Genomic DNA, 118,961 nt, shown 5'->3' with positions numbered 1-118,961 from the left:
CAGATTGGATCAATGGATTAAGTCTAAATTATTTACCAACACTTAATCATAACAATACCTCATTAACACAGCAATAACAGCACTTGATCAGTTGAATCACTCAAATTGTCATTCACATCAGAATGACTCAAATGGGATTTTCTATAACCATCACTCTAATTTAATTATAAATCTAAAGTAGCAACATCAGTAACGTGCACACGCATGGACAAAAAGAGCCTGCACACAGGAACAGACCTGTGAGAAATTCCCCTCCAGATCAGCAAAATACTCACATTGGTTGATGCATCTTCTCCAGGGTGGAAGGTAGAGCCCCGTGGGGTGGAGGTGTCAGCCCAGGCTCCATCATCATCATCATCATTGGTCTCTGGGTGTCACAGGATGGGCTCCAAGAGGAATTCTGCTCTGGGGGAGATCCTGCAGCCCAGGAGAGCTCAGAGAGGTCACTCAGGACCACGGGCTGCAGGGCTGTGAGATGGCTGATTTCAGGCATCAGTGGATTCCCATCCTAAGCACATTCCCAATTGGGAATTTTCCTCAAAGTGTCCAATAGCTAAAATATGATCCCACTCAGGCTGTTTTTCCGCAGAAAAATAAAGTCTTGAGGCTGTTTGTGAGAGAAAAGAGGAGCTCCTGAGAGATCAGGAATTCTGGGAGCAGAGTGGGTTTCTCAGAAGCTCGAGGGGAGCCACCTGCCCAGAAAACATTAATTAAAGTGGACACCTAATTAGCCAGGCTGTCCCTGATCCCATCTTGCCCCCCAAACCCAAACCATCCTAAATCCCACCCTGTCCCTGCCATGGCAAGTGGCTCACCACAAGCAGGGCTGAACCAGATGCCTGGATGACCAGGGATGGCTGCAGACAAGACTTCCAAACAGTCCAGTTCATAGAGAAATGAGAAAACAATTTGAACATTTAAAACCAATCCCCTCCCAGGACGAAGCAAAGCCCCAGGATCCCGTTGGCTTCTCCCTGCCCATCCCACAGACACACAGGAGCTGACTCGGGGAAAGCGCTCGCCAGAACAATGTCTGTTTTTTACAGCAAAAAAACATTGATTTTATTTTAATTACTGCTAGCGCTGACACCCAAGAGCTCAGGGAGGAGCTGCCAGGCTGTGCCCCGGGCTGTGGCTCCTTGTCCCTGTCCCATGGCAGGCACAGAGCCCCCCACAGCTGCCCGCGTGCCCCGGCTGGAGCCAGCGCCTGCCCGGGGCTGGGAGCAGCACTGTGGCCTCTTGCCCAAGCTCTGGGCCAGGGCTCTCACTGCTCCCCAGGCCCTGCCATTGCTGGGAAGGCTCTTGAGCAAGATGCCACCGAGGAGCTGCAGGGTGTTCCCTGCCAAGGGGAGAAATCCGGCGGCTTCCTCGAGCGTGGAACGCTGCAGTGACCTGGTGGGACCTCTGCTCGCCTCGTGCTGAGGAGCCTGGGGGGGACACAGAGGCAATGGGGCTGCCCTGGCCTCCTGCACCTCCCAGACTCCCCTAGAGCTCCCACATCCCTTCATTGCAGGGCTCTGCATCCCTCTGTCCCACACTCCTGCATCCCCCAGGGTTCATCATCCCTCTGTCCCACACTCCTGCATCCCCCAGGGTTCATCATCCCTCTGTCCCACACTCCTGCACCCCCCAGGGTTCAGCATCCTCCTGCCCAACACTCCTGCATCCCCCAGCCTCTCCCACTCCCACATTCCTTCACTCCAGTGTTCAGCATCCCCCTGTCCCCCTGCATCCCCCAGGGTTCAGCATCCCTACGTCCAACACTCCTGCACTCCCTCAGCCTCCCCCAGAGCTCCCACAGCCCTTCACTCCAGGGTTCAGCATCCTTCTGTCCCACACTCCTGCAACCCCAGCCTCTGCATCACTCTGTCCCACATTCCTGCACCCTCAGGCTCTCCATCCCTCTGTCCCACATTCTTGCACCCCTCAGGGTTCAGCATCCTCCTGCCCAACACTCCTGCACCCCCTCAGCCTCCCCCACTCCCACACTCCTGCATCCCCAAGGTTCAGCATCCCTCTGTCCCACACTCCTGCACCCTCCCAGCCTCTCCCACTCCCACATTCCTTCACTCCAGTGTTCAGCATCCCCCTGTCCCCCTGCATCCCCCAGGCTCTCCATCCCTCTGTCCCACATTCCTGCATCCCCAGGGTTCAGCATCCCCCTGTCCCACACTCCTGCACCCCTCAGGCTCTCCATCCCTCCATCCCACACCCCTGCACCCCCAGGCTCTCCATCCCATCCAGGCAGGGCACAGAGCCCTGCTGAGGGTGCTGGGGGCCGGGGAGCCGAGCGTTAACCGGGGCATTCCGGGGAGCAGAGCCCCAGGAATGAGGAAGTCGGAGCGGGCACCGGAGTGGAAAGGGCTTGGCAGGGGCTGTGGAAAATGGAGGCCCAGAGAAATGTGACAGCAGGCTGGCCTGGCCGGCAGTACCACACAGGCGTAGTTAAGCCTTCAAGCCTGCCATTGTTCTCCCCTAATTATTCCCACTCCCTGAGTATTACACCCCATAATTCAGGAAAGCTGAGTAATGGAAGAAACAACAGCAATTTTAATCTCTCAGTACCGGTGGTCTCCACCAGAAAAATGCTTTCAAGAGCTCTGCGGTTGCGACTTCCTCGGTTTGGTGGGCAGGGCAGGGGAGGGGGAGCACCGGCCCGAGGGGCTCAGCTGAGACCAGGGGCGAGGAGGCCAGCGGGGATGGGGATGGCACCAGGACCTGCTCCAGGTGATGGGAGAGGAACAGGCTGGATGCTGGGAGCATCCCCACCAGTGTTGGGATCTCTGCTCCTCAGTGACCCCGAGATGGGTTAGAAATTCTCTTTTCCCAGCCTGGCGATTGAAGAATGAGTCAGGGCTCCTCATTTCTCGGTCTCAAGGTTGTTTATTGTATCTTATCTATAAAATTCTTTCTCCTGTCCTGCAGAGGTCCATCCAGCAGGACAGTTCCAGGCACTCTGCCTGCCCTCAGGGTGGTGTAAGTCTTTATACTAAAAACTGCCTGTACAATATTTACAATTACTTCCCAATGCCTATCACCTGTGTTAGACAGTGAGCTTCTACTCTAAACCAATCTAAAAGTGCCACCATCACAGCAGAAGATGGAGGCCAAGAAGAAGAAGGAGAAAGGCTGGACATGCCCAGATCCCTCCATCTTGCCTCTATATCAAAAACCCTAAAATCTACTTTTCCACCCTGTGATAACTTTACTATTATTCTACCTAAACTGCTGAGGCTTGCTGATCTTCATAAGGTTGGTAATTTTCTCCATGGGTCATAATCAAACCCACAGGTGTTTTGGGCTTCTGAGCCCCCTGGCAGGGCCCTGGCCATCCTGGACAGCCAGAGGGATGTCCTGGGTTCCCACACACCAGGTACCACCTGAGCCCCGTGCTGGCAGCTGGGCTGGCACTGGGCTGGCTCCAGCTGGGGACAGCCCCTTGTCCCCTCACCAAGGTCACCTCCTGTCCCTGGTGTCCTTGGAGGACCAGAGCTGGGCAAAGCACTCTCACTGCTGACACTGTGACTTCTGTTCTCAGTTAAACACACAGAACTGGGCACCAGTTTTTGGTCAAAACATGTTTTCCTTCCTGGGAGCTGGCTTTCAGGAAAGGAAATTCTGAACTCTCTAGAAATGCTTTTTGACAAAAGCCACTGCGGGTTTGTTCCCTAAGGAGCCAGCTCTGGGTAAACACATTCCCTCTCCTGAAAGGAATGAGACCAGGAGTCAGCACCAGGGGGCTCTGGGGGCTCCAGTATGGGCAGGAGGGACCCCCAGCCCTGTCTGTGCCCCTCTGCCCCCTCCAGCACCCCTGGCTGAGTCCAAGCACCTGCACTGCCTCACCAGCCCTGTTCCCACTGTGCCTCTGAGCATGAGTAATGTGACTGGTGGGTCAAAATGAGCCTTTCTCTGATTCAGCATCACCTGCTCATCAGATCTTGGGGAGCAGGAGGAGGGTGGGCAGCAGTGCCCTCGGTGGCGCCAGAACAGATGCACTGAGCTGGCACCAGGCATCTCTGGGGAGCAACTCGAGGCCAGGGTGTCTGCCAGCCTTCACCTACCCTAACCCTAACCCTACACTTCCATCCCTTCATCAGTCCCTCCTCAGCTCTGAGATGCAGTAAAAGCACCAAAATAATCACAGATTATTGTAGGGACAGCACTCACCTGCTGTAAGCTACCACAACCATCATCTTCCCTCCTCTTGGAAGTTTTGGCAATAGCAAAGCTCACTGAAATGGTGAGGGGACAGAGCCAGGCAGGGACCTGGCACACTGAGGAGCCCTTCAAGGACTGTGCTGGAGCCAAGGGGACAGAGCCAGCGGTTTTGAGCCACAGCTCAGCATCACCTCCAGCAGATGCTCTGTGGCTGCAGCGTGCTCAGGTCTCTGTGACATCCAGCACAACAATGGGAAGTTCTCGGGTTTTGGTTGTTAATTGCTGCCCCGAGATGTGCAGGATGTCTCTGCTCTTCACTTTTCGGTCCTGAGGTTGTTTATTAATTCTTATCTATAAAATTTTCTTTCTGCCCAGCCGAGATCTGCTCAGCAGGGCAGCCACAGGCACTCTGTGTTGTCCTTTTATACTACAAACTACGTATAACATATTTACACTTAATTCCCAATACCTATCACCTGTGTTAGACAGTGCACTTCTACTCTAAACCAATCCCAAAGTGCCAACATCACTGCAGAAAATGGAGAACAAGAAGAAGAAGAAGAAAGGCTGGACACACCCAAGTTCCTCCATCTTGTCCCCAAAACCCCCATACCAAAAATCCTAAAATCTACATTTTCACCCTGTGATCATTTTGTTATTACACTATTCAAACCTCTGTGACTTCCAGGTCCTCATACAAAGCTGGTAACTTGCTCCAGGGGTGAAAATCAAATCCCCAGGTGTTCTGGGCTGTGTGCCAGGGTCTCTGAGCCCCCTGGCAGGGTCCTTGGCAACTCTGGACACGCAGAGGGATGGACTGAGTTCCAACAGGAGGTCTCATCCCTCACCACAGGTACAAACAGGAGCGATGTCATTGCCACCCTGACAAGCCACCAGCCCTAGGGGACAGATCCCCCCACTGCCACCCCTTAGGGCTGACCCTAACGTGCAGCTCAAGCTGCCCCATGTCCCCAAACTCTGTTTTGGGGCAGTGTTTGAGAGCTGCCATGGGGCAACATCGACTGCTGGACAAGGGACAGTGCAGGGGAGCAGGTGACAAAACATAACAAAGGGAAATTGAATGATAAAGTAATATCATGCTGTGATGTCATCCTCATCGACATAAATTATATAGAGAATAGTGTGTATTATAATGGGGACATTATTATATAGGGAATTATATAGAGAATAGAGATTATATAGATAATTTATATATTTTATATATTATATGGAGAAGGTATATCGAGTAAAATGTATATATTATAAATTATAATTATATAGAGATTAGAAAATTATAGTATATATTATATAGAGAATAGGGTGTATTATAATGGGGACATTATTATATAGAGAATTATATGGAGATTATACAGATAATTTATATGTTTTATATATTATATAGAGAAATTATATAGAGAATAATTTATATATTATAAATTATAATTATATAGAGATTAGAAAATTATAGTATATATTATATAGAAAACAGTGTGTGTTATAATGGGTACATTATTATACAGATAATAGAGATTATATAGATCATTTTTATATTTTATATATTATATGGAGAAATTATATAGAGAATAATTTATGTATTGTAAATTGTAATTATATAGAGAATATAGAAATAAATTATATAGAGAATGGAGATTATATAGATAATTTATGTATTTTATATATTATATGGAGAAATTTTATATCGAGAATAATTTATATATTATAAATTATAATTATATAGAGAACAGAGAATTATAATATATATTATATAAAGAATAGTGTGTATTATAATGCATAACAAAAGAAAGAAAAAAGAACCAAAATTGGATTTATAGTTAATGAGGAGATACTATAAAAATATCTTGTCCTAGCTCCCATTTGCAAAATTATTTTTCAGCTGGAGAGATAACTATTTTTTCCTCTCTTTTCTTAAAAAAAATAATAATCATCATACATACAAAGGCTCAGACTCTTAATATTGTTAACCTCTGAAATCAAAACACTCCAACCCGTTTTGTTTGGTGTTTGAAGGGTTTATTTTGATGCATTTCCTGAGGTGTCCCCGAGCGCTGGCCCTTGTCCCACCCCGCCAGCCCCGGAGGTGACCGAGGGGACAGGCGGGGTGGCCGCAGGTGACGGTGGCGGTGGGAGCCCCGTCTGTGTGGTCTGAGCCATCTGGATGCACTTACAGCCACGCCGCAGCAATTGCGGGGAGATCAAAACTCTTCGGGCCAACCTTGATTCCCGGTGCATTTTTGGCATTTTTGAGGACTCGAGTCTATAACCTGACAGCGGGAGGGGTGGTGCCTGCACAGCCCTGGAGCTCTGCACGGCACAATTTGGGAGTGATGCCTGGGGCCAGACTCTGGGAGTGATGCCTGGGCTGCCCCAGCATCACTGCAAGACCCCTGGGAATGACCCTGGCCAAAGGATGTTGGGTTCTTTGTCCACACCCAGCACTCAGAGCAAGCAGTGCCTCTGTTAAGGGGTCAAATCCCTGGGAATGACCCTGGCCAAAAGGTGTTGGGTTCTTTGTCCATACCCAGCACTCAGAGTGTTACTGGCTCTAATGGGGGGTCAAATCCCTGGGAATGACCCTGGCCAAAGGTGTTGTGTTCTTTGTTCATATCCAGCACTCAGAGCAAGCATGCCTCAGTTAGGGGGTGAAATCCCTAGGGAATGATCCTGACCAAAGGTGTTGGGTTCTTTGTTCATACCCAGACTCAGAGAGCATGTTTGCTGGGTGAAATCCTGAATGGCTGGCAGGGAGTTGAGTCTATCACATCAGCAAGCACGGGCGTGCTGAATGAATCCCGGGATGACCTGCCAAAGGTGTTGGGTTCTTTGTTCATACCCAGCACTCAGAGCAGGCACTGGTTGTGCTGAGGGGTGAAATCCCTGGGAATGATCCTGGCCAAAGAGTGTTGTGTTCTTAGTCCACACCCAGCACTCAGAGTGGCACTGCCTCAGTTAGGAGGTCAAATCCCTGGGAATGACCCTGACCAAAGGGAGCTGGGTTCTTTTCCACACTCAAGCAAGCATGGCTGTGCTAAGGATGAAATCCCTGGGAATGATCCTGACCAAAGGGAGCTGGGTTCTTTGTCCATACCCAGCACTCAGAGCAGGCAGTGCCTTTGCTGGGGCGTCAAATCCCTGAGCAGGGCCCTGCTGCACCCCAGGGTGCTGCTCACAGGGTCAGGAGAGGCCATTCCAGGTGTTCCCACCCCTGGGGACAGGGGAGATGCCAAGAATCAAATGACAGCCACCCCTGGGTTAGGGAACAACACAATCCCATCCATCCCCACCTCCCTCTGGGGCTTCCCATCCCCTCTGGAACTCAGACAGGGAAATTTGTCCCAACACCCAATATGGGGCATGAAGGGTGTGAGGTTGTGACAGCTTTGGTTGGCTTAAGCTGTGCTGCTGTCACCTCACTGCTGTGCCCTGGTGCCATCCTGGTGACAGCCACAGGGAGTGGTTGGGACACTGGTGCTGTGCTGGGCACACTGGAGCTCCCCTGGCACCTCTGAAACAGAGCATCCCCTGCACCTGGGATGAGATCCATGGGGAGACAGCCTGTGTCCCTGCAGCACTGTGACAGCGTGGCCCTGAGCAGCAGCTCCTCCGAGAGGTGGCAGCCCTGGTAATTAATCATTAGCTCAGCCCTTGTGCCCTTCAGGGCAATGGAGAGGGCACGGGGGTGTCAGAGAGGACACAGGGGTCTCACAGGGGACATAGGAGTGTCACAGGGGTGTCAGAGGGGGCACAGGGGTGTTAGAGGGGGCACAGGGGTGTCACAGGGGACACAGGGGTGTTACAGGGGGCACAAGAGTGTCACAGGGGGAACAAGAATGGCACAGTGGTGTCAGAGAGGGCATAGAGGTGTCACAGGGGGCACACGAGTGTCAGAGGGGGCACAGGGGTCTCACAGAGGGCACAGGGCAGGCGGGTCCTGCTCCCATGCCAGTCCTGCCCGTGCTGACTGACTGCTTCACTCATTAGCAGGAGTTGGGGCCGTTTGGCTTTTCCCTTCTCCTCCTGGAAAGGGGCCACTTACTGTTTTACAACTAAAATAACAAATTATTTCATAGAGGCTGGAGCTGTTGGGCTGTGGTGCTGCACTGGGGCAGGCACAGACCCCCGGGCCCCCTCCCTGGTGCTGTCACAAGCCACATCCCAGGGTCCCCAAAATGGGCCCATGTGGAGCTCCCAGCTCACCCCAGCATGGGCAAAGGGGGCACAAGGGATGGAGAATGAGAAAAGGGAGCAGCAGGGCAGCGTGTGGCACGTCCCCATGGCTGTCTGTCCCTAGTGATGCCCATCCCTCCATGGGGACACCAACCCAGGGACCCTCAGCCCTGCATTCAGCTCTCCAGGGGCACAAATTCCATGCAGCTCTGTGCTGCAGCAGCCCCAGCCCCCCAGGATGGCACCTGCATCCTGTGGCAGTGCCACCTCCCAGCCCTTGGCTTCCTCTGGGAAAGGGATGCTGAGCTGTGCCCCAGCTTCCTCTGCTGGGCAAGGCCATGGGAACCAGCCCTGGTGCCCGCTCCCTGCCCTGCCCTGGCACTGCTCACACCCTCCTGGCCCTGCACAGGGATCCCAGGCTGCCTCAGGATGCAGCACCACCAAACAGAGCCCCAGACCCCCTCCCCAGGGCGACCTGCTGACAGCCCCAACAACAGAGCAGCTGATAAAGCCACATGTGCCCTTCCCTGTACCCACTGCCCTTCCCAGTGCCCTTCCCTGTACCCAGTGCCCGTCCCAGTGCCCCAGTGCCCTTCCCAGTGCCCTTCCCTGTACCCAGTGCCCTTCCCAGTGCCCTTCCCTGCCCCAGTGCCCTTCCCAGTGCCCTTCCCTGTACCCAGTGCCCACTGTGGCCCCAGTGCCCTTCCCTGTCTCTGCCCTTCCCTGCCCGTGCCCTTCCCTGCCCATGCCCACAGTGTCCCCAGTGCCAGGCTGGTGCCAGGGGTGGATGGGGACTGAAGGAACACAGCTGGAAGTGCCAGGAGCCTGGAGCCCACCAAAACCTGGTCATTCTCTGATCTCCTCACAGAATGACCCCCATAAAATGAAGCAGCAGCTGTTTGCTGGATAATAAAATGGTTTTGGATTTTTTTTTCTCTGTTTTACAACTGGTTTACTGCCTGGACTTTTCAGCAGCTCAGCTGAACTTCCTCTATGTGCTGTGGGCAGCTCCCAGACAGGCTGCAGGACCCTGATCCCATGGGATGGGTCCCCAGCACCCATGGGAGCACCCAGCCCAGCCACCAGTGCAGGAATGGCACAGGGAGGGGGACACTTCCAGTGTCTTCCAGCAACTTCTTCCAGCGAACCTTAATTTACTTCTTATACTCTTCAGCTGGGACTAGCATAGCAACACTATATCTCTTCTTTTTGTGTTTTTTTTTTTTTTTTTTTTTTTTTTTTTTTGTTTTTTGTTTGTTTTTTTTTTTTTTTTTGTTTGTTTTTTTTTTTTTTTTTTGGTTTTTCGTTTTTGGGAGGGTGACAGCAGCTGGGTGAGGCTGCTCCTGACAGCTCCTTTCTGGGTGCTGTGGGGTCAGCCCAGCTCTGCACTGGACCCAGGGGCTCCATCCATGCCCCAGCTCTGCAGGCAGATTTACTAGCTCCTAGCCAGGGGTGTTTATGGTGGGCTGGAATGCGCGTCCCCAGCACGTGATGAATTTACAACGTGCCAACGAGTGGATTTATTCCAAGCCCACTGTCAGTGAATTAATCACAGCAGCCAGGGGAAGGCTGGAGGTGCAGGTGGGGAGGGATGCCCATGGAGGGGGGTGATGGGGGCACATGGGGGCATCACAGGGACAATCCTGCCTCTGGTTGTGTTGAGCTGTGATGAGCTCCGGGGCTGCTGCGTCCCCTCCAGCGCTCCTGGCAAGTGCCAGCAGCCTCCAGGGCTGCCATGGGCAGAGATTTAAACTTCAGCTCCCAATTCCACGTGCCATTTCCAAACAGAGGGCCAGGGGCCGCCAGCTACCACCTGGGCTGGTGCTCTGCAGACAAGGCAGCCCTGGAAACCGTAGGTGAGTGCAGTTTTTCCATGCATATGTATATAGAAGCAGAGTCAGCTGCCAAAGTAAATACAACCCTTCCCTTTCCAAAAATGTCCTCCAGGAATTGTAAAGGATCCTGGAGCAAGAATTCCGTCTCAGATCCTTTTTTTTTTTTTTTTTTTTTTTTGCTTTCTATTGGGGGAAGTGTGTAAACTCGCTCGGATTCAGCCCCAGCAAAGGCAACGTGAGAGTGTTTTTTTACGGCGTGCACCAAAGGTGCTGGGAGCCGGAGCCACCATGTGTACCCCGGGCAGGGCTCACGCAGGAAAACAATCCCAGTAAAGAGCTTTACAGCCACCGAGGAATGTGGAACCTCCACCAGCCCCTGCAAGGCTAATTGCTTTGGGATTTGCTCTTTGGGGGGGTTGAGTCTCCATGGTTGCTGCCTCAAAGGGCCCCAGCTGCCCTTGCGGTTCATTAGGATGCTGAGCGGGGAACTGGAGATGCTTTTAGGAGGCTGCAGCGGTTGTGGGGTAAGGGAAGGAGCCCTGCGGTTCCCAGCTGCAGCTCTGCCTTCTCCCGTTACACCCGGGGACCCTTCCTGCCCCGCCAGGGTCGGGGTGGCAGCCGGAGGTGGCACTGATGTCCCCAGAGCTGCTGAGCTGGGCGCTGTCCCTGTTCCCAGCGGGACAATTCCCTTCAATCTGACCCATCCCGGGCTGATTCCTTGCAAAGACACACAGGGATGTTTTCTGAGGCTGATGCATCCTCGTGTGTCCCCAGTGAGGGCTGCAGTGGCTGATGGTGGCGTGGTGCTGCCACCGCAGCCCGTCCCTCCAGGCCCCGTCTGCTCGCGTGTTTTCTTAACTGATCTTTTCTTGCTCGTTTAAGTGACTTTGGAAAATGGGATTTTGGCTCTTAAATCGTTCAGGGGCTTTTGAAAATTTGACTCTAAATACTTTCCGAAGTGCATTTGTATGAAGTAATTCTCTCCAACCTCCCACAGTGGTAGTCAGATTGCATTTAATCCATCACTGAATGTTCCCGAAGGCTGGGATCTGGCACCATGCTCCACACGGAGCCGTGGCTCACCCTGCACTGTGCTGACACTGCCACTCCCTGCCTGGTGTCCTCCTGGCCGGGCCACCTCTCACCTGCACGTCACAGCTGGCACAGCAGGGTGATGTCCCCAACCCTTTGTGTGCCCTTGTCACTCCATGCCAGCACCATGAGCGGGCACAGCAGCACTGCCAGCCCAGCTCCTGACCCCCTCCCGCCTCCCCATGGCACATTTTCCCACTGGAGCACCAAGGGCTGGCTTTCTGAGCACAATTATCCATCCTTGTGGAAACATGGAAACGATATTCCGGCGCACGGGGCTGATTCGATTATGGCCGTGACCCACCGAAATTAAGTTAAGGCATTTTGCAGCCCCAGATTGAATTATGTCTCCTGCCTCTCGCTTGTTCCTCCTGTGCAGAGCAGCTGCAAGGCTGGGACGGGGATTTTGGGAGGCACCCTGAGGTGCAGCAGCGCCCAGGGGAGCTCTCAGTGGCTCAGTGTGGCCCTGGGGACACCGAGGAGCCCTGGGGACACAGAGGAGCCCTGGCACAGCAGAGCTGCCAGGACATACAGGCAGCAGAGCCCCTAAATCCCACTCTAAGCCTGGATTCCCTCTCCTGCTGGGGAGGAGAGCCATCAGCAGTGGCTCGGCACAGTGCTGAGAGGCATCAGTTGTTTAGCTCAAATAAATAAATAAATTTGAAGTTGGATGAATTACTCAGAGTTATGGCACTGGGTGAGTTGTTCTCTTTCCTTGCTCAGCTTGGGATTGCTGCATCCTCTGTGAGCTCACACCTAGATATCTTTTGGGCTGGAATAGAGTTAATTTCATGGATTTTTTCCCAACAGCTGGTACAGAGCTGGGTTTTACCTTTAGTGTAAGAATATTGAGGGTCAGGTGTTACTTGGTAATGTTTATTCATGTCCTACATCTTTTTCAGTCCCTTATTCTCTGCCATGAGCAGGTGCACCAACACCCAAACCAGAGCATCAGGGGGCTGCAGTCAGAAGCAGCTGTAACTCCACAAGCTATAAAAGAAAAGAAAGAACCCAGTGAGGGGTTAGAAGACCCTACAGCAAAAATGACCATTGCTGGGCAGCAGGGAGAAGGCTGTGCATGGCCAGGAGCAGCCAGAGTGGCACAGCACTGCCAAGGTGGCATGGCCAGGAGCCACCAGAGTGGCACAGCACTGCCAAGGTGGCATGGCCAGGGTGCCAGGGGTACAGCCCAGGCTCCATCCTGGGGAGGAAGGAGCCAGCACAGGAGCGATGACAGGCAGCAGGGGCTGGCACCGAGCGAGGCTGCAGCCCATGGTTTGCTCTGTGGGACAGAGGAATGTCTGTGCTGGCAAATGAGCCTCTGAGCAGAGGAAATGCTTTGCCAGTGAGAGCTCTGGTTAAACAAGGCTGGTTGGTTTCTGCGGGAGCTGCCGTGCCAACGGAGGCCCCTGAATGCTCTGCCCTGTGCCCGGTGCTGCAGGTGGCACAAGGGCATGGGCAGGAGAGCCAGAGCACTGTGCTCGAGGTGCCGAGGTGGTGGCAGAGCAGCTGCTGCCAGCAGCCATCCCCCGAGCAGTCACCGTGTGCTCAGCCGGGCTCAGCCTGCTCTTGGGGCTCCCTGAGCTGCTCACCCTGCCCTGGGGGCTCTGGTAAAGGATGGACCCCCAGCCCTGCCCGCTCAGGGCACGGCGGGGACCCCAGCCCCACGCAGGGCACAGCACATCAGCATTCCTGGGAGCAGGGTCCGGCCCCACGGCGGCTGCTCTCCGGGGGAAGCCATTGAGGGGGGATTAGCTGTCTGATGCCCCCCTTGCTCAGGCGCTTAATACAGAAAACAAACACCCTTGTGCACCCAGCGGCCTCCATCCCGACGGGCTTTCTCCGTGCCCGTTGCCTCAGCAACCCTAATCTGCCTCCCGGGGCACACCGGGGCCCTGCGCCCCGCACCCGGAGCTGCGGCAGCGCCGGCCGTGTCCCCGTTGTGTCCCCGCTGTGTCCCGGCCATGTCCCGGCTGTGCCTGGCACGCGGCTGCCAGCGGGATGCCCACGGCTCCTCCACCCCGGGCATGGGCAGCACACGGTGCCCGGGACAGGCAGGTGCCAGCATCCCGTTCTCCTGGGGCTGGGGCACCTCCGTGCTGGTGTGTGTGATTTAAAGCTGTGCCAAGACACGAGGCAGCAGCAACCGGCTGCACTGGCACAACATTTCCAAACTGGGCAACGGGATTTTCAGGGTAGCAGAGTTGTCCCACCACAGAAGTGGGGATCATGTCCTGCTGAGGCCCTGTGTCCACAAAGGACACGGGCAATGGTTTTGGGTGAGCATGGGGGTAACGCTGCTCCAGCCCTGGGCTGCCAAGAAGGGGAAATAAGGTTGGAGGCCATTCACCCCATCCCAGGGTGGGCTCTGCACATGGAGGGGGCTTTTTTCCCACCCCGTGGCTGCTCCTGCTGGCATCAGCATCCCGGGGCACGGGGCATCCCTGCTCGGGGGAAGGCGGGCGGGTCTGGGGGCCGTGCCCGGGCCCCCTGTCCCGGGTGGGGTGGCGAGGAGGGGCCGGGGGGGCGTGGGCAGAGGGGCCGCGCTCTCGGGGTGCGGTGCGCGCAGTCTCCCTCCCTCCTGCCAGAGGAACGAGCAGCGCGGCCGGGCTGGGACCGCCGAGGGGAGAGAGGAAAAAAAGAGGGAAAAGAGAGAAATCGCAGCACCCCGCACCTTTGGTCCAGCTCCGCATCCCCCGCACCCCTGATCCCGCTCCGCATCCCTCTCTCGGCATCCCCCCGTCCCGCTCGGCATCCCCCGCGCCCCCGGCCCCGCTCCGCATCCCCCGCACCTCCCGCGCCCCCGGCCCCGCTCCGCCCTCCCGCCCGCCCCGCTCCGCCCCGCGGGGTGCCCGGCCCGGCCCGGCCCGGCCCGCCGCTCCCGCCAGCGGCCGCCCGTGCCCGCCGCTCCGCTGCGCTCCGCTCCGCCGCGCCGACGGGAGCTGAGGTAAGGTCCGCGCTGCTCCGCCGGGACGGGTCAGGGCTCCCGGTGCCGCTCCCGGTGCCGCTCGCCTGCGCATCCCGCGGGTTGCGCCGGGCTCGGGCAGGAGCTGATCTCGTGGATTTCCCAGTCACGAGTCCCGCTGTTCTGGTGCCTTTTCCCCGAGGAACACTCCAGCTATTCCTTTTCGGGCAGGTCTGAGCCCGCTTTCCTCTACTTTACCTTTTCTCATCCTTTCTCCCTCCTCTGACCCATCCCGTTCCCAGCGAATCCTCCCCAGAGCCTTTGCCGTCTCCCAGTGCCCAGCCCCTTCTTTCTGCTGTTAGGAAATGTTTGTGAGAACAAAAGTGTGTCGGGGAAAGTGCCGTGGCCTTTGGGACAGCCGCTGCTGGCACTCACTGCTCCAGCCCTGCCTGGAGTCTCTTCCCCTCCCGCAGCTCCAACATCTGCACCCGGGTACCAGCACCATTCCCGGGTACTGCCTTCCACAAAAACCTTGGGAAACACCAGGTGCTTATTTTTTTTAAGAGTGTTGCTGTTAATTGGCTCCTGAGCTACCAGGTTCTCCGGCTTTGAACATTCCCAATAAGCCAGGAAAGATCCCCCCTGTACGGTAGCCCCAGGCCAGGCAATAACCTACCGGAGATATTTCTCATCTATGGGCAGCTTTGCTATAAGGAACATGTTTAATAAATCATAAGGCCGGTGAATTCCTGGGATTTTTATTGCTTCTGTAAAAATGCAGTTTTGATCCGTCTGCGAGGGATATTGGGAAACAAAGCGGCTCCTTTCAGAGCTGGATCCTACGAATTTAGGACACAGACCTGGCAGCAGGGCTGGTGGCTGGGAGCCCCCTGGGCAGGGGCAGTGCTGTGGTGGGGCTGTCCCGTCGCTGCTCTTTTAGGGACCAATGTAACCCAGGTGCCTGAACCCCATCTTGGCTTTCCTCACTCCTCTGGGGCTCTGGACACAACCGCGTGTGTGGAGCCGAGGCAGCGATGCCAGGGGAAACATCACAGCTGGAAACGCTGCAGGGCTGCACCAGGCTTCCAGTTACATTTTTCCTCCTTGCCCTGTTGCCCGAAGGGAAAAGGAGCTGCAAAACCCAAAAGTGCTAAAAAATGGGAGAGGTTCTTGCAGGAAGACTCGCCTGGTTTCCGTCAGCCCAGCTGACCCCATCTCCCAGCAGCGGGGCGGTGGATTGTCCCAGCTCCCACATTGGGCAGAGGAATGGCAATAAAGCAATTTTCTTTGCCTGTTCCAATCTGAAAACTGGGGTTTAGAAGCAGGAGCAGAGCCAAAACGCAAACAGCACACAGAGATGTGAATCCAGCAGCTGTCAGGGGCTCACTGGGAATTCGGAAACCACGAGTGCTGTGGCCAGGGCAGTTGGTTGTGGGTTGGAATAGGTGGTGGAGGCTCTGCCCCGCTGCACTGGGCCAAACGGAGAGGCCAGGCTGCCCTTGTCCAAGGAGGCAGCAGTTTGGTGATCGGGATTTGTCCCGTCTCCTGCCATGCCTTTGTTTTAGGCTGTGCAGAGCCCGGCCACAGAGGCGGGGAGGGAGCATTTCTTTGTACAGGGAAGCATTTAAATTCTTTGCAGTGATTCATATATTCCATTCATATGAAACACAGTCCTGCCGAGTGTGAATGGGGACTGAGGGGGGATTTTTTTAAGGCAATAAGCCCTAGAAGTGTCAAAAGTTATTCACACCTTGGTGAAATCAAGGATATTTCTGTCCGTGGCTCTTGGCAGGGGCTCAGCACAGCTCGCCTTGCGTTGGGTTTTTGGTTTCCCACTTGGATACGGAGCAGGGGGAGCACAGGGGCAGTGTTCCCATTCCCTGTGCCCAGTGCTGGAAGATTCCTGGTGCCAGAGGGGCCTGGCATGGGCTGTGCCCGGGGTTTGTGGCTTGGATTCTCTGGGGTCACAAATGCCCAGAAAGCCCCAGGGCTGGTGAGCAGCCACCTCTTGGTGAGCCCATGGCTGGGTGAGGTTCTGCCCCTCCAGTGATGGTCACCAAGGCTGTGCCATAGCTACAGACCTGCTGTCCCCATCGGGGCAGATCCTGCCCTGCTTGCCCTCAGCACAAGGCACAGGAGCAGCCCAGAAAAGGGCCTTTTTGAGGGGTGCTGGGACTTTGATGAGGGGCTCCTGGGGTCAGGCATGACCCTGGAGTCACTGAGCTGCTCTGAGGGGCTGCCAAGTCCCTGTTGAGGAGCGTTAGTTTGGGGGGAATCAAGTGGAGTGGCTGGGGGCCAAGATATGGGGACATCACCCTGATGCCCCAGGTATGGGGGCAGCACCAGCGGGGAGCTCCTGCCTCTGCTGGCCGCTCCAGGATGCTTTGAACCACTGTAAATCCTCCCCGAAGGAACTGCAAGACAGTTTTATGGCTGCTGGGGAGGCAGATTAGCAGGGTGTTGTTTTCAGAGCTGATCCATCACGGGACGCTGTGTGGTGCATCCAAGGCTGTGGTGCAGCCTCTGCTGGGAAGGTGGAGGTGAAACCGCCCGGTTTTAATGCTCTGTCTGCTCCTGGGTCTGTGATGTGAGGGGCAAAACCTCCTCCACCGGCCCTGCATGCCATGGCCAGGCTCCTCACACTGCTACAACATCAAGGGGATTTGGGCAGTGGCACCTGCAAAAGGCATTAACCCGGTGGGGAGGGTGTGGGGATGGTCCTGTCTGTCCCCACACACCCCTCTGTCATTGTCTCCTATTTCATCTTGTCCACAGCCCAGGAAGGAGCAGAGTTTCCATTCCTCTGCGCTGAAGAAAATATCTGTGACAATAAAATCTCATAGTTCAGAAAAGGGAGGGATTAAAAGACACCAAATTGAATTTGTTTTCCCTCAGTTTCTCAATCCCACGTTTTTCCCTCTGGGAGAGGGTGCAGGCCCACTGTTGGACATGTGCTACACTCTGAGCATCCCCAGCCCCCCATGCACTTTGTCACAGCTAATTAGAGAGGGTAATTATCTGATTTAACAAAGATGGGGTGGCATTGACACATGCCCATTCCTTCTTTTGCACTCAAGGATTCCCTGTGCAAAATACACACTGGGGACATCTGGGGAGCAGGGCAGGGTGCTGCTGGAACTGGGACCCTCAGGGGGGCTGTGAGGCAGGGGTGGCACCCACACCACGTCCCCCCAGCTCTCCCCTCCTGCTCCGGGCTCAGCTGCTTCCCTGCGTTGGCGACTTGGACGCCGGCACAGACATAATAAACCGCTTTTCCTTTTCCCCCTGTCACCGGAGCCGCTCCTGAGTCACATCCCTGGCTGCCTGGCTCTTCCCCAGGGCTGTCTGCTCTGGCTGCATAACCCTGCACATCAAAGCAATGGGATCCATCCCGGCCGGGAAGGGCTGCGGGGATGGCAGCGCTCAGGGAAACATCTGCAGGGGCCGGGGGGGCAGCGCCGGCCTGGCTGCTGCGATGGGATTGGGATGCTCTGCTCCCCAACAGCCTGCCTCACCCCTGGGCATTGCTGGGCTGCCCCAGAGAGCTGCAGGAGCTGGGCTCTTCACCAAAGCCACTTCCTGCCCTGTTCTTGCAGGAGCACCCCAGGAGCAGGGACCCACAGCTCCTGATGGCTGCTGCCCCTCTGTAGGGCTCCTGAGCTTGGCTGGGGGCTGCAGGTGGGAGATGGGTCCTAAAAAGCACCAAAGGTGGCAGTGTGAGGGTGTCTGCTGTCCCCTCAGCCCGTGGGGTCCCATGGTCTCTGGCTCAGTGTCAGCCGAGTTCACGGAGTGAAGCTCCAGCTCACAGGCAGCAGCAGCAGCCAAAATCTGCAGAGCAGCCAGGCCTGGTCTCTGTGACCTTCCCTGGGGCCGAGCCCGTCCTGCTGGCCCATCTGGAGATGTTTGTCCTCAGAGGCTCTTCCAGGCTCCTCCATGCAGGACAGGGCTTGGCAGGGAGCAGTCAGGGAGGAGGACAAGGACTTCAGTGTCCACCTGCTGTGGATGCAGTGGCCGATGCAATGCCTTGCCCAGCTTGGCTGTTTTGCACCACAAACCTGAGTCCTTATCTCTTTCAGCACCCCCAGCCCAAGTTCTGCCCTCTCCAGGCAGGATGTGGCCCCAGGAACTGCCCCAAAGCAGCAGATTTCTGCAAACCTGCTGCACGCTGGAGCAGCCTGGCAATGCTGGACCCCTGGGACCCTGCAGTGCTCCTGTGCCTGCCCCACAGAGCTCTGGCTGTCGCTGAGAGCCTCTTTATTGTTCTGGTGGAGGGTTTTGTTTCACTGCTGCCTTCCAAGTTCCCAGGGATCTAAATTCTAAAGCAGGGTCTTGTAAAGAGCCCTGTCCAGATGGGCGAGATGATATTGCCATATCAGATGAGAACTATCCCTGGCTTTATCCACAGACAATGCAGCAGTGGGAGCAAACAAGGATAGAGCCTTTCTTCTGAGGCACATTAGCCAAATAAGAGCCTTCACTTTGTTTTGTGCCGAAACCTAAGGCCCTGAGGCCAGACCACCTCAGGGAGCTGCCCCATCCCTGCAGCCACGGGAGGATTTGCACTTTTCCTCATTTTCCTGGCAGGGCAGGGCAGCAGGTCCTGCCCATCTCATTGCTGTCCTGGCAGGGTGGTGTCCATGCCCCCAGGGCTGGGAAGGTCTCAGGGATTGGGCAGCACTCAGGCTTCTCCTGTCCTTGGATGCCACAGGAGGTGGAAGATGCTTTGGTTGTGCCCCATCATTTGTGGGAACCCTCTCAGAACAGTCAGGGCATCTGAGGCTGCTCCATGCACTCACTTGTGGTGATGCACAAACCCTGTGGCCAATTCACCTGCTTTCAGATTTCATTACAAGGCCCAGAATTCAGCCCAGGTTTGTTTTAAGAAGTTACCGGAGGCTGAGAGAGCCTGGGACTGATTTATGGCTTCCCATCAAAATCATGTGGTTTCACCACGAAACTTGGAAGCTCTGGCTGCATTTTTCCTTTGGAGATTTTGGCTCTGCTCCAGGGCTGGGAGTGTGAATCCAGGGTGTGCATCAGGGCTGGAGCATTCGGGGTGCTGTGACTGAAATGGAGGAGATATGGATCACCAAGGAGAATATTTAATGTCAGGACAACACAGCCATGTTCTCAGGGAAGCACTGATAAGGCGGTGGGAGGCTTGGCACGGCACAGAGCTGCAGCAGGTCCTCTGCTCTCACTGTAGCTTTCATTTCAACACGCAGCACTTATCACCCTCACATCCTGCTCCGTGTCAGCAGCCAGAGCAGCATCTCCTGAGCTGCTGTGCCCAGCCAGGCTGGGAAGTTCCACTGCCCTCCCTGAAGCCCTGCTCTGGGCTCGCAGGGTGAGCTGCCAGTGCCCACCGGGGTTAAATATGTGGGCTTTTGCCAGAGGAGCATTTTTCCACCCTGAAACATGCATTGTCAATGACTGCAGAAAGGTATTTCTCACTGCTGCCTGTACTGTGAGCCAGCGGACAAGAACAAGACGACTTTTATTGCTATTTCTTCATATTTCCTGATATTGCCAGTCTGGCACTCACAACCCACAGGCAGATCCTGACCTGGGCCTGGGTTTGGATTACAGTGGTGATACCTTTGTCTTTGCTTTGCCTTTAATTTCAGATGCTTTGGGGCCTGTAGGGGCTGAGCTGATAACCCTGGAGGGCAGAGCCCACAGCCCCAGGGTGGGCAGCTTGGGTCAAGGGCAGACCCCAAACAACCAGGCATATAGAATCATTAATGTTGGAAAAGCCCTTCAAGATCATCAAGCCAACCTTCAACCAAACACCCCATGCCCACTAAGCCGTGCTGTGAAGTGCCACGTCTGTTTTCTGAACACTTCCAGGGATTCTGACTCCATCACATCCCTGGGGAGCCTCTTCCACAGCTGGACCCAGGCCAAGCCCCTGCCCCTCACAGCAGCTCAAGCACCCCAAAGCCCGGTGATTGCCAAGGGCCCACAGACCCCTGAGGGTCCCATTGTGGGGGTCTTAGCCTCTGGCTCACGGCAGTGCAGGAACAGAGGAAAAGAGCTTTGTGTTACATAAATAACAAGGTCAGAGCCTGCGAGCTGCTCGTGCTGCGTGCGTCCTGCCGAGCATCCCCGGCGCGGGGGCCAGCGGGACGGCAGAGCCGCTCCAGGGCTTGGGTGCCTTTATGGTTTCAATTTAATGGCTTTTTAAAGTCGAGATGAAAGGGAGAGGCGGGCAGGGCCGCAGCAGTTCCCCTGTCTGCATCCGAAGGAAGCTGGTGGGGCCGTGCCGAGCACCGGTGGCTCCGTGCCCGCTTCCCGATCCTCCCTTGCTCCTTCCCACCGCCGGCACAGACACGTCCTCACCACGAACACACTCTGTCCCTGCCAGCTCTGTGCTGTGCTGGCAAGTGCCAGCTCATGTGGCAGCATGACGTGACCCCTCAAGGCCTGGTTTGGGACACTCAGGTGTCCGGCACTGCCCTGACAGCCTGGTGCAGTTGGTGCTGATGGTTTGTTCCATCACACCTCCCATAGCCACTCATTAAAGACCACACGTGATGTGGTCATTGCCAAGCATCAGCCATGGGCCAGGACAAGACCCCAGCGCTCCTCCAGCAGCCATAAATTGAGCTGTACGAGGAGTCTGTAATTATTTTATGCCAAGCCTGGTATTTTCCTCCCCCCAGGGAAGCACTAGAGCGAACAAGAGCAGGCCTGTGCCAAACCATGCCCGGGCAGTGCTTTTATGAAATCTTGGGTTCGTCAGAATTAATTTCATTTAAAACATTCTTCTCGTTTTTCATAAAGCACAGCAAATCCGCGGTACTTAGGGCAGGAATGCAGCCAGAGCGCTGCCGGGCAGGCGGGAATTACCCGCGGCAGATGGGCCGTGACGGCGGCGGGGTCGCCCACGGCATCCTGGGGGCATCCAGCTGGGAAGGGATGCTGGAGTGACCGTCTGGGAACAGCCAGGCACGGAGCTGCAGCAGTGCCATCCGTCCTGAGCTCCCAGGGGTGTGGGAGTCCAGGTGGTTTGTCCCCAATGCTCTGTCAAGGCTGCGGCCGTGACCATTCCCATCCCAGTGCTGTCCCTGCATCACTGACCATCTGCTTGAGTCCCCTGCCTGGTAGCAGTTGGCTGGAACCTGGTCCTAAATCTGACCCAACTGCTCAGATTGTCAATAATTCAGGTGATTTTTGGGGCTGGGGGAGAAGCAGTGTGTGGACAAGGGTTGGGAGCTGGTGCTCCTGCCTTGCATGAGAAGGTGTGAAGATCAGAGCTGTGGGAGAAACAAACCTCTGTGCATTACTGCTGGGACATGGCAGGGGCACCTTCCCAAAGGCAGGACTATCCTGTCCTGAGCTCCCAGGGGTGTGGGAGTCCAGGTGTTTTGTCCCCAAAGCTCTGTGGAGGCTGTGGTTGTGTCCGTTCCCATCCCATTGCTGTCCCTGCATCACTGACCATCTGCTTGAGTCCCCTGGCTGGTAGCAGTTGGCTGGAACCTGGTCCAAAACCTGAGCAAAACTGATCATTGTCAATAATTCAGGTGATTTTGGGGGTTGGGGGCAGAACCAGTGTGGGGACAAGGGTTGGGAGCTGGTGCTCCTGCCTTGCAGGAGAAGGTGTGATCAGAGCCATGGGAGGAACAAACCTCTGTGCACTGCTGCTGGGACATGGCAGGGGCACTTCCCAAAGGCAGGACCTCTCAGGGCTGCTGCTGGAGAGCTTTTAGCTTGAGAGGGAATTTAGTCCCTGGGGTCCAATCCCAGCAGGAGAAATAGCACAAAAATCCCATAATTCTGGAGACCTGACCCACTGGAAAGGGATGTAACTCCCCTCCCTCCAACCTTCCCCCTCCTGCAGCCTCCCAGTTCAGGACCCAGGCAAGCACCTCAGCTGCTGTGTCCTCTGAGGATGCAAACAGCAGCTCGTGACCTTGGGTGACCCTGGGGCCATGAGAGGAGACACAGGACATCCCTGTGGGAGCTGGAGACCAGAAGGAGCCAGTGGGGCCCTGCAGCTGGTCCTGCTGCAGGCTGGGATGGTCCCTGCCATGCTGGGAACCTTGTGTGCTCCAGGTCCGTGGGCTCCAGCCTGCCAGGAAGCTGGCAAGGGTGAGAAGGTGGATTAGGAGGTTTAGCAGGTGTTGAACCTCATCTTTCATCCTGCTGCAGGAAATCCATGGCTTCATCTTCCCTGTTCCTGCAGGAGCCCTGCCCTCTCCCTCCATGAGAGAGAGGGTAACTGGGATGGACTGGGAATGGAGCAGCACTGGGGTCTGCACCATGGCCAGAGCCCTGCAAGCTCAGTTTTGGCTGGATGGCACTCCAGAGCAGTGGGCAGCAGCTCCAGCACTGCCTGGCACAGCCAGGTGCCCAGCTGGCATTTGCCAGCTGCAGGGTGGGGTTGGTCCCCAGTTTGTGTGGAGCGTGAGAGCCCAGGGCTGGGTGTGCTGTTTATTTTGGTTAAATTGAGTTTTCTCTGGGAGATTGGGGGGCGCTGGGGGCCTCCAGACAAGGGGCTTTTGTGAGCTGAGCTGCAAGCCGATCCCCTTTTGTGGTTTTGCTTTTTTGGATGATACAATTTGTTATTCCAAGAACTACCCAGCAAATGGACCCCATTAGCCGAGTCCCCAGAGCAGCTGGAGCTGGAGCTGGCGCTCGCAGTGCCTTTGTCTGCATCCACCTTGGGCCCACTGGGAGCACTGGGGCACTGCTTTGGCCCTGGATGGTGCTTGGGGGACAGGAGGGGGCAGGAGCTGCTGTCTGTCCTTGCTGGCTGTGCTGACAGAGCATCTTATGGGATTAGCCTGGGCTGGGACCAGCAGGAAGCACTGGGTTTGCTGAATTCCCTGGCACACAGCGACAAAAACCCAGTTGTTGCCACGCTGCTGGGGGCTGGAGCCAGTGCTGGGGCAATCCACCCTGGGGCAGCCCTTTTGGGCTGGACCTCACCCTCACGCTTGTGTGAATTCACATCCCTCTCTGCCTTTGGGCACCAGCAGCATCCCCTGCACCGGGGGCAGCATTTGGGCATCCCCAGAGTGTCCCTGCACACCAAGGGCAGCTGCGTGGATGCCGTGGCAGCCCGTGCTGCTGGAGCCCGGCCCCGGGGCCGTTTTGCCGGGGCTCGGCCACCTCCGGCCACCAGCAGCATCCGAAGCATCCTTGGCCCGCCCGGCGCTGCCTCCCGCGGGGATGCTGCTGGCTCTGTTTGTCTTGGCTCCGACGCGCTTTTTCCTGCATGTGAGAGGCTGGGGCTGCGCAGGAGCCAGCGGGTTCATAAATAAAAGCGTCGGACACCTCTGTGGGTGGTGCTGAAAGCTCCTGAATTAGCCCCACCGCCCTGACACAGGGACACACCCGGGGCTCTCCCGGCTTCCCGACCCCGTCCTGGCTGCTCCTGCACAACCATCCCTGCGTCCCATCCCCATCCCCACTGCACCCACCCCTCCTGCAGCGCTGGGACACCCTGTCCTGGCCAGCTGGGATGTGTCCCTGCTCCCACCAGCATCCTAAAGGAACCAGACCTGGCTGGGCTCTGTTCCCTCGCTGGCCCCATAGCAAGGAGGAGCAGACACAGCCATGCCTGGAGATGAGTTTGGCACAGAACTGGGTGTGGGAGCATCCCCAGGGCACGCACAGAGGGGACACTGGCCGCCTCCAAAGCCCCTTGGCCATCTCTGGTTGCTGTAGAACCGGGAGGAGAGCGAACCTCACCCCTTCACCTCCCGCTCCGTGCCGGGCCGGTGCGGGCAGCAGTGCCCGCAGGCTGTGGGACACTGGCCTTGCACGGAATTTCCTTTCCATTGGCTCATCGGGGCCACGCTCCGGCCCTGGCAGAGCCCGGCGGGGGCCGTGGGAAGGGGCAGCCCTGACTTCCCAACAAAAGGAGCCCGGCAGTGGGCAGGAGACAGCGCCGGGAGCCAAGAGAGCAGGGGCAGGACCCGGGCAGGGCTCCCCGAGCTGCTCTCGGCTCTCCGTTCACCGGGGATGGAGGCGGCCGCAGCCGCCGGTGCCTCCCTGGGCAAAGGCCAGCACAGATCGGGGTTCCCGGAGCCCAGACCCGACCACAGCCCCCGGTGCCCCCCTTGGGGCAAAGGCCGGCACAAATGGGGGTTCCTGGAGCTCAGTCCCAACCACAGTCCCTGGTGTCTCCTTTGGGGCAAAGGCCGGCAGAGATCGGGGTTCCTGGTGCCCAGCTCTGAGCACAGCCCCCAGTGTCCCCCTTGGGGCAAAAGCCAGCACAGATCGGGGTTCCTGGTGCCAATCCCCGACTGCAGCCCCTGGTGCCCCCTTTGGGGCGAAGACCAGCACAGATCGGGGTTTCTGCAGCTCAGCCCCGATCACAGCCCCCAGTGCCCCCTTTGGGGCAAAGGCCAGCACAGATCGGGGTTCCTGGCACCCAGCCCCGACCGCAGCCCTCCTCCAGCCGCGCCCCCGCCATTCCACCCAGGGCCTGACATTTCAGCGTGCCGAGCCTTCGGAAAGCAGCATTTTAATGCTCTCGCTGTAAAAGCGGTGGAAAATGTCCGTGGGCTTGTGCAGGGAGGCTCCCGGGAGCGGCCACGCCGCCGTGGGTGTGCTGGGTGTGGGCTGAGCCCTGGCTGGGCTGGGGGATCCTGGGGGATCCTGGGGGATCCTGTGGAGCCCCAGGTCTCTCTGAGACACCCCTGCAGCCACAGCCAGCTCTGCTCATCCCTGGTTTCTGTAGCAGGGCTGATGCTGGTGCTGTCCCAGGTGGGTTCTGCAGCCACTCGAGGCACAAAGGGAGCTGTCACCTCACTGTCCCCTGGCATTGCCTCCTGCCATCCCTGCCTCCAGAGCTTCTTCTGTGCTCTTCCCACACCAGCCCCAGGCTGTAGGGTTCCTTGGACATCTTTTCTCTTCTGTTTTTTAGGGTTTTTTTATGACTGACCTCTAGAAAAATGGGCTGAATATCTCAATTTAATTTTCTCCCCATATTTCATTGCTCAGAAATGCCAGGTCAGTGTGGCAGTGTGGCACCTGCAGCAGATGCTCAGTGCCATGTGCCTGCCACTTCCTAGAAGGCAGTAACATGCCCCAGGTAGGGTCTGATCCCTGGATCAGGGCTGACCCCCAGGTTTGGATCTTTTCCCAGCTCTGGGTCTGCAACTAACATGGAGAAATTATTGGCAGAACACTTGGTGTCCCTGGGGTCAGTAACTGTGCCAGCCCCTCCTGGGCACCTTGGCAGCCTCCTGGCACCTGTGGGTGCCCCTTGCCAAGGCAGGGAGCCCTGGCAGTGCCACCCCTGTGGGCAGTGGGTCCCGAGTGGGGACCGAGGGAGGTTCCCACATGACACAGCCTGGGGCAGGACTCAGAGTGAGCTGAGTGTTTTTCCAGCTCCAAGCCCAAACAAAAGGTTTTGTAATAAATGTCTCCCTGTCCCCGGGTTCAGGGTCCAGCTTTGTGCCCCGGTACTTCCGAATGAGAACGTTTGAATGGAGCAGATGGGAGCACAGGTGTGCAAAATCAGGGACCAGACTCCATCCCATTATCAGTCCCCTGGGACACTGCAGGGACACAGAGACAGCCACTGGCTGTGTGTCCGTCCAGGGCCAGCATCCCTAACAGAAACAAATGAGTCCTGCTAAGAAAATATTCCAGATATTCTGCACTGCTTTCCACCAGTGCTGGAGCTCCAAGGCCCCAGTTTTGCTTGGCAAAGGGTCAATGGTAACAGCGACGCCCCGGGCAGATGCTCTGGAGCTGTGAAGGTCACTGGCTCCCCTGGGCCTTTCTTAGCCAGCTCCCAGCACTGTCCCAGCTTCTCCTTTCTCCATCCTCCATCCAGAAGTGGTTTTTCCTCTGGGATTATCTGGGACACATGAAATCCACACCATTTCCCTCTGGGCTGGTTGCTCTGCAGGTGCTGGGTGCCCTGGGCAGGGCAGAGGTGCCCGATGGTGCCACATTGGGAGGAGAAGAGCAGTGAGAAATGAGCACAATTTTGGGTGTGGGTGCAGGTTAGGGGGTGATCTGGAACCCTTTGGAGCAAATTCAATGGGATGTTTGATTGAACTGGAAATTTGGAGCCTGGAAAGGAAAGTGAGGCTTTAGTGATAAATGATATTGAAAGAGGGTTCATGACAAAGATGGTGAACTTGGGGACACTGAGTGGCACCTCATGGTCCCCAGGACATGTCACCCAGCTGTCCAGGAGCAGTGCTGTCCTGTGGGACTCTGCTGCCTCTGCACAGGCTCCTGTGGCATGAGGGTTTGGTGTAATCCTCAGGAAAGCAGGGCCACTGGAATTCCCTGTGAGGCTGTCGACTCCAAGACAAAGGAAATGTGGAAACTTAAAAAAAAAATTAAAAAAAAAAAAGAAGTAGAAATTTCAAATTGAAAAATCAAAGCAGCTGATTCAGCAATGGTGAAACATCTTGTGACGGCGTCAGGAAAATTATTTCCAAACAAAATTCTGGGAAAAAATCAGCTTGATTTTGCACAACCCACAGCTGTCCCAATGGAAAGGCACGTGGGGGTTGTCCATTGGGATGGGGGCATGGAAGCCTGATGGTGCTGCAGGGCCTCAGGAGCACAGCCTGGCAGAGAGGATGGCCCCTAAAATGGGGATTACAGGGCACTGGGGAAATCTGAAATCCAGCCAGGAGCACGGGGCTGTGCCAGACAGGAGCGTGGGATTCGGGAGTGTCTTGTCAGAGTTTCCACTGAGCACCTCGGGCTGGCTGGGGTCTCACATCAGCTCAGAGAAATTAAATTAAATTAAATAACATAAATACTGCCTGAAATGTGCACTCCATCCCTTTCCCTGGGTGTGGAAATGGGGAAGCAGCTGCACATGGCTGCTGTGCCAGGAGTGCTCCTTTATGGTGCATGGGGCAGCAGGGGATGGGGATGGGGATAGGGAAGGGATGGGGATGGCGATGGGGATTAAATTAAATTAAATAACATAAATATGGGGAAGCAGCTGCACATGGTGTCCTTTATGGTTCATGGCCTTGGGGACAGCAGGGGATGGGGAAGGGATGGGATGGGATGGGATGGGATGGGATGGGATGGGATGGGGATGGGATAGGAGTGAGGATGGGGATGGGGATGGGATGGGGATGGGGATGGGGATGGGGATGGGGATGGGATGGGTATAGAAATGGTGAAGAGAAGGGGATGGCGAGGGGATGGGGATGGAGATGGGCATAGAAATGGTGAAGAGAGGAGTGTGGTGAGGGGATGGCGAGGGGATGGGGAAGCCGATGCTGGCGCGGGGCCGTGATTTGCCAATTTGCCGATTCACCAAGGGGAGGCAGGAGCGAGGCACCGCCCCGGCAGGTAACCCCATCCCCCAGCGCCGCCCGCCAGGGAGGGACGCAGCCGAGGCTCCCGCTCCTGAAATTTATTTTAATGTAAACCTAGCTGTAAGGCAGCTTTTTCTCATTTTTAAACTATTTCATATCAATCCTTGGCCTGACATTTGTTTTCTTTGAGTGCGGTGGGGAGCGCGGTCGGCATTGCTGAGGATATCTCCTCTGGAATCTTGGCAGAGGCGGCTCCCTATCTTTGAAGAAACGGCAAATGCAAAACAGAAGGCCGATATTAGAGAAGCATAAACAATTTTTTTTTTCCCCCCGTTAACCCCAGGAGAGGCGCAGGGGCCGAATTGGTGACATGGTGATGGGGGGACAGGGGGGACATTGACCATCCTCGGGCACAGGGCACCTGTCTGGGCTGACCCCAGCATCACTCTGAGCTGGTCCTGTCACCTGTGTTGTCCCCAAGGGCTGTGACCGACCTGGCGGGACAGGGAGCGGTGGCAGCCAGGAAGGTTTGCAGTGGTTGGGGATGGGATGGTGGAGCCAGGGGTGCCCCAACCAAGGTCTTGCATTGTTGGGAGTTAGTAGCCGAGCTCTGGAGTCTGCCCTGAGGAGATGCAGCTCCAAAGTGAAGTGGGAGTGAGGTCACCGGGTGATTTGTCAGAGGGGTTTTGTGGAGGATAACCGTGGGGAGGATGTGCGGGAGCAATGATGGGCGAGCAGGCACAGGCGGCAGTGCTGGCACCTTGCAGATTGCTAAAAAGCTGGAAAAGGAGAGGAAATGGAGATCAAAGGACCCAGCAAAACCAAGGAGACAGCATTTCAAACTCTGACGTTAAAATAGAATCACTGTCAGGATAAACACTGCGAGGCAGGTTCCTGTCTGAGCAGGGATGGGGGATGTTCCTGGTGTTTCAGACAGGAGGAGATGTTCTCACAGCAATTCACACATTTGCTGTCGCACCTGGGCAGGTGCTGAGGGAGGAGTGGAGAGCTCAGGTGGGAAAACCACAGGATGGGGACACCGTGGTGGGGATGCTGTGCCAGGGACTGAGCTGCTGACCAGCAGCACCAGCTGTCCTGGGGCACTGGGAGCTGCTGGCTCCATGCTGTATTTACCGTGGTGCAAGGCCAGCACCTCTTTTCCCTGGGAGAACAGGTGCTGCTGCTGAGGCTCCTTGTTGCACCCAGAGCCACTGAGGGTTCCCCAAGTGCTGTTTTGGGCTCCCACTGCATCCCCTTAGCAGGGTCCCCTTCCATGGGATGGGTGGGCAGGGCTGGAACATCCACAGAGCTGCTGCCCCACATGTCCCATCCCGCAGCCCCCCAAGGGAGCTGCCCCGAGCACCCCACCCCAGAAGGCTCATTACAATGAATCCTGTGACCCCAGCACAAGGCTGGAAGTTTAAATGTCTGTGGTTGATGGCCACTTGCCTGTAAATTCCCTGGGATGGGAATCACTCCCTGCGGGTCCCTCCAGGCTTAGCAGATTTCTTTGCAAAACACCCCTTTGCCTTAGGAAATGTTATTTCTGCACAGGAGCAAGGTGGGTCTGACCTGCAGAGCTCGGGAAAACTCCAACTGCTCCCCACTGCTCCCAGCAGGACCCACCTGTCCCTGGAGCAGGGCTGGCCCAGCAGCACAGGGCCCTTGGAGAGCGATGCCCAAAGCTCCAGCAGCTCCCTGGGGCTCTCAGCCCCTGTCCTTCCTCTGGTGTCTGGGCAAATGCTCCACATCCCACACCAGGAGCCAGGCACAAGCGTCTGTGCTCGGTCATGGTGTGAGCCTGGGTTCACAGAGCAGTATGGACCCTGCACAGCCCCCTGGAAAGGGGTTCCAGCCGAGGGGATGGAGCCCTCCAACACCCTCAGCATCCTCATCCCCACGGCAGCCCAGCTCTGGCTCCTGCTCTGCTCCTCCAGCCCTCAGGGACAGCGTCACCGCTGCCCCCGGGCAGGCCACCATCCCACTGGGAAGAGGAGGAGGAGGAGGAGGAGAGGGGAAGAAGAAAGGAGGAAAAAAAATGAATCCCCACAAAAATGTCTTCATAACAGGAAACGTCTCATAAAATACCTGTGGTTTGGCATGTGTGATCCGACTGGTCAAACTATGCACCTGGCAGGGAACCCTGCTATTAATGCTGCAGCTCTGGTATTTCAGTGCAGGGGAGGCTGGCGGGGGGCTGGGACAGGGGACTTGGGGTGCAGAAACTCCTCTGGGGCCACAGCAAGGGGGGAAATGTCCCTTGGGTCTCTCTCACCTCTGTGGGTGACTTCCCATCTATGCATGGGTGGGGGAACTGCAGCACCACAGTGTGACCGTGTTCACAGGGGTCTGAGGATGAGGGAAGAGATGAGGATCTGACTCCATGTTTCAGAAGACTGGATTTATTATTTTATGATATATATTACATTCAAACTATACTAAAAGAACAGAAGAAAGGATATCATCAGAAGGCTAGCTAAGAATAGAAAAAGAAAGAATGATAACAAAGGTTTGTGGCTCAGCTCTCTGTCTGAGCCAGCTCACTGTGATTAGCCATTAATTAGAAACAACCAACATGGGCTAATCAAAGATCCACCTGTTGCATTCCACAGCAGCAGATAATCATTGTTTACATTTTGGTCCTGAGGCCTTTCAGCTTCTCAGGAGGAAAAATCCTAAAGAAAAGATTTTTCATAAAAGATGTCTGTGACACCCCAGGGATGCTGTGAGCCAGGCTGAGCCTTGCCCCAGGCAGGACCTGGTGTTGCTGCAGCCCCGAGCCAGGGTTTTCCACCCAGACCCAGACCCAGACCCACCCAGCACCGACCCGGCGGTGCCCGCCTGGCTCTCGGGTGCCCACCCATCCTCAGGGATGCCCTCGGCCCCACGCACGCCCGCCGGGGCTGTGCAGAGCAGTTTTGACAGCTGGAGGTGAGGGATTAAGCCCTGAGCCGTGACCTGCGGCTGCGCTCCCGGCACACACGCCCGGGGTCGCTAATCCGCTCGAGCCGAGCCCTGACCCGGGGCCGCGGGATCAAGCGGTGCCCCCGCCCCTGGGGCTGCCATCGCTGTGGGACCTGGACAGCGTGAGCCGTGGGCAGCTGGCACCACGGCCATGCCATGCCATGATCGGCTAAGCCGTGCCATGCCATGCCATGCCATGCCATGCCATGCCATGCCATGCTAAGCTGTGCTGTGCCATGATCTCCTAGGCTGTGCCATGACCTACCATGCCATACCATCCCATACCGTACTGTGCTATGCCATACCATGCCATACCATGCCATACCGCACTGTACCATGCCATACCATGCTGTACCATGCCATACCATCCCATACCATGCCGTACCATGCCGTGCCATGCCATACCGTGCCGTACCATGCCGTACCATGCCGTACCATGCTGTACCATGCCGTACCATGCCGTACCATGCCATACCATGCTGTACCACACCATGCCATGCCTATCCCGCTCCGTCCAGGGCCAGGCTTGGGCACTGTGTGCAGGAACAGGTCCCTGCAGATGGGGTGGGGTGTTTTTTCTTCGTCAAGGAAAATGTTTTCTTGTTCCCTGGGCTGCTGGCGGGCGAGGCTCCGGCTCGGGCTCCGGGTCCGGCAGCGCGTACAGCAGCCTTGGATGGGATCAGGTGTCATGCAGTTAAGGACAGGCTGGTGCCAAGTCTCCCCCGCGCTCCGGCGCTGCTCAGCCGAGCTGCTCCCTGATGCCTTTGGCTTTCGCAGCCCGGCCTGCGGAAACAACGTGCTGTTCTCCCTCTTCATAGCTCACTTTTCGTTTTTGCCTCGGTTTATTATTATTTTTAAAGCATGTGTAGCGCAAAGCAAATCATCGACCTCCCGCTGGAGCCGGGCCAGCCCCGTGTTGGGCTTGGAAATCCTCCCTGCTTTATTTTTTATTGTAAATGACCGGAGGATGGAGCGGCTCGATGGGACACGGCGGCGGCCAAGCCGAGCTCCAGCCCACCCACACGCGCCGGCTGCTCCTGGTGCTTCCCTTCCCTGCATCCCCCCAGCCCCAGACCAGTGTGAGGAGCTTCCCACGGCTCCCCCCAGCCTGGGGACAGCTTCTGCCATGGCCTCCAAAGGTGGTGGCTATGCCTTGTGACCCCAGGGCACAAAATGGGGACAGCTTGGGCATGGGGACATGGACCAGGATGGGATGATGCATCGCCGGTGAGACTGGGCATGCATTTGAAATGCATCAAATTCCCCATCCTGCCTCATCCCTGAGACCCTCTGTGGGGCTGGCATGGATGTGGGGCCGGAGCTGGGGGGAGTGCCAGAGAGCACATGCTGTGCCCCAAACTGACCACGCTTTGACTGCCGGGTTTAAACAAGTTCCCCGTTGTGCCGACCTTCAGTCACAATGGCAGATCCCCCGCGGATCACATATATTGACTTAAAAAATAATTAGCCTCAAAGGGAGCAGGCGCGGGGCCGGCCAGGCCCTTCATTAATATTTAAGTAACAGGGGCCATAAATCAGCTGCAGCTCAGCCAACAGCCCTGGCCGTGTCCATGGGGAAGTGGGGCCATGGTGTTCACAGGAACATTGCCCAGTGCACAGGCATGGGAGTGCTGACATGGGCTCTGTGGGGAGAGTGGGACAGTGTGGGGGGCAGCAGCCCCCTTCCACTGGGAACGGCCAGGAGCACTCCAGGAACACGCTGGGAGCTCACCAGGCCGCCCAGCACAAGCCACGAGCAGTTGCGGAGCGACGGAGGCAGCACGGGCTGGTTGTTTTCCTGCAAGAACAAGGTGACATTTCTTGTCTCTTTTCTCATGGTTTAAGTGTGAGATTTTTTCCCTGTTCCCAGCGCTTTCATGGCGTGCCAAGGGTTTTTAACACGTCTGCTCGCCGCCTGCCAGGGGAGCCGACACTCGCACCGTCAGCGTGGCGGCCGCGGCTCTGAAGCCGTGCCAGGGGTCTCGGTGCTGGGTCGGGGCCCTGCTCCCCCCAGGGCTGAGCAGTGGAGGATTGCTGAGCCCCATCCTGCTCCAGCATCCCCAGAGAACAGCAGGGACCCCTCAAGTGCTGCCCCCGTATGAACCCTCCTGGCTCAGCAGCTCCTGCTGGGCTTGGCTTTGTGTCAAGGGATGGTTTTGGTCGTACTGGAGTGTGCTGGGGGGCTGGAGCTGCCTCTGAAGGACAGCAGCCTGGCTGGACAGTGCCCAGCCTGGTGGCTGCAGTGCCCAGCAGAGTGGAGTGAGCCAGGAAGGGATACAACTGGGACCCCCAAAGCATCTCCCCTGCTCTATGTGGGGAAAAAAATGAATCTCATGGGATTTCTGTTGGCCATACAAGAGCAGGTTCTTGACCCCAGAGCCCAGGAGGACAGGCAGGTGACCCCCAGGAGGATGGGCAGGTGAACCCTGTCTGTCTATCTGTCTGTCTGTCACCCCACACACATGATGGATCTGCCACCACTCACGACCTGCCAGGCGAGATGGGAGCATCGTGTGGCTGCTCCGTGTGATTAATTATCAGTTCATAACACAGGAGATTTCAAGCATGAAAGAGCCTCTCCACAAGCACGTTGTGCACACTTTATCCATCATATGAGACTCCAGATGTTTCCATTTTATTGTTATTAAATCACTGCCTGGAGAGCGCGGGTAGCAGGAGGCCTCCTGCCCCAGTGCCGGGCACGGCTTGGGGGGACAGCTCAGCACCAGAGACCCCTTTTGTGAGGGACACGTACCTGGGGGCTCAGGCCAGGCTCCCCCTGCTGCTCTGCACAGACTGGGGCAGTTGGAATGACCTGGCTGGATCAAGGGGGTGACAAAGGACACAGAGCAGGGAACTCAGTTTTATATCCGATATACAATGAAACCGTGGTCAGATTCCCTTGTCCTCCCTCTCCCTTCCCTCTGGCTCCGTTTTCCCTGCATCCCGCATCTCTCCAAAGGCTGAGGTCTCACAGCAGGAGGATGCAATGCCCAGCAGCAAGGGGCTGAACCACCCCAGGGTGCTGCTCCCACGGCAGGAGGAGCAGGGGTGAATCCAGCCCAGGTGGGAGAGCAGAGAGCGAGGAAGGGAGGGAGGTGAGATGGCGGCACAGGGGTCATACCAGGTAAGGAAAACAAGTAAATAGCTGATTCAGGGGTTTGTTCTCCTCTTTTATTTAACAGAAACTGTATTTTTACAGCTGCAATCCCTTAGAATGGGATTCTTTTCCCCTTAAACAAATCCTTGTAAAATAATGCTTCATAAAAAGAAGCGTTCCTCTCCTCGACCCTGAAGACAGAAAAACAATAATGCCGGCGAGGCCGTGGCCGTGCTGCCAAGGAGGCTGGGGGTGGCTGTCACCCCTGTCCCTGGCAGTGCCACCCAACCCACAGCCACAGCTTTGGTGTCTCAGTGGGAATGGCACCGCTCTGGCCCGTGGCTCTGGTGGGATGGGCAGAGCAGAGCTCCCCTTCCAGCATCTGCCACAGCCACCTGCATCCTCACAGGCTCCATCGTGCTGCTGACGGCAGGGCCATCCCTGTCCCCTCCAGCCCTCAGCTGACTCCCAGACCATTTTCCAGGCACAAGAGCAGCTGTCAAGGCTGCCTCGTCCCTGGAGACTCCAAAAACCTGCCAAGCCCTTGTGGCATCAGGAACAATCCCATGCCAGGGCTCCCTGCTCCCTTGACTTAATTTGCTTTAATTTTGTTTTAATTTGGGTTGTTATTTCTCTAGGCTGCAGCTTGTTCTTTTTTCCACTGCTGCTTCAGCAAAAGCGATTCAGGAAATTCCGATGAAATCCCAGCATGCAGCAGCCCTGCCCCTGCTCCCTGGCAGGACAGGCCAGGAGCTTAATTCTCATTAATAACCACCACAGGTCAATTATTGCGAGAAGGAGGAAAAGCAGCAAAAAGTGCTTTGGTGTCACGTGTTGTTTAGGCTTCTGAAAATAAATGTTCTTTGCAAATCAATCTGTTTGCAGCTCCGCACGTGGAGCTGACAGGGAGAGTTGCTGGAGGAAGAGAATATTTATAAAGGGGGTTTATTTTAAATAAACAGGCACTTAAAGCTGAGGCTGCTGCTCCCATCCCTCGTCCTCTGCGCGAGTTCCTGGCGCTGCCCGCGAAGCGCCGCAGTTGAGCCACAAACGCGGCAAATCTCTGGTTCCCATGTCGTGGGTTTGGCCCAGCACCCATTTGAGAGGCTCAGCACCCATTTGGGAGGCCCAGCACCATTTGGGATGCTCAGCATCCATTTGGAAGGCTCAGCACCCATTTGAGAGGCTCAGCACCCATTTGGGAGGCTCAGCACCCACTCAGGAGACTCAGCACCCCTTCGGGAGGCCCAGCACCATTTGGGATGCTCAGCATCCATTTGGAAGGCTCAGCACCCATTTGGGAGGCTCAGCACCCACTCAGGAGACTCAGCACCCACTCGGGAGGATCAGCACCTATTTGAGATGCTCAGCACCCACTCAGGAGACTCAGCACCCTTCTCTGCCCCCAGGAAAGGCCTGGCTGTGGCAGCCTGTGCTTCCCACAGGGTCCCAAGTGAGAGGAGCCCCTGCTCACTTGAAGGATGTGAAAGCAATGCTGGGCTCAGTGGGCTGCAGGTCTCATCTGCCTTTTTCCTGCCTCTTATATTGGTTAAAAATCTATAAGGCTTGTGAGAGTTACCTCAGACACTCAGGGCAGCTTCTGTAAGACTCCACTGGGCACCTCTATGGCTGGTTACAGTGCAAGATGAGGGAAGAGCCTTGAGCTGTGCCAGGAGACGTTCAGGTTGGACATCAGAAAGAATTTCTCTTTGGAAAGGGCCTTCAGAAACTGGAAGGGGCTGCCTTCTGGAAGGGAAATGGTGGAGCCCTGGAGGTGCCTGAGGAACAACTGGATGTGGCACTCAGTGCTCTGGGCTAGTGGTAAGGTGGGGATCAGTCACAGGTTGAGCTCCATGGACTTCCAAGACCATTTCCTACCTCAATGATTCTAGGATTCTATTCTACAAACTGTATTTACCATGCATCTCTCTGCTGTGGTGTGTCAGGAAGGGCAACACCTTCAGGATATCTGCTCCACCAAAAGATAAATTGAAGGGAGCCCTGCTCACATGGGGATCATTCCCGGGCTCCCAGCTGGTCCTGGTGAGGGGGATGTGTTCCCAATGTCACTGTTGCTTTGTCTGCAGGAGCCGTGGGAGCAGGATGCTGCCGGACGTCGCGGCGCTGCCGGTGCTGCTGGGCGCGCTGGTGATGGCGATGGGCCCCGGCTCGGCGGCGGGAGGCGGCGTGGGGGGCTACGCTCAAGTCAAGTACATGCAGCCCATGGTGAAGGGACCCCTGGGACCCCCGTTCCGTGAAGGCAAAGGGCAGTACCTGGGTAAGGGATGCACTCTGTGCGAGGACATGGGGCAGTGGGAAGGGGACGTGGCAGCTCACAGCCATTGGGCACTTGTCATCTCCACTCTCCAGGCTCCTGGAAGCTGCCTGGCACAGCTGAGGGTGCTGCTGTCCAAAACACTTGGCCAAGCATGGCCAGATCATTTGGGTCTTTAACCCAGTGCAAAAGAACAGGGTGGATACGGCTCAGCCGGGAAATGAAGCCCTTTGCTGGGACTGGGAGGGCACCTTGGTCTGGGAGCCAGGGCACACAGGGGACCCTCCAGCCTCTGGCTCCTGCCCTGCTGCCCATCCCCAGCAGCAGGAGGCACAGAAGCCCCAGCACTCTCTGTCTCTGCCTTTCCCTGCTGTTAAACCTGAGCTGTCCTGGCAAGGCTTTTTCCACTCCTCCACCTATTCCGTTTCCCTGTCTGCATTTTGCACCAGCTGGGAAAGGAAAGAGTGCCAAGGCTGGAGCTGGGACCCAGCCTGGCAAGGGAAGAGCAGGAGAGAGACATTTCCTCTCTCGGAGAGCAGCGACCAGAAACTCCAGACGTGTTGAATCGCTCCCCACTGAGTGATGTGCACCCAGAGGGGCAGAGGCACCCGGGTCAGTGCTCCACACAGCCAGGGCTCCAGCACCCCCAGCCTTCTGTAATCCCCTGTCCCCAGCTGCCCTTCCTGTACCCACCCCAGTGCTGGCACCACCACGGGATGGGGCACTGCTGGGCTCAGGTTTCCAGACCGGCCAGGTCAGTGCTTGGCCCTTGGGAAGAGCCACTGGAGCCTCCCCACGGGCTGTCATAGACCTGGAGCCTCCCAGGAGCTGAAGTCTTGGCTCTGGGAGGAGAAACCAGAGAAGGCTGAGCCACCGGAGGCTGATTTACTGGAGGGCTGAATGGCTTATCAGGAGTTCAGCCCAGCACATGTGTCAGAAAACACACAGCAAAACCTGGAGCCGAAGTGTGCTACAAGCCCCCCCTCCCTGCCCCCTTCCCAGCTGTTGTAAAGCTGCTCCCTGAATCCCAGCCAGAGCCAAAACCTTCCAGCGTAGCACAGGAACACTTCAGCTGCTGGTGGGACTGGATTCAAATCTCTCCCTGCTGTTCTCCCTTCTTTTTTCCCTCCTTCCTATGCATGGGAGTGACTTGCATTGCCTCTGAGCAATGGTGCCTATGGTGGGGAGAGCAGAGTGTGCCAGGCTGGGGCAAGGAGGGGTTTGGACAGGCAGAGGGGACACTGAGGCAGGGCAGAGCACAAAGGTCCCTTGGACATTACTCCTCTAAACCCCTTGGGAAGGAGAGGACAGGTGGGGGACAGGAGAGAGGGACGCAGGGACAGCTGCAGCCCGAGCCACCGGCTGTGGGGCCGCACAGAGGCAGCTGGGGAAGCCGGTGCCTCCTGGATCCCACCGAGCTCCCATCTCTGCTTAACCTCTAATTTGGCAAGGAAAATCCCTGCTGGCCTTCTGCCCTGCTCGGGGAGCTCAGCTGACTGGCCGCGACGGCGCAGGGCTGTGCCGTGCCCCTGAGGGTTACCCCGACCTGGGGGAGCTTTGTGGGGCCTCCGGCTGCCCCAGCCTGGCCCCGGGGCTGGGGGTTCCCTCCTGCTCCAGGTGCCATCTGTGAGTGACAGGTTTCCTCAGGGTGCCAGACACCTTTTCTCACCCAAAGATAGCTGCACCAGAGCACAGAGGGAGCTCAGGGGAGGAGATGCCGCTAAATGCTGAACTGCTCAGAACATTGAAGCAGAGATTTGCACATTGGGAGTTTATTTTGGCTTGATTTCAACCATGTCGATGGCCCTGCAGCCAGGTAAACCCACGAATGGGTGTTGTGCTGGGGCACCCACTGCTGGGAGACAGCATGAGAGGTGCTGAAACACTGATCCCACACAACATCCCTGTGAGCCTGTGAAACTCTCTCACGAGACAGAGCTTGGCAGCAGCTCTGGAACAAGCTCGGCCGGGCTCCGCCACAGAGCAGCCAACCTCTCCTTCCTGCAGTGTCATCTGGCCCTGCTGGCCAGACCCGCTGCTGGCTGCTCATGGCTGGGAACCACTTCCCATTCTGCTGGATTGTTCCTCTGCTGTGCTGCTGGGTCCCTTCTCCAGGCAGGAAGGGTCCTTACTGGGATTAATACAGCTCCAGATTAATACAGCACCCAGCTGGCCGTGTCCATGCCCCTCAGGAGCTGGGATGCTCCGTGGTGGCAGCTCCCAGGGGTCATTCCTGCCCTGTGCCCCTCCTGCTGCCCCAGCTGGCTCTGTCAGCATTCACAGCAGCCCAGTTCAGGCGTCGAGGGGAGCACAGAACCCCACGCTGGTGCTGTGAAGTGCAGAGCTCCGAGACGTGTCTGTGGTAAGACATGGGCTTTTGAAATCGGACACCAGTGGGGCTGCAGTGTCCCAGTTTCTCCGCGCTGCCGGCCCCGGTTTGGTTTTCCCGTCTGCTTTTTTGGCCGCCTGCAAGCTGGCAGCTCCCGCCTGGCGTTTCTCTCCGCTGCCTTGTGTGAGAGAGTGTGTGTGTGCTTTTTCCTTCCTTCGTGGGCTCAGCTGTAGATCCTTGTTCAGATTCCATGCAAAATGACCTAGAAAACTAATTCGTTTCAAACCGTTGCAAGAAAATAAAAAATTAAAAAGAAAAAGTGGGGGGAGAAAACACATTGAAATCATTTACTGGAGAATTTTTTTCCAGAATCCAAACCCCAGAAATAGTGCAGCGCTGCACACCTCCCTTGCCCTTTTTTCCACACCGTTTTCCTGGGTGAGGAGCAGAAGTTTGCAGAAATCCAGTGGCAGTGTCATGACAGACAAGTATTTCCTTCATCAAGAGAGCCAAGTGACCACAGCTACAGCTGGGGACGTGGGCCAGGCTTTGATTTATAGATAAGCTCTAAAAATGTTTCCATTACCCAAGGAAAACACAGCAGCACCAGGCTGGGAAGGGCCAGAGCTAATTGCTGTGTTCAGGGCAGGCAAAGCCACCTCTGATGCTCCGGGAGCTGTGCCTGCTGCTGCCACAGTTATTCTTTTCACGTGTCTCAAATCTCCCATAAGCTTTTCCCGTTGACTGAGGAAATCTCCGTGCTGGCGGATCCCAGCACCACGTGTGTCCGTGCTCCCAAAGCCCAGCTTGGCTCACTGAGGGGGCCAGACTGGCAGACCTTGTATCCTGCTCCCACCCCAGGCAGGATCCATCCCTATCCCAGGAACTTGTACATATAAATCTCTTCCCAATTGCAGATTTGATTTAAATTCACCCAAAATGTCATAGCCCTTTCCTCTGCCTTTTGCATTTCTCACCATCATCATGTGTTCATGTGACTGTCGAGTATTTCCTTCATTTCAAACTGCCCAAAAAAAGAGTTTGTCAGATTTATTCTTTCTCACCCTTTCCTGGTGTCACGTGGGAGGTGACACCCTGCCTGGGCCAGCCTCGAGGAGTTATTTATGCTCACGTCTGTGCTTTCCATGCTGAGCTGTGGTGGGCATGTCATCTGCCTCTCCTTGCCTTTGGAGTCTCTCAGCCCATTAGTTTCTTTCTTATATCCGTTTGCAAAAGACCTCAATAAATTCTTGAAATGTCAAGTGGTTGCGGCCTATTCCCAGCTGGGCTGACTCATTTGGACGGAGCTGAGGCTGCATTTCCCTCCCAGCTCTTGGCTTCTGCTCCATCCCCAGAGCTTTTTTGCTTTTTGGTTTTTCTCTGCCTTGCTGGACTCGGGAGCTGTGCCAGCAAGCACTGTAGGCATGGCCTAAGCCATACATCCATTGCCTCCTCAGGCTCTGGAGTACATGTCCAAGAGTTTTCTTTTTAATCCAAAAGGATTAAAGGTCTCCCAAGGCCCTGGACTCGCGGGACGGGGTGAGGGATTATCCCCAGTCTTGGCTCGCTCTGTCGCCATCCTCTCAGCTGAGCCCAGGCAGGAACAACTGAATCCCACGGTGCTTTCGAGGCCGCTGGGAAGTGAGGCAGCAGGAGGTTTGAATCCAGCTCCAAAACCACCCTGCAGTAACTCATCACAAAATAGCCCTGCCAGAGCTGACAGCAAGCACTGGCACCTTCCATGGTGGCACCTGACATCATGGAGGGATGTGAAACTGGAATGAGAGAACTCTGGGCTTTGGCTTCATCTCAGGACAGCCCTACTGATGATGTGGGGGCCCAGGAGGCTGCTGTGGCCATGTTTCAGTGGAAGGGTCCCTGTTCAAGCCCAGCCCAGGCCATTCAGAGACCCCAGCTCCAACATCCCAAGGACACCTTGCCCACGGCCAGCTCTAGTGACACTCTGTGTCTCCTCTCTCCACAGACATGCCACCAATGCTGCCCATGGACCTCAAAGGCGAGCCAGGACCGCCAGGGAAGCCCGGCCCTCGGGGACCTCCCGGGCCCCCCGGCTACCCGGGAAAACCGGGCACGGGGAAGCCGGGAATGCACGGCCAGCCTGGGCCTGCTGGGCCCCCGGGCTTCTCGGGCATTGGGAAACCCGGCATCCCAGGCCTCCCCGGGAAGGCGGGTATGAAAGGGATGCCCGGAGCCAAGGGCGAGCCCGGCATGCGTGGGGAGCAAGGGCCGAGGGGCCTGCCCGGCCCGCCGGGGCTGCCCGGCCCAGCCGGCCTCTCTGTCAATGGGAAGCCGGGTCCCCAGGGCGGCCCCGGCCTGCCCGGCTTTCGGGGAGAGCCTGGCCCGAAAGGAGAGCCGGGTCCCCGCGGAGAACGAGGGATGAAGGGTGAAAACGGCGTGGGGAAGCCAGGCTTACCGGGGCCCCGGGGGAACGGGGGCCCTCCCGGCCCCGCGGGGCCCCCCGGGCCGGCCGGCATTGGGAAGCCTGGCCTCGATGGGCTGCCCGGAGCGCCCGGGGACAAGGGCGACATGGGTCCCCCGGGCGGGCCGGGTGTCACCGGGGAGCCCGGCCCTGTGGGGCCGCGGGGACCCCCCGGGATCGATGGGATCGGGGTCCCGGGCGTCGCGGGGGTGCCGGGGATACAGGGCCCCATGGGACCGAAGGGAGAGCCCGGGATCCGCGGCCTTCCTGGGTTGCCGGGCCCCACGGGCTATGGGAAGCCGGGCATGCCCGGCCTGAAAGGAGACCGCGGGCAGCCCGGGGCACAGGGAGCCATCGGCGATAAGGGGGAGCCCGGCGTTGATGGCGAGCCGGGCGAGCCAGGCCCTGCCGGCATCATCGGCCCGCCGGGCCCGCCGGGGTCCATGGGGCTGCCGGGCAAGCACGGGCTGCCCGGCCCCAAGGGGGACGTGGGGCCGAGCGGGCCCCCGGGAATGCCGGGGATACGCGGCGACCAGGGCCCGAACGGCTTCGCGGGGAAGCCGGGGGTGCCGGGAGAAAGGGGCCTGCCCGGGTCACTGGGACCTCCCGGTCCGACGGGCCCCAAAGGTGAACCGGGGTTCATCGGCCTTCCGGGGGTGCCGGGATTAACGGGCGGCCCCGGGCCCAAAGGGGACGGTGGGATCCCGGGGCAGCCGGGGCTGAGGGGCCCCTCCGGCATCCCGGGATTGCAAGGACCTGCTGGGCCCATGGGGCCTCAGGGGTTACCAGGCCTGAAAGGGGAGCCCGGGCTCCCTGGCATTCCCGGCGAGGGGAAGACCGGCGAGCCTGGCCTGGCCGGACCCATCGGCCCACCCGGAATGCCAGGAACGCCGGGGCTGAACGGGCCACCAGGGCCACCGGGGCCACCCGGGCCACCAGGAGCGCCAGGAGTGCTGGACGAGACGGGCATCGCGGGGCTGCACCTGCCGGACGGTGGCGTGGAGGGGGCTGTGCTGGGCAACGGGAAGCCGGGCAAGCCACAGTACGGCAGAGGAGAGCTCGCTGCCCGCATCGCGCCGGCCTTCACTGCCATCCTCACCTCCCCCTTCCCCGCGTCCGGCATGCCCGTCAAGTTTGACCGGACCTTGTATAACGGGCACAACGGCTACAACCCGGTCACCGGGATCTTCACCTGCCCCGTATCCGGAATCTACTACTTTGCCTACCACGTGCACGTCAAAGGGACCAACGTTTGGGTGGCTCTGTATAAGAACAACGTGCCGGCCACCTACACCTACGATGAGTACAAAAAGGGGTACCTGGACCAGGCCTCGGGCAGTGCCGTGCTTGAACTCAAGGAGAACGACCAGGTCTGGGTACAGATGCCCTCAGACCAGGCCAATGGGCTGTACTCCACGGAATACATCCACTCCTCCTTCTCCGGGTTCCTGCTCTGCCCCACATAACAGCTGTTGGGCACGTTTCCTTTTCACCCACTTTAGCCATAAACTTTTTTTTTTTTTGATAAAAAAGTGTTTTAAAATTAATACAAAAAAGAAAAATCACTGGGAAGAACATGCAAGACATTGTCATGGGACCTTGCTTCACGCTGTTTGATCCATGAGTCAAGAGGGTAATCGGGAAGGAGACATCTATCCATCTATCTTTCTTTTTTTGGGGGAGGGAGAAGGGAGGGAGGGGAGCGACTTCCTCAACAAAGCATATTTGGAATAAGTACCCCAGTGACTGGACATCAAACACAGGAACATGCCTGGGATGGCAAGGATCTGGCTCTGTGATCCAGAGAGGAAGACCAGACCCCCATGGTCTGTATCAAGTGCCCTCATTTCCCATTTGGAATGCTCGATAAATAAATCCAGCTGTGTCATGGCTGATGTGCTGGTAACCAACGCAGGGTCCCAGGCACTTACACAAACCCATACAGCAGCAGGGATCCACGCTGGATTGAGAAATTTCCTTCCAAACCATCAGATGCCCAAGTTCCAGGCTCGCTGACGCCTGTTTTTCCAGACTGTGCTTTGGGGCAGTCTCTCCGATTCACTCCAGATTCAGTGTGGTTGGATTTATAATCCTAAAGAGTGGAACACTTTGCATAAGCACCTTCTTCTAAGAAGTAAATATTATTTTTAACCCTCCCCCACAGCACCTTTAGGAATAAAATCATCCAGGCACTGGTACCTGGGAGGATGCCATGACCGGTTCCAAAGGCGGTGAGGGAAGCTGGGACCCCGTGATGAACAACGATCTGCTCTCTCCTTTCACCTGCTGGGAAGTCCAAGGGCTGGTCCTGTCCCGTCTGTCTCTGCAGCCCAAAGACTTGCTTGGCCTCAGGAGCATCTCTGCCCACACAAGGATGGCAGTGCAAGCCCAGCTCACGGTGCTGCCAGCTGGTGTGACATAAGGAAGTGCCACTGATGGACAACTTGCTTTTCCTGTCTCACTATTTTGGGATGTGTGAACTCTTGCATTGGCGTCCCCCCTTCCTCTGGGGATCTTGGAATTAAGACAAAACAGTGCTGGTTCTAACTTTCCACACAGTGATTTCACCACGGTGCTATGACCCATTGAAGAACATCACTTACAAGTGTAGTGCAATACCTGTGACAGGGCAGCAGCCCAGGGGCCACTCTGTGACTTAGGTTAAAGAAATCAACATTTGCCTGTTGTTACCACTTTGTCTCTCTAATGCTTGGAGCATTACTGACCTGAGCATGAGCTGCAGGGCTCTGGGCCAGGCATGATGGCACTGCCCCACACAGATCCTGTGGCTTTGCAGGTTTTCTCACAGTAGAACAGTCACTGCCACTTCCAGGACAGGGATGCTGCTCATCCCAGGCCAGGAGCACGCTGCTGAATCAATCCATGTGCATTTCCCACTGCATGTCCTTCTGCAAAGGCACATCCCTGAGAAACAGCAACAATTCGGTCACCAGCTCTGACCTTTGCATTTTCCCAAAGCCTGTTTGATGGCCAAAGAAACGTAGCAAGACTGGGACTGGGCTTGTTTTCCAGATGGACTCTATGAGATATTTAAACAACTTTTCTTTTCCTATTTCTGTTTTGCTTGTTTGTTTTCTCCTCAAGCCTGTCCTGTGATTCTGCCTCTTGCCATTCAGGCCTTCCTTTTAAAAACTCACCTACCCTGAAATTTAGAAACACAAGAAGGAAATTTGCAGTTGGAAGGCCAGTGCTTTGGGCACTGCCTGTTGGGGCTGTGTGTCCCCTCCCTGGGATTTTTCCCTGTGAATTTCTCTCCTTAAAGCTGCAAGTTTCATGCAGAGATGAACCTCCAAGCTGGAAGGTGTCTGATCCCACTGGACATTTTTAACTCCTGAGGGCATGGCCAGGACCATTTGGGTTGTGATCCCAACAGGTTATTTCCCAGCAGGAACAGTCCCTTAAATTAAAAGTGGAAGCTCAGATGATTTTTCCAGGCCCAGGTTTGGTAGGAGAGGATGCTGGGAGGGGACTTGGCTCCTTTTCTCTGGAGAATAGAGGGATTTGAGCTGGCCCAGCCTCGTGCAGGGCCAGGAGCTGCCACGCCTGGTGGGAGCTTCATCCTGCTCCTCAAAGCAACTTATTTATACTGTGCCTAACCTACAGCCCATCTCTTCTTGTTCTGTTCTGCTTCATTCCAAACTTCTTGTTCGAGCTGGCAAAAAGCAACGACCAAACTCCTCACTGTAGCCACCCCCAGATGAAGTTTGTGCTGTAGATAACAGTTTTGTAATTCCACTTTCCTATCACGTGCAGAGCAAACCCATAATCACCCCTAGCAGCTATTTAACCTCTTACATTTACACACTAATGGAAAGCAAAGATATTACACGCACATAGTTAGGCTAAAAAAAAAATAAACGATGCACAGGATGAGGGAGGCTGTTCACTCTCCAGAAGGATTTTTTTTTTTCTGGAATATTGAGTACACATTAGCCAGCAGAAAGGATTATTTTCTGTCGTGTGTGTGAGCGCGTGGGATTTTGGTTTCAATCACAAGAATAAAAAAGGTTGGGTTGGATGAGGTATGTCTATTTTTAATGCTGAAAACTGCATTACAATGTGCATTTTTATATACAAATTCTTACTATTTTTTTTAAATTTGCCTCTAGTATCTTCATTTCTAACCTAGTATATAGAGGTTTTTAGTTTTGTAAATACTTATTACATGCACTGTCCTAGTAAAAGTTGGTTTAAAATGCACTCTTTGTGACCCAAAACTGACCTGCTCTTCACAACTAAAACTGCAGTACTTGATTGTATTGACAAACATCAATAAAACTTATTGTATAGAGGTGGGCTCAGCTGTGCTTTGTCCTGGGTCTTGCTCTGTCTCATACACACTCTATTTCCACCTCAAATGATCTTGCTCATTCCCAGCAGATTCCCTAACTGATATCCTTATGCAAAATCACTGCATGTTTCTTGTGATTTAGGAAAATACTCCTGTCTCCAGAAATCCAGTTTTAGAAATGGTTGAAACCCAGATCCTTGCAGCCTGGTGATTATTAATTTCAGGGACTGAAGTTAAAGTCTTAGGGATTCTCTTTCCCTTCTGTGTGGTTTTTTCCATTATTTTTTTATCCTACATCCCACACCTTGTGCACAGCCACCATCCTGAGCGAGTCAGGAACACTCAGGACTGGTGAATCCCTTGCACCTTCACAGACTCACAGTCCAAAGAGAAGAAAATGTGTTTTCCCACCTGATCTCACCTTAAGGGGTGAAACATTTCCAGGGAGACTTGGAACACACAGCTCACTCCAAGGAGGAAGCCATCCTCCTGCTGCCTTTCACGAGGCTCCCAGTGCATTCCCATCATCACATGCTGGATTCCAGCACCTGAACTCCTTCCACAGGCTGAGAAGGAAAAGGGATCTTTCCAAAGGCCCTCCCTGCAATGTCAGCTCACCCTTGTAGCAAGAACCACTCCTGGTCCTCTTGGCACTGAGGATGCACAACTTCATGACTTGAGTGAAAACACAGCAGTGGCTACTTAACAAAGGTAACTGAGGGATTTTACTTCTTTCCAAGGAAACTGAAGGGTTTAGGACACATCTAAATTCAGGCTCAAAGAGCTCCAGTCTTTAAACAGGAGCTCTTTGCTTGTCAGGAGTTCCAAACATTTAAAATTACAAAGCTGCTTTAAAAGAAAAATATCTTCTTTTAAATAATTACATGAATCTGGTTGTCCCTCTGGCAGAATAATGTGGAAAACCCGATATTTTACAGCTCAGATCTGCAGCACAATACAAAAATATACAACAGACCAAAATTCCACATGTTCCCAGGACAAGAATCCATTTATACAAGGAAAACCCATTATAGCATCACACAAAAGACTGGCACTTGAAGGAAGCAGACAAGAGGGAAAGCTGGAAGGACCTGTGGCAGCCAGATTCCCACATGTGCATGCAGCCTGACACAGCCACCACGTGCTGACACCACTGGGGAGCACCACAGCCACTTCCCAGTGTCACAAGACATGCTGGAGAAATAACAAGAGTTACACTGTCACATTTAAGTTTATAAACATTTCCATGTGATGACTTTTTGTTTTCAATTATTAAAAGGCTTCCAACCCTTTCTAGATGTGCCATTCCCAAGCTGGTTTTCCCTTTTTGAGCAGCTCCACTAGGAAAAGGTTTTCAATGTGAGGTTCTGGAACACAGCTGTGCTAGAATGTTCTGGGCCACCAGCACCAGCTTCTTTTCAATATTGATGTCCCCAATTAACCCACCTTTCCCTTTAATTCTGGGGCAATTTTTACCAAGTACAGAGGCTGAGGCTGTGATAAATTAACTCCTGCATCCTGCTCAAGTCACTTTTGTGACTGACTGCAGCAGAACCAGGAATTCTATCCCTGCACTCCATAGGAGCTGGACTCTTATGATCCTTGTGGGTCCCTTTCACTTTGGGGTATTCTGTGATTTAAACAGGAATCTCACTTGGTGCTCTGGGCATATACAAGACTGTAAAAATACAGAATACGTAGATTAGGAACACAGGAGCAGCCAGAGTGGCTGCAGCAGTGTGACAGCAGCAGGTGCCTGTTGGATCACAGGGCCAAGGACACAGGAGGAGCAGCAATTGGTGACACCCTCTCCCAGCAAGGACAATGAGCCAGCTGGGATTGTCTGCAGGCATCAAAGGTCTCTCACAGAGCCATCAGCAATGCAAAGAAATCCCTTTTCTGGCCTTTCTTATTCTGCCTTTAAGGCAACAAATGTCCCCAGAAATCTGTGCTCCATTATCCTAACTCAGCACAGGTGACTCCTATGACATCCCTTATCTGGCCAGCTGACAATGACCTGCTGCTGTACCAGGGGTGTGGAGACTGGACAAGCCACTGACCACCAAAACACAGCCCACGGACACATGAGCAGAGGAAAACAAGGAAAAAGTCCATGGATTCAGACACCTGCCACAACTGCAATGACAAATGGCACAATGGTGGACAAAGCAAGCAGCAGAAATCCATGGAAAATGAGACACTTGTGTACACTCAGGGAGCTGCAGCAACTGTCCAAGTGCAGCCATTTCTCAGCTGACCCTTGACTGAAGGGGATGTCCCCTCTTTCCCAGGCTGGCTCCTGCTCCCAGCTCCCAGCTGACAGCAGCAGGCATCTTCCCCTTCCCAGCTGAGGCTCACTGGCGTGGGCCGACGGCGCGGATCCACCGCTGGGTCTGACCAGGGAAGCAGAGCTGACCATCCCTCTGCCTTCAGCAAAGCCCTGGGGCTGCCCTGGAGCTCAGAGCCGCTGGCAGTAGAGTTCATAGAGGCTCTTGGCCATCCTCTGGGTCTCCTGGAAAGCCTCACAGCTCTGCTCCCAGCTCGGGGGCACCTGCTCCTCGCCGTAGTAGGCGCCGGCGATGGCGCCCGCCATGGTGGCGATGGTGTCCGTGTCCCCCCCCAGGGAGATGCAGTAGATGATGGTTCTCTGCAGGGCGTTGTAGTGCTCAGGAATGTCAGGGTCAGCGTCCATGCAGCGCAGGAAGGAGTAAATGGCAGTGGGGACGGAGCGCAGCGCAGCGATGCCATTGCCTGCAACACACCCTGTCAGCACCCTCTGCCTTCCTTCCTTTCCCTTCCTACTGGTGACTTTCCATTATATCACAGATTTTACCAGGAAAAAGTGCAAAAGTTTGTCCCTCAGAAACCCCCCAGCTCCCCAGTGCTACCCACTGCAGAGCAATTCCCAGTTACCCCAGTATAGCCTGGCCACACACATCTACTTATTCCCATTCAATATGCTGACCCAATAGCCCTTAAGAGTCTTGGAATGTTAAGAAACATTATGCAAGGTGAGTTTCCCTTAGCAAGACATTTTTTTCCTATCAATACACAGAGGAAATCACTGGATTGAGACTCAGAATTCCTGACTGGTGAGCACAGGCTGCTTTTCCAGCATACCCTGTGCCTGACAGGCAGCACAAGCTGAACAGGAATCTCGGGCAACACGCATCTACCAGGCTTGCTGAGTTAGCCCTGCTTCCAGCTCTCCTGAAAAAGGTACTCACCCAACTCAAACAATACATCTGCTTTGGGAACACTGCTGAGCTCCAAAAATTCCTTGATTTTCTTGAGACGCCTGGAAAATGGTAAATCCTCAAATCCCAGCCTGCAAACAGAGAGGGCAGTGAAGAGGAGAGAACGTGAAGAGCCAGAACAAACCACCAGAGCAGGGTTGGGGCTTTCCCCAAGCTACTCACGCTCGAGCATCACTGAGAGATTTGTCATCGGCCTCCACGTGCTCCATGTGGCTGATGAGCTGCTCCAGGAAGGTTTCCCTGCTGAGCCCCTCCTGCAGTGCCAGGTGCACAGCCAGGGCCTGCAGGATGGCCCCGTTGTAGCCCAGGGAGTTGGCGTGGGTCAGCTCCGCGCTGAGCTTCGCAAACTGCAGAGAAACCCCGGTGTCAGCAGAGCTTCTGGGACACCCCCCTGGCAGCAGGGACGCCCAGAGAAGCCCAGAATGTTCCATTAATACCTTCTTGACATCCTGGATGTCGGAGTAGACGAGGGGGATGCCGGCCACCCTCATGGCGCCGCCGTTCCCGTAGGAGCCCTTCCCGTTGAACTGGGCTCTCGCGGGCTCAAACACGTCACTGCACTTGGGGCTCAGGAGCTTCTTGAAGACATTGACCACAGCCATCCCATAGCCCCTGTTGGGCTCCTTCTTGTACTCCTCAGCAAACCTGGTGTGGGCAGGGGGAAACACCCCAAGGGTTTGGTCTGTTAATGGGATTTGTGATTGGAGGAAGCCTCGTGCTAAAGGGAATTAATAACACACACCTAAATCAGGGACAGTCAGGGCTCAGATTCAGTTCTGCAGGAAACAATTCCCAAAGAACAGTGTGAAAGAAGGATGTATAAACATCACCTTCCATAACCCACTTGTTTCCCTCTCAGCTCTGCCTCAAAATAGAAGCAAACTAGAAACATTTCCGTGGGTCACAACCACAAGGAAAGTCTTTTGTTCAAGTTCAATGGAAGAGTTTTCTAAACAAAGAAATGCTTTCCCTTAAGTGGAACCAAATGCTCTCAGGGCTAGGGATTCAACAGGGAAACGGATCATAAACAGAGTCAAGCTGAGCTCACTCCTATTCCCTCACTAAATTAAGGGCAGTGCAAACATAAATAGCAACAAATAAACATGAAACAAAATGTTTCTGGAATCTCCAAGCATTTCCTCCCCAAAGGTGAACACACACAAGGCTGACACACACAAGGCTGACACACAGCTGTGCTGCCCTGTCAAGGCAGCTTCAGACTCCACACTGCAGCTGATGCTGCTGCATGGTCCGAGGCATGGCAAAGCAAAAGGATTAACAAACTAAAGGATTAACCACCTATTAGTAATTAGCATTAGTCTGCCTCAGCCTCTGTCCCCTTCCACAGACAGTCACAGTGATGGTCACACCTTCAGGAAGCCTCATGCTCACCTCTTGGCCATGTCAACCTCATCAAACTCCTGCTTGGCCAGCAGTGACTGCACCACCGACCTGCTCATGGCCGTGTCGTCCGTGTAGGGCAGCGACTCTGCAACGGGAGGGCCAAGAGTCACACCAGGACAAACTGCTCCTGCCCCCTGCCAGCACCACCCTCATCTCCAGGGCCTGATTGCCACAAGTTGTCTGGGACAGCTGTGGCTGCCCATGGATCCCTGGAAGTGTTCCAGGCCAGGTTGGACGGGGCTTGAAGCAACCTGAGACAGTGGAAGGTGTCCCTGTCAGGGCAGGGGCTGGCACTGGATGATTTTTAAGACACCTTCCAACCCAAACCTGTCTGGAATTTAAGTTCCTTGGCACTTTGAGGTTGACAGTGGTTATCAGAGTAATGACACAGCTAGGGAGCTGCATCCACAGCTATAATGACACAGAATATACTTCAAGGTTAGTAAGAGCCAGGTGAAGATGTCTGACATCCAGAGGTATATATGGACAAGAGTCAGGCCAACACAGAATCACAGATTTCCAGTATGCTTTAGGTTGGAAGGGACCTTAAAGCCTATCCTGTTCCACTCCCTGACATGGGCAGGGGCACCTTCCACTGTCCCAGGGTGCTCCAAGCCCTGTCCAGCCTGGCCTTGGACACTTCCAGAGATGGAGCAGCTGCAGTTTCTCTGAGCAATCTGTGCCAGAGCATCATCACTCTCATGGGGAACAATTCCTTCCCAATATTCCCTAAGGAATCCCTCGGGAATCAGGAATGGGTGTTGAACCCCCACAGCACAGGGGCACAGGACAGAGCAGGGCAGGGGACAGCCAGGGCAGTCACAGCAGATACCCCACACCAGGTGAGGGGTAAGCACTGCGGGCACCCACGTTTCGGGGGAGCTGAGGGGTTGGGGACTCTGCAGGTTGGGCACCCTCAAAGCCCAGTCCTGCGTGTGCTGAGGGAGTGGGACACAAACACCCCAAAGCCCAGTGCTGGGGGTGCTGAGGGAGTGGGACACAAACACCCCAAAGCCCAGTCCTGGGGGTGCTGAGGGAGTGGGACACAAACTGGACCCCAAAGCCCAGTCCTGGGGGTGCTGAGGGATTGGGACACAAACTGGACCCCAAAGCCCAGTCCTGGGGGTGCTGAGGGAGTGGGACACAAACACCCCAAAGCCCAGTGCTGAGGGTGCTGAGGGAGTGAGACACAAACACCCCAAAGCCCAGTCCTGGGGGTGCTGAGGGAGTGGGACACAAACACCCCAAAGCCCAGTGCTGGGGGTGCTGAGGGAGTGAGACACAAACACCCCAAAGCCCAGTCCTGGGGGTGCTGAGGGATTGGGACACAAACCCCCCAAAGCCCATCCCTGGGGGTGCTGAGGGATTGGGACACAAACACCCCAAAGCCCAGTCCTGGGGGTGCTGAGGGAGTGGGACACAAACACCCCAAAGCCCAGTGCTGGGGGTGCTGAGGGATTGGGACACAAACACCCCAAAGCCCATCCCTGGGGGCGCTGGGGTCTAACCCGAATCTCTGGGGTGCCGAGTGCCGTGCACAGCGGGGTGTGTGAGGGGGCACCGGGGCACATCCCCCGCTCCCCGCCGCGCTCCCCCCCTCGCACCTCCACGTGCGCTCCCAGCCGCCTCCCCTCCCTCCTCAGGCGGCGCCGGTTCCAGCCCTTTGAGGAAACTCAGCAGCTCCGGCAGCTTCACGACGCTTCTGCCTTCGAAAACAGCTCCCAGGCAATCCCCCAACAACGCCCCGGCCAAGCAGCCCCGGAACCGAGCGAGGCCGGGCCGGGGACGAGCCGGGAGCCGCCCGGCGCCTGAGGCCGGACCCGCGGCCGCCATCTTGCCGCGCGCGGCGCCTTCTTCCCCCCGGGCCGCCAGGGGGCAGCGTGGGCCGAAGGGGCTCCGCGCACAGTGCTGCCCCCTGGCGGCCCGGAGGACCGAGGCGCCGGCAGCACAGCCCTGCTCCCTTAAATCCCTCCTGGAATCCAGCTGGATTTAATCGCCGCGGAAGACAACTGGGGACAGGCCCTTTATTGTTTATAAATCTCCTCGGAGCGCGGGAGGCTGTAAACATCATCCAAGGGCCAGACAGTTATAAAACAAACTAGGAGAAGAATTCCATTCTCCCCAAACACGACGCAGATGTCGCTTTTCCTTGCTGCGGAACTGAATCACCGGGAGTTTTCCATTCCCCCCGCGCTTGCACAATTCCCGGCGCGCTAAGCCAGCTCCAGCTGACTTTCCTTCGGCAGGTTCCTGGTGCGGCTGACAGCGTCGACCTCTGGGTCAAACTTCTCCACGGGAACCACGAGTTTTCTCCGAGTATCCATGCACTTGTTGTCAAGCTGCAGAGAATTGGTTTTGTAGCCAATATCGGTCTGAATGCGGTGGAGTTGTCTGTAAAGAGCATCCAAGGCATCCCTAGGAATGAGCAGAAGGGACAGGAGTTGAGATCAAATGGGAATAGACTCCCCAGGGAATGGTCACAGCCTCAATCCTGCCACAGCTCAAGGAAGATTTAGAAAATGCTCTCAAGCACAGGGTGGGATTGTTGGGGTGTCCCATGCAGTGTCAGGAGTTGATCTCAGTGATTCTTGTGTGTTTCTCCCAACTCAGGATATTCCACGATTTTAAACTGGACAGCAAGCACCCAACTTCCCACATTCTGGCAGCATGTGGCCCTGTACAAGGAGTGAACTCATCAGATACTCATTGTTTGGGGCAGTGAATAGCCAGCCCACACACTGCTCTGGGAGGGCAGCAAGAGATGTGCACCAGGGAGCTGCCAGCCCACAGCAACACTTGTGTTCCTTCCTTGTCACTCTTCTTTTTGTCCCTTTTCAGTCAGGATCTGGATGAATTCAGAGTCAAGCAGGGGCTGTGGGAGCCCCATTCCCCTCCCAGCACAGCCCTCCCTGTACCCTGCACCCACCAAGCCCAAAGAGTGCTGCCCCTCATGAGCCCCAGTCCCAAAAGGCAGGTGTGACACCCTGAGCCACATCCCCTCAGGGCAGCGCTGGGCACTGCTGTTCCTGGACAGCAGGACACTCACTGTGACTCTGTCCTCTTCTGCTGGAGTGCACGGATCATCCCCTCCAGCTGCTGGACCTCGTCTGTCAGTCCAAACTGAGCCTGCAGGGAGGAGGGGACAGCACTTAACAGGGCTTTACAAAGGCCACAGTTCCCTCCTTCCCCTGTCCCCCAGCTCTGACATTATTCCCTTGCTTTGCTGTGTCACTGCAGGACGCATTGCTCAGCTGCTCCAACACTCATGCATGTTTTCCAGAGCCCCTTCCCCTCAGCTCCCTGCAGGACCATGGCAGGGGAGGTACCTGGTCCCGGCAGAGCTCGATGTGGGGCCGGTACGTGCGCGTCTCCAGGCGCGTGTGAGCCACTTTCAGATCCAGGGTTCTCTTCTTGATATCTTCCTCCAGCTGCCGGATCTCCTCCTCCATCTCAGCAATCTCCTCCAGGGTCTGAGGACAGACATGTGTCATGAGGGACAGCCTGGGATGCAGACTGGGAAGCTGCCCCTGTGTCTCTGGGAATTTTGCTGTGCTGGGCATAGATTTTACTCAAGGGCTTCTGAGGATTGAATCCTCTGCTTTCGCATGGACCAGGATGGTGCTGCTGAGACAAGGGGTGAAATGAAGAGGCTGAAACCTGGCAGTGCTGCCAAGCAGTGCCAGAGAAGCACTTGTGAGAGGTGGGATACTGCTGGGATCATGTGTGCCAGTGAACAGTAAACACGTGAAAATTACACTCAGGCCGAGTCACTTTCCATGTAACAAAGAGCGTTTGGGACTCTGTTCCCAGCCAGGGCTGCAGTCAATGACCAAAGAAACAACACTTACATTCTTCTCCTGCCATCTCAGCTCACTAAGGGCTGCTTCCATGTCTCTCATCCTCTTCCTCAGCGCAAACTCTGTAGCTATACGCTGAGCATCCAGCTCATTGTTTGTCTGAGGAGAGAACAGCCCCAGTCACACATGGCTGCAAGGTGTCTGTGTCTCCCCCAAGCTGTGCCTGGAAGGTTGGGACAAGCCCAGGAACAAAACCAGCCAGGTTTGGCTGTGCCTGTCACACTTCCCCAGCAGCCAGAAGGCGGGGATCGATGGACAGGGACATGTCCAGTCTCAGCAAGCTCTGCAGCATAACCAAGCTCCTGCTTAAACCAGGAGGGCAGCTGCTCCCAGACAGATCCAGAGACATGGCTGCCACTCTCCCACACCAGATGCAGAATGGCACCACAGATTCCGGGCCAAGGGAGCAGTTTACCTGGGCAATGGCAAGTGTGATTGCTCCTCGGAGATCGACTGAGGCTCTCATTTCTGCCTCAGCACGCTCCTTGTTGCACCGGCTGTTCATCTCCCACTCACTAAGTGCAGTTGTTCTGGGAACAAATCAGTTACGAAAATAAATTGAGTGTTTGCAAGACATTTTAAAGGAACCACCTGCTAGAGGCCAGGGTGGCAGCACAAAATGATTCTGGAAAGCTGGAGGTCATATCTGCCCTGATCTCCTCAGAGATTGAACCCCACCAGGCCCAACATCTGCTCCACCAGGGACATATCCAAACCATGGAAGGAATGCCAGGTAAGTGAAAATGTGCAGCAGGTCCCCCTGAGCTGTGCCAGAGGAGGAGGATGTGAGGTGGAGGCAGGAGAGAGGCAGGACACCTGGTCCCCACTGGGTTTGTGGTGACAATTTAGCTATCTCCCAAAAATCTGTGGCTTCCCCATGCCACAGCCAATTTCTCTTCTGAGCTCTCTCCAAAACTGTGCCCATCAAGCCTAGACACAGCATGGAAGGAAAAAGCAACCCAGGGCTCTGGGCAGATTTAACCACAGAAGGACAGGAGGACAGATTCTTTCCTTACCCATCTGGGATCCGTGTTGGGTTGACCTTGAAGGAGATGTTGCCAGAGGTGGGATTGAAGGACATGCACTGCCGATCGAGCTCCAGCGCCTCCACCTTGTGCCGGTGGTCACAGCTCAGCTGCTGACGAGCTTCCTTCAAGAGGCTGTGGAGAGCCAGCCTGGAGTCAGCAGGGAGCAGGCCCAGGGCAGGGGCAGCTCACCATTCCCAAAGCCTTCATCACCATGTCAGTCATCTTAGTGAAATGAAAGATGAGCTCCCACCCTCCCTGGGAACGGGGCCTGACCTGCCCAGCACTGCCTGCCTGGGCTGTGGGCTGGTATCACCCTGGAGAATGGAGCTGTGAAGGATTCCCACAGAGTATCAGGGCCTGGGAGCTTTGACACCTCGTGGCCACTGATTCCTAAACCAAGGCAGATGGCACAAGAGATCTGGGACAAAATTTCCAAATGGTGCTTCTGAAGTTGCACTTGACACACCCTTCCCTGCCAAATCCCCAGTCTTGAAAATCATCCAGGGTTCCTGTGGTTCCCTGCCCATCTCAGTGTGGCATTAGAGGCACATTAAGTATCTGTGGCCAAGCAAGGAGAGCAGAGTCATCAGCCAACAGCTGTAACTGCTCACCAGAGCTGTCTGAAGGCATCATCCACTCGCTGCTGCAGCTCTTTCTTGGTTTTCTCAATCACCTTCACCTCTTTGTGTAATTCCTCTTCCACAGGATCCCTCACCACATCGATGTCACGACGGCTCTCACGGAATGTCAGGCACTCAATGGCAACATCCAAGCACAAGTTCTTTGCCTGGATGGCATTTTCTGCTGCTTCCTTCACCTGGAAAAAGCAATCAATCAGGTGTGTGGGGGATCTTTTAGAGATGGGAGAGAGAAAGGAAGGGAACCCACCCATACCATCATTAAGAGGGACTCACACTGTCTTTGCAGTTCTGAAAACTTTTATCAAGTCTGGAATAAAAATTGCCAGAGCCAAACACCTTAATCCTCTACACCTGGCATTTGCATTGGGAATCTTGCTGGGGGTAAACAATTCCAGAAGCAGCAGCAGCTTCTGGGTTTAAAACTCACGGTATCAGAGATCTCTCACCACTACTCCCTATGTAAACCCAAACATTTTTGAAGGATGGTGTTAACATATTTCTTACTATCCTTCAGATCTTTAGAAAAAGTCCAAACAACAAAATCCACCCAGAAATCCAAACAGGAGCATGTAACACACAGCTGCATGACATGGCTTGACTCAGCCAAGAACAGTGGTTTGTTTTCCAGGAAGTCATTCCATCAGGTATGGATCTCAGTATAAAATATAAGTATATATATATAAATTTATCTAGTGAGAAGGCCCCTTGAACTCCAGATGGGCTTGCCCATTGCACAAGACAAGCCTCAATTATTTCACATCCCATGTTGAGAGTGAAAGTTCATTTCCAGCCATCTGCCTTCCCAACCTACTTTGCCTAAGGCTTCAATTTCCAAATCTAAGTCTGTGAGGCATTTGGCCAGGGCTTCTCTCCACTTGTCCACGGTGGTGATACGATCTTTGAGCTGGGTTCGGCTGTTGTGCTCATCCCATTTTGCCTGGAATTAGAGAAAAATGCCGTCACTCTTTTTAAAATTGTAGTTGTGAATCTTGCCGAAGCCGTTTCCCATTTTCAGGACTGACTGAGCCTCTCACAGGAATACAACACGTTGCCATTTGGAATCACAGTCATTTACACAAACGGAGAGCACAGAGAAGAACATGAGTGGCAGTAAATGTGAGAAACAGACGTTTAATGACAGTATAGATACATCATTGCAGGTGGGTTTACAGGGAATAAATGTCCATTCTTAGCGTGTTCTGTACAGGTAAAGCCTTTATTCCCTCATCTATACACCCAAATCCAGACACTCTCCCCAGCTCCTCAGCCCACTATCCTGACAAAGAGAGCTCACCTGGTTGCCGGTGTCATTGCGGAGAACTCGTCCTTCCTGCCGGATGTGGTGGGAATTATAACGCTGCTGTTCGGCGTCGGCCGAGATGAGGAGGGAGTTGTTCTTCCAGTCCGGCAAGGTGAAGCGCTGGCCCGGCTTTACACTCAGCGAGGCCATCTTGCTCAACAGGTGACTGAAAGGGAGTGGAAGATTTAGGTGTTAATTCATGGAAATACACCTGAAATGGAGCTGCAGCCAAAAACTACAGAGCTCTTCAGAAGAAAGGCAGCAGCAAGCTGCAACCTGGTACCTGGCCTAATGCGGATACATGTCCTTAAAATGGGGGAGCACAAGGGCAGGTGATGGGAGCCATCATCTGTCCCTCACTAGGAACGTAACTGCAAGGACAAGGAGCTGCTCACAGCACCAGCTTCCATATGGTATTCAGCTTGGATAAAAACGGCTGAGGATGTGACTGGTTCTGTTGTGCTACTGCTGAAGGCTTAGCCTAGGGCTGTGACCCCCAGGACTCCAAGGCTTTCAAGGAATAGCAGAGTTTTTAGTCTCCTTTTTTATCCAGCACACCAGTGGGCAGAAACTGCAAACCCAATTCCAGAAGGTCCAAGGGGCTCCTGAGGGGGCTGCAGGTGCCCAAACCCACAGTCGGGGGCAGTTCTAGGGCAGAATCCCTTGGCAGTGGGATATCTACCCCATGTCTGCCCCAGCTCCCTGGGCACAGGACGCTGCGCCCGGAGCCCCTCGAGCACCGAGCCCAGGGCTGACCCAGGAGTTCCTGAAGGGAAGGAGGCCCGGAGAGAGGGCACAAAGGGCCGCGGGACACAGGGGCCCGACCGTAGGTGGAGGGGAAAGAGGAGAAAGGGAGAAAGAGGGAAAAGGCTCAGCCGCCGGCTCGGAAGGGGCCTCACCCCGGCTGCTATGGGGGCACTCAGCTGCTCCGGCCCGACCCTGCTCCCGTTCCGCCGCAGGGCCGGGCCAGGGCGGGCCGCTCTCTCACCGTTACCGGCCGATTTCCCCTCTCCCCTCACCGTTGCCGGCCGACCTCCACTCTCCCCTCACTGTTCCCGGCCGATTCCCCCTCTCACCTCAGCGTTCCCGGCCGATTCCCCCCCTCACCTCAGCGTTCCCGGCCGATCCCTGCTGTGCTTTCACCGTTCCCTTCCGACCCCCCCTTCTCCCACCCTTCCCGGCCGATCCCCGCTCTCCCCTCACCGTTCCCGGCCGATCCCCCCCGCTCTCCCCTCACCATTCCCGGCCGATCCCCCCCGCTCTCCCCTCACCGTTCCTGGTCGAACCCTGCAGTCTCTTCACGGTTTGCAGCCGATTCCCCTCTCTCCCCTCACCGTTCCTGGCCGATTCCCCTCTCTCCTCTCACCGTTCCCGGCCGATTTCCCCCTTCTCCCCTCACCGTTCCCCGCTCTCGCTCCGGGCTCGCGCGGGGCCGTTGCGGGGCGGCTCCGGCGGCGGCTCTTGGGCGGGTATCGGTGACAGGGACACCGCAAACCGCAGCAAAGCAGCGCCCAAATCAGCGACAAATAATACTGTTTAAAAAAAATGCCCCATAAAGCAGGAGGGAGCCGGGGGTGTTCACTTCCAGAGCCGTTTCCCATTTCCACAGCAGCCATCCTGCACCAGGATGGCCATGGGCACTTCCACAAGCTCTTGCATTTTTAAAATTATTTTTTTAAATTTTGGTTAAATTTTTTAACTAATGCATTAAAATACAAAAAAAAAAGACCAAAAGTAAATAGTTTTCTCTCCTTGGATATGCCTGGTGCCTCTCTCCACAACCCCCACCCAAACCAATATCAGCTCCGTTCTCTGGGATTAAATCAAAATGATGCAAGTATAAATAAAGCCTGACACATGTGCATTTCAAAAAAAATTTATTTTTCAAATGAATACAGTTCGTTTACAATACACTCAAGTTGATGGTATCTATAGCCAGCAGAGATCGATGACTGCTGTGTCCTATACACAGTCGTACAGAGGTTACAGATGCCTACGAGAGGGAAGGAACAGTGAAAGAAGTCGACATTTTACTGTGCTGGAAGGAAAGCAACTCTTGCAACAGGTAGAAAATTTTGGCAAGAACAATTTGTCCAGAAAGGGAGAAGGGGCAGAGGACACGGCTTCTGCTTAGCAAGTACATCTCAAACACCGACACGTTCCCTCCCACCCCGCACGGCTGCAGCCCACGGTACAAAGAGGCACACATGGTCAAGATGGTTAAGTAAAAATAAAGGCTTTTACCAGTTTGTTTGCCATCCATCTACAATCTATTTTGTGCAACGTCTCAAGTCACAGCTCTACTTTATTCTTGAAACATTTCCCTTTTGCTTCGAAAGCCCCCGGGACCTTTATGGTGGGAACACATTCAAGCTCCTGCCGAAGCAATGGGACACCAAAACAGGGGAGCAGTTACCAGCATATGAGAAAGAGCAGACACATGGGACAGGATCAATCCACCAGACTGGTTTATTAGAATTTTATTCAGAAAAGGAATCCCAAACAGCATGACTTTTTCTTTTTTTGAACAATATAAACCCATGGTATTAACTAGGCAAAATTTCTATGTGTGACATTGCTTCCAGCAGTGTCCAAAACTAACAGAGCTCACTGCCCAGTGAGCACACACAATGCCAGCTGAGCCACCTTCTTCCCAAAATCCTTTAATATTAGCTTGTAACCAAATGCTACCAATTAAAAAAGCTCTGGAGTAGCACCTGCTGACAGACAATGTCCTTGTCCATGGTCACACACCTCCAGCCAGGTGAACAGCCCACCTTTCCCCCACCATGAGGCTACCTGGGGAGCTGAACTGCTTATACCAAGGGAAGAGACAAGAACAGGAAGGAGGGTTTGTACCCTGTGAGTCCAAAGTGTCACTGCTCCCCTGGATCTGTACACCAGTGCCTGTAAAACCAACATTTCTGACCCAAAACTCGCTCTGCCCGCCCCACTGCTGTGCTGCAGCTCACTTTTCACACCTGCCTGCAAACAGACACCAAACACAGTGAGCTAGAAGCAGGTTTTTTCTACAGGAAAACAACATGTAGTTGTCTCAAGGAGAGATTCAACACTGAAAAACTGCAAAAATGAGAAGATTTCACTGAAAAACAGAAATCAAGTTCAAAAAAAAAGTAAACACTACAGCCACAGGAGAGAAGTGATGCACAAAAGCAAGTACCCAGAAGAAGCCATTCTGCACTGCAAAGTTGCCAGAAGCCAAACTCCATCTCTGGCATTCTTCCTCTCACCAAGTTTTGTTGGTGTTCAATTATCCTCACTACTTCAGGAGCAATACTCAAGTTTTCACTTTGCTGGCACACCATCAGGTTCCAAAACTTCCAAAAGTTCTTTAAATTCAGCATTGCTCCAGTGGGCATCACTTTGCTATTACATCTGAGTGGACACTACCTACCAAGACACGTATTTTCTACCAAAGAAACTGGTTTTGAAGATATTTAAAAGATTTGCAAGTGTAAGCAAAATGAAAGTTTATTAGTAACTATTTTAAAAGCTAACTTTTGCACACCTGTACTGAAATGGGTTGTGGAATCTATAATTTATAGGCAAGCATGGCCCTAAACTCAACATACAGCCATATTTTTGTGTTTCTAGTGTTATAGCATTAATTTTCCAACTGCCAAATGCATTTGAAAGACCTGTGTAATTCTCAGCAATGAAAAAAAAAACCCCTTTCATTTAAATCAACTTGCCCTCTGAGCATCTGTTTTACAACAAATGGGTTAAAGAAAGGAAGATGGCAAACACAGGACTGACCCCAAGGGGCTTCAGAGCTGCAATGGGATGGGAGGGCAGAGCTCCAGCTCCCAGCAGGGATGGGCTCCAAACTGGAATCACTGGAAGATGCAAATGTGCAAGAAGTGCACGGGTTTGTATCACGAGGTTACCACTGTCACGACATGGTTCACCCTCAGACCACCCAGTAACTCACTCTCCTAAGGTGATGTGAATCATCACAAATGTTTTCTAGATGAAAAATGAGGCAGAATAATTTCCCCCAGGTCAGAAAGGGAACCTGCTTCAGAGCCAGCTGGTTCCAGAGCTCCTGGCTGGACAACTTGCCAATGTCTCAAAACAGCTTCAAACAGAACCTGTTGGAAAAGCTCTTCCATTTTGGTCTGAAAATCCACTTTTTTTAGCGGCTTAAAGCCCAAACTGGCATCTAAGCACACATGTGCCTACTTCTGCCCAGTGCAGTGTCCACAATGGTGCCAGAGGATGGGGGATTGTTCCTCTTTCCACACCCAGGTGATTCTGTCCCCAGACATCGCCACCCCTGCTGCTGGCAAACTGCTTTTGGAACTTATCTGTGACATTTAATCCTCACCTCCACGTCCCCACTGAGCAAAGCTTTGCACTGCTCCCCAACATTCACTGGACAACATTCCCCATGGCCCTGCAGCCTCCAAATGGGTGGAGAGGGGAGAGAAAATGGAGTGTATGGAAAGCTGCAGGAGCACAGTAAAGAGCGAGGACATCACTGGACAGGCAACATTCAAATAAAGGCAGAATTAATGATTCTCATTAGATAAACATATCAAGGTTAAATTTTATTTTAAAAAAATTGCAAGTCTACCAGGAAGTAGATTTATTTGATGACATTACTCTCCTGAAACCACTTATTTTGAAAGCTTCTCTTCTCTGGGTAGTTCTAATTCACAAATAATTCAGGGCTCGCTTTGATTAAGTAATTCAACACAAAACCAACTCTGACCAAGGATTTTGAGCTTTAAAAACAGTTCAAGAAAAATACTAACCATCCTACCAATGCAAATACTATTTTTCCAGCTGTTCCTGGTCAGAAAAAGGCACATACTTGCTCTCAGTGAGTTCAAGTCCAACACAAAAAGTTCAGGATACCCAAATTCATGTCTGATGTCCCTGAAAGGTGTGAGCTGATCACAGCTCACCTGACACCCACCCACCTCCTACCCAGTCCTTTGTTCCTACAGGCTTTTGTCACCATCCCAGCCCCACCCTCACATCCAGAGCTGATCTGTGCTCCAAGGCACCCTCAGCATGGCTAATTCCATCCAGGCAGTGGAGGGAGAGACACCCTGGCCAGGGAATGGGGAGGTAGGTAAGAGCTGAGTAAGGGCAGAGCAGCTGCAGTGCTACAGCAAAAGGAACTCCACACCTCCAGGCAACCAGGAATCTCTCAGGGCATCCGTGTTGTACAGCAGGGCCACATATTGCTCACAATCCCCCTTGGGTGGGTGCTGTCTGAACCAGTGGATCCACTGGAAGCTGCATCTGTTTCACCCAAGTGAAGGTTTGGATAAAACCACAGTTTGGTTTCAGGGACAGCTGTCACAGGCACTGCCACCTGCTCACAGCACAGTCCTGGAGAAGAACAGCCACCCCTAAAAATATACAGGAACATGCTTTCCCCCTCATATGTTAGTTTGTGAATTAGCAGTCACAGAATAGCAGAGTGGTCTGGGTTGGAAGGGATCTTTTAAAGCTCATCCAGACAAACCCTCCTGCTGTGACATGGGACATCTAGACCAGGTTGCTCCAAGCCCCATCCAATCTGACTCCTTGGATGTTTGCAGGGATGGGGCAGCCACAGCTTTGCTGGGCAACCTGTGCCAGTGTTTCATCACACACATTGTAAAAAACTTCTTAAATCTCATTTGAACCGACCTCCCTCAGTTTAAAACCATCACTCCATATCCTGTGGCAACAAGCCCTCCTAAAAGTTCACCCCTATCATTCTTACAGGCCTTTTCAAGTACTGAAAGGTACTGAAGGGAAGCACCAGCTGTCCAGATTTGCTTTTTTATTTACTACAGGAGGCAAAGGAGGCTCTGCTGCTTCTTCATTAGCATCAATATTCTGTTTTAATGTTCCCACTTGATAATTTTTAAAAGAGTTGGAATAACTCCTATAGAGCTCTGTTACTTTGAGTCTGCCCTTTCTGCTTCTTCCACTTTTTTCTTTCCCTTGTAGAGCTGTCCCCACAGCCACAGGATCTCAATGTCCCACAGGTTCTCCATCTCCTGAAGGAAGTCCTCCCTGCTCACCTGCAGCTGCTCCTTTTTGTGTTTTGGTTTGCTGGTTTGGTTTTCTAAAAAAGTATTTTAATAATGTCTATTTTCAGTAGCTTGTTAGCTCTTATTTAATTTGGATACTTTAATCCATCATGCACCCTCCAATGACTGCAACAGAAACATTTCTATTGGGATTGCACCTCACATGTGGCAGCTCATGGACACCAAGGCAAGAGATTTGTGTCCAACAGAAAACTGCTTCATCAGGTGCAAGTTCATTCCTTTTGATTGAAAGAAGAGGCAGCAACTTCCTTCTAAATCTTAACAGGTTCAGGATGAGCTAAATACAGAGAGAAACAAAGCAGTTGGTTGACAGGCAGGGGAGGAGATGGAGGGTATTGCTGCAAACAAGCTGATGGTGCAAGATTTTTGGCCCTTTTTAGTCTAAAAGATAGAAAGAGCTACTACTAAAAGGGTCAGGAGACACAGTTTTGGCTCAGAATTTAGACTGAAAAATGCTTTCTAAACCCCAGCCTAGTAACATTGAGAAACTGGAAATATAAAATAATTGAACATCATGGCAAGCTTAATACCAACACAGTGGCATTGGGCACTGCAATAAGACAAGAAAGTTGGTACAAGCTACAAGAGACATTGGATCATGTCTCAAACTTGAATCAGAAGAAATTACAGAGCAAAGAGAGTCAACTTGTGCCTGGGGAGCTGCAGCATCCCCTCAACAACGAGGTGTGGGCAACTCAGCAAGGGCACTGCCCAGTGCTGGGACTCTGAACCCCACATATTTCATTGGTGACGTCCAGAAGCTCTGCTCACTCCTAGAAAAAATCTGGACACAAACATATTCCTGCAAAGAGACCACTTGGAATTACTCAGCGAGTTCTGTGGTTAAGCTCCTGATATTCAAAAATATCCTGACATCAAGTTATTCCACATCCTGAATGCCCAACACTATAAACAGTAATAAAATGCACAAAATCATTTTAGTTGTAGAGAAACAAGGTACCAATGAAGCACTTGTCTATGGTGAGCAGGTTAATTGTCTCCTCTCAAACACGACTGCTTAAGCCAACTTTCTTTGGAGAAGAAAACCAAAACATTCAGAAACTTCTCCTGCCTAAAAATAAATGTTAAAAGCAACACACAGAGCAGACACACAGACCTATGAGCTGCACACAGACCTCCAATAAATATACAGAAACACCACAACAAAGGCTCATCATAAAAGAAAAGTCCCATAACTGCTACTCAGACTGATACCAAAGGAAAGGGAAGTGTTTTTTGCAGGCATGTGCAAGCACATTACAGTGTCAAAGCACAACTTTGCTATTATTATTACTTTATGCAGCATTACAAGGTTACTGAGGTGCAGTGTTTAATAGTCTAGTCTACAGCTTTTCCTGACTGCAGGAACGCTCACCAAACCCACCATGGAGCCACCCCCCTCATGGCATCACCCAGCCACCAAGCTGCTCCCATCCAGAGCATCCAGCACCCAGCTGGCATCACAAACACCCACTGATCCACCCCAAACACACAAGAGCCATGTGAGGACCAACCATCTCCCAGCCATCCTCCTAAGACACCCTTCAGTCTGTGCTTCCCCTAAGAGAAGCCATCCTGTGGGAGCTATGGATTCCTCTCAGCACCAATCAGGTCCCCATGGCTTCTCCCACACCCCAAGCCCCCTAGTCCCCTCAAAATGAAGAGGAAAATCACATTGACCAAACCCAACCTAACCCCCAGCCTACCAGCTGAATTTGGTGATCGCTCCTCAATGCCTCTCCCTCCAAAGGAAAACACCTTCCTGGTTTTTCTTGGTCCTGACTCAGAGAAGCTGATGCTTGAAAGTACCTAAAAGATACCATCAAACACTTGGCATTTTCAATAATTTTATCTTAAATTTGCAGCCACGTACAACTGGAAAATAAAAATCTACAGCACCATCTTCTAAAAAGGCACTTTCTGAGGACTGTCTTGCTTAAAAAAAAATAAAAGTCACTCCAAGTTTTAAACAGTGGAACTGCTTTGTTTGAAAAGGACCCTATGGTAACAACCCGTGTCAGGTGAGGGGTACCTCAGACAGGATGTGAAAGGCCAGGGCACGTGGGATGGAAAGTGGATGGAGTCTCCCCAACACCCTCATTCCTGCCAAACCAATGCTCTGATATTTTCCCTCACACAGCTCTCCCTTACAACTCCTTCCCCACCATATGCACCTTTGTCTACTCAGGGGACAACAATTTGGGTTTTAGTGTCACGGAGATCAGGATTTTTGAGATTCTGCTCGGGAGGTAAGATGTAGGATCCTGTATCCATCTTGCCCATACCTCAACTACAGAAAGTACAAAATCTTCTACCAGCAGAAAGCATCAATGAGCTCAAGCTCTAACCACGATACTTTACAAAAACAAGGAGTGAATTGGCTAAGTGAAGTTTGATTTCAACACGTGCCAAACCAAAAATGATATTCCAAACACACAGCATCAACCTAAAGTACCATCTTTGGGTAGAAAAGACAGACAGAAATCTTTCCCTTTGACACCCCTATGGAATTTTTCACTAGATCCAAACAACCTGCCAGTAGCAGCCATGAAACTCCACAGCACTGAAAGGGACAGAGCACCTGCCTGGCATCATGACCAGAGACCACAATGGCCATCTAGAAACAACCACCTTTGAAAACTGAATTTACAGGTCCAACACACATAATCTGAGCTTTTGATTCCTTGGTTATAAAAGTGCTTTGAGTAAGGTTCTAAACCCTCAGTTCACAAAACAGGGAAAATAGCAAAAGTGGACAAGATATGAAGAAACTGTAAGAAAAGGGAAGGAAAAAAAAAAGGCCTTAAGCTTGAGCTTGGAATTTCACCAGAATGAATTTTAAGACTAGTAGAAAACCAGTATTTGTAGCTGGAATTTTTACAGCAGACTACATGGTATCTCATGTTGAGCATTTTATAGGACAAGTAGTTGTACATGAAGAAGTGAAAATCATTTAGGACCAAGAGCATCTTGAAATAATTTGACTGACAACTTCCAGAAACCCATTTTACTCCTGAAAACCATTTCTGTGGCCAAACTCCCAAAAGAAGACCGGAATGAATACTATAAAAATAACTTTTGGACACGTGTAACCAGATGACACATGGAACAGTGACACAGCGATCCTGAGTCAAATGGCCACGGCTCAAGTCCCTAGAAAGGGAAAAAAGGCGACTTAGAGCGGAGCCACTCCTCCTGTTGGCAAATGTCGCGAGTTTAACGCCTCGACCACAAACATCCTGGGATTCCCTCCAGCTCTGGATCTAGCAGTGGCCAGGTGGGAGCTTTGGGCAGGGCTGGCTGGGTGAGGAGGGGCTCGGTGCTACCCTGGGCCTGCCCCCACCACGGGAGCACTTAGTGGCACTTGTTCAGCACAAGTGAGGTCTCGGGGGCTGAGGAGATGGGAACTGAGTTTCTCCACAGGCACAAACCCGAGGCCGGTGTCTGCAAAGCAAGAAGAGCCATCAGCCTGTGCCCACATCCCTCTTTGGACTATCCACAGCCAGCTCTCGGCCAGAGAGGGGGATCTGCTGTGCCACTCAAGGTTTCCTCAAACAGCACATAAAATTTGAGATTTTTTTTTTTCTTTTTCAAGGAGAGCAGGTACAAAAATAAAAGAAATCCATATACTCTGAAAATATACTGGAAACTGCCACCACAGATGAGGTACCATTTATCCCGACCCCCCACCCCCAAACTGCAAACATCAAAATATATATGTTTTTAAACAAAAGAAGAATATCTGGCTATTTAATCTCAGTTAAAATGACAGCACCCTTTGTTACACTTGATATTTCACACCATTAATTCTCTTTTGAAAAAAACCCAAGATATCTACCTAACCTTGATTCCTTGCTTTTCTCCTCATTCCTTAGTGCAGTAATTGTCCATCTCCATTTAAATAAATATAGCAGCTACAGCATCATAAATGTGTGGCCCTCACAACGTCAGTAACTTGATATCGTAATACAAAGAAGTATCGGCACTTGACGTAGATATTTGCAAAACCAAGAAGAGAGATTAAAACTTCCAAATACTCTTCACATGAAAACCAGGTACAATGTTACCTTGACAACTGAAGTCACTTTGCCAATGAAGTTTCTTTAGTTTTTGGTGAAAGTAGTGAGCAAAAAAGCTTCTCAGATCCGAGTCACCGAGCGTGGGCAGGGTGAGAAGCAGCTTTGAAAGGAGAGCTAGAAGGCTTTGTAAAAAGGAATTTTCAGCTAAATGCCAGAAGTCCACAAGAACTCTTTGTAAAATAGTTTTTTTTTTTAAAAAAAAAAAAGTTCTGTTTTCAAAAGAAATTTCTGTATAAAGCTTAAGCTGAACCGTTTACAAAGAGCATTGCTACTGAGAGAGCTTTAGGAGAAAAGTGTCAGGTCACAGACTGGGAAAAACATCTGAGAGACTCACTGAGAAACCACCTTGCTCAAAGCACTCTGTCACACCCTCCTCCCTGCACCAGGTGTGTCCAAAGGCACCCACAGGGACAGGGCACTGCCAAGCTGGGACCCCCTGGCTCTGGGGGTCCCCAAATCCTCAGGGCCTCCTGAGCCCCCCAGCCACCCCCACCGAGCACCCCCAGCCAATGCCCACCCCCACCACTGTTTCCAGTGCAATTTGAGCTTTGCCAAGTTAGTTTTTGACATTATTTTCCTTGTCTTTGAGAGATAAAATAGGTATCTACACCAGCTGTTAGTAAAGCTCTTGCAGACAGTGTTGTGAACAGCGCTACGGACATTTCCATACAATATACAAACGCACAAAATACAGTACTTGGTTTTTCTGGCAGAAAAAAGGGGGTTCATGCCTGGTGAAGCAAAATGGGCTCAGATTTTAGGCTCAAAATACAGTATATTGGCAAACAGCAGATTTGGTGAGAATGAGGAGAGAAGCTACTTAGACCAACCAGGTTTTCATGTGAGAGCAGGTGGAGGTCGGGAGGGCTGGGATCACAGCAATGCCCATACAAACAGCTGCAGTAAATATACTATGAACCAGTGCAAATAAAAACAGTCAAAAATGCAGTTCACGAGTTTACAAAGTGCAAAACTCCCCAGTCCCCTCGTTGAATAAATGCTCGTCTCTGACATCTTAAACATTGGTTTTAAAGTGGAATGAAAGAGTCCCATTGGTTTGTTTCACATTTCGGTGATTTAACATGTTAGAACTATCCCAGCCCTCTTTATTTGCAAAGTGAAATGAAGTTACCAATAACTTAATTTTAAAAGGAAAGTCACTATCAAAGAGGAAAAAAGCCTAAAAACTTTTATTAATTCCAGACATTTTACTGATGTCAAATAGGTTTAACTAAGCATGTAAAAACTGAGATCTTAATACAAAACCCTTTCCATTTAATTCAAATATGCTCCACATTTCAAAGCCAAAAATAAGGCCAATTCCTTTGTTAAATCAAAAGACTGCAGCGACAAGTAAAGCTTGCAGAAGTCTAGAAGCATTTTTTGTATTTTTTTTTGATTTAAAAAAGGAAAATTCAAGATTCCTTCTGACTATAAAACTTTCCTTTCAAAATTAAGGCTTTTACTTTGTCCTTTTAAAATCCTGGAGGTGTCCATTCTCCCACGGTCCGTGGTACGGACACTGCTTCAGTACAGCTCAATGGACACAGTTTTTCTTTAGAATGCTTATTGCACTAAAAGATAGCAAAACAAGTTGTCAGTTTCTTTTTTTAAAAATAAACATGATTACATTTCTAAAAAATAAAAGTTGATGTTGACCATATGTTCTGTAATAATTAAATTAAAGCATTATTATTACTCTAATAAATATAAAAGAAACAAAAGGAAGCTAAACTTCAAACACACATACATATGAATCACATTAAGGTGTGAGAGGCAGCAAGTAAAGTAGCAGGTTTCTTTTTTTTCCAAAAAGACCTTAGCTCTAAAGTTTCAGTTCTGGTGGTTATTGTATGTCATCCCAGAAAACCTGGGACATCAGATCTCACGTGAGGCTTCAACAGATTTGACTTGCCAGATAGGAAAAAATTGAAACTTTTGGACTAGGTAAAACAGCAGCTTTAGTAAATTCCCCCAGGGAGCAAGAAGAGTTGGGTCACTACTGCCTGCACATGAACCACGAGCTTCTTGGATTGCTTTTGAAAGGGAACTCTTGGAGCTGAGAACTCCAAAGCTGTGAGAAAAGACACAAAGGCAGCCGTTGGCTAAATTAGGTTCAAATTATTGGATTAGTGTGCAAAATATCTTCCCCCCCTCACTGTTACCTAGCTAGTACTGCACATTCCAATGCACTTGGATATGTTCACATTCGAACGCTCGATGGCAATACTGAGAGGAAGATTCCTCAATGCACTGGGGTTAAAAACTTATTTTCTTTTTTGCACACTTCCCTTCTCCAAACAATCACTGTGATTGTTTCTAAAAGGTGGTTTTTTTTTTGTTTTAAATTACACAATAGATTTTAGTTTATTATTACTATCCTTTTTTTTTTTTTGCAACAATAGTTGTGCTGCCGAGCAACTTGAGGTAAAGGCAGAAGAGGGTTAAACTACGAGAAAATAATAATTAAAAAAAAATGATGGCGGTGGCTTCCCACAGGAGCCCGCCCCAAAAAAGCAGTTGGCTGGTTTCATATTGCATAATAGTGCTGTGTTCCTGGATGAAGTAAACAATCTTCCTCGTGTCAATTTAAGGGTGAGCCTCTCGCCCCTGCACAGCGTCAGCTCCAGCACGATGGGAGGCACAGCCCCTAAACCAACCCCCTGGAAACATACATTGTATGTGGCTTAAGTTCTCAGTTCTCCTCTCCGTGAGTGTCTCCCGGGTCATTGACTTAAGCGAAGTACATCGTGCGTAAGGTGTCTTGGTGAATCTGTACAGCCTTCGCCAGGGCCTGCGGGTCTCGCCCGTTGCTCTGTCCTGACACGTGGCTCCCTTCAGCACTGCAGGGAACGAGGGAGAGACAGGCAGGGCTGTAAATTGTATTAATTTACAATCAAAAAGCTGCTTTTGCGTCTCTTGGACAGAATCGCTGAGGTTGGAAATGACCTCGAAGGTCGAGTCCAACCTGTGAGCGATCCCAACCTCACCATCCCGCCCGGAGCACAGAGTGCCATGTTCAGTTGTTCTTGAGCGCCTGCAAGGATGGGGACTCCACCACCACCCCAGGCAGCCCCTTCCAATGCCTGACCCCCCCTTTCCATGGAGAAATTCCTCCTGATGTTGCTGTTCTAGAGCACCTGCAAGGATGGGCACTCCACCCTTTCAAATGCCTGACCACCCTTTCCATGGAGAAATTCCTCCTGATGTTCAACCTGACCCTCCCCAGGCACAGCATGAGGCTGTTTCCCCTTGACTTGTCCCTTGTTCCCTGGAAGCCAAACAAGCCCTGGTTGGACCCTCCTGTCAGGGAGTTGTAGACACTGAGACCCCACTTTTCTCCAGGCTGAGCCCCCAAAGGACTGACTCTCCAGACCCTTCACCAACACAGCACCAGTGACAGAACTGGACACTGAGAAATATCAACTCTCATATTCACCCAGCAACCCTGAGGCTTTTGACAAATCTCTTCACCATGGCTGCTCAGCTTGTTCATCTAAAAATAAGCCTTTTATAAATAAATTGATGGCTTGAAGGTTGTAAAATACTTCTGACGTACAGAGTTAGATAAGTGGAAGCACTTAAAATTTGGTTCATTCATGACTACTCTGATCCTAAAGCAAAAAAATTAAATCAGCGGCTTGATTGCCTCAGACCACGTCAAATTCATAACAAAATACTTCAGCAACTGGATTCTTTTAATTTGAGTGTTATTCAGTAGAATCCACCAACCCACTCTGGTCTGATGTTGAACAGCAGCTGCCAGGAGTGATGATCTTAACAAAAACTGAGCGTGAGACCAGCGGGACTCACCCACACACAGTCAGGTGCATTTAGGCCTGACAGTGGATGAGAGCAGTGAGGACCAAACCCTGAGCAGAGCCTGTGATGTACCTGTCGTGTTCCTTGTCCACGAGGTGGTAGCGTGCTCTGAATGCCACCAGGTGAGCGTAGTAGGCGGGCGCGGGGATGGAGACGGAGCGGGTGCAGCGCACGTACGTGTGGCACAGCTGGTACGTCAGCAGCTGCAGCTCGTCTGCTGTGAAACAATTGTCATCCCACAGCACGTGGTAGTGGGAGGGACGGCTGGTTCCCTGCAGAGATGGGCATGGAGGGTCACTTGTCTGGATTTCCATAATCAAGTCAGGTTTTGATGTTCAGAAAGGCTCAAGCTATCTAGTGCGATTGCCTACGTAACAGCAGCTGAACAAGTTCATTATTAAGTCAGCCCTAAATGTACTTAAAGATGAGTAAGTCTCACATACACATGATTCTATTGCTCTGTATGTTCTTGCTTGGATAAAACCCCTCAGAGATCAACATCTGCTCCCAACATGACTAAACCACAATTACAGCTCCTTTTACCTACCTTCAATTAAACTCCATCTCACAAAACATCCCAGAGAAACAAGCAGTGCTTTTAAATCCTTCCACCTCAGTTTAAATCCTTCCACCTCACTTTAAATCCTTCCACCTCAATTCCCGAGCACCCTAACTGCAAGTATGAACACTAGAAACTCAACTTAAATCTTACAGTGCACCTGAATTGGGTGAATAGTTGTGCTTTAGCCAAGCTACAAATCTCTTCTTTTAAAACAAATATACCTGGAGTGTCAATTTAGTTGAGGTTCTTTATGCCTTGCTATAATAAACACAATGAGCTGCAACTACACCCAGCATTTCTGCTTCAAATGACATAAATCTTTTCTGCTTCTCCTTGATATAAATCTTTTTCCACAGGGCCAGAAAGCAGCTTGCTCAGACATAGTGTAAAGGTTGACAAAAAACCCATTGAAATGATTCAAAAATGGAAAACAAGTCATGCCCAGCCAACCTAAACAAAACTGATGACAATGTGGTCAGATGCACATGATAAAAATTTAAAGAGTAAATTTTTTTTTAACCTTTTAAGCAACAGCCTGATGCAAGGCTATAATATTTTTTCAGAAATAATAATGTTAGAAAATAAAGTGACCTCTTAAAAACAAAACTTTAAAAATCACCACTTACCAATGCAATCACCACTACCAGTGCAAATTTAAATGTGCATATCATTTGTTAGGCAAATCATCCTCTAAGTCCCACAATAATGTTTTATCTCAGATAAAACCCAGCTAAAAGAACATTTCCCTGCTTAGTAACTGTTTGTAAACAGGTGTCACAAAAAGAAAAACAATTTGTTCTGAATTCACATTTACAAATCATCCATACCTGTATTCCAGCATGGCTACAGAGGTAAAAATCAAACTCGTAGGGGTGTGTGATGTCTGTATCCACAGTTGTCCCAGCTGGAATATTGCCACTTCGTCCAACCTAGAGAAGAGGTTTGGTAAGTGCAGCCTCAGCTGTTTCTACAGCTCAACTGTAATGAAAAATACAAGTTTCTATTCACCACTGGCAAGGTTTCTGCACATCAAGTGCCACAGAACTCTTTGGAATGTGCCGCTACATCAGCCTTGGAGGTTTGACAAGGACACTGGATGGGTCTCCAGCACCTTACACAACACTGCACCTCCAGCACATCAGAACTTCCCAGCTCAGACTGAGGAGCTGCAGACAGTTGTATTTAGAATTGTCAGCTTCAGTTTGGATTGATTAACTGAGAAAAAAGGTTCCACCATTCTGTACTTTCTTCTATTACTGCTGGAGATTGGTCCTGAGTAGTCACACGATTTTAGCTCCAATGTGATGTTGTGGGGGTTTTTAACAGACTTAAGGTCAATGATTTTTCAATTTGGAGCCCCATTTTATCAAATCAACACATCCCTGCATGCACATTTAACCAGATGGACAGGAGCCCACGCTAATATTTTCTCCAGCAGCCTAAAAGCTCCTCGTGAAGCTTTCCCAAAAGGCTCCTCAGAGGGCAGTGATTACCCTTTCTGTTCTGTCAGCACAGAACAGCCGTGTATGATGTCTTTTCTGCACCACAATGTAGGTTATGCCAGGCTGGTAATCCTTCTCCAAACTGATGCAGGCTTCTCTAATGGCCAGCAGTTCATAATACAAAACCTACAAACACAAGAACAGAGGGGTTTAGGCTTTCCTTCCACTGTATTCTACACACAAGTCGGTGTAGTTAACAAGTACAACTTTGGCACACAGCTGGTAATCTCAGTATTTAGAGATATGTGATTTCCCAAATTTGAAGACTTCTCCTTCCCAGACAGAAAAAAACCTGCAACTCTTTTTACCCAACAAGATTAAGAAATCCTCTCCTCAATTATTCTGTGTAAATGTAAGCAACTCAAACAGTACAAAACAACACCTACAGCTACTACAGAGTAGGAGAATCTTTCAAGAACCCACAAGTGAACCAACCTGTCGGAACTGTCCCTCAGAGACCCCATCCCTGTAGAAGATGATCCGGGTGGGTTTGAACCGTGTTGATTTGTAGAACTGGATGAGCAGCTCCCTGACCATGGAGGCCAGGTCCTGGATGATCTCCTGCCGGGGCCTCTGGACCCTCACCGTGGCACAGTACCGGCTGGGATGAGCATCCATGCTGCCTACAACCTGTGGGGAGATGCACCAGGGGAGCCTTCAAGCTCAAAGCTACGCCAAAACAATCAAAAACAAAAAAGCCAAGAGAGGCAAGTACAAGTTGTTTGTGCTAAACAACAACCACAGTAACACTTTCAACAGGAACTTGTACTTGGTACAGGTTTAACACCTTTTGCCCCCAAGCATCCTGAAATGCCGCCTGCAGAATTTGGCTTCTCTCTAAGGCGTATTTTATAATCCAGACAGACATTTTTCTGTGACGTTTTCTCACCTTTAACACTGAGAAAAACCTCAGCTTCCCTTAGTTACTTTAAACACAGATGCAGTTTCCTGCAATCAATGGCAACTAAAATACCAAGGGGACGAAGTAGGAGAGGACTGGCCAAGCCTCTAATCACCACCTTGAGTTCCTGGACTGTACCAACACAAAAGGTAAGAAATGTCAAAAACATTTTTGCCAAACCAGGTCTTTAATGACACTTTTCTCCTTTAAAAAAAACCAAAAAGGTTACTAGCTAACTGTTGCAGTAAGGAAGAAAAATCATAAAGAAAGGCCTCATAAAATCAGGCCTGCTCTGCCTGGCCTGTAATTTCTTCTAAGGCAGGCTAGCTATTTATGTGAGTACAGAATGGCCTTTTTCCACCATGAAGAAAATTGAGTCCTGTGTGATTTATTCCCATAGCTAATGTCACCAAGCTGTGTTATTTCCTTGAGAATACTTCTGCAGAAATATATTATTTAACAATGCCATTTTACCTTGATTTAAAAATTAAAGAGCTAAGGAACCACTCTGAAGTATAAAGCAGTTTTTTTCTTCTAAACACACGATTTTTAATATCATTGGGAATGTGTACAAAGAACTGGCATAAGCCCTGAAAGATATTTGATATGGACATAGCCCATGAGTTGCACTTAGAATTCTAACATTTACCCACAATGAAAAAACACCATGTAAATTTAATAAAACTTACAGCAGCAATGGAAGGCTTCTTTCCATCTCCAGCTGGAGGGTGAGTGACATCAGCTCCCAAAAAGATCACTGGCTGCTGGAACACAGAAGGTCTTCAAAAAGAAAAAAGTGCTAAGTCACACTCGTAGCTGAAGAGCTGCCACAAGGTCATCGCTCACCGTGGGGGTTGTTTCTGTCTCAGCCTTATCAGGTACCCGGGCCAAGGCTCAACAATGGGATCTTTGTGCACAAGAGGTGAACTTGGAACCCTCCCCAGCAGAGCCCAGAACACACTGCAAACACACTGCCAGAACTGGGGCATGACTGTGGTGGGGAGCAGCCCCAGGGCTCCAGTGGAACGGCACAGCTGGGGGATTCAGAGGCCCCACGTGAGCCTGGGGGTCCCCTGAGCCCCACTGAGCTACAGCACCAGCATACACATTATACTGTTCTGCAGGACTTGAGCAGCAGCATGCTCTTATACTGCCTTTAAAATATTTTTCCTCACACAACTGTTTCTCATTTCACCTTTGATACTGATCAAACATTTGACAAGAACCTTGGCTGAAGATCTACTGCACAGGTCAACCACCACTCTGAGCCTGTGCTGGAAGGAATTTAATTCTGCTTCAAATACCACATACTATTATCAAAAGACTATTTTAATTTAAAACTTGGCCACATTTAAATTTTGGGTGCTAAGTAGCAAATGTAACCACATCTGTTAAAAGAAAAAAGAAAACCCAACGCAATCTTCAGAGTCTTACCGTTGATGAGGTACAAGGATGTTGTTGATTCCTCCTAGTTTAACATTAATCTTCAGGCACAGATTTGAGAGGGTCTGTGGAGATGTTTTAATGACGTTCTTGACCTGAACACACTGTGTGGCCATTCCCAACAGCGTGTCTCCCACGCGCTTCACCTCCGCTGGGAAGCAAACACAAGGAGACAACTTGGGTCCATTTGAGGTCATTGCTGCATTTTGATCTTAGATAAGTCACAATAATTCTAGTGCACATAATGTGCAGTAACTTCTAATTTATCTGAATACTCAGACCTGCTTCCAATTTATCTTCAGACACAAAACAGTGGTGTCTAATACCTTAAGGACGGTTCTGAGTAATTTTTAACATATGCTAGGCAGCAGATTTCTCTGAATGATACCTGACTGAACAGGTAAAGACAGAGGTGTTCCCTTACCATACACAGGTGTCTTCCCTGGCAGGATGACAATGATGAGCTGCAGCCCTGAATAGGTGTTCTTGAGGTGTCGGAACATGGGCTCCACGCTGTCTGCACCCTGGGCATACTTGCAGAAGCAGGGCTGGCCCTGGATGGGCATCCCGGCGTCCTTGGAGATCTTGCGCAGCTGGTCTGTGAAACCCCTGCAGAGGAGGAGATTTTTGGATTTTTGCAGTAGCAAAAGTACACAATAAACAAAGCACAAAGGGACAGAATCATCAAAGGAGGATGATTCCAAATAGCTTTTAAAGTAACATTTTAAAAATGTTTGTTATGTGAAGGCTGTACAGCTGTGAAACACCACAGGCCAGAATGGGCTAAAAAATAGTCCAGACTTTGTTCAAGGTGTCAGAAAGGGCTATATACAGTGATATTACAAGACAAACACCCCACAGCGTACCCAGTACAGTGTTTTGATTGTAAGCAAACCAGCCCAGATTCCCACCCTAACATCTCACATTAAACCCAGCTAAAATGCTCATTGTAATCCTACATTCACGTTACACTTCTTTAAGAGAACAGTCCAAAGCCTGAACCACAACATGCCTTACTTCAGAATTTCTTCTCTGCACTGTCTCTGTGTTGCAAAGCAAGCTATGGCCCACATCTTGATCTCCACCCCAGTGTGGAACTGTTTCCCTCTCATGTCCCACACGCCGTGGCTTGGTGTTGCCACGGTTCGATTCTGGGGAAACAAAAGCAACAGACACTCAAGTGACTAAAAAAAGAAGCAGCCAGTGCTATTTGCAGTTTCAGAACAACAAAGAAGAGTTTATCTTTCAAAGTCTGATCCCTGTGGAGTCAAAGTGTACAGGAATCACTCCTCAAAATGGAAAGCAGAGGAAAAGCCAAAGCCTCACCCGTCCTCCATACTGCAGCATCGGGGCTGGGAGCACACGTCCTGTCACATGGGCCATCTCATCCCTCACTTTGAACTGGAACTCTTGGACAAATGGATCTGCATCATAATTTGCACTTCTCACCTAGGAGAGATTGACATGTTACAGAAGTATCTGATTATAAACCATATAAGAAACCATAGGCTAACAGGAACACTGCAGAAGTGTTCTTAAAACAATTTCATTGAAAAAGGCTCAGACTGGACTGCTCAATACTATCAACCCATCCCCAGTGAAAACAATTACCACCATGAGATCTAATGGATGAGATGGTTTCTGCTCCCTTCATTACTCAAGTGCTCATTTTCAGTTTGTTCATTCAAAGGCATTTTTGAGCATTTCCTCACAGTAAATTAAGTGTAGAGATGATAATGCAAGAGCTTGTACTATGGGCTCATGTTATCATTGCATGCAATTTAAAATAAATCCTATGAAAAAAAGTAGTTAAAATCTGCTTAGTTAAAGGATGAAGAGAATGAAAAGAGTAGGAAGTTTTGCATGGATGTAATCCAGCCCAGTGTCCCATGGAGCTGGGACTGGGGCACTCACCAGTCTGCTGATCTCCTCCTGCCTGTCTGGGGCAGACCTGGCTGTAGCTTTTATCATGGTTGATGTCTGATTGTCTGTCAGCTTCTTGATGCACCTCTGGCCAGCCACGATGTTACACACCTGCAGGGGAAACCAGAAGCATTAATTCACAGCAGAAGCACTCAGATCACACCACACTGTACACACGTGACACTGTGCTGCCACTATAAACCCCAATGTGTTTGAACTGCCTGTTCTTGCTCATATTTCTACATTTCAAAGCACTGTAGGATGCAGACAGTATTTAGTGAAATTAAAGAGTAAACCATGTACTCTGTACATGTAAACCCATAAACACACTTATATTGCAAAGAGCATAGATTCTTAATGTTTTGTAAACTGACAGAACCCACCCAAACCCAACTGATCTATCAGAGTAAGGTTCTTACTTCTAAAGGCAGGTAGGTGTGTTTTTGTTCCTGTCCCACTTGCAGACAAGGAAGGTGAGGGTATTTCAGCTGGAGGTTGTATTTCTCTCTGAAATACTGTGCTACTGTCCTCTCCACAGTCTGGCCATTTTCTAGCTGTAAAGGAAAGCTGAGAAGACAGACATTTCAGTAAAATATTATCTGTCAAATAGCATCACCCCAAAATGAATGAAATGTCAGGTCCTGTTACTCAGTGTGAAACCATCACACATTTCATGCTCTGACAGAAAGGCTCTTACGTTTGATGACTTGCAGGCCGCCTCGTTACGTTACAGACACGGTACTTCCTCCTCATTGTCCCACAGTGAGTCACTTCTACCTTTAGACCTGCATAAAAGCATCAAAAAACCCTGATGCCATAGCTACACAAACATGTACACAGGAAACACAAGGTTTTAAATGATAGAACATAACAGCTTTGGGGTCAGCATCAAATAGCACAAAGAAATTATTATTCGCCGAACATTTTTACTTTCATTATAATTTGAGTTCTGACTAATCCTGGTGATTATCCTCACAAATCATGACGTAAAATATTTAATGTTCAGTGGCTTCTGAATTTCATTTAAAAAGCACTGACTGAACTCGGACAGCAGTTTTCACCATATCCTTGTGTATCTAGTACATCTCTCCAACCTGTCAGTTCCAATGTAATTGAAATTAAAAGGACAAAACCAGGTTTCTACTTTATCATCTTCCCCCCAGCTTTGTGTCCACATTCATCCTGTAATTTTCTTTCATTTCACTGACCAAGTTTAATTTTGCATGTTGAGAATCTCGTCTCAAAGCACCCAGCCTACACAGCAGAACCTCTCCAGACTTATCTCTGCCCACGATAATCATGCCAGTGGCAGCTCCAGGAGGCTCTGGGGGCTGTTGCTGTGACTGTGCACACACTGTGCTGCTCACACAGAGCAGCCTCAACATCTGCTGGGAGCACTGAGCTTATCACAGCATCCACACGCTGCTGTCCCTCCCCAGCTCCACAGGACAGAAAGCAGCTAAAAACAAAGCCTGGGTACTCAAAGGATTCACCTCCAGTAGTAAAGTCTAATTTTAGTGAAGTCTAGTACCACAGGGCTTTGAGAGAGCAACTGGATGGCTCATCCTGTTGAGGTTTGTGTGGATTGTGGACCACTGACTGAACACCACCCAGAATCAGGTCCCCAGGTACCAGCCACCAGATTGTGTTCAGTTTACAGGGGACACAGATACCACAAAGAAGCACTGACTGTGCCTCCTTGCTCCCTGACAACACTAATTGCATCAAGAACATCAGTATTACTCAGAGGACAGCACAGTAAAAATAAACCACCACTGCCCTGACATGGCATTAAGAGCAAACAGAGAAAAGAAACCATGGGGCACTGTGACCACAGACAAGGGCTGATGAACACAGAGATCTCTGGAACCCATTCCCTGCTCTGTCATTACTCTGCTGTGACATTAGCAAGGCAGTGCCCTCCCCCAGTGCTGCTCACACACAGCCAGCTCTAATGCAGGCCTTGTTTTGCTGTACATGGTCACGTCCTGGCTGGAGCTCTCAGACCCTACAGCAGCAAAGATGAGTCTGAGAGCAAAGGGAGAACTTTCAGTATTTTCTGACTATGGCAACAGAGCCTCTGAGGCATCTGAGATCAAGCAGAGGCAGCTTCTCAACCTCCAGTTACCTGCCCTACAGAATTAAGGCAGACAGGCAGATGTAAAAGGGGGCATGTTAGGACTAGAACAAAATAATTCCTGTCTTTTTTCAGTCATGGCTCTTCTGTGAGCACATCCCTTTAGCATTACAGTTCAAATTTACTTTTTAGCTGCCCAGTATTTCAGCACAGTCTAATCTTGCATCAAGTGTTTAAGAGCTGAGCTCCTCCAAGGCTTTTCTCTCTGCAAATTACACTGGAATGAAGGATATGGGAAAATAAAACCCCAAGTAGCATATATGGAGAGAAACCACTCAAACCAGCAGCTTATGCAATTCCTTTGGAATGGAATTTGGCCTTCAGCTGCAAGTGGTACTTATTTTTCCACAAGGCAATCAGTTATTAGAATTCACTCTAACAACACTCTTTCAAAGAATCAATGTTAGCCTTAAAATCAATGTTCACTTTGCCACAGCACTGAAACAACAGGAGCCCACACACAATGCCAGGTGGCCTCAGGGTCCCTGGGTTAGGAGAGGTTGGCACCAGCCACTTACCTCTGCCCAGGCAATGAACAACGTGCTCTCTCTTTCCCTCTAAGCCACTGGGAATGTTTTTCAGCTCCCATTTCTGCAGAGCTGCATTGTTTGTCTCAGGATTAGAGCTACACACATGGATACTGCAATTCTCTTGGCAGTTCCAGGCCATTCTGAGCCATGTTAAACAGGCTTCCAGTTAAAACAATTCCCTTAGAATTAACTTTAGTGTGTTACCTAGAAGAAAACCAACCAATTTCTACTCACCCTTTATCTCTTTGGTGAATTTTACCCGATGAGAATCAGTCAGAGGTCTTGGTTGTTCATCAATATTATGAATGTCAAGGACTTCACACATGAACTGAATTACGGGTTGTGCTTTGTAGAAGGCAGTGGCAGAAACTGCAAAGAGCAAAACATGAAGTGTAAAAAAACCCCAGTCAAGGTACTGTGAAGCAGTTCATACATCAATATTTCTTAGAATTCCACATAAACCTCAGGTACATTTAGAAACAGAACAGTGAGTTCTGCAAGCGTAAAATATCAAAAAGCCAGCAGAAAGTCTACAGTGACACATCTCTCTCCAGTACACTCATCCTGCTACTACCTGGAATTTCAGGGGTTTGAAAGGGTTTTTCCCCCAGAGAACATTTATTTCTAGAAAGCTGCAACACCCCAGAGAGACATTCTCTTTTACCTCTGTATGAAGCTGCAGAGACAGGATTAATATCCCTCTACCACAGACTTTTGAATATTAAAAGCTAACATAATTCAACATGCAATGTAATTTTGTCAGTTACACAATCTGCTCAATTACTGAAACAATATCTGGTGCAGACATGAGCACTATTTTGACTATGCACAAATTGTGTTGGTGTAGGGGGAGTGGAACCCTTGATCTACTCAAATCTCCTCCCCTCCCCACATGTTAATGACACCATCACTTTAAGGGACAATACACTGGTTTTAAGCAGGACAGCTGACTTATTATAAATCATAAATTACCTTCTTGACAAAATACAAGCAAATGAAACAACACCTTTGGCAGGAAGGGCGAGGTGGGACTAGACAGAGCTCAGACACAAACTGTTCCACACATTTAAAACTTTAAATGTCAACAACAGAAAAGAAATACTCAACAAGCATTTATCAGTTTTCCAGATCTCATGTACCAAACCTGCCACACATCTGTGCTCACACAACCCAACATTCTTCAGACATGTGTCACTGGAGCAGCCTACCAGCCTCACATGAGGCATCAACCAACACCTCCAGATGCCTGAGACTGCTCCAGATTTCTGAGTGACCCCAAATCCTCACTCTCCCCACCCTGGCAGTGTGTGGGTTGTCTCCCACAGCAAAACTTCCATGGAGAACCTCATCCAACTAAACAACTGAAAAACCTCCAGTGATGGGATTTGAAGACAATTTCACAGCCTCAAATGAGGAAACAGAACAACAGCTCTGTGAATCAGCACTTACAAAGGGCTTCAAATTTCTCATTCACAGGAAGGACTGAAAAACTTCTACTCCAAGAGTTACTACTACACTTGCTAATGCTGGTAAGAAAAACTTGTGTCACAAAGTAACAGCACAGTGCATTATCAACTGGTGTAAATTCATCCTTTTCTACCTGAACTGCAATTCTCTCAGTACCTTGCATATAGATAACAGCACTGGTTCTTTTTGGGACAGGTTGAGATTTTACATTCATTTTTTTAAAGCACAGCTGCTGTTAGAAAGGCAATTTTACAAGAACAAACTGTGTGACTTCAGTCACACGAGAATCACCCACAATTTACGTAAACCAGAACACATGGACTTGCAAATTTTCAGCAAGACAGCTCAACATCTGCAATATTTTATTATGCTCCAAGCACAACCTGACTTGGAGTGCTCAATGTAAAGCAAGACAATTTACCTTGGGTTTATAAAGCATTTCAAAGACAGTGAGAACTGAATGCAAATCAGAGAAAACCTCAGGCAGCACCTGCATCTCCACCACTGACACTTTTCAATGAGGGTTTAACAACTAAATAGAGTTGAGTGCTCACAGGACGAGGGAGTCTGACACAGGCACCAGTTGATCTCAGATCCATTCATCTGGGACTCAATACAGTGCTGCAGAGCTTATCCTTTTGCATAAGAAAGCCTATTCCAATCAGCCCTATTCAGAGAAGTGTTTGGGGTATGTTTTACAGAGTTTTCTTGGAAGCACTGAGCACCACTCACTGTGTACAGCTGCACAGAGACACAGTGCAGGCAACCTGCTTCTGTCACTGGGGATGCACCAAAACTGAAATTAAGCAGGAAAACAAGCTCTGTGCAATTCTTTCTTATATAGAGATATTGGTTTTTATATGGCAGCTAAATTTCTGCTCAAACATTGACATCATGCAAGGAAAACAGACTAGAATTTCTAGGTAGCCTTTGCCTTACATGTCTGGTCTGAATCTCAGCCCTGAATCCCCACTCACCATCGATGTTGAGCATCATTTTCCACATGGCAGGTCGGACAGACTGATGGAAGCCAAACCAGACCTCCCTGCCCCCTCCCAGGGGGTGGTCATAGCCTTCTGGAGCTGAGAAGAAGGAGCGGCCCACAGGGGTGTACCTGGTGAAACAGGTGGCCACACATTTATGTTCTTGTTTTCCAAACACCAAATTCATGTAACAAAGATTATAACACACAGCATTATTATTGTTTGGCATTTTGTGCACCAGCAATCTGTGCCAAGAAGCAAGTATAAACAAAATACCCTGAATGCTTCTGTTCCTGTTGCAGTGCTTTTAAATTTAGACAAAAACATTTACTACTTTTAGCAATGCACAAACCACTTTCAGTTTTTACAACAAATCAAGAATTAAGTTAACTTACCCCTCCTGATCTTCTGCTTCAAGAAAGTGGAATCTCCACCACAGCAGATTCTGTACAACAGCCTTGTCTATACTGGCCTGACCCTTAAATACCATTTTTTCTAATTCATAGGGAACTTTTGAATACATGATACATTGAGAGAAGCAAAAACTATGGGGGAAACACAGAGCTAGATGAAATGATGTTTCTCTCATAGGTAGAAAGCAGCTGCTCCTGAGCCTGCACACCTCCTGGTTTGTAATGCACAGGCATTGGTACAGAGGGTAACATCTTCAGATCTGGGGAAGCTGAGGAGCACTGGATTCCACAAAACCACAGGGCACTTTTTTGGTTGTCAGCTACACACAGTGAAACCTATCAGAGCTATCAGTGAAACCTATCAGAAATCTGCTCAGAGCAAAGCCACTGTGCTGCCTAAAGCCAACCAACTTCAAAAGTAACTTTCATTAACCAAATCAAGCAAAATTAGCCTTCTCTAAATTTCAGGGTTCTGAGATAAAATAACAAATATGAGACTTTGTTAGGACAGGTCCTGGTCCCAGCCATGTATTTCAGACATGAGAAGCATGCACTGGTGACAGTGTACCAATGGATTAAAGAGACTGCTTTCCACAGGCACTGCTGAGCAGAACCAGGACAGCAGTGCTGCAGCTCACTGGAACCTCTCAGCATTTCTGTGAAGGCCTGTTATAAATGCCTGATGTTTCTTGATCTTTTCCAACACACACATCACCTGCTCTGCCTACAGCAACACTTGTACAGGACTGACTGTAAGCTCCCTGTTCAGCTCACCAGCTGTGCTGCAGAGGGGAATGAACAGTTTCTCTTTTCACCTGTGAAGAAATGGGGATGAAGGTCTCCCAGTGGGGATACTTCAGGTAAAGACAGACTGCAGGAAGACAGTGAACCTACTTCATGGAGGGGAGGTGTCGTAGCACCACATCGACAGCATGAACAGGGTTAGTGCTGATAGGTTTGTCTAGTTCCAGAGGCTCAGGCAAGGTTCTTCCTGTCAAAACTTCATGCAGCAAGTGCCAGCTCACCCGAGAAACAAACTTTATTGACACTTTGAAGGGACGATCTTTTCCACCTTCTCCGGGTAGTGTCACATCCAAATCCACCTGGGCAGGGGAGAAAAGAAAGAAATAAAAAAGCAGCTTTTTAATCTGGAGTCTGGTAGCCTTGAGATTCCACTCCTTCCATAACTGGGCCAGAGACTCAAAAACTCAGATATTGAAGACACAGCACGTTTGATGAAAGTACATTATCAAATGTACTTTTTGTGAAGAGAACTGGGCTCTGACCAAGCAGAAGATGACAGAATAACTTTTTGTTAGCCCAAATCATAAAGTAATACATTCTAGAAAAACTCTGGCTTGTTTTTTCAATTCATCATAAGATCATGTGTTACAGTCTGTAAAATGAAATGTTTTAATAGATTTTGCTGTAGAAAGCAGCTACTAAAGTACACAGGAAGTTCTGGATGCAACTATTACATGAACATTTACACACACTGGAATTTTCAGGAAATATATCAGAAGGACTCAGTTTCAGTACAGATACTGTAAGACACTTCCAGCTTTTCTGACATCAGCAATATTTAGAGTTGGGTTTTGTCCTTTCCTATGAAGCTGCTACTAATATAACATGTTCCCAGTTATCTTACCCCAGTAGTGGCCACAGGAAGTGGATTGGCTGTATAGAGGCTTCTTTTCCCATCATAAACTGGTCTACGGTCCCCAAATATTGTCACTTTAAAATGCTGCACCATAGAGTCCACCACGTCCCTGGAAAAGGGGATATTTGCATTAAAGATGTTTCTGAAGAAGGATCAGACCCAAGCTGGCTCCCACTCCCAGGTGTTTTGCTGAAGTAGTTGCAATAAACAATACTTGAGTGAATTATAAACACCCACTGCTGTTCCAAAAGGTGCTTCAGATACTTTAACTAAATAAACACTACAGAATAAAATCAGAATCAATGTAAATGCTCAAATACTGAGGAATATTGGTACTGAAATAATTTCAGAAACTCCTAGAAATTACCAAGGCCTTGGTATCATCTTTATGATGGAAAACAAGAACACTGTTACCTTGGAAAAAACAGCACAAACCCCATGTGGAAGCTCAGCCAGTTCACTGTGTGTCTGCAGCAATGTTTATCTGCTCCTCCATGAGATTTTGAATTCTGCCTACACTGGTTATAAACATGAGATGCCCTAACAAAACAGGCTTGGCTTTAAGTCCTCAGTAACCTGAGTTTCTACAAAATCATGCAAAAGTCTGATCCAATTTGCACACAATTATAGATTTGCCTCCCTCGCTTTATTATAAATTGATGGCAATAAAGATTAACCTGACACAAGCACTGAAATTACACTTGAAAAACCATGATGAAATTTTCAGCTTCTACAAAAATGCTTCTTGATGCAAGTAGTAGATAAAACTTGTGGAACACAGTGGACTTTTGGAACACCTCCAAGTGTAACAGGCCTTTGGGATGTGAATTCTTTGGGAGGTCTTGGTGTTTCAGTGGCACAGAATGGAAACATTTTCCTTTCAGCACATGCAAAGCAGCCTTCCTGCACAGCAGCAGCTTCCAGGCACCACTTCCTGTCCTGGCCAGGCAATATTAACTCAAAATACTTCAGGAAGATGATAAATATTGACTTCCTCTTCAAGCTGAATGAGCAGCAACACTTTCACCTCCCAGCTGAGATGTGGGAAAAGGAAAGAAAATCTCCCTTTCACAGCTCTTGACGTTATTCAACATTCCCATTGGTATAATATACAATTTACATTTTACAAATGTATCTTCTCACCTGTTCACCCTCCGAGGACACTTATCTGGTTTGATGTCCACCTCATAGAGGTAGACATCAATCTTTGGGATTTCAACTTGGAAGCAGTTGGCCAGCAGTTTAATGGGCTTGCCCATGGTGCCATAGCCGGGACGTCTGGGCACCATGAGCAGGGGCTGTGCCCCCACGGGTCCTGCAAAGGAAAAATCCCACAGATTAGAGAAAAGCACAACAAAAAATCCCTTAAACTAACTCCCAGGAGAACCAGGTGGGCACCAGAGGCAGCACACTCGAGGAAAGGAAATCAGCTGTCTCCAACAGCATGGAATTCCAAATAAATACTTTCCCATTATTAATCCTTAATCCTCCTCCTACACCTAGACTGTTCTCTTACTCATGAGCTTCAGTGATCAGCATGAATAAAATCAGGAGGTATTGTTTAGATTTCCTAAAAAAACCCAACCAAAAATCCAAAACAAAAAGGAAAAAAAAATCAAACTCAAAAACTCTTAAACAAAAACAGCCCCAAAAATAACACAGAAAGTTTTACAAGTCTTTTCTGAACACCCTGGTAATAACCAAGTGGCTGCAGAGTACAAAAATACAGAAGTAGCTCTGGACTGATGCACAGGATTTGAGATAAACTCTTCATTTCAGTGCCAGTATCAGCTTAGTCTTGGAAGACAGATTATTCTTGAACTTTGCTGGCTGAAAATGGATGAAGAGTAAGACCATTACCTCCCATCTAACTGCCCCCATAAAGCCAATTTGCCAAAAGAGTAAAGACTCAGATTAAGACACGATTGTAAAACTCTTGATTACTTGTAGGCTAGAGAAGAATACCCAGAACTGCTCAGAGAAACATCTAAATCTGCAATGAGATGGGTATTTTGAAAATAGCTGAAATAAAAAGTAGCTAAAATACCAGATTTGTTCCATTCTCATCTATTTAATTTGCTTTGCATCATTTAGGTGAGAACCCTCCACTCAAGATTTGCATTACTCATGCCTTACAAACCAAACAGGGTAGTAAACATAGCCCATTTCCCAGAATTTCTGCTGCTATTTCCACTTCAAAGCACCTCTTTCCAGTTAAGAAACAACAACAAACCCAAAGTGCTTGGTTGCCTGAGTTTTAAGAAGTTACTCGTGGTACAAATGTCCTGATTTCCAGAGCATTTGAGCGAGGTAGTGCAAAGTTCTCCCCTCTCCTCCCACTCGGTGACGCAGGCAGCGATTCCAGCCCACTCATTTTCATAGCAGAGTTAAAATGTCAAGTGCTGGGAAAAATGTTTTTTATTTGCCTTTTGATTAATCTCCATAATTTCTGTAAAAACCCCCTGTATTATCTTGAAGGAAATAGTCACGTCTTGAGAACAGGTGAACATCAAAGCCAAGTTCCTCTGTAACATTTGTCTGGCTCTACCCAGAAAACTACTGAAAAATTCTGAGTGGGGCTGGCTTGGAGCCACAAGATAAAACAAAACAGAAAGCAAGAAGCATCATTTAAAACCCGCTCACAGACTCTGCTTATGCAAAACTTGTTCCAAGCATCTGCTCTCTTCAACTTTTCCTTCATTTTAATACTCTCACGTGAGTAAAAGCAGCCCTAGAATTTACTCCAGCTACATTTGCAGAATAAAAGCATAAGCAAAAAAGTTACTACTAAACATTTGAGTGGCATAAACAAGTCAACAGTTTGTTTTAATATTCTGAAGACATACACACCACAGTTTATATTTAGTTCCTATCTGGAGGAGAGAGTAACAAAACTGCTGAAATAAAGACAACATTAAAAAGGTTCTTTCAGTCTGGTCAGCCTTGTGTGTCTCAGTCAGCTTGGAAGAAGTTAGAAACTTAGATTTTGGCAAATAGGAGTTAAATGACCAATAAATGAATCAGAAGTGCAGGTCTACACATTGTTCAGGTGCAATTTAAAAAAATTCAGCCATTTTGCTATTATTGTGTGAATCATGTTCGCTTGGACAAATGAACTTAAAAACATGAGTATGCCAGCACTGCCCAAATACAGGGGCACCTGCTGAGAAGACCCTGCTTTGAAGAGACCCTGCCTTGCCAGATTCTGTTGTGAAAGCCTTGTGTCAGTGGCCTCAGAGCTGTGACTCAAAGCCCAATAAAACACAAATAAGCAGAGCGACGCTCTGGGGATGGCTCTGCCGCCGATCTATCGGTGACTCACCCAACCTCATGCCTAAGTCCTGTGTCAAACCCATGGAAATAAACACACAAACCAAAAATATTCAAAGTGCTATTATTCTACTGAGTACAGGATGCCCGAGTGGCAGAGCCTTTCCTTCAAGTCCTTTAACCTTTGCAAAAACAAAGTGGGTCAAGGCTGAAAAACCTTTCTCAAAGCAGCAGCACTGTGAGGCCTCCTCCACAGGGGAGGGAGCAGCTCCTCAGTGATTCCAGAGAGTTCTGCATTGCTCAGATGCCCACAAATTTGAGAGGAGAAATTTCTTTGTGTTAAAGAAACCAATATTCAGCCATTGCAGCACGAGGTACATACATACCATAGAATCATGGAATGGTTTGGGTTGGAGGCACCTTAAAGATCATCTCATTCCCATGCCCTGCCATGGGCAGGGACACCTTCCACTATCCCAGATTGCTCCACACCCTGTCCAGCCTGACCTTGGACACTTCCAGGGATGGGGCAGCCACAGCTGCTCTGGGCACCCTGTGCCAGGGCCTCTCCACCCTCACAGGGAAGAATTTTTCCCCAATATCCCATCTAAGCCTGCCCTCTGGCAGTGGGAAGCCACCCCCACATCACTCCAGGCCTTGTAAATTGTCTCCCTTCTCCATTTTTCTTGTAGACTCCCTTCACATATATGCCCAGGATGTTCCTAAAATTCCAAGTAAAACCCCCACACCAAGTCTGTTCAGTGTGCTGGAGCAGAGCTCAATTCATAAAACCAGCTCAGCAAAGCTCCCAGCACTAAAACTCAACTGATTTCTAACAGAAAACAATGAACACACAAACAGGAACTAAAAGTGGTGTCTCAGACAGATTCTTGGAAGGCTTTTGTGCAGCAAGGCAGCACGTCTCAGGATCATGGAATGGGTTGGAAGGGATCACAAAGCCCCCCAGCTGCACTGTGCAAGTCCCTCTAACACCTCCAACAAGCTCTGAGTGAGAATCTTTTCTTCCATGCAAGTACTGATGTTCCAATGGAGCTGTAAGCCTGCCCTCTGGAGTGGGAAGCCATCCCCCCCGGCACTTCAGGCCTTGTAAATTGTCTCCCTTCTCCATTTTTCTTGTAGGCTCCCTTCACATATATGCCCAGGATGTTCTTAAAATTCCAAGTAAACCCCCACACCAAGTCTGTTCAGTGTGCTGGAGCAGAGCTCAATTCATAAAACCAGCTCAGCAAAGCTCCCAGCACTAAAACTCAACTGATTTCTAACAGAAAACAATGAACACACAAACAGGAACTAAAAGTGGTGTCTCAGACAGATTCTTGGAAAGCTTTTGTGCAGCAAGGCAGCACGTCTCAGGATCATGGAATGGGTTGGAAGGGATCACGGAATGGTTTGGAAAGGATCACAAAGCCCCCCAGCTGCACTGTGCAAGTCCCTCTAACGGCTCCAAGGAGCTCTGAGTGAGAATCTTTTCTTGCATGCAAGTACTGATGTTCCAATGGAGCTGTAAGCCTGCCCTTTGGAGTGGGAAGCCATCACTCCAGGCCTTGTAAATTGTCTCCCTTCTCCATTTTTCTTGTAGGCTCCCTTCACATATATGCCCAGGATGTTCCTAAAATTCCAAGTAAAACCCCCACACCAAGTCTGTTCAGCAGAGCTCAATTCATAAAACCAGCTCAGCAAAGCTCCCAGCACTAAAACTCAACTGATTTCTAACAGAAAACAACGAACACACAAACAGGAACTAAAAGTGGTGTCTCAGACAGATTCTTGGAAGGCTTCTGTGCAGCAAGGCAGCACGTCTCAGGATCATGGAATGGTTTGGAAAGGATCACAAAGCCCCCCAGCTGCACTGTGCAAGTCCCTCTAACGGCTCCAAGGAGCTCTGAGTGAGAATCTTTTTTTCCATGCAAGTACTGATGTTCCAATGGAGCTCAGACACAGGCAGAAGGGACGGCGATTCCTCGCAGCCCAGGCAGCACACGGACAGGCCTGGCCTGCATCCAAAGCCTGCCTGCACCTACCTAGCAACCAGAGAAGCCCTGTCGGAATAAAGCCTGAGCACAACGAGCAGGAGCTCAGAAACCTGCAAATGCTTCCAACACACCATTGTACAAAAAGCTGCAGCTTCTGGCACAAGCAGCGTTTTTACAGAATGAAGAAAAAACCCTGATCTCCAGCAGGATGCTAATAGGAAATGCAGATTTCCTTACAGAAAGGGCCATCCCCACCAAGCTTCTAGAAAAAAATGATCCTCTTTCACACTGTGGCTTCAGCATATAAAGCCAAACTCTAATAAAAGAGATAATTTAGTAGTTTTATTTTTGTTTATACAGATCTAAATCTAACCGGATGGGTGCTGGAACAGCCCAAAACACAACAGCAAGGCCTGAGCAGGTAAATACAACTCAGTTTGGCTCAGGAACATGAGGCAGATTTGTGGAACCGATCCCAACCTCAGGCTGGAGCTGCACTGGAGAGAGCTACAGCTCTCACAAGGAGGGGGAAAAATAAAAGACTCCCTCTCACAGGGCCCCTGGCCTCTACTCAGAGGCACAGCCTGTGGAGTTCTAAGAAAAATTTATCACTAACAAAAAATAACCTAATTCTGGATTAAAAAAAATACATAGAGAAGATTTGATTCAAACGTTGGTTTCAATGATCGAGCGCCGTCTGCCAGAAATCATGAATTGCCTCATTTCTGTCACTCGGCCTTGCTGGGTGGCATTACATTATTTATGAGTAATGCAATCCATGTTTTCTAAACATTCCTCCTTGCAATTTAGGGTTTGGTTTTTTTCAAGGTTTCGGATCCTAAGTCATGTTCAAACTCATCAAAAGCCAACGTTTTGATGCTGTGCTCTGTGACTGCCAACTGCACAAGCAAATACTGGTGTGGTAACTCATTCTGCCCTAATGGACTCACAGAAAACACACTGGAGTGTTTGGGGAGAATTTAAAAGACAATCAATGCTTCTGAACCATTAAAAAAATGTAAATACAAAAGGCTGTAAGCCCAAAAATGCACATAGTGAAGTTAATACCCAATTGCTCTGGGAGAAGAGAATATGCCAGCCCACAAAACTCTGCAAGAGTTTTCCCTGGAAGGTATTTCCACAGACCAAAATCTGGAGGTAAAAATTAGCTCAAGAAATACTCTTTGACACCTTCACCCCTGAGGAAGCAAAGCTCTGAGGATGAAACAATTTGTAACGTTCATACTGTGAGTCAAACAACTTCCAGAGCAACTCCAGAGGAAATCTGCCACTGTATCTTACAGTAGAATAACTTTTGAAGGCAACTATGAATCACCCCCTTCCCTGCTCTACCACACCCACAAAAACGGGACTTTTAATGGGCCTCCCAAAGCTCTGCTCTGAATCAGAGAGAAAAGCCACTTCTCAGGATTTTCTGTGCCCAAAGTTTGTATGGAAAATAAGCAGAACATTAAGGATGCCTGCAGTGCCTCATTAAAAATTGAAATTAAAAAACCCAATCGAACACAAGTTAACACTTTTAACACAAAAAGCTGTGAGCTTTGAAAGGACAACGTAGGACATGGAAATGAAGACAATGGCACTGACACAACTTGGTTACACCACGAACATCCCCTGTTGGTTGAACCTCCCTGCCTTTTGGAATTTTCCTGAGCATTCTCCTGGTGGAAGTGCAATGCCTGACCTGTGCTGAGAGCAGCTTTTCCTTCACTTCACCTTCTCATAAAATGAGGAACATTTTATTGCTGTTCCTCAGTTTGGTTTCACCACAACCCATACCATCTTCACATGCTGCTCCTGCTTTCAGTGATGTTCAAACTCCATGGACCAGGAGAGCCACAACACTCCCCAGATTCCTCAGCCTAAGCCTCTCACACAACCAGGACATCACCCACAGCACTGCTTCACCCCAGATATCCTGGCACACATTTACTCCAGGTATACTCACACCCCAATCTTTGTTCCCCTCCCCGCTTGTTTTATCCCATGTTTTCCCTTCAGGCACAGAAAACAAAGCACATCTCAGTGTCTTTCTCTCTTTCACGACAGAGCTTTAATCCTCATTTGCTCCACCAAGGATGGTTTGTGTCCTCCTGCTCCAACACCCCAAAACTTGGAACATAAACACTGCACAGAACACTTCCCTAGGCACAGGAAGAACCATCCCTTGTTCTGGACACTGCCTGAGCCCACAAGGAACACTCTGCAGCAGCTTTGCTAAAATCCAACACATTGCAGCCTAACAACAGGAAAATTCACCCCAAAGGAAAACTAAACCATTTACAGATTCCTCTTGCAAATCTGTTTATCAGGAGACAACTCCAATTGCACCACGCTATAATTCAAATTTATTTAACACCATGTAAGAGAGCATCATATGAATTCCACCAGGTTGTTAAAATCCTGCACCTTAAAACGTTCTTAAAACCCATCACAACCCCAAGCCAGGCAACAGCTGAGGCAGGGAGTTTTTCCAGCCAAATGCATCACTGTCCTTAAATCTCCAAGTATGTTAGAAAAGGATCTCCATATGGAGATGGGAAGGCACGTTTTCTGTTGACACCTTCAGTCTCACTCACGTATTTTCACCACCTGTGGTACCTATTCAAGTGACAGACATGGAACTCCAGGTGGCTTTGGACATTCCCTTTTCCATCGAGGTACAGCCAGGGAATTGTTGTTTAAACACTGCCCAAACCCTGAATCCTCCTCCATTCTTCTGCCAGATTTGGAATAAGTTATCCTGAAAAACTGAATCAGAACTTCCTTCTCTAACCCCCAAAATCCATTTAAACCACAAAGTTGATAAATACTGAGCACGTGCTTTCCTAGCAAAAGGATCAAACGGCCAAAATGTGAAGATTTTCATAGAATCATAGAATTATTTGGGTTGAAAACACCTTAAAGCCCATCCCATGGGCAGGGACACTTTCCCTATCCCAGGTTGCTCCAAGCTCTGTCCACCCTTGTCCTGCGCACTGCCAGGGATGGGGCACCACAGTTTCTCCAGGCAATAACCCCTTGTGATGATTATTGTGAAGCAGCACACCCAAAGGCACAGGAATTAGCCCCAAAACTCAGGTGCTGACACACAGGAGCCAAACACCCGGTGTGAGCCCGGCAGGAGCTGCTCGAGGGAGCGCTGCCCGGTCCCGCCGCGCTCTGCGGCTCCGTCCCTCGGGCACCGGCACGGCGCGGGTTACGCAAGCCGGGCACCCCGGTTATGAAATACCGACAATTCCTCCTCCACCTCCGGCACGGCGAGCAGGGCACGGAGCGGCTCGGCCCCGGCTCTGCCCGGTACCGGGGCCCTGCCCGCGGGGCTCGGCTCCTCCCGTCCGATCCCGCTCGGGATGGGCTCGGCCCGGCCGCTGCCCCGCGGCACCGGGGCGGGCACCGGGACTAGAGAGGGAAGGCGCGGCGGGCCCGCTCCCCGAGCCCGCCAGGCCCCGCCGGGCCCGCGCTCACCTGCGCTGCCGATTTCCATTCATGGAGCTGGGGCGCAGCCGCTCGGGGCTGCGGCGGCCGGCGCGGGGCTGCGCTAGGCGGCGGTTCCTCCGCCGCGCTCCCGGCTGGGCCGCTCCCGGTGCCGCTCCCGGTGCCGCTCCCCGCGGCGCTCCCGGCCCCTCACGCGGCGGCGGAGGCGGAAGTGGCGTGGCCGCCCCGCAGCCCCGGCTCGCGCGGCCGCTCCCGCCCCGCCGCGCGCGCGCCCCGCACGCCGGAAATCCCGCCCGCGCTTCCCCTACCCCCGCGCGCGCCCCGGCCTTTCCGGGGTAAGGGGAAGCGGCGCCGGAAGCGGGCGGGGCGCGAGCCGGCGCGGTTGCCACGGCAACAGCGCGGGGTTGGGGGGAGAGGCGGGAAAGGCGGCGGGAGCCTGAGGGGCCCTCAGGGCCCGGGCAGCGCGGGGGGAGCCCCGCAGGCACCGACCGCTGCCCCGGAGCGGGAGTGGCGTGCCGGGACACCGCTAAAGCACACATGAGCCCAGCGGGAGCACCGCGGGGTTGTTCCCCGCCCCGCGGTGTTGTGGTGTTTCAGTAAAACGCGTTATGTCTGCGGCGTTTTTTCCCCCCCGCAGCAGCTGCCTGTGCGGCGGCTTCGAGGGCTTCCAGCCCGCTCCCCAGGGAACTCCGCTGATGTCTCCTTGATCCTCACTAAAGCCGCCCGAAGGAGCCCCGCGCCCTGGCCCCGGGGATGTCCGGGTGTTCCCTGTGCGGGACAAGGACACGGGTGGGAGCGGCCGGCACGGCCCGCACGCTGTGCCCGCTCCGGGCTGCGGGACCCGGGACACGCGGAACGAGCCCGGCTGCGGGAGCCAGAGGGTGCTCGGGCCCTGAACGGCTCCCCGGGAACGGGCACGGCCCCGACCCTGCCACAGCTCCAGGACAGAGCTCTCCGCACAGGGTGGGGTTGTTGGGGTGTCTGTGCAGCGCCAGGCATTGCGCTGGATGATCCTTGTGGATCCTATCCAATTTAAGGATATTCCATGATTCATGATTTGATGATTCACTGTATCAACATAAATTCAGAGCTGATGCTTGCCCTGTCCTAATTTTTTGAGACGTTTTAGCAATGTTCAGTACCGCTGTGTTAGGGATATTATACACAAACTGGCACCAAACAAGCAGAGGGGTGAAAGGGGCAAGTGGCATGTGGGGAAGAGATTAGAATGTGACAGATGCAACAGGCTCAGTGCTGGGTCAGGCACATTTATTTCCTCTGCCCTCAAAAGATCTTTTTTTTTTTTTTTTTTTGTAAAAACGGTATATTGGGACTTTTCCAAGAGGGTTTGAACCTGCTACTCACTGTGAAGAAACAATGTCATTTTTTGTGGTACTGAGAGGGCCTTTCCCCTGGGAAACAACTGGAAAGGTACCAAAGAACTGGAATTGTTAAAGATCCATAATCCAAATGTCAGGGTCATTATTAAGAATTACCATCCTGAAGATTCCCAGCTGAATTAGTCTTTAAAGCATAAATTTAGTTTTCAGCGAAGTGACACAGTAAGGATTTTAAACCCATGCAAATTAAAGGTAACCTACTAGAATATTTCCTAACTGAAATGGGGAGTGGGAAATGTGATCTCCAGCATGAAGCAGATACGTGGGAGAGGCATCTCTGCCAACACACATCCCTCAGGGGCAGCACATCTGGTCCCACAGCTCGGGCACTGTAATCAGCACCAGGGCTGGGGCTCAAATGCTAATCTAACACTTGAAACCAGTTTTCTGACCTGTTTTCCAGGACTCCAGACCCAGCTGCACAAGGCACAATTTGCTGTTGTACCTCACATAGAAAAAGCTTTAAAACTGCTAAAAATTCTTTTTAAAACAGGAGATAGAACCCACAAAGCAGCTGGATGTGTGCAGGACCTGCACAGGTGCCCAGCTCAGGACAGAACTTTCTGGTGCTGCAGTTAGGTAAATTAACTGACAAGTGCCTGCATGCCATTAGCATTTCCTTAAAATTCCTTGGCATTATTCAAAAACCCAGTTACAGCTCAACTGCTAAATCATTCATTGGCTTAAGGTCTGCCCCTGCATTTTTGTAAGGTAAAACAAAGAACTCCTCCAACAAGGAACTCAGAGGATGGTAAACAACTTTCAGTTCTGGACCCTAAAACTCAACCATAGGCTGCTGGCATTGGAGAACACCAGGATGTTTGCAAGATTTGCAAAGCTGGGAAATGTAAAACATGATGGGAAATGCAAAAGATGAGGCAGTGCAGAAACCCAGAGGATCAAGTTTAACCTCAATCCAGAAGGAGTCTGAAATCTGTCCTTAAAGCACCTCAGAGCCAGGAGCCCCTGAAGCATTCAGAGAGGCTGCAGGCACAGCAGATTTTGATGAACATTTCTGTTATCTAATAACCCAGGAGCCCAAAATCAGTCAGTTCTCAGGTGACATTTTAATAAAAGTGGAATTGTACTGTATTCCCAGAAGATTTAAGCACACATTTGTTTCTCTCATTGAACTGAGACCTGGACAGAGAGGGGTGCTGGATCCTCTGCAGTGTCTGATGCAATTCAGCTCCAGTCAGCATTTCCCTGTTTGTCCCCCAGCCTGTCCCGAGGGAATGCCTGGGATGCACATGTCCCTTCCCCACCAATGTGACTCAGGAGTGTCACCCCGACATATTCACATTGCTTTTATTTAGGTCTTCTGCCAACAGTTACAGGGTAACAGACATTTGGGACTGCAAGTCGAAGTTGCAAGCAAAAATCAGGACCAAGGCAAAAAAAAAAAAAATCCACAAAGGCAATTAAATCAAATCCAATATAAATACAATGTTCTGGAGCTCTTTAATCATACTGCTTTCTTTAATAAAGAGGTGGTTAGGATCTTACAGTATTTTCTTTTGGCCTAATCCAAGGATTTTGTTACTCTTCACCAGTCTTAATTCCACACATACAAAAAAAAAATTGGTATTCAACCTTTAAAATATAAGCCATATTTTCTTAATAAAATAAGTTTTGTGCTGCTGCTTGTTTAGTAAGTACTGTACATCAAGTGTTCACGGCTATTTAACAAATGGACCATACAGAGTTCAAGCTAGAGCAAAAAAAACCCACAAGAAAAATAACAACCCAAATGGAGCATCCTGTAAACACCCTATGTACAGTCCCACACTTGCTCATAGAAAGGAGGTACGAAAGGGGCTGGAAATCAAACACAAAAGCACTGGAGTCCTGGAAATTTTCTTTCACAACTATTGAAGTGCAAATCACTCAGGCAAGATATGAATTTCACTTGTTTATTGCTCTCCTGCTGTCTGGCTTCCCTTCCTGAAACAATCACATTCTTTTATTTCACACTGATTTTCCAAGAAGAAAACCTTCCGCGAGGCAACGCTGGATGCTTTGAGACATCGTGTGCGATCCCAGAACACCCCGACTGCCCTGGAAGCTGCGGGGAGAGGGCAGAGCAGCCCTCCCACCCCGTCCTGCTCAGATATGAGCTAAGGGGAACAATAGCATTCTACAGGTAAATGAAAGCTACTCCTCTTCCCACAGAGCTGCATGCACTCGGCAACGCTTCCAGGCGCAGGTGGAACTCGGGAAGGCAGAGCTGATCGGGATGCCCGTGTGGGGTTTGGGGCTAACTACAGATCCTGATATGTACCTGGGGTAACACCTATCCGCTACAGGCAGCAAAACGCACCTCAACATGCAGCTACTCGTTTGCATCTCAGACAAGAGAGGGGGAGAAATGCCGATGCCGGAGCGCGGAGAGGGTACGGTGCATAGTCCGGTATAGAAAACATGCGGGTCACTCCAACCTCTCTAAACTTCTTCAAAGTGGAAACAGGGTTTAAAGGGCACAGCAGCTACTGAGTTTGGCTTTTTTGTTTATCCAAAACCATGAAAACCCAACGCAGAGGGTGAAATAAGGGCAGAACACGATCTGCAAGTCAACAGCTGAGAGTTTCAGAAGCTGTGAAGCTTTTGTGTAGTTAAAATTGCTGTTAAAAGTAGGTGCTACATCAGCAAGTCTTCATTCATAGTTTTCTATGAACAGCCACCTTACAAATGAGTGCAAATCTTAAAGGTCCATTTTACATTTCAAGTCTCAAGGTTAAAAAAAATTGTTACAGAGCAACAAGCTGTTTCTGTAAATGCCCACACTATCTCTTTTCAAATGGTTAAAAATGGCACGTGCTATGCCACAGCTACTAAAAGACATTTCAGAATTCTAGACCCAACTAAAACACTAAAATTAAAACGAGGAACCAAAATACCTTTGCCCCTCACTGCAGAGCAGCAGCCAGGCGCGTTCCGGTGTAATGCTGGTGAACAAACTGATTTGCAGAGAGAACCTTGACCTTGACCCCGATTTTATTCTTAATGAGGAGCTTTCTAACACCAGGTGAGCGGGAACAGCCCCTCTGAGATTGTTTTGCTTTCAATGAACGTAAGTCAGAGTTCGGAGGATGAGATGGAGGTGCTGATTGGTGTCACTATGCAGGCACTTGTGTAGAGGAATGTAGGCTTCTCATGTTGACACTTAGTGTTGATGTGTTCCCTACGCTCTAAAAGCCTTCCTAAGAGTTCCCTACCTACTGACCACGGATAGGTCCTGGTCTCCTCCCCGTCACCTTGAGGATATACAGCAGTGGAGGTTGACACAAGGTGCAAAGGAGGATATGAACCAAACAGTGTGGTCTTGAGGAAAACAGGACTGTGCTAAACGTAGGATCTTCACCAAACGTGACATCAGTGGGCTCAGCACTTAGTTTGCATAGCATAGTGATGTTGTCACTGTTCACAAACACGTTGCCCCAAAAGAAAACGGGAAGAGTGAATTCCCGGGGTTAGGACAGCTCAATGGGCCAACATGACCGGTGTGGTTTTCATGAAGGCAAGGCAAGTTTCAACGTCAGAAAGTACAAACCAAAGAGGTGGAGATGTGCTTCTGTCCGCGCGCGGGCCAGGGGCAGCGCTCGCGTGGGGCCCTCTGGGAAACGCGTTGGGCAGGAAAATGATACCAGAGCTCTTCCCCTCAGAACGTGGCAGGAGCGTGCGCCTCGTTTGTCTCTTGAAGGAAGCGCTGTGAACACTTTCATAGAAAAAAACCCAGATAATGTGCCCGGATGATATTGGTACTGAGCTGCCACCACGGCCCCGTCACCGTGCGTACGGTCACTGTGCAGCAAAACGGGTCTGAAAAGCAGTGACCAGGTTCCTGTGGGGAAAAAGGCTGTTTTCCTGGTACAAGCACAAATCAGGAGTTTCCCACCTGACAACAACAGGGATTTCATCATTCTAAGGAACAATCTGGTGTGCTTTCAGAATAAAAACCCTGGGCATGAGAGCAGTGATACCATGACACAAAGAGCAGCAAAACCTAGCAGCAGAGAGGGTGAGAGCCTGGAGGTGCTGGAGGTGGGGATGTGGTAGATGGGAAAGCAGCTGGCCCGGGCAGACACGTGCCAAATGCACACAGGCATGGGCACTGTGGAGCACCCAGCACTGCACAGGCTGCAGCACTCATCAAACAGAAATGTTGGAGAGCTGTGGTGTGAGTACACAGCCTCAGGAAGTATGGGGATGTAAACTCTGAGAATGTTAATGACTTGTGGATTTTGGCAACAGACTCAATATCGTATAAAAATAATGTTTAGTAAAAAAATCCCGGTGTCCATCATAAAAATTAGGGGGGGTGGGGGAATAAAAGAAAGAAAAACATGGATAGCGCTTTCTGTCCTAATGGGATGGAGATGCCCCCATTTGTCAGAAACAGTTTTAAATAACAAGTAGTACATTGGAAACAAAAATGGGTCAGCAGCCATTAAACGTGTCCTGTATGAAAGTGCACATCTTTCAATGGGGTTTAACCACCGTGAGGTCGTGATCTGACACAAACTGCAACTGAGGACCATAGAAATTAACTCCTTCCGATGGAAATATGGACCACCATCAAGACAAGATTACTAGTTTCCTTACAAGATTAAAAACATTGAAATTTTGCAGCATCATAGTAAGGCACTCACCCATGGAAAAGTCTGTGACTGTTGCTTTGAGCGGCAGCAGCTGACTAGCTTGTAACACGAGGAAGACAGTTTTCAGTTCTGAGCTAAGTGCTAGGGTGCCTTACATTATCCGGGGGGAATTACTTGGGGGTGGGGAACTGTTAGTGTTACAATTCTCCTATAAACTAGTTGGTTTGTTTTTGTTTTTTTTTTTTTCCCTCAACCCATTAAAGCATCTCATAATCTAAAATATTAGTTTTATAAATCTAGTCTTCTGTTTTAAGGCTCTAAAAATCCCCTCCCCCAACCCCCACAAAAAATACCTACCAGCGCCTGGTGGGCAACGGAGGACCAAAGCCGCCAGTTCACAGTCAGGAGTCTCTAGTATTGCATCTTAAAAATGAAAACCTGCTTCCGCCTCCCGGGAGTTTTATCCCTTCCCTTGAATGCCTTCATGTGTTTGGTCAGGTCAAAATTTTGCAAAGCCAGAAAAAATTAAAAAAATAATCATCATCGTCATCAGTCTCTTCCAATCCTACAAAGGTGTTGGATCGTTCTGTCCCATGGTGCTGGTCTCCTGCCTCAAGTCGACACTGCCTGCCCTGCAGTGATTTCTCATTGGAAAAAAAAACAAGGTGTCCCAATGCTTCCTTTTTTGTATGGCTCCTACAAATCTGAAAGCTTTCTTGAGTGAGGTAACAAAAGTTAGGCTTTCAAGCAAAGTACATGGTACGTAAAGTGTCCTGATGAACCTGCACAGCCTTCGCCAAGGCCTGGGGGTCTCTGCCGTTGCTCTGTCCAGATATATGGCTGCCCTCGCCACTGAAAATCAAGGAAATCACTGCGTAATTATTTCAAATTTTCCCCCCAGGAACACTGAGAAACTCCCCTGGAGATAGGGATTAGCTGAGTGCTGGCAGCACAGAAAGCCACCTCACTGCAGTGCACAGGGATGCTGTGCATGCTGGTGATCCTGCCTGTACTGCACATTCCAGCACCTTGAGGCAGCTGGAAATGCTCAGACACCCAGGAATGCTCCCACAAGCCTGGGATGAGCTTAGGGTAGAATTTAACCCTCCTTTATCTCCGTTCCCCCTGTGCTGAGCCTTAGCAGGATGCAGCTACATGCAGGTCTTCCCCTAGAAAGGCTCTGCTGCAGCACTCTCAGACACAGGCACTTTCAAACATCAAGATCCCCTTCCCATGCCTGGCTGTGCCCTCCCAGAGCCACAGCTGTGCCCCTCACCTGTCGTGCTCCTTATCCACGAGGTGGTACCGTGCCCGGAACGCCACCAGCCGGGCGTAATAGGCTGGGGCAGGGATGGAGACGGAGCGGGTGCAGCGCACGTAGGTGTGGCACAGCTGGTACGTGAGGATCTGCAGCTCGTCCGCCGTGAACCGGTTGTCATCCCACAGCACGTAGTAGTGGGACGGCCGGCTGGTGCCCTGGGAAGGAGAGGCCCGGTGTGAGAGATGCTGCTGGCACCTGGGTGCAGCTGCCTCACATCCCCATCAGCTCCTCCCTGAGCTAAATGATCTGTGAGCCAGCCTAGGCAGGAGGGATGCCTGTGCTTCCCTGCTGTGAGAACCCTACACGGCATTGAGGCAGGAAAGCCCTTAGCACCGAGGTGCAAAGCAGCACTAATGCTGCTGCCTGGTGCCTGTTCCCTCTGTGCCACACATCCCCCAGTGCATCCCCCAGTGCATCCCCACCGACCCAGGCCAGCTCCTGCTGTCTGTGCAGGAGAGAAGCTCCCTTCTGGAAGCAGCTGCAGTTTTTCCAGTCCGGTTTCTGACTAATCTTGGCTGCCTGCAGCCAGGCAGCTGCAGAGCAGGCAGGGACGGCTGGCCTGGCTCTCCCGCCCACGGGCAGACAGCAGGTCCCTGCTGATGAGCGGGCGCCCCGGCACGCTCAGACACCAGCTGACAAGCTGCTGAATTGGCTGCTCTGATGGAGGAAAATCTCTTAGGAGAGACCCTTGGCTCCAGGAGAGAAACTGAGTACGTGCCACACAATGCAGTAACAGCACAGACCCTGCACCTGCTTGCCAAACCACCGCAGTGGCAGCTCAGATCCAACTATCCTCAAATCCTGGCTGTTGACAGGGCCAGGACAAATGCATGAGGACAATCTGCAACAGCAGCCAAAAACCCAGCAGCATCCCAAGAGCCAGTGCTGGAGCACAGTACCTGAATGCCTGCATGACTGCACAGGTAGAAGTCAAACTCAAAGGGGTGGGTGATGTTGGTATCCACTGTTGTTCCTGCTGGGATGTTCCCACTCTTTCCAATCTGCAGGGAATAGAAAGAGATCCAAGCACTGCAGAGTGTTGTTATTTCCAGTTGCCAAGAGCACTGTCTTTAACACAGCTGCCCTGTCCCAGGACCATGGTAGAGGGTGCCCATCTCCCTTTGAGATGTAGAGATGGTCTCCAAGTGCCTATTCAAAGGGGACAGAAGCAGCTCATCCTACTCTGCTCCCTGCACAAATAGGCCTGCTGGCATTTTTTGCAGGCATCAACACCAGGCATGACACAGCCAACAGCATGGGAAAGAGAGCAGCAGAGTAAGGGCTGGGCAGGGGCCCATCCTACTACAGAGATGAGGAAAATGCCAGGGATCTCTGTAGAGCATGTGCTGGAGTCTCTGCCACAAGATACTGAGGGTTTTACATCCTGATGAAAAACTGTTCTTAGTTCCCAAGATTAAATCTTCCTGCTCGTGTGGAGCAGTCTGGTTAGACTCAATCTGATCATTAAATTCAGATGAAATCTAGGAACAGTGACAGCAATCAATGTTACTACACAGCACACATGAACAAGCTGTGAGCAAGCAAGGGGTTATTTAGACTGTCACGTCAGCAACTCCAGCTATCACCAAAACAACAGATGTTTTCAAGCTGACAGAGGCTATTTCAAGAGTCACCAGGATCATCAGCACCCAGTAACTCATAATAACAGCAAACAGCTGGCTGGGCTTCTAGAAGCAGATTAATCCATGTGGCTGTAGGAGTCCACTGAGCAGCACGTTTCATTCAGAACAAGCTCTCCCTGCCAGCGGTGAGATTTCCCCTCGGAAAGCCAGGGCTGGCTCTTCCATCAGACAAGGATGAATCAGCCGCCTCCAGCCCTGGCAGCCTGCAGCACTCACCCTCTCGTTCTTGTCTGCACAGAAGAGACGGGTGTGATGCCTCTTCTGGACGACGATGTAGGTGATGCCAGGCTGGTAATCCTTTTCCAGTTTGATGCAGGCGTCTCGGATTGCCAGCAGCTCATAGTGAAGGATCTGGAGAGACAAGGGCACACAGAATGAGGGGACACAGCAGCACAAGGGCACACAGAATGAGGGGACACATCAGCACCCAGCTGTCCCTGAGCACCCTAAGGAGCCTCATGGGAGCTGGTGCAGCCCCGCTGGCCAACGGGGATCTGAGGGTTCCTCACCTGTGGGAGCTGCCCCTCAGGAACACCATCGCGGTAGAAGATGATCCTGGTGGGTTTGAAGCGTGTGGATTTGTAGAACTGGATGAGGAGCTCCCTCACCATGTAGGACAAGTCCTCGATGATCTCCTGGCGAGGACGCTGCACGCGCACCGTGGCACAGTACCGGCTCGGGTGGGCGTCCATGCTGCCCACAACCTGCAGCGACAGACAGACAGACAGACAGGCCATGTCTTACACCAGGAAGGACAGAGGGGATGTGGGACATTGCCAGCCTCCACCTGCTTCCCACACAAACAAAACAGAGCACCTGAACTCACAGATCAGATGGGACAGCAAATACTGTACAGGCAATCGGTGCCCAAAAGGGACATCCCTGGTCATGGCCACATCCTGAAGCCACACTCTGCCATGCCCTTTTAAACATTTGTGGGAATTTCCAGTGAGACAACTTTGGTGGGTGCCACTGAATGCTGTGGCTGTGGGGGACTGCTGCTGCTCTGCCCTTGCTTCACTTCTCCTGCCTGGCAGTGACAGGGAGTGGGGCTGCCCCAGACAGCCACGGGCTGCCCAAGGACGTGGAAGGTCGAGTCACTGTATGGCAGCCATTGAGCAGGGAGTTCCCACTGCAGGGCAGGCAGACCTCAGACACGTCAGAGCAACAGCTCAGGGGCAGCTGGGCTTGGCTGTGACACAGAGCTGGGGGCACAGTGTGAATCAAGGGCTGGCCTGTGTTGGGGAACAGACACCCAGCTGCCTCATTCCTCACACTCAGCAGTGACTGTGCAGTGTGCCCCACGTTCCCTGAGCAGAGGGGAAGCACCACAGACTCCACATCCTGAGCAGTGAGAATCTGCTGCCCCTGCCCTCCCCAACACTTTCATTTTCACTTTGCAAACAGCTCTGGGGTTGGGGCTCCCCCACTAGAACCAATATGTACAATAGAAACTGTTTCTTTAGTTTCAGCCACAGACCCACTGATATTGTCCAACCAGCAACACACCAAGGACACGGTCAAGTTACTTCAAAGGCTCTTCCCTTCTCCTCCCCTGCAGCTTCAAAAAAGCTTTCACAAAAATTAAGAAAAAAGCCCCAGTGGTCCTGCACAAACCACAAAAGATATTTTCAGAGGGGAAGCTCTGCCGCCAGGAAACAGACTGTTCTGTCCCACCCACACCTACAGCAAACAGCCCAAAGCCTTTCCCAACCCCTTCTAATTAAGAAAAAAAACACTCCTCCAAAGATGCATTTGCATGCCAAGGAAAACCTGAGCTGTGAGTCCTGGAAAGTTAAGAACTTAATAGGAAAATGCTGACGTGCTTATCCTGCATGGCAACGAGCACAGGGCAGTGTCTCCCAGCCCAACACAGGGCACAAGCTGTCCCTGGCCCTGCTGGCACCAAGCAGCACTTTGCTCCATGGATGCTCATTTTTAATTTGAGAAAAAGGCAAATCCTCCTGCACAAAGGGCTCAGCAGCCCAGTCACCCCAGTTTCCTCCATGTCCCAAACCCCAGCTCTCCAGCAGGGGGAAGGTCTGTGAAGGGCTGCAGCTGGACAGGGATGCCCCAGAATGACTGCATGCAGCACCAAGCTCCTGGCACTGTCAGGGCCATGCTCGGGGCCAGCACACCACGAGCCCCATCTGCTGGCAGCTGCCAGTCTCCCTGCAGCTCCCAGAAACTCCTCGGAGCTTCCCTGCACAGAGAGGCAGGAAGGGATTGGGAGGAAACTTCCCAGGACTCAGATAAAATCACCACACTACAGGCCCACCCTGAGAAGTGTCATCATAGGGACAGCAGTAACACATGGACACGTGAATCCCATTCCAGGTCCTGCATCCTGCAGGGTTTTGGACACCAAGCTGTGAACTTACAGCTGTTATGGAGGGTTTCTTCCCATCTCCTGCTGGCGGGTGAGTGACATCAGCTCCGAGGAAGATCACTGGCTGCTGAAAGACGGCAGAGCTGGTGGGAGAGGAGAGAAAACAAGTAGTGAGTTTTTGGGGCCATCTCTGGGTACAACCCAATGGAGATAAGCAGATGGTATCAAGGGTATCTCCTGACCTCCAACTCTGGCCTGGACACATCAACACCTCATTATCAACAAGGTGAAACAAGTTACAAAATTTCTAAGAGCTGCTTTATGAAGGCCCCCTCTTCACCATGTAAACCAGGCAGGCAGCACCATGAGGGACCTGGGGTACCACCCCAAAACTATGAGAGGCAGTGGCCATACGAACCGCTGGTGAGGCACGAGGATGTTGTTGATCCCGCCAAGCTTGACGTTGATCTTGAGGCAGAGGTTGGAAAGGGTCTGTGGGGAGGTTTTCACCACATTCTTGACCTGGACGCACTGTGTGGCCATTCCCAGGAGAGTGTCCCCAACACGCTTCACTTCGGCTGTGGGCAGAGGAAGCAGGTGAGCACAAAGCAATTAATCAGCCCCGCACCACTTCCAGCAGCACCTTTGGGAATGGGCAGACAGCCCTGCTGAGCCAGCCCAAAGCCCTTCTCTGTGTGCCAGCCCCACACGTACCATACACAGGTGTCTTCCCTGGCAGGATGACAATGATGAGCTGCAGCCCTGAATAGGTGTTCTTGAGGTGTCGGAACATGGGCTCCACGCTGTCTGCACCCTGGGCATACTTGCAGAAGCAGGGCTGGCCCTGGATGGGCATCCCGGCGTCCTTGGAGATCTTGCGCAGCTGGTCTGTGAAGTTCCTGTGTTGGGAGGGGAAGCTGTGAGCCCTGAGCCCTCCTGCACATCAGCTGTGCCACTGAGCCCCACAGCTGAGTGCTGCAGCACAGCACAGAGACAGGGACACCAGCTCTATGGCACCCAGCACATGCATGGCACAGGAAACACAAGATCAGCACCATATCCCCTTCCAGTGCCCTCTTATCCATGTACTGACTCTTCCTAATGCAATGGAGCTGAGCCCTTCTCCCTGAGGAAGCAGGAGCAGCATGGAACAAACCTGCTGCCTGCAACAGCTGGTTTCCAGGTGACTGCAAAGCTGATGCCAGCCTGCACTTACCACAACTCAGCCACACTCTGGATTTTTGGAATGCCAAGGATTTGATGCCATGAGAGCCAGAGGGAACTCAGAGCTCACAGCTCTGCTGCAAAGGGATCATGGGATGAGTTGCTCCCACCTGCACCCAGGTACTGCAGACTTGGACACTCTGAGCTCTTCCAAACCCCAAACACTGACCATGCCAAATACACAAAGTGCTCACCTCGATGCATCCACTCTCAGTCAGGAGAAACCTAAGGCCTCAGAAGAATCCAAAAACAAAGTGACCATTTCCCTAAATCAAATAAACTGTTCCTGCTCTGTGTCACTTTGCTAGAGAAACATATTCTCTAAACCACCGAAGCTTTTCAGAAAGCCCAAAATTTCTCTGTAATAACCCATGGGAAGTCAGGATGCTTCCTACATTAATTACATAATTTCAGATTATTGGGAAAACTTTTAATCCTCAGAACCCCTTCTCTCTGCAGAGATTCAGACTAAAAGAGTTCAATACAGCTTTAAAGCTGGCAGTTTCATCTCCCAATACTGCAGCCGCCTGATGCAAAGAGCAGATTGAGGAGAGGCTCACTGACAGCTCACAGGTACTCACTCCAACCTGGCAGCTTTGTGATGGCTTTGGGACCATCTGCAGCTGGGACAAACAGGCTCTCTGAATAAAGCAAAAGCAACAGGAACTGGACACCCCACATCAGACTGGTACCACAAGCAGTGGAGATGCCAGATCCCCAGTCCCCAGCTGTGAGCAGCAGTGTGGCTCTGCAGCCACGGCCCCTCTGGCTTGCCCCTCCCACATGGGCTGCCCCTTTCCTTACTTCAGCACCTCCTCTCGACACTGCTTCTGCGGGGCAAAGCAGGCAATGGCCCAGACTTTGATCTCAATGCCGTTGTAGAACTGCTTCCCTCGCATGTCCCACACGCCCTGGTTGGGAGTTGCAATGGCCCGGTTCTGCAAGGCAAACAGAGGGTCAGAGCACAGCCACAGCCTGCCTGGCCCCTCAGCCCCAGAGCCCTGCATGGCCTGGGGCTGTGCTCCCTGTCCCAGTGCTGGAGCTGGAGCTGACTCCCTGCCAATGGGCACAGCCTCAGCTCCTCAGCAGTGAGAGAAAGTTCACCCGAGCTGCCCTATGCTGACCACACTTCTCCTCTTCATCTCATCACCAATGACTCTTGGCTACAACTTTCAGAACCAGTTATATTGCAAAAAACTCAAAGCCAAGGCACTTTGATAAAACATTCCAGCTCAGAAGCAGTGTTTCCAGGTGTGGACAGCATCTCCCTGCACAGTGCAGCCCAGCCCAGGCAGCCCCACTTACCCGGCCTCCATACTGTAGGATGGGAGCTGGCAGGACCCGCCCTGTCACCTCTGTCATATCATCCTTCACCTTGATCCCAAACTCCTGAATGTATGGATCCAGGTTGTAGCTGGCATTCTTCATCTGCAGAGGGAAGGAAGGGCCATGGGAGGGAGTAGGACCAACTGCTGCATCCCAGGCAGCTGCAGCTGGCCAGGAAACATGGACACCTGAACCATGTTCTCCACAGAGCTGTGGGTGGAGCTCCTCTGACAGGGGAGGCCGAGCAGATCAAAACTGAGGCCCAAATCCTCTCCTGCAAACTAACCCATGGAGACCTGATTTTGAAACACACTAACCAATACAACTAACAGCACAGCCTGCTCCTGAGATTTAAGACTTCAACAGGATGGTTCAGACTGGCAAGAAACTTATCAAGAGCCCCAGAAGGAATACCAAATGTCCCTGGCTTCAAAAGCCCAGATGTACGTGTTTGGGGAACAACAGCCCCGTTAACCAGGGGCCAGGCACAGAGTTCCTGTAGTGCAGCCCCACCACACACAGCCCCATGTACACCACAGCCAGGGATCTGTCTTTAATCTGTTTCCCATTTTTAGTTCCAGCTCCCTTTGGATCAGGCTCCATCAGTGCAAGGGCCTGAATGTGCTGCATGTGCATTTGTGAGGTCTCTCTGAGCCAGGCTCACCTGTGCCACTGTCCATTACATACACACAGGCACCACTGCACAGGGATTCAGTGGGAAAAATGGGATAAAACCCCACCATTACCCTCACCAACACCTTCTCAGCAGGTCACACCTCTCCACCACAGAGCAGCTGAGGAGCAGGACCATGGCAAAGTCCACCAGGGACACGATGCCATAACCTGCCATTGGTGCCAAGCTCCAACCCTGCCTCCCCAGGACTTGTGTCACATACCAGTCTGCTGATCTCCTCCTGCCTGTCTGGGGCAGACCTGGCTGTTGCTTTTATCATGGTTGAGGTTTGATTGTCCGTGAGCTTCTTGATACATCGCTGGCCTGCCACGATGTTACACACCTGCACAGGGAGGGGACAGACAGCAGCCATGTGTTATGGACAGGTAAGACACGAGGGGACCACAGCTGAGCACAGCTCCAAACCACAGGTGCCAACACTCACCTCCAAGGGAAGGTACGTGTGTTTCTGTTCCTGGCCAACCTGGAGACAGGGCAGGTGAGGGTATTTCAGCTGCAGGTTGTATTTCTGCTTGAAGTACTGAGCCACTGTGCACTCCACTGTCTGACCACTCTCCAGCTGCAGGGGGAACCTGGCAGAGGCAGGACACAAGGGATGCACCTACTCTGAACAGACACTTCAGACCTCAGGCACTATGTACTGTGGCTGGGAAAAGGGAGCTGCCAGGCTCCCACCCTGAGCTGCCACACAACAAAATAAAGCATCAGGGCAGATGTTTATTGCAGGACCTGCCACACATGCCATGGTTGGGCACAAAAGTACAACACTGGCACTCAGGAGGGCTTCTGTGCCTGGTGTCCTCTCTGAGAGATGAACTGAACTCCAGGGAAAGGCTAACTGGCATCTCCAGGTACTGGACAGCACTTGCAGGGTGGGCAGATGGAGGTAGAAGGGGAACATTTCCCTTCAGAAACAGGGGAAAAAAATCAAACTTCCTGGCTGCAGGGCTGAGAGGTGCCATGACACAGCTGGAGTGCAATACCCATCCTCAGCCAGCAAGAGCCACTCCCAGCCCCATAAAGAGCTCCATGAAAATGTAGAATTGACCTGATACTCTGTACAGAACCAAAATTACAGGAGAGCCAGGCTGACTACATCAGTGAGGTGCCACATTCCTCCTGCACTTGCCAAGCCCCAAGGCTGTGACCCATGGATGCTGGTGCACAGGAGACACTGAGGGGTGCCCAGGCCCAGCCTGCTCCCAGGCACACACAAAAAATTCCAAGGCAGACACTCATGTTAGCCCCTGAAAAGTCTCTGCTTAGGCAGTGAGTATTTTAAGAATGAAGAAAACCAAACCCGGAGGTAAAAAGTAGGACAATTCCTGGCATGTCAGCTCCCGCCCGCCGCCACGCTCTGCCTGCCAGACACAGCATCCTCTGAGCTCCCATCTCCCTGCATCCCACTCCACACATGGCACAGGGCTGCAGAGCCCCACACACGTCTCCTTTTGCCATCAAAGACTGGAGCTTCCTGTTCAGCTCTCCCTAACGACACCAGCAGCTGTTAGCAAGGAGAGCAGCGAGGATTTTTCCAAGGGCATCTGCCCACCCGCCTTACGTCTGGTGGCTGGCTGGCCGTCGGGTAACGTTACACACACGGTATTTCCTCTTCATCTGCCCACAGTGGGTCACCTCCACCTTCAGACCTGATGTGAGACAGGGAGACAGCACAGTCATGGTGAAGATGGGAGCAACTTCCCTTTGTCCCTTCTCCAGGACACTGCCAACAGCTTCCTTAACTAATTTTCTGCTTGCAGATACCCCAACAATAGTATGAGGGAGGCAGTGGTGCCCCAGAAGACATTTAAAATGTAGCCCCACCTTGCTGCAGGGGCTGGGTGGGACACAAGCCACAGCCAGTGTCAGGGGACAGGTTCCAGAGCTCTCTGGGGGCTCTACCTTTGATCTCCTTGGTGAAACGCACTCTCTGTGAGTCCGTCAGGGGCTTGGGCTGCTCGTCGATGTTCCGGATGTCCAGCACCTCACACATGAACTCGATCACAGGCTGGGCTTTGTAGAAGGCAGTGGCCGACACTGTGGGACAGACATCACAATGTCTCAGCTCCCAACCAGCCTTCCCAAATACACCCAGCCCTCCCACTGCAGCCCCCCAGCATGAGAAATAACGTCACCATCGATGTTGAGCATCATCTTCCACATGGCAGGCCGCACTGACTGGTGGAAGCCGAACCAGACCTCCCTGCCCCCTCCCAGGGGGTGGTAGTAGCCTTCAGGGGGGGAGAAGAAGGAGCGGCCGACGGGAGTGTACCTGTGAACCAGGGAACCTGTGAGCACCTGTGAACCTGTGAACATGTCAATGGCACACACTGGGCCCACAGCAGCACCCCCAGGCCCCCGAGCTGGCACTCACCCTGCCAGCTGCATCACTCCCTCTATTTGTTTTACAGGAGCACCCAAGGACACGGCTGGCACAGCTGCCTCCTCCAATGACTGTCAAGGCCAATCTCAGCCACAGCAGCCTGCCAAGGGCAGCAGTCCCCTCCCCCCCCGGCACAGCCCCACTGTCCCTCAGTGCAGGTACCTCATGGAAGCCAGGTGCCTCATGGCAACATCCAGAGCCTGGACAGACTCCAGTGGGACGGGGATCTGCCCGCTGACCAGGGCCTCGTGCAGCATGCGCCAGCTCACGATGGCCATCCATTTGATAGAGACTTTAAATATCCTGTCCTTGCCTTCCCCCGGGATCGTCACCTCAAAGTCAACCTGGGTGCAGGAGGGAAGGGACAGTGACCATGGCATCCCTGCAGGGATGAGGTGGGGTTGTTTTCTGCTGGTCTTTCCCAGGCAGGAGGGAGGTCACAGTGCCCATGTGGGGCTTGCTGCCCCTCTTACCCGCTCGTTGCCAATGGGTAAGGCTGTGACAGTGTAGATGTTCTTCTTCCCATCATAGACTGGTTTTCGGTCACCAAAGATCTGTGGTTTGAAGTGCTGCACCATGTACTCCACGACTTCCCTACACAGGCAAGATAGAGGAGCAGGAGGAGAGAAGGGAGAGGTTTATTTTGTCACTTTCTTTACAGCCTGATACCTTCTGCAATCTGTCCAGTCCACCCCAGCCTCTCTCCCTAGGCCAACTGAGACCTGTGGGGCAGGAAAGCCCCTGGACAAGCAGCCACATGCCTTGTCCCACAGCTCTGCCATTGGCTTTGGCAGGAGGAGTGTTCATGGCACTGGGGGGAAGGAGTGTTCATGGCACAGGGGAACACACCGTGGCTGGAGCTGCCTCAGTGTGACTCGCTGCTGAAAGCACATGCAGCATCTGCTCACTGGCCTTTGGGGTACAGAGCTCCCCAGGCTGCAAGGGCAGGAGGGGACAGGCAGGGAAGAGCACATCAAAAAGAAAAACAAAGAAAAGTACATGATGGCCCGAGGTCTGGGCTTGCTATTTTTAAATCAGGGATTGTTGCCAAAATAGCACAGCTGCTTTGGAGCAGCAGGGACTGTGCTGAGGCTCCAGACCCCTGATGCTCCCAGGCCAGGAAGCAGCACTGGCTGCACAAACATGGCTGGGGGGTCCAGCCACCTGTGGGCATCATGCAGTGCCACGACCCCTGCCACTGCTGTGACCCCTGCCATAATGGTCACCCTAATGGCTTCTACTGCAAAGACAGAGACAGGCACTTACAGAGTCTCCACTAGGAAACCAGAAGCAGGGAACAAGTGCCAAACCTCCAATACTTGCCTTACCTGTTGACTCTGCGTGGACATTTATCGGGTTTGATGTCCACTTCATAATGATACACATCGATCTTGGGAATGTCCACTTCAAAGTAGTTGGCCAGGAGCTTGATGGGCTTGCCAACAGTTCCTATCCCAGGCCGACGTGGCGCTTGGAACACCTGCTGCAAGGGGGGCAGGTATGCGCCTGCAGCTGTGGGAGGGAGCACAGGTCAGCAGGGCCGCCAGGGACCCCGTACTCGGACAGACAGACAGACAGACAGATCTCAGAGTCACAGCGCTCTCCATCACCACATCCTGAACTGGAAGGTGTCCCACTACCCCTCCTCCTGGCAGGAGGTGGCAGTGGCAGAATTCAGAGCAGCACACCAGGAAGCAGCTTCCCTGGGCACCATCTGGGGAGCACTGGTGCCAGCCAAGCTGCTGAAGGGCAGTGCCAGGCACAGGGGCCCCACCAACTCCCTTGGCACAGGCTCCAGCACTGCCACCTGCTATGGGAGAGCAGCACCAGCTCCATCATCATGGTGCCCTTTCCAAGGGGATGCAATTCCCTGGATACTCTGTCAGCAGGGACATACAGACACATGCATTTCCCCTCCATTCCCCAGCAAATTCCAACTCACGAGAAACAGGAAATGCATTATTCCATCTGCACTACACAACTGTTGAACTGCCGGGTTTAACACAAAAAAACCCCAAAACAAATCCAAACCAATCCCAAATCCCCACTTGAAGCAGTGTGGGGACCTATAAAGAGGGAAATACCAGTTTTTCCACAATTCCCATTACACAGACTCACTTATCAAGTTTGGGAGATGCAGGATGGCACCAGCACATGGCTACATGACTGAGCTGCATTTGTAAATCAACAGCACCCTTGGACTCAAATGTATCTGAAAATATTGCCAAGGAATTATTCCACCCTGCTGCTCCCTGAGGTGAGCTCTGCCCTTCCTGCCCCATTCCCACTTTGCCCATCTCCACCCCTCCCAGTCTGCACCTTCTATTTGTTCCTCAAACCCCGTGATGTCCGAGCCAGCTGGGCTGGTGTGGGGATCAGTGTGGGGTATTGGGAGAGCTCCATCTGCACAGCCAACTGTCCACACCGGCCCACAGACAGCACCCAGCTCCAATTCCAGCTCCTGAACACATGGTGCTTTTAGCACCCCTTTCTCCCATCCACTTTCTTTTTAAATCCAAATTTTCATTCCAGGCTAAAAATACCAGAAGCAGAAAAACAGCAGAGCAGCAAACTAAGCTTCAAATTGGCCTTTTACTTTTGCACTCAAACTTTGCAAGACTTTTCCTGCCCATGGAAGGCCACCTGTGCTGCAGGACACTGAGGGGATGGGAAAACTCTTGTGAGCATCCATGGGCTGAACTGCTGGATTCAGAAGTTAATTCTCCAAAGCCAACCTCTGCTCCTGCTTCTGTGCTGCAACAGGAGCTCAAGACCCAAAATCTGCTGGGAGCCCCAAGTCAGGGCTCACCTGGGCCCAGCACCTCCTCAGACAAGGCAGCACAGGACTTGGAGCAAGGTGGGGATCCCTGAGCCCACCATGGGGCTCAGACCCTGCAGGCACCCAGAGCTGCCCCAGGACAGGGTGAGTGCCAGCCGCCCCCAGAAAACATCTGCGCTGCACTTCGGAAGAAGCTCGTCTGAAGGAACTGATTTTCAGATGAGCTGCTCCCGGTATAAGTCATGTCTCCACATGATTAACATTTCTTGGCAGTGGCCACCTCCCTGGCTGCGAGCTGATGCATTTTTATATCATGGCTCACAAGCAAAGAGGTATTTGCCAGTGCTGCTGGAGCCTCCCAGTCCCTGAGTTTGAGTGAGGAACCAGACCGCCCACCTGCAAGATCTGTCAGGGGACAGCAGCTCTCCACTGCCTTTCCTGCAGCCACATCAAGGCCAGAACCCACAGCTCCTCCTCCTCCTCTGGATCATCTCACCCCTCACACAATCCTGGCAGCCATGTGTGAGCAGGACCACACGCAATTCCCTGTGCCCCACAGATGCACTGGCACAGGGCACTGGCCACAGTTTGACAGCAGCTTGGTGGCACTTGGGTGCCCAAGAAGAGCTGAAGGCAGTTTGGGGCTGGCAGGAGTTGCAGAGGTGTGACCGATTCACCCCACAGCAATCCCACACTTGGCACTGCCTCGGTCACTCCCAGACTAAGGCTTATCCATGCAAACCCTTTTGCCAGAGCATCCCCAGATGCCTCATGAACACAACACCCCACAATTAGGCTCATGAATCATAGCTGAAGGAAGGAGCCAGCCTCCAGCAATACAAAAGTTGGCTCAGAATTTTGATTGGACAGAGAAGATAAAGCAAACACAGGGTAAGATAAACGGGCAGTGGCCAGAGGGAGCAGCACCTGATGGCACAGGAGATGCTCTGCAAAGACCAGGGCAGGACCATGACCAGCATCGAGGATGGGCAAGTTCAACCCTGGGCTGACTCACAGAGTTTTATTTTGGTGACCACAACACCCAGTCCCTGAATGTTGACAAGCCAAAGCAGCTGCCCAGGCAGCACCTCCAGCATGTGAGGCAGGCTCTCACCCAGCCTCGGCTGCTTCAGCCCAGGTGGGAGAGACCCCCAAAACCTTTTGCTGAACATGCAGGCTTGGCTCATCCTTTCACATGCTACATTCCTGCCCTGGAGCACTCAGGGTCCCTCCATGATCTGCCTCAGTGAAAACCACCCTTCTCCTGGCTCGTAGGATGCTGCCAGGGAATCCCGGATGGACATCTCGGACAGACATCTCGGACAGACATCTCAACTGTCATCCCCAGGCACCTCATGCCTGAAGCCGGCTCAGGCAGCAGCAAAGGAGCCAGCAAGAAGAAGCCTCGTTAAAAAGCTACCCAAAGTGCATGGAAACAGGGGGGCTGCAGCACATAGTGGGGCTCCTGCATGGGGGGGCTGGCTCCTGCATACCTCGACTCTCCATGGCGAAGCCGCACAGGCTCCCACTTTGTCATGTAAATGCGGGCGCCGGGGCCGGGGGCTGCAGGGCGAGTGTTGTTCCTGCAGCACAATGCGGCCAGTGAGCGGGATGAAATCCGCTGCCATTAGAAATTCCGCGGCCCGGGAGGAATCACAGACTTTCGCACACAAAGCCGTGCCCTGGGGACGCGCCGGCGGCGGAGCATCGACGCCCTTGCACCGGGTACCGCGGGCAGAGACGGCGGCGAGGGCAGAGCCGCCGAAGTGAGAGCAACTTTGAGGTAATTAGCGCTGGAATACGCTTTGTTTCTGTTATTTATTGTAACAGCTGGGGAACACGACCCGCGGCCCAACAGCTGCCTGCGCCGGGCGAAGCCGCCGGTGGGACGGCATGAAATTACCATGTCATTGAAATCCTCTCCAGCGCCGCATTCAGCCGAGGGGCCGCGGGAACGGGGCCCAGACAAAAGGGAGTTTTATTGCGGCGGCGGCGGCGGGTCCGTGCCGGCCCCTGTCCGCACACCCACCCGCCAAAATACAGCCGGGAATCACGGAGGTGCAGACACAACAAATGCCACCGGACACGCAGCGTGGTGCATCCTCACCCTGAGACATCTCCATCCTAAACCACCCCAGAATCCCCCCGGGAAATGAAATCCCTGTCGGGGAGCAAAGCAAGGAGCTGCACCAGTGGGAAAGGCAGCTGCTGGGGAGGATGAGCAATTGGCATTCCCGATCTCCAGGCTCGACAGCTTCAAAACCACTGGCTCTAAGCAGCGACCAACACCATTCCACGCAGCCCAGACTTCAAAAAGGCCCATCTCAGCTCTGCCAAGCCAAACATCGCCGCCTGTTCCTCCCGAGTGACCTCAGCACTGCCAGGGTCACGCAGCTGTGAGTGCTCTTTGGTTTGACACCAAACTGAGTTTCAGCAGGTGATGCACACACAGGACAGAGGCACCATCTGCAGCCATCAGAGCCCAGCATTAAACCTGTCTGTGCACCAGAGCCTGGCTGCTGAGGGCACAGCTGAGCTGCCCAAGCTCTGGTTCAGCCCTGCTCTGGGGTGGCTTCATGCAAAAAATGAGCCAAAACGTGCTCTAAAAGCTTTTACTATAGGACTGACATCTGAAAGCTGCTGAGCTCTTCATATCCTCACACTAAACACTGCAAAGGACACTGCTGTGCTTCCCACCTGGAAATCACAGGTGACACCCTAAAGTGCAAGCTATAAACCTGCCTGGCCGAATGGGTGTCCCTGCACTCTGGGACGTGCAGTCCCACAGCTGAGCTGAGCAAGAGGGTGAAGCTGTAGGGGCTGCAACAGAGCCCAAGGAACAGCAGCAAGAAGGGTGCCAACCCCATCACACCCGCACACAGGGGCTGTACTCCAGCTGCTCTGGCTCTGGAGAGCAGCGTGGTGATGCCAGCGGTGTGGTGATGCCAGCGGTGTGGTGATGCCAGCGGTGTGATGCTGGCGGTGTGGACACAGCTCAATCATGAGCTGACCCGTGAGGGCTCTGCCCAGCTGGCCTCAGCTGTCCAGCAGCTCTTTTCCATCCCTCTCACGGGTTTGAGAAACACTGGCACAGCAAGTGCCAGCACCCCTGCTGAGCACACCGGGTGACTCTGCTCAGTGACCCTGGGGTCCCCGCTAATGGTGCCTGGGCCGGGCGGAGGCTGAGATGCCCGATGCCCTGCCCAGCCCTGCGGGGTCTCCTGCTGCTCCTGCACTGCCCAGGCAGCAGCCAGGGACGCGCAGAGCCGAGAGCCGCAGACAAAGGCGGCCCCCAGTGCCGGAGGGACAGGACAAAAGCGACGCCGGCTCCTCTCCGTGTCCCATCACAGCCCTGCAGTGCCACCGGCTCCCGGAGCGGAGGCTGAACCCGCCCGTGGCTCTGCACACATCACCCTGCCCCAGAAGCAGCTTCTCTGCCTGATTTGGCTTCCTCCTCGCGTCTGCCATCTTAATAACTTGTCTGTGTTTTGTTCTTCCCAGGGTTTAGGGAGAGGCTGCAAAGAGTGTTTAGAGATAAACCATCCGTGCTGTGTCTCCAGGCAAGGTGCTTCTCCTGGCTTTGTTTCTCGGCCTAATCCCGTCCCAGAACCAGGCAAACGCAATTTCGTGTTTCCTGAAGATAAAGAGCCCCAACAGACGGAGCAGCTTTGGGGTTTTTGCAAGGTTCAGCACAGGAAGACAACGGTTGAGATTAACAGCCTTTAGGAAGTTCGCAAGGGATAAACTAAAAGTTGTGGGAAAAAATAAGTTTAGTTTTTAAAACCACTGCTTGTGTGTGCTTCCCCGAGTGCTGTCCTGGGTTTTCCCACTGCCTTTCCAAGCATCTCCCTGCTGGGCACATCCAGGCACACGCCAGTTTCTGCTTTATTGCCCTGATAAGCCACAGCATCATCAGAGCTCGCATGCAAGGCTCAGCCCATACTCGGGGTCTGGCACAAGCAAAGGGGTTCCACAGCAGGGCAGGATTCTCAGCAGCTCTGACAACATGGGGTTCATGAGTCCCCTCCCAAGGGGTGGGTGCAGATATCCCCCAGTCAGACAGAAGGGGAAACTCCCAAAGGTGCAACAGCAGAGCCCTGCTCCCAGTCCAGCCCTCACAACCCAAACCTGTCCACCAAGTGCATCCCCATCACAACACAAGAGATTATTTTAAAGCACCTTAAGAGCATAATTTCAGGCTAGAGTAGGAGGGTGCCTGGCAGCGTTATCTGCGTGGCCCTGAGGCAGCAGTGCTGCTATCGCCCCAAGGCGCTGGCAAAGCCTGTGGTGCCGCCAAATCACGGCTTCCAGAGGCCATAAATCAGCCCAAACACAAAGCACCCAGCAGCCAGAAGCTAAGGCAGACAGAGGGAGATTTCTGTGTCACACTTTAAGTAAACATTGTAAAAAAGGGCTGAAGTTTACAAACACTCAGCAGATTTATGTCATAATCTCACCAGGCTGATGGGTTATGGAGGGTGGCAAATGCACCAGCACAAGAGAGAGGTGGTAGGGCAGTGACTGCCGATCCCCGTGCCTTGCCCCTTGGAAGGGCAGCAGCTCCCCATCCCCATCGCCCCGTGCCTCAGCAGGGCAATGACCTGCGTCTCCATCACCCCATCCTTCCCTCTGCCTTATTTCAGACAACAAAATCCTTCTGCAACTCAGCAGCACAAGTTGTCGATGCTCAGGCCAGGCACAGGAGCGATCGGCAGCTGATGCTACGGCCTGGGGAACAGCTCCCCAAACCCCCTGGAGCTGCCGGGCACCAAGGGCACTGCCAGCTGCTCCCGTGCCCAGCCGGGGGGCGGAGGTTGGGGCAGGGGACACGGGGGTTCAGGGTGGCTCTGGAGCTCGGCCCCCGGGGCCAGGCTCAGCCCCGGCTCCGCGCATGCCCTGGCACGGGCAGGGGAGACGCTTCGTGCTGTCACGGCACACGGCGTCGCCGGCCTCCCGCCAGCTGCAGCCGGCGCCCCGCTCCCTGAGCTCGGGAACGGGGAGCTGGGGCATGAAATGGGAGCTGGGGAGGGGGGGAATGGCAGCCGGGGGGATGGATGGGGGTGGGAGATAGGGGGAATGGAATGGGAGCTGGGGGAAAGGTTGGAAAGCTGGGGGGATGCTGCTGCTGCTTTGTGCAGAACAGGCCCCTTGAGCAGGGCTCGCTCCGCGCTCTGGGGACCTGCGGCTGGACGTGACCCCGGCCCTGTGCCCCCTCCTGCGAGGATTCCGCGGGTCCCTCCATCGCCCCTTGCCCAGCGCCCACAGCGCTGCTGCTCTCGGGGCACCCGGGGGACGCGCCGGCCCCGCAGCCCCCCCGCAGCCCCGCTGCTCAGAGCCGCGCGCTCCGACACCCGCCGATCCCCGGCATCGCCCCCGCACATCCCGCGCCGCCGCCACATCCATCGCCGCCCGCCGCGGTCCTCTCCGCACACTCCTCCACCGCGCTCCCCGCCCCGGTCTCCACCCGGTACAGGCCCCCTGGCCCCCGCCGCACACCCGCCCCCCGTTCCACCGGCCTCATCCCTTTCGCCCCCCGCCGCCCTCCGGGCGCTCCCCGGCGCGCAGCGCTCCGACCTCCCCATCCCCGCCGGCGGTACCTGCTCCCGAGGGTCCCGCTTCCATCCCATCCACGCGGGCGCCGCTCCGAGCCGGGGGCCGGGGCAGGGCCGTGCCGGGGGCCGGGGCCGGGCAGGGCCGGGGCCGGTGCCGCAGCCGCCTCACGCCCCTCACGCCGCGCGCACGCGCCGCCGCCGCCCGGCCCCGCGCGCAACAAAGGCGGCGCCCGCCGGCCCCGCCGCCATCTTGGGGCCCGCGGGGACCGGGGGGACCCGGGGGGGACCGGGGGGCTCCGCTGGGGACAGCGGGGGATGCCCAGCCGCGGCCTCGCTGCAGCCGGGGAGCGGCGGAGCGCTGTCCGCCCGCCGGCGCTCGGGCACCCTGCTGCGCCGTTGCCACAAATATTTATTTCGTGGGTTTATTTCATGGTTTTCTTTTTTTTTTTTTTTTTTTTGACGTTTTTTGTTTGGCCGGGCCGAGGAGGAAGGGCCAGTTCTTGTATTGACCGCTGTACGGTCATTCCTGAAGTGCCCTGAGTGTCGCCTGGCAGGAATTCCCCGTGGCCCTGCTCCATCTAAATAAACAGAACCCGGCAGAGCATCCCTTTCCCATCCTGTCTCCCACCACGTCCCAGACCTGGCCTTCCCAGGAAGCGCAAATCCCGACCCTGTGCCTTGACTTTGTCAATAACATCATAAACCCCAGGAGCATCATTCCCACAACGAGCCCAGGTGTGTGTTCCTGGCTGGGCCATCCCAGGAATTGAGGCTGTCAAAGCATTCCCATCTCCTGCTGTTCTCCCAAAGCATGAGCAGCTCCTGGTTTCCGGAGGGAGTGGCTGGAGCAGGATCCAGCTGGGATTTTGGAATTGGAGCCACACAAACAGCAAAGCTGTTGCACAGAATCCCACACATCACTCAGCCCTGGGCTCCTGAGGTTTGGTCTTTGCATCGTGTTTGGAAGACACCAGGATGAGCAAACCTTGGGGCTTGATCTCCTCAGGTTTCCCTGAGCTGAGCAGCCTCAGGATCTGCCCTGCAAACGGAACTGACACCTAACGCGGGGCTGCAGAAGGTGCCGGGCATTTCAGACAATCCTGTCCCGCTTTCAGTCACAGCTCCCACGCTCTGGCCTCCTCCAAAAGC

At 51.9% G+C, this 118,961-nt stretch overlaps 5 protein-coding genes across 11 annotated transcripts; 1 reads left to right on the top strand and 4 right to left on the bottom strand.

Annotated features, from left to right (window-relative positions):
* The first annotated feature begins 14,149 nt into the window (after nt 1-14,149).
* COL8A2 (collagen type VIII alpha 2 chain) lies at nt 14,150-44,852 on the top strand. Of its 2 annotated transcripts, none has more exons than XM_064731419.1 (3): nt 14,150-14,217; nt 35,586-35,776; nt 40,087-44,852. In XM_064731419.1, exons 2-3 carry the CDS (start codon nt 35,602-35,604, stop codon nt 42,006-42,008), a joined length of 2,097 nt encoding a protein of 698 aa, XP_064587489.1. In that variant the 5' UTR covers nt 14,150-14,217; nt 35,586-35,601; the 3' UTR covers nt 42,009-44,852. The 2 variants fall into 2 exon arrangements, with proteins under 2 accessions (XP_064587489.1, XP_064587490.1); XM_064731420.1 differs by lacking the exon at nt 14,150-14,217 and adding an exon at nt 31,979-32,209.
* A 701-nt stretch (nt 44,853-45,553) lies between these two features.
* On the bottom strand, nt 45,554-51,371 carry ADPRS (ADP-ribosylserine hydrolase). The gene is made up of 6 exons (XM_064731421.1): nt 51,120-51,371; nt 49,504-49,600; nt 48,549-48,756; nt 48,274-48,458; nt 48,082-48,182; nt 45,554-47,605 (listed from the first exon to the last, which is right to left on the bottom strand). The coding sequence occupies exons 1-6, from the start codon at nt 51,346-51,348 to the stop codon at nt 47,313-47,315; spliced, it is 1,113 nt and encodes a 370-aa protein (XP_064587491.1). The 5' UTR covers nt 51,349-51,371; the 3' UTR covers nt 45,554-47,312.
* Nucleotides 51,372-51,499: 128 nt separating this feature from the next.
* On the bottom strand, nt 51,500-57,866 carry TEKT2 (tektin 2). 5 transcript variants are annotated; one of them, XM_064731589.1, is made up of 10 exons: nt 57,741-57,866; nt 56,336-56,507; nt 55,853-55,978; nt 55,012-55,217; nt 54,389-54,532; nt 53,788-53,902; nt 53,364-53,471; nt 52,842-52,985; nt 52,562-52,641; nt 51,500-51,930 (listed from the first exon to the last, which is right to left on the bottom strand). In XM_064731589.1, exons 2-10 carry the CDS (start codon nt 56,489-56,491, stop codon nt 51,729-51,731), a joined length of 1,281 nt encoding a protein of 426 aa, XP_064587659.1. In that variant the 5' UTR covers nt 56,492-56,507; nt 57,741-57,866; the 3' UTR covers nt 51,500-51,728. The 5 variants fall into 5 exon arrangements, with proteins under 5 accessions (XP_064587659.1, XP_064587658.1, XP_064587661.1 ...); XM_064731588.1 differs by lacking the exon at nt 57,741-57,866 and adding an exon at nt 57,613-57,726; XM_064731591.1 differs by lacking the exon at nt 57,741-57,866 and adding an exon at nt 57,449-57,466.
* Nucleotides 57,867-58,201: 335 nt separating this feature from the next.
* Nucleotides 58,202-92,773, bottom strand: AGO3 (argonaute RISC catalytic component 3). Its single transcript, XM_064731426.1, has 19 exons — nt 92,594-92,773; nt 84,984-85,155; nt 83,829-83,949; nt 83,075-83,283; nt 81,762-81,898; nt 79,552-79,686; nt 77,348-77,435; nt 77,070-77,217; nt 76,642-76,761; nt 76,054-76,176; nt 75,745-75,878; nt 75,152-75,336; nt 74,719-74,878; nt 73,974-74,064; nt 72,819-73,013; nt 72,375-72,509; nt 71,709-71,810; nt 70,392-70,591; nt 58,202-69,340 (listed from the first exon to the last, which is right to left on the bottom strand). Exons 1-19 carry the CDS (start codon nt 92,610-92,612, stop codon nt 69,232-69,234), a joined length of 2,583 nt encoding a protein of 860 aa, XP_064587496.1. The 5' UTR covers nt 92,613-92,773; the 3' UTR covers nt 58,202-69,231.
* Nucleotides 92,774-95,254: 2,481 nt separating this feature from the next.
* Nucleotides 95,255-117,987, bottom strand: LOC135457044 (protein argonaute-1). 2 transcript variants are annotated; one of them, XR_010442649.1, is made up of 20 exons: nt 117,858-117,987; nt 110,810-110,993; nt 109,955-110,075; nt 109,644-109,825; nt 109,234-109,370; nt 109,001-109,135; nt 108,660-108,747; nt 107,523-107,670; nt 107,301-107,420; nt 106,384-106,506; nt 105,883-106,016; nt 104,569-104,753; nt 104,273-104,432; nt 103,907-103,997; nt 102,035-102,229; nt 101,742-101,876; nt 100,782-100,883; nt 99,838-100,037; nt 98,919-99,413; nt 95,255-97,678 (listed from the first exon to the last, which is right to left on the bottom strand). XR_010442649.1 is itself a non-coding variant. In XM_064731320.1 (19 exons), exons 1-19 carry the CDS (start codon nt 117,880-117,882, stop codon nt 99,305-99,307), a joined length of 2,574 nt encoding a protein of 857 aa, XP_064587390.1. In that variant the 5' UTR covers nt 117,883-117,987; the 3' UTR covers nt 95,255-99,304. The 2 variants fall into 2 exon arrangements, 1 of the variants encoding a protein (XP_064587390.1); XM_064731320.1 differs by having other exon boundaries at nt 95,255-99,413.
* Between the last annotated feature and the right edge of the window lie 974 nt (nt 117,988-118,961).

Source organism: Zonotrichia leucophrys, chromosome 23 (genome assembly GCF_028769735.1).
Source record: "Zonotrichia leucophrys gambelii isolate GWCS_2022_RI chromosome 23, RI_Zleu_2.0, whole genome shotgun sequence".
Lineage (NCBI taxonomy): Eukaryota > Metazoa > Chordata > Aves > Passeriformes > Passerellidae > Zonotrichia > Zonotrichia leucophrys.
The sequence above is the reverse complement of the archived record's forward strand: the minus strand, read 5'-3'. Positions and strand labels throughout refer to the sequence as shown.

Excerpts from the sequence above, each read along its gene's own strand:
- COL8A2 (XM_064731419.1), top strand. The coding sequence starts at position 35,602 with ATGCTGCCGGACGTCGCGGCGCTGCCGGTGCTGCTGGGCGCGCTGGTG. Across the intron at positions 35,777-40,086 it reads AGGCAAAGGGCAGTACCTGG|ACATGCCACCAATGCTGCCC; the intron begins GTAAGGGATGCA and ends CTCTCTCCACAG.
- ADPRS (XM_064731421.1), bottom strand. The coding sequence starts at position 51,348 with ATGGCGGCCGCGGGTCCGGCCTCAGGCGCCGGGCGGCTCCCGGCTCGT. Across the intron at positions 49,601-51,119 it reads GGCTGGGAGCGCACGTGGAG|AGTCGCTGCCCTACACGGAC; the intron begins GTGCGAGGGGGG and ends CTCCCGTTGCAG. Across the intron at positions 48,459-48,548 it reads ACATCCAGGATGTCAAGAAG|TTTGCGAAGCTCAGCGCGGA; the intron begins GTATTAATGGAA and ends GTTTCTCTGCAG.
- TEKT2 (XM_064731589.1), bottom strand. The coding sequence starts at position 56,491 with ATGGCCTCGCTGAGTGTAAAGCCGGGCCAGCGCTTCACCTTGCCGGAC. Across the intron at positions 55,218-55,852 it reads AAATTGAAGCCTTAGGCAAA|GTGAAGGAAGCAGCAGAAAA; the intron begins GTAGGTTGGGAA and ends TGCTTTTTCCAG. Across the intron at positions 53,472-53,787 it reads TCACACTTGCCATTGCCCAG|ACAAACAATGAGCTGGATGC; the intron begins GTAAACTGCTCC and ends TTCTCTCCTCAG.
- AGO3 (XM_064731426.1), bottom strand. Across the intron at positions 83,950-84,983 it reads TGTCCTCGGAGGGTGAACAG|GGACGTGGTGGACTCTATGG; the intron begins GTGAGAAGATAC and ends CCCCTTTTCCAG. Across the intron at positions 72,510-72,818 it reads CTGAGGGACAGTTCCGACAG|GTTTTGTATTATGAACTGCT; the intron begins GTTGGTTCACTT and ends TTGTGTTTGTAG.
- LOC135457044 (XM_064731320.1), bottom strand. The coding sequence starts at position 117,882 with ATGGAAGCGGGACCCTCGGGAGCAG. Across the intron at positions 110,994-117,857 it reads AGCGGGACCCTCGGGAGCAG|CTGCAGGCGCATACCTGCCC; the intron begins GTACCGCCGGCG and ends TCCCTCCCACAG. Across the intron at positions 102,230-103,906 it reads AGAAACCCTCCATAACAGCT|GTTGTGGGCAGCATGGACGC; the intron begins GTAAGTTCACAG and ends CTGTCGCTGCAG.